The following is a 144,179-nucleotide window of genomic DNA, read 5'->3' as shown; positions in this document are numbered from 1 at the left end:
CCAGGATGACTCCTTTTTTTCCCACTTCTTTTCTCAGATCTTCATCCACATCACCCCTGCGACCGGGATGGGTAATTGATTAGCTGCCGTGAGTCTAACTACTGGTCCCCATTCAGGCCGCGCTATCTCTGGAAATCGCTGTTGAAAGTAGGCTTCTGTCATCGTAGTCGCCTGGGATCCCGTGTCAATCAGGGACTTCCTCTTTTTCTTTCCCCTTCCTCAGGCTCCGGGCTGTGTCCCCCAAGCACGGAGCCTGCTAGTTTAACGGCTGCCGTGACAGGGGCTGCCCTCGGCTAGCACAGCCCCTGGCGTAATGTCCTGCGCCTCCACACTTCCAGCAGGTCGTGTCTCTGTCTGTGTAGGGCTGCCTCACTTCTCTACGGAACTCTTCTGCAGGGTGGTGCCTGAATTCAATTCTTTCCATAACTGGAGCAATCGATCTGGGTATCTCTGGTGTCAGGGCAGGGGTCTTCTTGAGACTGGACCATTCATCCCGCATCTCCTGTATCTCCTTTCGCATCTCTCAAGCCCATTCCGATTCAGCTGCAGGCGTGGTGGGTACCTCGTTACTCCGGACCATCCCTGCCAGGGCCGTCACCCCCATCTCCTGCTCTCTCACACGTGCCTCTGCCCCCACCTCTGGAAAAGTCATACGTGGATTGGCGCGCAGGCACTCCCGCAAGGCCTGCGTCAGCTGCACATCCCTGAGGCCTGCCACAAACTGGTCCCTTAAGATCACGTCGGGGGGCCCATTCCCAAATTCCCCATGTCGTCTTTTCTAGTGATATAGGCATGCACCCTCTGTAAGGCATTAACATACTGCGTCACAGTCTCCCCCTCCTGCTGCACTTGGTGAAACAGCCGTATCCTCAGCTCTTCTACATTGGTGGGATCCCCATGCATCTCCTCCAGTATCTGCACCACTTTTTCTACAGTATCCCGGTCATGGGGAGGGCGGTACATCATGGATTGTTGGGCCTCGGCGTCCAGGGCCAGTAAGGCTATTTCGGCTTGCATAGCTGGGGTCATCGGGTGCATACATAACATACTCCTAACTCTCTCAATCCAGTCCCACAGCATCATATTGTCCCCGGTGAACTTTGGGAGATTGCTGAGCATGGCCCCCAGCGGCAAGCTAGATTTAGGAGCTCCCAGGATGGGCTGCTCTGCAGTGTCTGTGTTTAACAACTGCATCCTGCCGACTACGTCAAATGTAACACGGGTACATTAGATGCAGTGACACAGAAACACAGAGCAGCCAATACGGGGTTAATAAACAGGGGAGGTTTATGATAACAGGGTCAACCTCCAGGCAGGGAGTAACAGGGGAAAATATGGGGGAAAAACAAGGGAAGTAGCAGGTAAAAGTCTATTAGTGACAGTTCACAGTTTAGCTAGATGGAGCAGTCGAACCGGTTGTAATCAACAGTTTTTTCACTTAGCTGACTCTTGCTCCTCACAAGGCAGTTGCCAGCTGATGCCGGTGTTGATTTTTCAGGCGTCCCCGCCCAAACAATGCTCCGTCTTCTGATGGCAGTGGGCGGTCTCCAGTTTTACCCGCTGAGCCCCTAGTCCATAACACGGCACCTCACGTGCTCGGCTCCACGGACCCTGCGTCTCTTCTCCCTCTAGTCGGCTTGACTCCTCCGGTCCACTGCACTCGGATCTTGCTCCAAGTACTATAGCCAGGAGCCTGACCATCTCACACTGCTCTGCTGAGCAGGACCCAGCTCCGCTTTTCTGCGCAAACGTCCTCGTCTCTTCCTCTCTCTAGCCACGCCACCAGTTCCCCGGTCACCTGACGTCCCAGCTCTCACTCTGGACACGCCCCCAGCTTCCCAGTCACCTGACTCCAGTGCTCGCAGTCTGTCTTCCCCCTGCAACCAGAGGCATGGCCCCGGCAGTTCCGGATCCCTTGCTCTGAAAGTACTTACACCCCGATCTTCCCCTTTACACTTGCACAGCCGGTCACCGTGACTGCGCTGCTGGTCACCGTACAGCTGCACTCCTACTGCAGAGCTTCTCACACTTGTATTGTACTCTCTGAGCTGCAGCAGCTGGGATCGTCGGATGGGATGGATGAGATCTCACAGACAGAGCTGTAGCAGCTGGATGGATCAGATCACACACAGCCCTCTGCAGGGGGAGGTGACAATCTCCCCCCTCCAGTCTGATGCAAAGGGGAAGGCTGGCATCTTTCAGCCTGAGTGACAGGCAACTTTGGTATAGTCTATGCAAGTGGGAAGGGCCTGTTTTGGGGCAGTTTCTGAGGCTCCGCCCATGATGGGACACCCCACATATCATTAACTCCGCACGTGCTACAGTAATGGCTCCAGTTTCTATAGTTATACACAGTCTTTGTGGCACACAGGACCCGGTTAACGGGGTCCGCAAATCCTGTTCGTGATGCCAGTTGCAGCGGCCGTGAGGGCCTAGGGTACTCGGTACCCGGGCCGGCAGTCTTCCAGGGAGGTCACAGTGGCAGTGGCCCAGCTTCGTGGCCCTGGCCAAGCCGATGAAGGGAGTATTTACAGGGGATTTGTAGTCTTTATGTGACTCCACCTGTGGTGCCTGGTCAGGGGTGACCAGCGCTGCTGTGTGGACCCTGGGGGATAGATGGTATAGCAGCTGAGATGAAACACTTCCCACAGGTGAAGCGGGCCCTCAGAGAGAGCTGATATGAAGAATGGCGTCAGGGGAAACAGGGTGCAGAGAGCAGGGTGGCAGCAGTGATGATAGTCACGGTGGTAGCACAGCTGCGGGGATGTGCAGAAGAAGAAGACAGACACGAGGAATGCAGTCCGGTTACCTTTACTGCAGAGAAATCTGTGGAGTCCGGGGCACTGGTCACTAGGTCCAGAAGGGTCCGGTCAGCCTGGAAGCAGCTGGAGTCCACCTCGTCAGATGGGTTTGAAGGCCCGCCTGCTACACTTCTCCGTTGTGGGCCCCGCTGCCTGTGAGTTATTCTGCGGTCCCTCTTTTTCACTGCTGCTCTAAGCTCCATACTAGCAGGCGTTGTGAATGATGCGCACCCTGGGCCGTGGGGTACTCGATGCCGGGCCAGTCTTTACTAGGGGAGATGTCACAGTGGCAGTGACCCGGTCCATGACCCAGGGTGGTCAATAAAAGGGGTTTATAGTTTTTATGGTTTAACGTTTGTGACGCCACCTGTGGTATGCGGCTATATGGAGCCGCCGCTGCGGAGCAGGTCCTCTGGAGCTGATGTTAATGCAGCAGAGTTGGTTCAGCTCTCCACAGGTAGAGCTAAGCTCCAGGGTGGTACGGTGATGGTAGATCATGAAGTAACTGTGGTTGTGCAGTGTGGTGCAGGGGATGATGGCGCAGCAATGATTCACAGAGACAGTGGGGTGCAGTCTTCAGGGTTTACTCACAGTTCTCTCTTTGCTCCTGGTTATAACTGCCAGCTTATAACCTCCCACGTCGTACTGCGTTCACCGAGCAGGGGTTCAGCAATCCCTCAGGTAATTCCAGAGTGCCTGACAGGACCCCGTTCTAGATGTCTTTCTCAGCCGTCTTCCTGCGCTGGCTCTCACCCTTCCTGCCCTGCGCTTCCAAGCCGGTATCCTCGGATCTTTCTGGGCAATCTGGAGTTCCCTGGATAGTATGTGGTTACCTTTTTGGCGACTTGAGTGAAGATGCAGCAACTACTTCCTGAAAGAGTAGAAGCCTCCGGTTTCTAGTTGAACGTTGTAATTCTCACTAGTTAGGGGTCGGTCCCCTTCTGCGGCTCAATCCCTCTACGTCCTGGTAGATTCGGGTGTACGGGTGACCTCCAGCACTGTCCGTACCCCTGGGATCCCTTCTTCACTCCTGGAGCCTTCCCTCTGCTCCCGTTCCTTCCTCCTCTCCTTCTCCTGGGCCTCTCTTACTCAGGCCCGCGCTTCCCTGAGCAGAGCTCCTGCTCCCAACTCTTCCTCTGACTCAATCTCCTCAGACTCCCTCTAGAATGTTCCACCCTCTCTTTTATATCGCTTCTTACTGAGCTCCCCTGAACTACTTCCTCCACCCACACCCACTACCTGGTTCCCCCTACTTTGTTTCCCCCCACTCCAGCCAGTGACAGGGCTCAGCAGAGGAGCAGCGCATCTTGCCCCTCCTGCCGGTCTGGAGTAGTGTAGTGTTGGATGCAGGTGTTAGGGTCCCAGGCAGCTCTCTATCCTTACCTGGAAGTGAGATACCACACCTCTGGGTGAGATGCAGTACCTCTGTGGTGACTGAACCCACAGGGGCGCCACAAACTTATAATGGGTACTGCTGTCTTGGGTGCAGCTCCAGGCTCTAGTTATGCCGCTGTGCTGCCGGGCTTCTGCTTGTGGCCAGAAAACTTGCAGTCTCCTGTCCCCCAGATTCGGTTGCTGGGACGTGCAATCCCTGTACAACACAGGACTCTGGCGTCCTCTGCTGCACTGCCTGGAGTGAGCTCTTCACGTGCTCAGCTCCCCAGAACTTTCTCCTTCCCTCTCTCTGCTGCTTTCTCCCCCTCTCCCTTCCCTCTCACACTCACTGACTAACTCCTCCCCCCAACCAGAAAAGGCAGCTCCCCAAAATAGGGTATAGAGCTCCCTCTTCAGGTAAGGGATCAGAACCTGTGTGTGCATGTGGGGTTTACCTGACGTGGGGAGCTCCTCCTGCTTCCAAGTGTAATATCACCTACTGTGGCAACTGGCCCATGGGGCGCCACAATAGCAAAACAGATGCTGAGAGAAGAGTGTCATGCATTCTCTAAAGATGACTCTGATATAGGCTTTATCCCGTCGTTGCAATTGAAAATCAATTTGAAAGACACGACCCCAGTAACCAGAAGTTACATGTCTGTGTCGAAACCATTACACCGTGAAGTGAAAGAGTATTTACAAGATCTAATCAACAGTGGTTGAGTCCAAAAGGTGAAGTTGTCTTATTCCTCTCCTATTGTTTGTGTTAGGAAGAAGGAGGGTACGTTGAGACTTTGCTGTGATTACCAGGAACTAAACTGAAAGTCAGTACCTGATCGGCACCTGATACCAAAGATTCAAGATATGCTGGATAGCCTATCAGGAAGTACCTAGTTCTCTGTCCTCGATCAGCGTAAAGCATACCATCAAGGGTTTGATGAAGAGTCCAGTAGACCCTTGACAGCATTCATCACACCGTGGGGGTTATATGAGTGGATCCCCATACCGTTTGGGCTCAGTTAAGCTCCAGCAGAATTTCAGAGGAGCATGGAGACCTGTTTGGAAGGATTGAGGGAAGATATCTGCCAGCCGTACCTGGATGACACAGCAAAACCTTCCGGGAGCATGTTGAACACGTGAGAAACCGTATTACAGCGGTATCAACAACATGGAGTTAAGTTGACCCAAAAGAAGTGTGAACTGTTCAAAAGGCAAGTCAGGATATACCATGTACCCAGCAGAAATCGCTCCGGTACTGGCCTTAAAAGACAAGCTGCCCTCTACTGCCGGGGAGTTGAGGCAAATCTTAGGATTCCTCTCCTACTATCGTACTTACATTCGGAACTTCTCCAGGCTTGCCTCCCCGCTATACCTCCTCTTGGTGGTAACGACAGAGTCAACAACACCCATGGAGAAAAAGAAGAACACAGGTAGGACCGGGCTTAAAAGAAACAACGCCGTTTTGTCCCAACAGCCCATTCTCTGGACAGCAGACCACCAGGAGGTATTGGAAGAACTAGTAGACTACCTGGTAAAACCACCCATCTTGGGATATCCTGATTTCAACTTACCATTTGTTCTTCATTGTGATGTGACGCTCGCAGCCCAGCCCTGAGAGATGAGGGGGTACTCGGAGCCGGGTCAGATGTTTGGTGGGTTGTAGCCGTGGCCTGGACCCGTTCCGTGCCCAGGGCCGTCACATTAAAAGATTTAATGGGCTTTCAGGTTTTGGTGTTAATCGAGTGGTTATATTGACTACGCCACCTGTGGTTTCTGGTGATCCTCCACCAGCACTACGTTCAGTCTTCTGAGGCGGGATGTAGTGGCAGCAGCAGATGGTACTACTCTCCACAGGCGGAGCAGGGCCTCAGGGCAGAGGAGACAGGAGGATGGGAATTATAGTGGGAGATGTGATGCGGTGTGGTGCGGTGCCGCGTTGCAATAAGAAACCGGAGGCCATAGGGGTAGTCTTCCAAGCTTCACTCACGGTAGAATTCACAGCTGCAAGTCTTCTCCCTGCTCCTCACGGCACGCTGCGGCCACCAGGAGCGGGGGTCCGACAACCTCCGAGTAGTTCAGGTGCTTTGGTCAGGGCCCCACACCAGAGTGTTCCTAGAAATTCCCACTAGGTCCTCTCCTGTCCGTATGTGATGCGCGTACTAAGGCCGGGTCTCCCTCTGGACTATGCACAGAACAAGGGTACGGGTGGCGACTCCGCTCCGTCCGTTACCCGGTGGGATCCACTGAGCCTCCGGGCTTCTCTGACTAAGACTTGAAGTGACAGAGTCAGATATCGGGGGCCGGTACCCCTTTTGCAGCAGGAGTCCCGCTGACTAGGCCAGAATAGTGAGGACAGGTGGCTTATGCCGCTCCGTCTGCATCCTCCTGGGATCCTTTTGCCTGTGGAGCTTGTCTCCTCTACTCCCCTCCAGGCCTTCTTGGGTAGGGACCTTGACCGGGTAGAGACAACCGTTAACTCTTGCCTGCTCCTCGCCTCAAGGCCAGAGCACGAGGACCGTGTCCCCATCAACTGCAGGTTCACACAGAAAGCCACGTTCAGTGATGAAGATCACAATCAAAGACCATAAGCCCAAAATGACTGTTAATTAAATATGAATCCTTAAGTGTAACCTAAATGTGCGTCCTCCACCCTCACCCACTACTAGGTTCCCCCTATCTTTGGTTCCCCCATCTCCTCTTATCCCGGCTGGGGCAGCACCCTGGTGCATATTAGCCCCCCTCAGGTGTGAGAGATGTAGTGTTGAATGCAGAGGTGGGGTCCTGACAGCTGCACCATCCTTACCTCGAAGGAGAGATACCACACCTCATTAAAGAGATGCAGTACCCCTGTGGCGACCGAACCCTCAGGGGCGCCACAGTGACACTTCTCAAGTTGGACTGGGGGCTGCCCTGTATCAGCATCAAGATGGAAAATTGAAAATCATCGGTTACGGTTCTAGAACATTGACAGACGCCAAGAAGAATTACCATCTATATTCCGGAAAATTGGAGTTCCTGGCATTGAAATATGCTATCTCTACTACAGCAAAGAGTTTGAAGTATACACTGACAACAACCCTTTGACCTATGTCCTCACTACAGCCAAACTGAATGCAACGGGTCAGAGATGGGTTGCTGAACTAGCTGACTTCAATTTCAGCATCGAGTACAGGCCAGGAAAATGCAATGTAGTTGCTGACAGATTGTCGAGAATGCCACTAGAGCCTGAGGAGTTCATGCACGAATGCTCGGAGGAAGTCAGTCTGGAAGCTATTGAGAGCACTACCCAAGCAGTGCAAGCTTATCAAGAGGAAGATACACCATTGTGGTGTCCGTTGATGATGGAAACCACCATAAAAGCAAGAGAACAAGATCACCCCCTGTCCATTCAACAACTACCAAAAGGAAAAATCCGTAGAGCACAACGGGAAGATCAGATAATTGTTTAGAATACTACTTTATGTGGACCAAAATCGGTTTCCAAGTAAACGGGAGAGAGATAATGAGTCACCAGCAGTATCTGTTTTACTTAAAGAATGGACGAAGTTCTACCTCAGTGAAGATGGTATCCGGTGTCAGAGACTTACAGAACGTATCCAGAGTACATTCGGAAATGGAAGGAACGTATGAAAGAGGCATACAACATAGAGTCCAAAGTGATTACGCAAGGACAGAGCAAGAGTAAGGAGTACTATGAATGAAAATGTTATGGAACGGAATTGGCACAGGGAATCCAGGTGCTAGTCAAGAACGTACTTGAGAAAGGCGGTCCAGGAAAACTTTGTTCGTACTGGGAAGACAAGATGTATGTGGTCGTAAGGAGGAAAGCTGATGACAGTCCAGTGTATGAAATCCGATTGGAAAGAGGGGACAAGAAAACTAGAATAATCCATCGGAATTACTACCCTGTGATTATCTCCCATCACAACAAGACTTCCCAGAAGCAGACCGACATCGACCGAGATCGACTAAGAGACCACCACAGATTGAAGCTCCGGTGGTGGATAGTGACCTTGAAAGTTCCGATGATGAAGAGCATACCGTTGTATTTCTCGGACCCTCAAGGAGGGGGATGTACCATACTCAGGAGAGTGAACTAAGTCCCGAGGCTCCAGAGTTTGTACCAAGGAGTACAGATGAAGTCCAATTCAGATCTGATGATCGAACACCGGTCACTGGAGAGACCGATCGACACTCAGGAGAAGTGGAATTACCAGACCGTGTGGAACCAGGCGATTCCGGAGAAGTACAGGAACTTATAGAGGCAGTTCCAGGTGCAACTGAGGAAGCACGGGAAATGAGTGCGGCAGAAGAAACTCCTGTGACCGAAGAACCCGTGGTATCTGAGGAACAACCCACCAAGAGGATGTCGACTTGAGAAGTGAGGAGGCCCATGATGCTGACGTATGAGACAATTGGTGAACTGAATCCAGTGCCAAGTACTGTCAACTGGAAACAGGTATCTCTGCCTACCGACCAGGTAAGCCCACTGGAGTGGTATTCACCATCGAGAGGCAGTATGAAAGATGTTGCCTGGTGGAAAGACTTGTTTTCATGCTTTGATTTTCCTCAAAAGACTTTGTAGAAACAAAGAACTGTTAAAGCCTAGAGAGAGCTGGTTGAAGACGTACGAAAAACTACAGCTGAAGAGATGCTGATTGTTTTAATTGTGCTAATTATTTATTTCTTACAGGAGTACTACAAGAAAAAGGTCGTAGAATAGGTTGTTATAAATGTTTATAAATGTTATGCCAATTTGACAATGCCAGTTTGTATATAAAGTTACTCAACTTTCATCACTGTCTCAGAATTGGTCAGATTTACCAATTAAGATGAATGTCGAGGACGACATTCAAAAAGGAGGGAAGAGTGTGACATGCAGAAGTAGTGCTGTTGCTTCAAAAGCATCCAGAAACTGTTGCAAATAACACAAGTACAGGAGACAGGAAGTGTTGTGCTTCAGAAGAATCCAGGAACTAGAGGGGTTAACACAGTCACAGGAGACAGGGAGTGTTTTAGCAGAGTCCCAGGGATTGTGGGGAACTTGCTATTGTAGTCTGGCTGAAGCCAAAGAGAAAAGAGGTGTGTTATCTGTATCTGACAAAAGGTAACTGAACAGGATTCAGATCAGGAGAGAAACTAAACACAGGTCAGATAAACTCCCTGAGCTAACAGTGCAGAGTATTATCGGGCAGGAAGTTAAGGACTGGAAGGAATTGTGTCACAGGGATCATCTCCCTCATCAAACCCTCCCCCCTCCATCTCCATGCAGGATAAAGAAGGCTGTGTACTATTGTGTCCTTGTGAAGGAAAAGCCTGTGGTTGTGTATACACAGAGGTGTGCTGCTAAGAGATCTAATCTATGCTGAATTATGCTACTGAATAGACTGTAACACTGTGCCTGGTGAAGAAACTACTGTATTGTTACTGGAGCCAGTTGCTCAAGAAACTCAGACTGTACTGTAAAGAAGATTGTGCTATAATATCCCTGAATTTCACTGGCCGTGGTTCAGATTAATTTCCACTGTTAAACTGTTGAAAACTACTGAAAAAGACTCTTGTCAGATGTGTCTGGTCAGCAATTGAATCTATCGTGTGCCTGAGAGAAGCTGCAGCCTATGGTCACCCTAAGTAACGGTTCCCCCAGTTCGCCCTATCTGAACCTAGTGGCATGCATGTAACAGTATTTATGTTATTTTCTTCCCAACAAATATATTTGTATGTATGTTTGAATGTATTTGCATAGTAAAAATGAATGAAGACACAAAACCATCAAATTCAACCATAGGTGTACTAAAAGTGATCTGGGTTCCATACCAGTCTCTACCCTCTTCCCATTGAAAAAAATAAAGTTGAATCCAAAATGGCCGACTTCAAAATGGCCACCATGGTCACCACCCATCTGGAAAAGTTTTCCCCCTCCCATATACTAATGTGCCACAAACAGGAAGTTGATATCACCAACCATTCCCATTTAATTTAGGTGTATCCATATAAATGGCCCACCCTGTATATTTAATGGGCTATAGAGAAAAAAGGTAAAAACATGGCGTCTACTTGCATAATAACTTCAAGATCGGTTTGTAGCCCCAGACTATTGGAAACCCACAGCAGAACTACTTACCTTAGGAAGTTGTGCTGGGAGAAGGCACAAAGCTGGGGGTCAACGCATGATGTAGATCCAATTGCACGAGGAACTAGCTGCAGCAGGCGCTCAGGAGCGCTTGTAATATCAAGGCGCCCATGCAAAATACTTAAAATAAAGTCTGGAGGAAATTGCTAAGCCTTAGGCTCTACTGGTTTAGGAAGTCGGATGGAATGAGAAGTGGATCCAACAGGATGTAGAATAAGTGAGTATTTTATTTAAAAAAAAAATACTCAAAGGTTAAAAACAACAATGAAATGAGAGGTAAAGAGTCCACGCAACGCATTTCAACGCTTGACCGGCATCTTCATCAATTTTTTAACAATAAAATACTCACTTAGCCTACATCCCATTGGATCCACTTCTCATTCCATCCAGATTTCCTCAACCAGTAGTGCCCAAGACTTAGTATTTTCTTCCAGACTTTATTTTAAGTCTCTATATCTAAGTATGGGTTAATAAGTTAGATTTATGAAAAACTGTTTGTTTACAGGCTGTGGGCCCTTGGGCTTTGGGCTACTGCCTGAAAGCAAAATTTTTCTTCTTCTCACACGACACAATCCCTGTAGACTACATTCCACTGGATTGTGGTAGATTTTAGTTGAACCTTAAAGGATAGGGAACAGCTTCCTCACTGCTTGAGGTCTGATAGCTGGGAACACCAACAATCATGAGAATGGGGCTCTACAAAGCCCCATCTAAGTGGAGTGAAGGTTGAGCATTCGCACCCCCACTCCTTTCATTTTCCATGAGGCTTCCGGAAACATGTGAGCGATGTACATGGCTAGACAATGAAGGGAACGATGATCTGCATACTCGACCTCTCTGCAGAGCACCATCCTAAGGATCAGTGAGGGTAATCCTATGGATAAGTGATAACTTCTTTACTTAATACAAACCCTTTAAAACTTTATTCTTCTCCTTCTGTAACACAGATCAATCACATTAAAGAGATTTTGTTAGCAAATTTGGTTTATGACAGCATCATATAGGTGGGGTGTGAAGTCGATATAACATACTTAGGTGGATGGTCAGACTAATTGCATGTCTAATGGACGGCTCCAGCATCCATCCAGGTGGCCAGTAGAGCTATCACTTAAGAGCAGAAGAGAGGCTCCTTGGAAGTGATGCAATTTGACAATATGGCTCTAGGACAAGGAAAAGTTGTACATTTTTGCCGTATTCTGATGGTTTTGGTATGAGTTTGATGGTCTATCCTTAGATCAGTGGGAGTCTGTCTCATATCAATCCTGCAGAGCAGCTCACTTGAATGGGACAAGGCTGCAATACCCAGGACGGCCGCCGCTAGATGTTTGTGGAATGGAACAATGTAAATAATGAAGTGACTGCAGTGCTCGCACGAGTGCCACAGCCCTTAAAAACAGCAGATTTGCAGGGGTGCCAATTGTCTGAAAACTCCTCTGATTTAAAGGGGTTGTCCAATTCTTGTTGTAGTGTCTGCATGCTGAAGTTTCCCCAGAAAAATTCCAAAAAAAACACCTTACTCATCTCAGGTCTCCAACAATGTCAGCATCCGGTTTCCCAGCATTCTTGTCGCGTGACATGGTGACATGCCATATGAGCGCTGCAACCAATCACTAATGTGCCGTTTCGCTCACACTTCCTGTAGATGAAACTCGGACAACTGGGTGAGGTGTGAGATCCTGTGCCAACATCACTGGAATGGAGCTGGTTACTGGTTAGGAAGGTGAGTATAAGGTTTTTTTATTTTACTCAGTGGACTATAGCATTTAAGGAGTTGCTCAAGTAGAGGACAACCCCTTAAATTTTGATGGTCATCCTAAACAAGATAGTTGTCGGATAAACATTTGTTCATCAGAAAGTTCTCTCTCCTGACTTCCCCATCAACAGGGAGAGAGAAGCAATCTGCTGCCAGACTCCGCTGACATCGGCTTATCTCCCCATAGAACAAAAGTATCAGGGTGTTGAAATTCCAACTGCCCGATCCTTGTCCCTCCCGAAATCATCTAGAGACCCCATACACATCAGAAGGTCAGTGGACTCAATCAGCTTTCATCTAATCTGCCTTTAGGTTAAATCATCAATCTTCAAAAACTTTGACCACCGTTCTAACAATAAAACTCAAAAGTTCCATTTATTATAAAAGCTTGCACATTGCAAGAGTAGCTCTTAGATTTAGGAACTATTTATTTCTTAGGTACTACAGATTTTTGAGGAACATCTTAGTAGATTGTGTTTCTAAGTATTCTCTAGGCTGAATAGAAACTAGAGGTGCACCCAATCGCAAGAAGCCTAACAAGACCCCAAAGGTCATTTTGTCCCATATGACGATACCAGTGCTATAAATGTAGTGTGATAGATGGCGGCCCTGTTATTGACTTTGCATTGATGTCCAGGAGCTTTCCAATGAATTACTTGCATTTTTTAAGTGATTTTTCTTGTTTGTCTGGTTGGTATTTATTGCTATTTTTTCCACCAAATCACTTAAAATGATACAAACGAGTTGATGATTTTTGTGCAAAATCAAAGATGCGCCTTTTTTGCCTTTTACATTTTTAGCACCTTTTTAAAGCAAAAACAAAAAGTCACATGATACTTCAAAATGTTGCACATCTTTACCTGCGCAAAAATAAAGTTAGAGATTTTGCACTCCAGTATGGCGCTGGCATACAATTGCACAAATTATTTGCGACATTTCAACAATTAGCAAAATAATGAATTAGGCGAAAACATCTGGATAAGAAAAAACATGGCCACATTGCGAACAATAAAATAAGGTCAAATACAAAAGTCATTATTAAAACCAATTAAAACCAAAGATAATGATAATATTTATGATGATTTCTTTTGTTTATTAGAGGATTGCTCTCTAAGGTTATTGCTATATCATGATTTGGAATAACCATACAGACCTGTGACTGCAGCTTTTGTTGAAATATTTAGTGACGTACAATCATCTTTTACTTAATCCACAGCGATTACCCTGAATCTCCTTGTACTACAAGTTTTAATCTTGGCAAACAACGCATGTGATTCTGAGTCAGAGTTTCAATAATGAAATGAGTTCATTCCCCTGATGAAGATTAAGCATTTTTATTAAATGCATTTTTTTTGTGATTGTGGCTTGAATCTTGAGCGATTATTGGTAAAACATTATCTTTTATTCCAAGAACTTGAATGAATTTATATTACTGAAATGCAGAGACTATGGGAACGTTGCGGATGAGTCAGACGCACAGGAAATACGAGAGACGAGTTTGTCCTTATAGCAAATTTGAGATAAATAAATTACTGACTAAAATCAGACAAATGAAGAAACCGAGCAGTGAGCAGACAATCAAGCTCATTTATTAACATTGTCTAAACAAAAATTGGCTTTTTCACCCATAACAACCAGAGCTCAGCTTTTACTTATTTAAAGAGGACCTCTTATTTACCATAAATATGTATTTTTTATATGGTATAAATGCTGCTGTTCTCCTGAATCCGTCGTTGTTTTTCTTTTGTTTCTGTGCCTCTCCATTCCTGAGATATGGCCTGTTCTTTCCTGAATATAAATCGTCTTTTTTATAGCCAGCTGGGTGTGGTTCTTAAAAAGTTTCATAGAAAAATTTATGACCATGCCCATTTGGAAATAAAGCTAAGATTTATATACAAAGAAGAAGAGGTTGTATCTCTGGAATGGAGAGGCACGAGAACAAAACAAAAACATCTGCAGATTCAGGAGAACAGCGGCATTTACACCATTTTTTAAAAAAAAATTACATATCTGTGGCAAGTGACAGGTTCTCTTTAAACAACTCAAAAAATGTCATTGATATGGGCAACTATGTTCACAGACAGCAGAAAAAAATCCTTTCCCTCCCTCTATCCCTTTCTCTCTTACTTTCTCAACTTTATCGTCACTTTTTTCTCCTTCTCATAAATAGTCTATTATAGTCTGTAACCCGATCCCTCAGTGATCTGACAGTCTGTCATAGCTACCTCTCTGAACACAAATTATACCAAAGAACTGAGATTGAGAAATCAGTGCATGGAAGAGGAGAGGGGGATCTGTTTTTTTTTGTTTGTTTTCTCACTTCATTGAGCTGCAAAATCAGACACAGCTCATGTGCGTTTTTTGGAAAAAGTCAGACATTTTTAATCCTATACAACCTCTTTACCTATGTTTCCATGCTGGGATTTGGATTTCAATGTTAGAAACATTACCCAATAGTGTTTAAAGAAGGACAGTAACTGTAAGCCATATTTCCATGGTTAATGCTTAACTTTCATATTTTTCTTCTTCATTTTTAAGTCAATCATTGATGATCAGAAACATAGGAAAGGAGATATATTGCACAAGCCAAATCTTCTGAATCTCCCAGTTATCTCCTAAAAATAAGATATTCTGGCTCCCAGTAGGGTAAACAAGAATCCCCGAAACCTGGTATGAGTTAGGGCTGACACTTTTCATGGGTGCAGTCTGGCACTGTTAATGGAGAACTTAGGCATTCATTATGAAGGTCAGGCCAGTATTTAATGTGCGACTGTAATTTCAGGTGAACTTGCAGCAGAATGTCTATGTCTGCCTTTTAACTCCTCCCTCCTCCTCCCTTTTCCATAGAACTTTATAAGCACCAACAGTCATCTCCTATTTCAGTAGTGTGAAAATCTGTAGTCACTAAATACAGATTTTATCTGTAAATTGAGAATGAAAGATCAGCTCAGAAGGAGAAAGAAGCAGATTTCTATAATAAGATAAATGTAAAAGTTGCTTATTTCCATGTGTACTATTGATACTTGCAGTCAGGGCCGGCGTCAGTACCCGGGCAAGTGCCGGGGCCCTGAGCAGGCGGGGGGGGCGCTCGCCGTCCGGCACCCCGCTGCGCTATGGGACCCGAGAGCAGTGTCAGCGCCCGCTCCCCGCGCTTGCTCAGGGCCCCGGCACCCGGCGCAATACTTTCCTCTCCCCGTGCCTCCGCTGCAGGTCCTATCTCTTCCGCGGCGGTGACGTCTTTACACTGCGCTCTCTCCTGAGCCGTCACAGCGCAGAGCGGTAAGACGCCTTCGCGCATGAGGAGTCCGGAGCAGTGGCAGCAGGTGAGAAGTGAGGTGAGTATTTGATTTTTTTTTTTTTATTGTATGGAGGCATGGGGCATTATATGGTATGGTGGTGTGGGGTGGGGGTGTGTGACATCCTGCATGGGGCATTATAGGGGAGTGGGGGGGTGACATCCTGCATGGGGCATTATAAGGGAGGGGGGGTGTGATATCCTGCATTGGGGCATTATAAGGGAGGGGGGGTGTGACATCCTGCATGGGGCATTATAAGGGAAGGGGTGTGTGACATCCTGCATGGGGCATTATAAGGGAAGGGGTGTGTGACATCCTGCATGGGGCATTATAAGGGAGGGGGGGTGTGACATCCTGCATGGGGCATTATAAGGGTGTGTGTGACATCCTGCATGGGGCATTATAAGGGAGGGGGTGTGTGACATCCTGCATGGGGCATTATAAGGGAGGGGGGGGTGACATCCTGCATGGGGCATTATAAGGGGGGATGTGACATCCTGCATGGGGCATTATAAGGGAGGGGGTGTGACATCCTGCATGGGGCATTATAAGGGGGGGGGTGACATCCTGCATGGGGCATTATAAGGGAGGGGGGGTGACATCCTGCATGGGGCATTATAAGCGAGGGGGGGGTGACATCCTGCATGGGGCATTGTAAGGGAGGGGGGTGTGACATCCTGCATGGGGCATTATAAGGGGGGGTGACATCCTACATGGGGCATTATGTGGGGGGGAACAGCCTGTGTGGGGCATTATGTGGGGGGAACAGCCTGTGTGGGGCATTATGTGGGGGGAACAGCCTGCCTGGGGCATTATGTGGGGGGAACAGCCTGCATGGAGCATTATATGGGGGCCAGTATTCTGTATGGAGCTTTATATGGGGGCCAGTATTCTGTATGTAGCGTTATATGGGGGCCAGTATTCCGTATGGAGCGTTATATGGGGGCCAGTATACTGTGTGGAGTGATTCGCTGGTTTCTGAGCTATTGTAAAATTTACAATAGATATCGCTCATGTAATGTAAGAAGTGAAATCTTTGGCCTTGTACTACATATATATTTCTCAGCGGTATCTGTGCATCATGAATCGTGGTATGTGTTAAAGGGGCCCACTGAGACTCTTTCGCCCGGGGCCCACAAAAACCTGGAGCCGGCCCTGCTTGCAGTGCTACTCGGTGGTGGTTGTGTTGTTTGGCTGCTCTCATATACCATAGGCATCAGACGCCATGGTATGTCGCAACTCGTCAAGTAAGCAGCTGCTATGTCTGTATGTAGAAAATTTTAATTTAAATTATCTTCATAGCAATTCTTAAAAGTTATACTTGTGGGAAAATGCTGAACCTTATGTTCTCTTGGTGAAGCTAAACGCTTTATTAAGTGCCCACACAGGAAGGGTGCAGTTGTACAAACCGGTATATGGCAAGATATTTTCAGCCCAAAAAATGGCACTAGCTTAACATAATGAACATTTGTAAGGATGGTGTACTGTGATGTCGCATTCCTACACCTGAAGCCACCAATCGCGTTGTGTGTATTATGTCAGGGTTCCCCAACTCCAGTCCTCAAGGCCCACCAACAGGTCATGTTTTCAGGATTTCATTAGTATTGCACAGGTGATGGAATTTTTTCCTCTGCAGGTGATGTACTTATCACCTTTGCAAAACTAAGGAAATCCTGAAAACATGACCTGTTGGTGGGCCTTGAGGACTGGAGTTGGGGAACCCTGTATTATGTCATACGTCTTTTGTATATATTGTGTAGTGTGAATTGTAATGTATAGTGTAGGATGTGATAGTGTAGGGTGTAGTGTATAAAATAGTATAGGGAAGTAGATAGGATAGAGTTAATGTTTGGCACTAGCCCACAGGGGGTGGGGCTAGTGTTGGGGAGATGGATGCTTCCTGTTAAATAGTGAGATAGAGTAAGAAGTGCAAAGTGAGAAGTGTTGCCTAATGGGTGATCCACAGTGAGGGGAGACTAAAGCAAGGGATAATGTGATCCTGAAGAAAAGTGACTGACGAGACAGAGTGTCCTTCTGGAGAAGGGTCCTTAGATATGATGCAGAGTCATGAACCCAGAAGCTTGTAATGCAGAAGGTAATGGACCTAAGCAGGATTGAGTACTATGGACTAGTGGGGGCCCCGAGTGCAAGGGTTCCAGGGCGCCAGTAGTGCAAGAAATAGGACTTGGAACCGCTGAGCAAATAAAGACTGGACTGTAGCGTTAAAGCTGAGTTGTGGCAGAGTAGAGAGAAACAGTGTTCTTCACTACCCTGGAGTAACCTACAGAGGAAGGATACTGTGTGGAAAATGCTTCATACTGTAAAGGAAACATTGATAAGACTTTTTACCCGCTGACCCTTGTATATAATCCTTACCAAGCTACTGTTCAGTAAAAAGTTTGTTTTGGAACTGAAGTCTCTCTCATTGAACTGTGAAACACATGGTGCTGGCCAGCCCACATTACCGGCTACATGCAGCCTGCACGGGCGTAAGGCCCACATAGCACAAGTTCACACACCCAGCCAGGACCCACACTTTCAGGTAGCGCTCCAGGGAATAAAAGGAGACCAGTGCCCTGCCCGCGGCTACCGCCCTGTGCCGTGCTACACGCTCATATAATAAATACATTCCCATGGAATGAACTGATTCTTCTTGCAGAGATCCAGAAGCTGGGGGTCTTTAGTGCAATGTTCCCTAAAAAAGCCAAAAAGTATAAAAAAATACCCTTACTGTAACATACCTGGTGGCGGGCTTACATGGTGCACAATCTCTCACTATGCAAGATCGCAAACTTGATCTTCAGTCCAGTCTGCTAGCCTGGCTTCTATTCATGCTGTCTGTTTGTCTCTGTTCTGACTGATTAGGGCGGCGGCCCGGTTACTTCCTGTTTCTTGTAGCTGCTGTGGGCACACCCCTAATGCGTCCTCAGCCTATTGCTGTTTGACACTGGATATTTAAACCAGCTCCATATGGAAGCTGGTGCCTGAGCAACTCTATCATTCAGTGTGCTCCTTGACTCTGAATGTGCCAGGTCCTGTCTGAACTATCTCCTAGCCTGTTGTCTGTCCGCCTTCCTGGAGGCTGTATTTCCAGGCCAGTCTGAACACGCTCCTAGCCTGTTCGTCCCGCCTTCTAGGGGCCGCATACCTAGATCTGCTATCTTTGTTTTCTTGCCTGTCTGTCCGCCTTCCTGGAGGCTGTATTTCCAGGCCAGTCTGAACACGCTCCTAGCCTGTTCATCCCGCCTTCTAGGGGCCGCATACCTAGACCCGCTCCTGTATCTCGCTGCAGTGTTAGTTCTTGTCTGAACACTCTCCTAGCCTGTTACCTGTTTTTCTCTATGTCCGTACCTACCCTTTTTCTGCAGAGTCTGAACCTGCACCTAACTCCTACTCGTTGTCGCTGTACTTCCTTTTGTGAGTTTAGAATCCACTCGCTACTTCATTGCAAGTATCTTGTGTGTATCTGGTTCTACCTTTCCCTTCCAGTCTGTTCCGTGTGAACAGAGCCCTGTCCCCTCTGCTCTGCCTTGCTCACCGCTCCGGCGGTTTCTGCCCGCTCTGCCTTGCTCACCGCTCCGGCGGTTTATCTCTGCTCTGCCTTACTCACCACTCCGGCGGTTCCTGCCTGCTCTGCCTTGCTCACCGCTCCGGCGGTTCCTGCCTGCTCTGCCTTGCTCACCGCTCCGGCGGTTCCTGCCTGCTCTGCCTTGCTCACCGCTCCAGCGGTTCCAGCCTGCTCTGCCTTGCTCACCACTCCGGCGGTTCCTGCCTGCTCTGTTTTGCTCACTGATCCGGCGGTTCCTGCCTGCTCTGCCTTGCTCACCGCTCCGGCGTTTCTTGCCTGCTCTGCCTTGCTCACCGCTCCGGCGGTTCCTGCCTGCTCTGCCTTGCTCATCGCTCCGGCGGTTCCTGCCTGCTCTGCCTTGCTCACCGCTCTGGCGATTCCTGCCTGCTCTGCCTTGCTCACCGCTCCAGCGGCTCCTGCCTGCTCTGCCTTGCTCACCGCTCCGGCGGTTTCTCCCTGCTCTGCTTGCTCACCGCTCCGGCGGTTCCTGCCTGCTCCGCCTTGCCCATCGGTCCGGCGGTTCCTCTCTGCTCTGCTTGTCTACCGCATCTGCGGTTCTGTTCCTGAGTCCCAGTCTGTACTGGACCCTATCCAGCCTGTGCTCCAACCTGCTAGTACCTCCCCGTCTGCACGCCAGCCGTACTTGTCAGTACCCTCCTGTCTGCATACCAGTCATGCCTGCCAGTATCCTCCTGTCTGCACTCCAGCCATGCCTGCCAGTGCCCACCTGTCTGCATGCCAGCCGTACCTGCCAATACCCACCTGTCTGTGTGCCAGCCTAACCTACCTGTTCCTGTATTCCCCGCTGTGGGTCAACAGCCGTGTCCGGGGTCTGGCCTGGAGTAACACTGGTCCCTCTGCTCGGTTCCTCCCTGGTGCACGGCGTCGTAGCCGTCGTGCGACCTTGGTCGGATCGGGTTGATACTTAGTTACGCCCCTCCAGGCACTCTCCGGTTCATGGCACAGTGGAATCACTAAATCACGCACATGCCAGTCAGCCCGGGCGTGTGCATAACACTTACCAAGTGTAAAAGACACAAGTGCGCATGCGCCACTATGTGCACATGCGCCACTATGTGCGTGCATGACTGGCCCAGCCAGTATCAGTGTGTATGTGCACACAAACAGGGCAGCATTTGCTCTAGGAGTGGTCGCTGTTCATCAGAAGCTAGGGTAGTCACCAAGGCACAAATTGAGGGAGCAAACTGTGCACCCATCTCATTGGCATGGGTGCAACCAAGCCCCCTCATTTGCACATGAATTAAAAGTTATTTTCAGTACTAGGTACAGTGCAAGTATGATTTTTATAGGAGGACTATTTCACCCCCCTAGACAGAAATAGTATTCCAATGTGTACCCATTGAAAAAGTTATGTATTCCATTTGCCCCCTAAGAAGTTATAATACCGCTGAGTACTATCTCCAAAAGTGATAATGCCCCAAGAAAAAAATCAAACTTATGCTCATCTAATTCGCTTACAAAAAAAATTGCTCATGTGCAAATTATTGTTGCCCCCTCACTCCATGCCAAAAGCTTAATAACCCAATACCATGATTCATAGACTAGCCAGAAAAATGTGGGATCTGACCCTGATCCTCTGATGGCCACAGTAACCACAACTTCTATGGAGTTAGTAGCCAAATATAAGCATTGCAAGGCAGTGATATCATGGAGTCTCCTGCGTCGAGATGCTGGTGCCCTATGTGTTCCCCGGTGGCCTACAAGACTTGACCCCAGATTGGTCTTCTTTGGAAACTGACCCTTGGTGCTCACAGCCCCAGATAAGTCCCACCACATAAGTGCAACCTTAGTTCCAGCACTTGCCACAATCCCTCACCCATTGCCTGGCTTTGGTACAGTACTACTCCCAACAGCTGTATCTCAGCAAGAAAAATCTGTATTTTCTGAAAACAAGTATACATGGCATTTCACTCAGCCAACCAAAATGTAACTATGCTGACATGGGCTGAAATAATCCAATGCAACATATATCTGCCTTCATTACTGGAAAGGCGCCAACGGACCCCAGGAAATAGTCTAACAAGGTCTTTTTGGGCATACTAAGCCTTCAGTTGATGAGTAGTATTTGCCACAAGAGTGATAAATCTCCACAGCCGTGGTCCTATTACATTTTCTGACTCTCTTGGCCCTTTAAGCTTTCGCACTCCTTGATTACATATCTTGAGTTAAAAAAAAAAAAGTTTGACAAATTCCTGAGTCTCAGTCTCTGTGTTAACTTCACGGCTCTGTAGTACATCTCTGGGGCATCACAATTTATGGCTTATGATCTTCTGTAATTCTTAATATTAATGATTGACTTCAAATGCTAAAATTGTTGGGAAAGTGTCCCATAAATGAAGTTCGAGACAATCTCTTTACGCTGAAATATTGAAGACTTTCATCCACCATTACGTTTGATAAATCTTACCATCTCAGTCATAAATTTTGCACTAATTATTAGCCTCCTCGGCCGGCTCGTCTTATTCATCGACCCCTTTCATTATACAATCTTCTGGATGAGCGGTTTGATCTCGCCTTGGGTATACTATGTCTGGTGCATTATGGATGTCTACCACTTTTTTCCACTTTGAACTTATGTTGCTTTTATATATTTCCAATTAATGTTTAGTACTTATGAGCTGCCAATTCCCAGTGATACATACTAATGTTTCAACAGAAAAGTCTTCTATATATTCAATACTAAAGCGGAAACTATCTGCTTAAATGAAGTTATACTTCAGCTCGTAAAGCCTCGGAAAATGATTTGTCTCTGTCTGTAACAAAACTTTTCATTCCAATTATCTAAGGCAGAAGCGTAGGAGGCATAGTTTTGATCATACTATGTACAATAGTATATCGGTAGCATTTTCAGTCTTGCTGAATCTTCTATCCCTGTGTACATGCCCTCACCCTAGACTGGCACTCTTCAAAGGTCATCGTATTATTACTATACATTAGAAGTATAACAAAAGCTCGAGGTGCTTATAGGTGCTGGCTGTATTTTATATGGGGTAAACCTGGTGACAGGTTACCTGTAATTTTCAAATGTTAGGTTAAACAGTGCACCAAGACTTAGTCCATGCCAAGGGTGCACAGAAGTGTCTTCATTTGCATGTTAAATGTCGCTTTTTCAGCAAATATTACGCTAAGCTGTACATGACTGGTATTACTTTAGTAGGGGCTACGTCCCCTATGTAAATCTGTATGCAGTCGAATTTTCATTTTGAGGTTACAGACTCCCTTTTAGTTAGCTTAAAATTAATTTCACTCAACCAATGAACATTTTGCTCATGCATTGGGTGATTGACAGTCTGTTTAGATATTGGGAAACTGATTATCAATATATCACCTGCAGTGTTAAATGGGTTGCCTGGTCTAAAACTACAAATCTGCAGTCACTCTATGTGTCACTCTATTCTATATGATTAAAGACTTGTGAATCCTCACATCATGCACTGCTTGCTGTGAGGATTCTCCGGTGTCAGCGTTAGGTAGTCAAGTGACTGCAAGTATGTGATTTGCATACTTCCGGACACAATCCGACTATGCAAGTAAATTGAGCGAGGCCGCTCCTATCTAGTCGAATTGTGGCCGGGAGTATGCATATCACATAAATGGGGTCACATGACCACCGTTCCCGACACTGACACCGGAGAATCCTCACAGCAAGCAGTGCGTGATGTGAGGAGTCATAAGTCTGCAGTCACAAAGAGTGACACATAGAGTGACTGCAGATTTGTAGTTTTAGACCGACAACCCCTTTGCTGCTTCTTAAAGGGGTTGTTTGAAGTTGAAAAGTTATCTGCTTTGCGGGTGGTCTGACCCCCCAGCATTTCCGAGAACTGGAGCAGCGGTCGATCATCCGCACTACCGCTCCATTCATTCTTAATGGGAGAGCCGGAGATTACTGAGCACAGTGCTCTGCTGATCTTTGGTGTTCCCATTAGAATGAATGGAGCAGTAGTGCGGATGCCTCTGTTCCATTCAACTGGGGCTCTTCAGGTCCCCCGTTCCCAGGATCGATGGGAACCACGGCAGTTGGACCCCCAGTGATCGGAAAGTTATTCCCTGTCCCATGGATGGGAAATAACTTTCAAACTTGAGATATCCACTTTAAAGAGTATCTAAACCTTTGGGATATTTTTTATGTTTTACACCCATTCTGAGCAGATCGTGGGTCATCCAGTTCTGAGGCCGCCACCAGTCGCTAAACAAAGACCTCCTAGAAGACTGCAGCTCAGGAGACAGGTGAGCATGCGCACAATGCAGAGTGGATCCAGTGAGTAGAAAGTCATAGTCTCCTGAGCTATGCACTTCTAAGAGGTCTTTTTAGCAATCGGTGGTTATCTCAGGTACCACCCCATGATGTCTCTTCTTTACACTGAGCCAACTTCAGACTCACACCAATCTGCTGAGAATTTATGGACCTTAAACATATAAGATATCTTCCAAAAGTTAAGTTACTCTTTAAATGTTTAATAAAGCTCCTGCCTAAGACTAAGCAGTACTCTAATTCCTGTATGGTCTGCAGTCTGATGATGGATGGTAACAAACACTTCAAGCAGCTCCTTACCATTGTTAAGGACATACTGGGAGTTGTAGGTTAATGCGAAGCAATTGTATTTGAGGCTGTCCTGACACTACATTTTATTGCTGTACTAAGCTTGGCTGCGTATTCATGTACTGATGGAGGCTCTTGTGATGTATTACTATACTGACAGTAGTTCTGGTGATGTATTACTGTACTGATGGTGGTTGTGGTGATGTATTACTGCACTGACGGTTCTGGTGATGTATTGCTGTATTGTCGGTGGTTCTGGTGATGTATTGCTGTATTGTCGGTGGTTCTGGTGATGTAGTCATGTACATGTTGTAATCTTTAATTTATCAGACTTGATATATAAACATTATAAGGTCAGTGTGCTGGACTAAAAATACAGCTGTGTGAATGTCTGTCACCTCAGCCAGAATTTGACTAAAGCCCCCATACACTATAGACAGCTGTCCGATTGTTCGGCCGGCAGCTTTCTCGCCCCGGCTCTCCCATATGCAGGATTGCTCACTCTGCCAAGTGTTCCTGTGTCCTCTATCAGAACCGCTGTTAGGCTATGTGCCCACGTAGCATTTTTGTAGCGTTTTTGCGGCGTTTTTACAGCCGCGAAAAAGCTTGTAAAACTGTCAGCAAAGCAATGTGAATTCAGATGTGCTGTGCACATGATGCGCTAATTAGCGCGCCAAATTCGCATTGCGTTGCAAAACGCAGCATGACCATTTCTACCGCGATTACACCGCAAATTCACAGCCATTGAGGAACATTGAAACCTGAAATGGTTAAAATAACTCAAAGAACTGAACATATGAACAGCGAGTCATCTTGCAGTGTATGAGTTCATTGTTTTTAGCATATATTTAGCACTTTTTAGGGTGGATTACAGAGCGGATCTGCCTGAAAATGAAGCTGTGTGCACATACCCTTAGTCTGACTGATCAGTAGGGGGCGTACCACTTAAAGTGCCTAGGGCAGCATGAATGCCAAATACAGCCCTGTGTAGTAGATTACCTTTCCTGTGGGCCGTTGCTTTCCTGTGCAGACATACAGTACTGGGACTGGACTGGGACCGCGCTTCAAATACCAAATGCAGCCAGTGAGTTGAGTGAGAGAAACGCCCCTGAATTGGCTTGTGGGCTAGCGGGTAGTGTTGTGACCCCCGTTAGGGCCTGTGTACTGTTTAGTGTTGTTCAGATAATTAGCGACAGTGATGAGTAGAGAGACACTGATGTAATATAACATTGACGGTGACCGGTACCTGGAGATAGGAATAATAACGTGTGAATAATATTATGTTATATTCTGGATATCTGTATTGCTAAATTCTATATTATAATATAACCTGTTTTACTGTTTTTTTTGCTCGTGTTATTTCCCGATCCCATACTTAAGGCTCTAAGCCATCCCCACTGTCTCCTCATTGTCTGCACCGTTGCATCCAAGTAACCTGCTTATGACTCTCCCCCTGGGCCGCGTGGGGAACCCGGAACCGGGCCTCTGGTGGGATGCTGGGGGTGGTAGTCTCAGTGTGGCGGCGACCCGGTCCGTGGCTCAGGGTGGTCAAACCAGTGGCAGTCTTAGTGTAATAACAAACGTCCGACTACGCCACCCGTGAATTGCGGTCAGTGGGGACCGCCGCTGCGCTGCAGGCCGCTGAGGCTGATGTTGTAAGCGCAGTCAAGTATGGGATAACTCCCCACGGGAGAAGTATTGCCTCAGGGCAGCTAGTGTGGATGATGGGAGTGATGGTGTGAGCGTCCCAGTACTAATGGTGCTGGTGCGGCGATGAAACACAGATACGTGTGGTGCAGTTCGGGGTCTTTACTGATGGTATAAAGCAGACCCTCCCGGGAGTACTGGTTAGCAGTAGAGGCCTGGTCAGTCTGTGAGCAAGCAGGATCTCCCCCTGGCCAGGTGGTGTTGTAAGCCTCCCTGTCTATCTGCACTCTTTCCTGGCTACCTTGCTCTATGCGGGTAGAAGTAGCCCACGTCCCTGAGTATACCGTGTGGTGCTCACCCGTATGGCCGGTGACTTGGGGCCTTCTGTTAGCCTCCGCTCCACGACGGCGGTGCTGGTCCCTTGCTTGTGACCATGCCTCCGGGCTTCTAAGGCCAGAGGACCTGGAATCCCCTGCCGATTGGATTCTGCTGCTGGACCTGGATGTCCCCATAGCCTCGGACTCCGTGTCCGGGTTTAGTGTCTTCAGCCAAGGCGAGCTATCTAGCTTCCATCCTCTGGCTCTCACTCCTGCTCCTACAGAGCTCCTGCTGTAGCTTTCCCTCTCCAAGCTCTGACTCACCTAATCCCACCCCAGACCCAGTTTATAAGGGCAGATTCCTCCCCTCCCAGGTCTGGGCGGGCAGTGTTGCATGCTTAGGGCTCCTGACCAGAGAAACCTCCCACTTGCTCTCAGACATAATATTTCTATTACTGTGGCAACCAGACCCCTGGGGTGCCACATTCCCCCCTAGTAAATTTTAGTACTCCGGGACTAAACACATTTTTAAAGAAACATAAATACAAGGGTATAAACAATAATACAATAACATATTTACAAGAAGCTTTAGTTCTTTAAAGGTCACGGCGTGTCCGCAACCGGGTGTCCATATCACCCAAGGTGAAGTTTGTGAAACAAGAGGGTGTCCATGTCACCCAAGGTGAAGCTTTAAGCGAAGTAGGGGACCTGCCCAAAGCAAACACCTTGCGTTGGCCTTGGGCGTGGCTGCAAGGGTTAAGCTAGCTACTTTGGGCCGCAAGGAGGCCACGCCAGACAGGTTTTCTCTTCCGCGGCCGTCTTCGCAAGAGGCACAATGTGCAACTATCTACAAGATTGTTCCGGTTATCCAGCGTCCATAACCTGTTAGTCCAAATAAATCTGCAGGGTAACTGAGAAACATAATTAATAACAGGCAACAACAAAAATCGTAAACATTTTCAAGAAACAGGTAAATTTACAGTGCATTACTTTATATTTTCCAGCGAGCAGGCATCTGACCTCTAGTGACTCTAGTGGACCTACGGAGCTCACTAACTGGTCCTGCACTACAGGGTGTAGGAGGTGTTATGGGTAAGCTGGGCATCTGTCTGCGCACTCTTTGGCTCACTAGGGGCACGGCAGGCTCACTACTAGCAGAGGGTTGATCCTCCTGCGCTGCTGGTGTGGACTCTTCTGCCTCCTGGGCCGGCTGCTCTTCCAGCTCTACCTGGTCTTCTGTAGGCACTTGAGGGGCTGGCTGGAGAAAGGTGAGGACGGGCACCACGATAGCGTTGTTTACTTGTGTCCAGGACCGGGGAAAGTCTCCGAGTACGGTGCTGATCATTTCCTCCTTTTCCTCTACGGGTTGAGGGTCTTCCTGATCTTCATCCGTGCTTTGCAACTTCTCGGGGCACTTTTTCAGGTGGTCTCTGGAGACAGTGGCTGTGGTCTCTCCTCCATCCTTGCTGATGACGTACAGCTTTGGATTATTGTGGCTTGAGGGCAGTACGGTGTACGGGTCCTTTTCCCACTGGTCGTCCAACTTATGGAGCCGCCTTTTTCTTTTCAAGACCTGCTCTCCAGGTACCAGGGGAACAGCGGGAGCATGTTGGTTATAAGTCCTCTCCTGCCTTCTTCTTGATTGACAGAGACTTCGCACGACGCTCTCCTGTACTTTCCGGTACTGCTGCTGCCGTTCTGTATCCCAGTCTGCCTCTGGCGAGGTGTCCTCAGGTGTCAGGACTCCCATATCCAGGTCAATAGGCAGCTTACCAGGTCTTGCTCTCATTAGGTAAGCAGGGGTACAGTTGGTGGAACCTACCAGGATGTGGTTGTACAGGTCCACCAGGTCGGGCAGTTTCTCAGGCCACAGGCTGCGTTCTTCCAAGGGCAATGTTTTTAGCAGATCTATCACCACCTGGTTCATCTTTTCGCAGAGTCCGTTGGTCTGCGGGTGATAGGGCGTTGTTCTTATCTTTTTGCAGCCATACAGGTTGCAGAACTCCTGGAAGACCTCTGCTTTGAAGGCTGGTCCTTGGTCTGTCAACACTTGCTCCGGGTACCAGAAGTGCTGCTGGAAGGCTCTAGCTGCTGTTTGAGCCGTTAAGTCCTTGACGGGAACCAACACCAGGAACCGGGAGTAGTGATCTACGATTGTGAGGACGTAGACATACCCAGATCTGCTCGGAGCCAGTTTCACATGGTCCAGGGCTACCAGTTCCAGTGGCTGTCTGGTGATGATGGGCTGCAGGGGAGTCTTCTGGCTGGCACGGTCCTTTCTTCTTAGGTTGCACGGGCCACAGTCTCTGCACCACCTATCGATGGCTCCTCTCATGCCTACCCAGTAGAACCGTTCACGCAACAAGTACTCCAGCTTCTTCCATCCAAAATGTCCTGCTCCGTTGTGGTATGCCTCCAGAACCATAGCCGCGTCTCGTCTTGGGACCACTACCTGCCAGGTCAACTCATGTGTTCGAGAGTTAACCATTCTTCGGCACAGCTTCTCCCTGTAGAGGAACAGCTTACTTTTCTCCTTCCACAGTTGCTTGGTCTCCTCCGGAGCATCTGGGTCAAGACGGGCATCGACCTGTGTCAGCATTTCCTTCACCAGACGGACTGCGGGATCACTGTCTTGCATTTCCGCCCAGCTGTAGTGGGGCAAGGGATTGAACGTCACAGAGCGCCTGTCCTTCACACGATGGGAATACAGGGTAATCCCATGACGGTGGAACGCAGGGAGCTCGACTTCTTCCAGATCTTCTGGATCTTCCCCTACGTCCGGTAAGTTTGGCATTCTAGACAGGGCATCCGCGTTGGCATTTGAGCGTCCCGCCCGGTATTTGATGGTGAATTCATAGTTGGACAGGCGGGCCATCATCTCTGCTCCAGGGCACCGAGCCTTGCAGTGTCCAGGTGTGTCAACGGGTTGTTATCCGTGTACACGGTGAACTTGGAAGAGGCAAGGTAATGCTTGAAACGTTCGGTCACTGCCCACACCACTGCCAGGAACTCCAGCTTGAATGAGCTATAATTCTCAGGGTTCCTCTCCGTGGGCCGTAGCTTTCGGCTGGTGTAAGCGATTACCCGTTCTTTCCCCTGCTGGATCTGGGACAGTACGGCTCCTAGCCCAATGTTGCTTGCGTCCGTGTGGAGGATAAAGGGCTGGCTGTAATCAGGGTACGCCAGGATTACATCCCCCGTGAGGGCCATCTTCAGCTGGCAGAAGGACTCCTCTTCCAGCTTTTCCCACCTGAAGGGCGGCTTCTGGTTTTTAGCTTTCCGAGATTGACCTATCAGGAGGTCCTGCATAGGGGCTGCCATTTTGGTGAAACTGGGAATGAATCTTCGGTAGTAGCCTACCAACCCGAGGAACTGCCGCACTTCCTTTATGCTGGAGGGTCTTGGCCAGTCTTTAATCACGGTGATCTTATCGGGGTCGAGAGCCACTCCGTCAGCACTCACCACGTGTCCCAGGTATTGCACCTTTGGTTTCAGGAGGTGACACTTGGAGGGTTTCACCTTTAGGCCGTAGCTTGCCAGGGCGTCAAACACTTCTGCCAGGTGTTTCAGGTGGTCCTCGTAAGTCTTGGAATAAACTATGACATCGTCCAGGTATAACAGGACCGTTTCGAAATTCCGGTGTCCCAGACAGTATTCCATCAACCGTTGGAAGGTTCCTGGTGCGTTGCAGAGCCCAAACGGCATACAGTTAAATTCGCTGAGACCCATCGGGGTGGTGAATGCGGTCTTCTCCCGGTCCGCCTCTGCTACAGGAACCTGCCAGTACCCGCTAGTGAGGTCCAAAGTAGAGAAGAAGTTAGCAGATTTTAATGCAGCTAAGGACTCTTCTATCCTTGGTAACGGGTACGCATCTTTGTGTGTGATACGGTTGACCTTCCTGTAGTCTACACACATTCTCATGGTGTTGTCTTTCTTTTTCACTAAGACTAGTGGAGCTGCCCAGGGACTACAGCTGTCTCTAATTACCCGAGCCTCCTTCATGTCCTTTAACATCCCCTTGGCGTGCTGATAGTGTGCAGGGGGTACGGGTCGGTATCTCTCCTTTATGGGAGGATGGTCTCCCGTTGGGATGTGATGTTCCACCCCCTTCACTCGCCCAAAGTCTAGCGGGTGTTTGCTAAACACTCTCTCGTACTCCTGAACCACCCGGTAGACTCCCTGTTTTTGGTGTGAGGGAGTGGATTCAGTACCCAAATGCAGTTGCTGACACCAGTCCTCCATTGGTTTCTTAGATCCGTTACCTTCCTCTGGTTGAGATGGAGGCAAGGGTTCCACGGCCTGTACAGAGTTCTGGTTTATGGTGAACAATTTGGCTAGCGTGGCATACCGGGGCAGGTATACTTCTCTCTCCCCGATATTTATGATGCGGACGGGCACCCTCCCATGACGTACATCGACCCCCCCCTGTCCTGTCAAAATGGTGGGCCTACTGTCTGAGTAGACGGGTTCTACCATTGCTTGGTAGTCTCTACCTCTTAGACCAATAGCTGCCCGGCACCAAATGATCATCTCACTTTTTGGGGGCATGGCAATAGGGAACGGGTCACACATTCTCACGCTACCTATCTCACCACCAGATAGTTCCACTTGTTGCCGCTTCATCAGTGCCCGGATCTCTTTTTGGAGCACACGCTGCTGGCTGGAACTGGCGTTCTTGGCAACCTGCTGCAAAATAAGAATCACCTCGGCAAGACAGTTTTCAATTACGTTAGTACCTAGGGTTATTTTTGGGTGACTCTTGCGACGGTCAATGTCCACAATGATCAGTCCTTGTGCCGGCAGTTCAACTTTACCGACCTTGATGGTCACTTCTTTAAATCCTATCTGTGGCACGGGCTGACCATTGCTGGCGATAATGCTCAGGTCGTCATCTGGGTAGCGGGTTATGTCTGAGTCATTCCAGTACCGCTAGAAGAGCACGTACGGGATGGTGGTGACCTGTGACCCCGTGTCCAGTAGGGCACTCATAGGAATGCCGTCCAGTACCACAGGCAAGACCAGACGTCCCCCTACGTACTTGTCACGCCAGTTCGATGGGCCTGATGATCTTAGGCCTGGGGGTTGGCCCTCTACCCCAGGTTGTGCCCGTTTAAATGACAGTACCTTGCCATATGTCCGGGCTGATTGCAGCGGCGGCAGATGGGTCGTCCATCCTCGTTGTACCTGTCGCTGGGTCTCCCTCTGGCCGGTAGGGTCCTCCTCAGTCGGCGTCACGGGACGTCCTCCGGTCCGGATGCCAGCTGGATCTTTCCTGGAGAAGAGACCTGTAAAGACTGCACAGTTCTGGTTAGCGCGGCAACGCTCTTAGTCAGCTCTTGGACCTGATGGTGCAGGTCTGTAGGCGGGTTATTGTTCAAAGCCTGCGCATCAGCTCCCACAGGCCCTGCAGACAAGGGCGCCGCGTCCTGGTGATAAGTGATAGCAGGGCGCCTGTGGGTCACAGCGCCACCTGGTGCCGGTTCTCGGAGCACCCGGATGGCTCTGTCCTTGAACTGTGCAAAGTCCAGGTCAGGGTCCTGTAAGGTCATTGCCCGCAACTGGGTTCGGTGGGCATTGCACAGTAGACCCTCAATAAATTGTTCGGTCAACAGCTTGTCTTCATTCCCCACGCTGTCAGGGTCTGCCTGCTTAATGGCTCTCAGGGCCTCTTGTAGGTTTAGAGCATAGTCTCTTATACTTTCATGTGCCCGTTGTTTGCACCCGTAAAATCTGAGCTTTATTTCGGCTGAGGTTCGGGTATCAAATGTGTCTTTCAGCCGGGCTAGTATTTCTCTGACAGTCCTCTTCTTCCCAGGTGACCAGGACTTTACCTCCCTTTGGGCTGCCCCGATTAACTGGGCCACCAGGATGCTTACTTTTTGCTCTTCCGTGAGGGGGTATACCTGGAAGAGGCTATCCAATCTTTCCCTAAAGTCACTTAGGGTATGTGACTTCCTTGAGTACTGGGGTAGCCAGGTTGCCCCCGGGATATAGGGCATGGTGAATGGCATGACCGCTGCAGCGGTTGCGCTGGCGGCCGGTGTGGCGGTGGAGCTCCCCTCGGTATCCGACATCCTTCTACCCCTCTAGTGGACCGTGGCCTACCTTGCGATGCTCTTCTTCCGTAGGCCGCGGCTCCGCAGTCTATCATCGGGGTTGAGGACCTTGCGTCGCGCTCCTGTGACGTCAGCGTCCGCTCTTCCTCCCTTCCAGGACCTTACGCAGCGTCGGAGCGTGGGGCGGAGCTTCGGATCTCGCGCGCTTTCGGTGTCCACGCCCCTCTTCTTCCCTTGCGGCGTCCCGAAGATGGCGTCCGATGGCGGGAAGCGGCTGCGGATGGCGGGAAGACGGCAGAAGATGGCGGGAAACGACCAAAGATGGCGTCCGATGGCGGGAAACGACTCCGGACGGCGGGAAACTTCGCCACAGGTAAGTACAAAAGTCTTTTTCAGGCACGCAGTACCTGGTAGTTGCGGGCACGAGATCCTGCCGACTACGCCAAAGTTGACTCGCCCCCTGGGCCGCGTAGGGAACCCGGAACCGGGCCTCTAGTGGGATGCTGGGGGTGGTAGTCTCAGTGTGGCGGCGACCCGGTCCGTGGCTCAGGGTGGTCAAACCAGTGGCAGTCTTAGTGTAATAACAGATGTTCGACTACGCCACCCGTGGATTGCGGTCAGTGGGGACCGCCGCTGCGCTGCAGGCCGCTGAGGCTGATGTTGTAAGCACAGCCAAGTATGGGATAACTCCCCACGGGAGAAGTATTGCCTCAGGGCAGCTAGTGTGGATGATGGGAGTGATGGTGTGAGCATCCCAGTACTAAAGGTGCTGGTGCGGCGATGAAACACAGAGACGTGTGGTGCAGTTTGGGGTCTTTACTGATGGTATAAAGCAGACCCTCCCGGGAGTACTGGTTAGCAGTAGAGGCCTGGTCAGTCTGTGAGCAAGCAGGATCTCCCCCTGGCCAGGTGGAGTTGTAGGCCTCCCCGTCTATCTGCACTCTTAACTGGCTACCTTGCTCTATGCGGGTAGAAGTAGCCCATGTCCCTGAGTATACCGTGTGGTGCTCACCCGTATGGCTGGTGACTTGGGGCCTTCTGTTAGCCTCCGCTCCACGACGGCGGTGCTGGTCCCTTGCTTGTGACCGTGCCTCCGGGCTTCTAAGGCCAGAGGACCTGGAATCCCCTGCCGATTGGATTCTGCTGCTGGACCTGGATGTCCCCACAACCTCGGACTCCGTGTCCGGGTTTAGTGTCTTCAGCCAAGGCGAGCTATCTAGCTTCCAGCCTCTGGCTCTTACTCTTGCTCCTACAGAGCTCCTGCTGTATCTTTCCCTCTCCAAGCTCTGACTCACCTAATCCCGCCCCAGACCCAGTTTATAAGGGCAGATTCCTCCCCTCCCAGGTCTGGGCGGGCAGTGTTGCATGCTTAGGGCTCCTGACCAGAGAAACCTCCCACTTGCTCTCAGACATAATATTTCTATTACTGTGGCAACCAGACCCCTGGGGTGCCACACTTACACAAAGGCAACTTTTTTGTTCTCTTGAAAAAAAGTGATTTCAATTGGATCCAGTTTTTTTAACATTGAAGTCTATGGAAAACAGATCAGTAAAATACCCATCCATTTTTCTGCCATTTGACCCGTTTTTTTCTTGCTGGATTAGTTTCATAAAGATGATGTCCAGTAGTATAGGTTAAATATTTATTTTTCCACCTCCAGTAAGCAAAAAAACGGATCCTTTTCAAATGGGAGAAAAACAGATGGCTATTTAACTGAACTGTTTTCCATAAACTTCAATGTTAAAAAAACGAATCCAGTTGAAATCAATTTTTTTTTAGGACACAACTTTTTTGTCAATGGATTATTGCTGGATCCGTTCTAAAGAATGATTTCTGGACATGGGAACTCAGCCTGAGGCCCCCTTCTCTCATACGTGTTGTGACATTTTTCACACAAACCAGAGACACTTACACACGCACACCCATTATAATCTATGGGGCTGTGTGACCCACACGTAGACATGTCCATTTTTTTCTGGCAGCATGAAGAACATAACATAAAGTGTATTTTTTTTTAAATAAATTGGTGAACCAGGTTGTCGGGAAGTGTTTATTCAAATAAAGTATTTTTTTGTGTGCGTGTGCTTTTTTTTTTGATTACTGGTTTAGTAATGGGTGTGTCTGATAGATGCCTCTCCATTACTAACACCAGGGCTTGATGCCAGTTGTGATTTTTTACCATTACCCCATTGCCAACTCACCAGGGCAATCGGGAAGAGCTGGGTAAAGCTGGGGCGGCTGGGGGCTGGTATTTTAGGCTGGGAAGGGCCCAATAACTATGGGTCTTCCAAGCTTGATAATATCTACTCACAGCTGTCTGCTTTACATTGGCTGGTTATCAAAAATGGAGGGGACCCTACGTAGTTTATTTCATTTATTTATTAGTTTAATACATGTACAGTAACCAATACACGCACGGCACTAATTATATATCTCACGGATATCTATCTAGCTATCTGCCATATGTCTATCATCTATTTACTCCATATGTATCTGTAAGGGGGAAGACCGGGGTGTAAGTGCTTTCAGAGCAAGGGATCCAGAACTGCCGGGGCCGTACCTCTTGTTGCAGGGGGAAGACAGACTGCAAGCAGAGAAGTCATGTGACAGGGAAGCAGGGGGTGTGTCGAGAGAGGGAGCTGGGAGGTCAGGTGACAGAGGAACTCCTGGTGTGACTAGAGAGAGGAAGAGATGAGTACGTTTTGCGCGGGAAAGCGGAGCTGGGTCCTGCTCAGCAGAGCAGCGTGAGAGGGTCCAGGCTCCTGGCTCCAGGACTGGGAGCAAGAGCCGAGTGCAGTGGACCGGAGGAGTCAAGCCGACTAGAGAAGAGACGCGGGGTCGGTGGAGCCGGGCAAGTGAGGTGCCGTGTTATGGACTAGGGGCTCAGCGGGTAAAACCGGAGACCGCCCGCTGCCGCCAGAAGACAGAGCATTGTTTGGGCGGGGAAGCCTGAAAAATCAACACCGGCCTCAGCGTGCATCTGCCTTGTGAGGAGCGAGAGTCAGCTAAATGAAAAAAACTGTTGATTATAACCGGTTCGACTCTGCTACATCCAGTTAAACTGTGAACTGTCAGTGATAGACTTTTACCTGCTTTTCCCTTGTCTTTCCCCCATATTTTCCCCTGATACTCCCTGCGTGGAGATTTACCCTGTTATTATAAACTTCCCGTTTATTAACCCCATATTGGCTGCTCTGTGTTTCTGTGTCGCTGCATCTAAAGTGCCCGTGTTACATATCTCTATCTTTACATGACAGTATATATATATGCAGAAAATACACATTGCAGATGATTCTGAAACACACACGACCGTCATCTTTTTCTCTGTGAACACAGGAAATCTTCGCTTGCCGCACTCACAATTTTTTTTAGGTGCGAAGACGCTCAGTGAGCCAGATGTGGGTGAAACCACACACAGATATAACAATGACATTTGTCTTTTAACAGAAAACCAGCTATAAGAAAACTGTTTGATTACTGGAAGATCGTAAAGAAGCAAATAGATCATTAGTACCATGTATTGTCTGTACACGTATGGGGGATGTAAGCGATACTTTCTGTCTGCAGAATCAGCATGAATTTGCTGCATTGTCCTCCTTACGATTTATGAAAACAAGAATAATAAAAATGTATGGCCCCATACGTTGGTTCTCTGATTTTACTTAAAGGCTCATAGGTTTTTTAGGTTTTTTATCAAGGGTTTTGCTAAAAAAATAAATGGTATAATGGTGGTATTCTATTGGGCATCCTAATCTTTCCTGCAAACCATGCTTAGGATACGTCCAAACTGCATTTGTGCCCATGTCAGCCGCATACCCTCTGGATAGTGTATGTCTCGGCATCCGTCCCCTTTAGGGACCTACTGCAAAGAATCATATACCGCATGGTACACCTTACTTTTCAGTAGCCCTCTGTATGGCATAGCGCTGTCTGCTGCACTTTCCTATAAAAAAAAATGGTGGGCAGACAGATACCGGCCGGAGGCTCAAAGAATATGCTTTTGTCCTTCATCTGGTAAATGGGCACATGATAGGATATGTTGGAAAAAGTACAGCAGACTAAGTGCACAAGCACTATGTACAACTAACCTTAGAGAGGCGACATATGGTGGCACCTCGAGTTTATCTGAATCTGTAGAAATTGTTCTGTTGAACTGCAAGAAAAGGTTACTTTCTGTGAAGTCTGTCTGAGTCAGACAGGCGAGGGTCAATATCAGGAGGGATAAGATGAAATTGGCATCGGATCAATTGCAGAATATGAAAAATCCATCAGCAATATAGAAAATCAAATGCAATAACTGGCAACTCTTAGCAAATGGCTGGAAGTTTAAATAGGGTGTGGCGCTGCCTCATAGGGAATAGCAGGGAGTAGATCACTTATGCTGAGTAGTTGAACAGCACAGACACCCATTCAACTCCCAGCTACCCCAGTATTCCTGGATGGACAGTGCTTGTCCCTCTCAGTGAGATTAACAATGCTGTCTCATCCAATACTAGTATCATCCATAGGCCACGGCCCCACTGTCAGTATTTGGTCAGTATTTTTGCTCAGGAGTAGGAGCCAAAACCAGGTGAGGAACAATCAGAGAAAAGGTATAATAGAAACAAGTCACCAATTCTGCATTTATCACCCACTCCTGGTTTTGGCTCCCACTCCTGAGAAAAAATACTGACCAAATACTGATAGTGGGGCCGTGGCCATAGAGGTAATATGGCCTGATGACCGAGGAAGATGTCGCTTGAGCAGGTCTGAGTAAAGATATAGCCCTTTCAGAATTTCGTCATTGCATCAATGACCCAATATTCTTTAAATAATTCCACAATATGCCAAGTCTGCCAATCATTCATTCACTATTGTGTAAATTACTAAACCTTTTTACCTTTTTTGGATTTTTCTGAAACTTTTCTTGCCCTTTTTTTTCAGAGGGTCAAATAAATGTATGCCTTCCTTTTTTTTTTACCCTACATATGATGTAATATAACATGTAATATCATCTTGATGCGCTTCGTCTTTGTTATGAGATTTTACAAGGAAGAATATTATCTTACTAGAGAAAGAAGCTGGATACTAAACCTGCAGGACAAGCAACAGGATTCTATTATAGGACTGGCTGTGCTATGAGTAAGCAGAGATAAACTGTGCAAGAGAAGAGATGAAAATGAAGGGAGTCTGTCAGCACAAAATGACTGTTCAAACCAATCACTGACGCTTGGTGCACCCTTGGTGTGGCCAAGCAGTTCAGTGCATCTTTCCACCTATTTAATTTACATGCCTTCTCTCCCTTGATTGACAGCTCTGGCTTTACAGGTGCCAGAGGAGGGAAGACATAGATGGAAAACAAGAAGGTGGGAAAGTGCCTTCAACATTTTGTGCTAACAGGCTCCTTTTAAATATTTTCTGCACAGCGGGTGGGACATAAGTGGATAGAGCATGACCAAGAAGCGGCAGTATGAATAGTGTAGCCATAGATATTACACACAGCGCTCTATATACTATTGTTATCAAAGTGTGCGTATTATCAGTCCAGGTGCGATCCGATAAAACATCAGATCACACTCGGACCAATGTTATTCTATGGGGCAGTGCACATGTCCGATTTTTTTCCTTGGACTGAGCCGGTCCTAGTAAAAAATTGCAGCATGCCCAAGTTAGATTCGATATTCGGTTACACTCAACCATGCAAGTCAATGAGTGCACGGAAAACATCGGACTGCACTCAGATGACATCAGAGTGCAGTACGATTTTCACGGACTGGCAGAATGGAGGAGATAGAGAAAAAACAACTTCTATGTTCTAGTCATCCGAGAAAATCGTATCACACTATAATCAGAGTCTGATCAGAATGTGATTATCATCTCAGATGAGAGAAAATGCGCTCCTGTCACCCTAGCTTTATAATAAGAAACATACAGCAAGTATATGGCCCTCCAGAGGCGTTAGGCTCAAAAGGTCAATTTTGAGCAAGATTTAAAAAAAAAAAAAAATGTTAAAAAAGTAAAGCAACAAACTACATTTTCCATTTTTTATTTAAAATATATATTTCGATTTCACTGAAACACTGATAGAATTGACTATAGTTACCACTTTACAAAACAATACATGTTCATAAAAATGATGCATGGAAAAAAATACATTAAAAAGTCCAGATATACTTTAATAAGCCAATGTTTGACATTGTATTCTTTAATATACACAATGTGCATGTGATGTTGATTTTGGTTGCGCTGTGTACATCCTACATAATATGTCAGTATGTATAACATATGCATACAATATACAGTACATCACAAAAAAAAAAAACACATTATACTATACAGAAAAAAATTGTTTATAGTCAAAGGAAACAAATAAAAATGGTGTTGTCGTGGGGTCTACGAAATGTCTTCATGACCCTGGGGTTGTAAGTTATTTTGGATGACAGTAACAACACTTTTTCTTTCACCTTAGAAGAAATTTGTGGTTTCGATAAAACTCATTGATCAATTAATTACCCATATTATTATATTTCCAAGTGTCTGGTAGGGTCACGTACAAATTCAGCTGCTGATGGAGCCTATAGAACACAGTAGATCTAATGCGCATGGAAAGTGATGTAGTTCACAATAGTCTAAAAATTATACTGCTTCCTACTTGACAGTTTTATCAAAGAAGTTGTTTGGTTTAGATGAACCATTTGTAAACACCCTATGGAGAAATTAAGGGGGTACCAACAATAAAGAGAGTCTGCCGAAGAGCATCTCTTGCTCTGGAGGACTCAGCCTGTCCATGTATTAAACATTGTTTTCTAAATTAATTGCGTAATACTTCATTTCTCCTGTGGGGGCACTGCAGGGAAATTTAACAGATGATTGCTGTGAGTCCTGAAAGTGGAACATGATTTTATCCAAGTAGACTATGCTTTTAAGGACTATTAAAATTAATGTCAGCAGGGTCCAACAATAACAAAGTGAGTTTTACCCTCGGTTTCTAAGAGGCAAATGTAAAAGCTTAAAAACGACAACCAATATAACTATCTGATGTCACTTTTCTATAAATGGCTGCTAGAAGAATGAGAAAATGTTTGTAAAAATCATTGCTGCTAAACTTTGGTTTGTACTTTAACTTCTGATTTACTAATATATGGCCCATATTATGTTCTGATTTTAATTTTTTTAAAATTGAATCTCTGTTTTTATTATCAGTTTTTGTCGCAAAATGATTTTATATCAGTCTTTGTTTTTCTGACTAATCATCTGCATGGATATCGATGAAACTATTTTTTTTTGTCTGTCTGCAGCCTCCACTAGAGGGAGCTCTAGAGCTAATAAAATACTGTCTCAATAATAATAATCAGAGTGCTCCCTCTAGTGGTTGTTACTGGCATTCCACGTGTTATCTGTTACATCTATGGCTCTGCAGGAGATTTGAAACTCTGTATTAGGCAAAAAGAGCTCAGCAGAAAAACACACAAACTAACCACAGTGTACAGGTAGTTTCTCACACGTCATCCATGGCTTACATGAATTGCTAATAACAAATACTTAAATAACTCAATGGAATAAATTGGTATAACATGACAGGCAATTAATATATTCTGTACTTCTGCAGATGCATGGCTTGTTTGCCTGCATAAAATCATTTAATTTGTGTCATATTAACCCCTCTCAGAAGATGAGGCATTAATTAAGCAGATTGCGATGGCAGATAATTAGCGCAGCCGAAGTTTCCTTGTGCTGAGATAATTCAATCTTTGACTATTAACAAGGGAGATACAGTAAACAGAACTGGAATAGATAATAAAAACAATAAATGGGAATTGAAAGCATAAAGCATACGTATTCAACCGCGGCTTGTGAGTGGACTGAATATTACACTATATATAATGAATTGTAATCACAGTATTTGTCACAAGAAAAACAGATCTCCCGCCAGGAGGCTAAGTGCCCCCCCACCCAATTACAATGAGTTCAGAACTATACAATTCTTATGTTATATTTATCCTACGTGGTGTTCTCTGTTTTCCTCCCGTTATCTCCTTTGTTCAAATAAGTATACGTTTCCTCCTGCTTCCAGGATGACCGTTTCAGTGGCATTGCGAATGCACTGGTAAGGCTAAGCCATTCCTTCCCTGCCTTTCCAGTGCTGTGGGTTAGGATAGGAAAGGCATGATTTACACTTACCACTGATATCCCCATACCACTGAATTCAGACCTTCTGCAAGCAGGAGGAAAGGTATGCAGATTCGAGCAGAGGAGATAGCGGGAGGCAAACGAAGGACACCAGGTAGAATGACTATACATAAGAAGTACCTAGCGTATTTTACCTAAGACTGTTGTGGAGGTACTCGTAAAGTAACAATTTTGCAGGGACAGTGCAGCAAACTGGATCGAAAAGGGACTTGATTTAGCAAAACCATAACCAAAAGAGGGCATTCTGGGAACAGTCCTGAGTGTAGGGTTTACATATTGTGAATGTTGCAATATGAATGTCGGTAAATATGTGTGCCATGTAGACAGAGCCAGATTAAGATCGGTGGGAGGGTTCTATCCCAAATCTAAGACCCAGTCACCTCATCACCTCCTATTGCAGCCACAGAAAGGAAACAGTGCATGGGGTGCATGGTTCTCTCTATTTAACCCTATGGGATATATGGAGATGGCAACTACCTTACACTTCTGAAAGTGAGAACCACATAGACATGTATGACCCCCATTTCACCTCCTATGGGCTCGATAGATCCACTGAACAGTAGCAATCAGCAGATCAATCCAGTGAAAATCAAATTTGTGTTAAATTTTTAGGAATTCCCTGAATCAGGCAAAATCGAACTATTGTGATCTGCTTTATGTGAACTGCCTAAAATGACCTCCTCCATTTTACATATTGCATCAGGTTGCGTCAGCCAAAGAAGGATCCTATGACCTCAGTCAGGCTTCCCGAGCAGCTATCACATGCCGTAGCACAGCCAATCAGGAGGGACTATTGTAACAAGTATAAAAGCAGAGGCAGTGAATGCAGCAGCCAGTTTATGATGAATCTCAACAGTGAGAGGACGTCACAGCTCACATATATGCCTTAGAGATACAAAGAGAAAGCCATAAAACACTGAATAAACATTACAGACTGCACAGCAGTGATAAACAGCTATCAAAATGGAGGTCAATTTGACATTAACCCCTTCACGCCATTGCCATTTTCCATTTTTTTATTTTGTTTTTACCGCCCCTTCTTCCAAGAGCTATAACTTTTTTATTTGTCTGTCAATATAGCCGTATTGCTTTTTGCGGGACAAGTTGTGCTTTTGAATGACACCATTGATTTTACCATATAGTGTCCTGGAAAACGGGAAAAAAAATTCCAAGTGCGGTGAAATTGCAAAAAACAAGTGCAATTCCTCAATTGTTTTTTGGGTTTTTTATTTATCATGTTTACTATATGGTAAAACTGACCTGCCATTATAATTCTCCAGGTCAGTACGAGCAGATACCAAACACGACAGCAAAATTTAACTGGTTAATAGCCATGGTTGGTGCTCTGATCCACCCGTGGCTGTTGAAAGCACATGACACAGCTGTCATGGGCGGGGGAAGATGTGGACTCAGCGCTGGAGCCGGCATCAGATTCGGAGATACGACATATGATGTAAATATAAGTCATGTGTCGTGATGGAGTTAATAAGGCTATGTTTGCATTAAGGAGCATGAAAATGTTTCAATACAGTCCTAGGGGACCTCAGAGTGTTACACATGTGTTTTCTGGGCAATTGGAGGTTTTGCAGAACTTTCAAATTATAATTGATTTGCTCAACTCTACTGAACAACCATCAGTGTGGGTAGTGGAGGACACCAAGGGGGTGGAGGCCTCACGGCATTTGCCCCATGACTCTTAAAACCAGTCATGTGTAAAGAGGCATCAGAAAGCGGCACAATAAGATCCTCACTCTGGGGACTCCATGAGCCACAGAACAGACTTTACCAGTAGGAAACCCCAAAACAGAGATCTGGAGACATATGGTATAAACACAAACCAAAAAATGCAGATCGATATTTACACATATCTTGGGTTAATACAAATATATATTAGCAAAGCAGAATAAAACGTGATTCCTTCATTGTAGTGTGAATTAGAAGCTGGAATGAAATTTGGTTTCAGTAATGAAATAGTAATTGTATTACAAGCAGTTCAATATTTTTCATCGCCTGGCTACGCCCTGTTACCCAAACGGCAATACGGATCATAGGAAGGGCATCCAGAGCAGCTAAATGCCCCATATTCTGCTTGTATAGAAAAAAAAAATATATATATATATATTTCAGTCTAGATGGGTCCACCCAATGCTTTTTCTATCATTGAAATTAGATTTTTTAGTGGACACCAAAAAAGCAGGGAATGGCAATTGTACAATGTCTATCTCAATCATTACATATGATTCTTAGTGCACCATCAAAACCTCGGTCCTAGGTGGTAAGAAATTCTTGTACTGATGGAACTGAATAGCAAACTGGTCCTTCGAAAGTAAAAAAAAAAAAATACAAATATTATTTTTGCTTCCACAACTGCGCCACTCTTGTCCATATGCTGAGTTTGGAATTCCACCTCTATTATATTTACAGCAGCAATACCAAACACAACCCATGGACAGTGGTGGCGCTGTATCAGTGAAAATAAAAAGCAAAAAAGCAGTTTTACTCTCATACAACCCCCTTTAATGACAGATGCTACACTCATTGATCACTATAAGGGTTGGTTCACACATTACGTATTCAGTGAGGATTTTATCCCCAGATTACCAAATTGAAATCTGCAGCGTTTCTGCATCTAAAATCCGTGCATATTTTCCATACTTATTCATGCACTAAAAACACAACAAAACAACACCAGGCATTAGTGTTGAAACAAGTAGTTAAAATCCATACTTAAAAGTTTTTTTTCCGCTACAGAAATTGACATGTTGTAGATTTAAAAAACGCAACAGAAGCAAAATACGGAGCAGATTCTGCACCAAAATAAATGCACCTTATGGATGAGGTTAAGTTAAAACTCATCCACTTTGCTCTTCCTGTAAAATGTTGTGGATTTCATGTGCATAAAATCCGTACCAAATACTCAGATATGGTGGTAGTGATATACTCTTTTAATGGATTTTTCTGGGTTTAGAAAACTTCTGTCCTCCAGCTGTTGTTTGTTTAAAAAATTGCTCTACTAACCCTCCCCGGGTCCAGCGCTGAGTCTACGCCGCTGCCCTCGGTGTCCGTTATTTTCTGCAGCGCTGACGTCATGTCGACAGCATTGCACCCAATTAGTGAGCTCTGCTGCTCTGCTCGATTTGACGTCACAGGTCACTCAAAGCCGCTGAGCTCACTGATTGGCTGCAGTGCTGTCGACATGACGTTAGCGCTGCAGTAAGTGGTTTGCAAGAGGCACAATGTGACATAATGAATACAAACTTAACAAAAAAGGCCCAAGGAGGTGAAAAAAATGTGATATAAATGTCTAAGATTGGCACCTCTGCTCCGTAGTCAGCACTGCTGCCAATACTGGTCCCCTGGCGTCAACCTCTGGAGGTAAAGTCATGTGAGCATTACAGCCAATCAGCAGCCACTGATCAGCTACAGAAGTCAAATTTCGTCTGAGACTGTTTCTTCCTCTCTGACAAAATGTGTATGCTGCAGCCAATCAGAAGCTGCTGATAGGCTGCAGTGCTCACGTGACTCCCCCTCCAGAGGTTGATGCCAGGGGACCAGCATGGGAAGCAGTGCTAAGTATTAAGAAGAGCATCGGTCCGGGAGGAAAGTTAAATTTTTTTGTTTTTTTCACCTCACTGGTAGCAGAGGTTGTCCACTAGTGGACATCCTCTTTAAAAGACTTGTCCCAAAATATACATTTATGACAATCGAATTTATTGCACACAAGTCTGATTGGTGAGGACTGGAAAAAGGGACCCATCAGTCAAAAACACCGGGGGATCGGTCCAGGACAAACTTGCCAACTCTCCAAGAACATCTGGGAGACTCACGGAAAAGTTGCCAGAAGAGTTGCCAAAGCTTTCCAAAACTCCCAAAAGTTGGGAATTTGGCAAGTAGGGTCCGAATGTTGACAACAGTAAATATGTAACCACAGATTTGAGAGATTATTGACATTAGTGGGAACAGTTGAAAGTTCTATGATGATATCAAAGGGGACCAATGCCATTTTAAGTACTAATAGTGGTCTCATCTGCTAGGTCTCCATCAATCAGAATAGGTTTGGTTGAGGGAGATTTTTTAGGTCAAACCCTTTAATAAACTCCTAAAAGCTGAAAACAAAACCTACAACCCTTACAACCAAAAAATGTAAAGAAACCGGCAGTTGGTGAGATGTCTCCCAATCTATGGCAGAACCACACATAGAAGACTATATGGAGGCACATGAGGCCACATGCAATCCTGGTACAGATTGTCCGATCTCCCCGCACCATGGAATAGAGCATGAACAACTAAGCAGATTGATAAAAAAAAAATCAGCTCATAGCTTATACCTGATTGGTTAAGTCCCCTGCTCTTTTTATGCTTAGGAGTTCAGTGCCTGATTAGGCCCACCCACTGGACTCCTAAGAATAGAAAAAAAGCAAATTACAAACTATACTGTATCTATATATCAATTTGCTCAGCTCCTCCTTCTCTGTAACATGTTTCTGGCCAATCTGATTGCATGTTCAATGTGACAGGTTCCCTTTAAGGTGGTTTATACATCCGCGTTTCGCAGTCCAAGTAAAGACTACAATGGACGGACCAGCCACGGATCTTCTGGCCCAAACTCAACATCTCATAGGCATGGCAGTTGAGTTTAGGTTAGGAGTCCCACTGTCCGTACTTGGTCAGTCAAACACGGATGCATGAACCCGGCCTAAACCTTATGTTTCAAAACTATCTCAGAATCTTTGTTTTAGTTCAGGTCCAAAAATAAAGCTTCAGCTCTGATTGGTCGGGCCTTGGCCACAAAGCCCCTTTTACTCTAAGGCATAGTTGAAACATGAGACTCATTAAATCCCTATGTATGAAGCCAACCAGAAAAAAATGCAAACATAGTGCAAGTAGACAAAAAAAAAGGAAATAAAAAAATCGAAAAACGGTCACCAAGCTCATTTCTGTGCTGACTTCAAGTACAGTGAAAAATGTGCTGTTATATCTTTGGTTAGAGTCAATTGTCTTTTACAGACAGATGTGGTCCCGTCACCATCTTACAAAAGTTTTCCCTTTCAACTCATTTGGTTGTGAGAAGATCAGAATTTTTTTCTAGAAACAGCGCCACTCTTGTCCACAGGCTGGTATTGCAACTCATTGAATGAAGGTGAGTGCAATACCAACAAGATCCTAAGAGGAACAGTGGTGGCGCTGTTTCTTTTTATTTTCTTATCTCAAACATTCCATTTAAGAACTTTGGTGCTGACGATGGTTCACGCGCCGTCTATTGTAAGTGCTAATATAAAACGCACCAACAGCTACACGCACAAATATGTCTACCGTATATAAATATATATCTTTATCTACCGCCGTTTGGATTATGACACGAGAAAGCTGAACATAATAATTAGCGAGAGCGAAAACTGTTCCCTTTACCGAAACGCAGCCAAAAACAAATGTCAAATACGCAACCTCTATTAAATACATCTGTCCATCTCTATCTATAGACCCCGCGAGTCTTGTGACCTGGACGTTTTACATCTGTTTTTTAAAAATGAAATATTTCCATGTTTCCAAGCTTATACTGTCATTCAAATAATGGATTTTGACATTGTATATGTACATATATAACTTTTTAGTGGTCAATAGCTGACTTTCTAAAAGCGGCCCAACCGGCACTAGGCATAGGAGCCATGGGCAATAAAGTCACAGTGGGCCTCCCGGCTGCTCCATCCTGAGCCGTACAAGGGTAAAGCATGCTACTTAGATTGCCACAGGCCACCCAAGACCAGTGGTGATACGTAGACCCTGCATTATTTTTTTTCGTTTTTTTACACATTGGACTTCATAATAAAGACGGGCCAATCAGCTCTGCCATTTACAAACCACCACAAGCCAAGGGTCCATTTATCCTCAGTTCTCCAGTCTGGCACTTGTTACTTTTGAGGTAGAGCAAACACAACTTCGAACAAATCCCTCTTATGTCTTTGTGACTGTCGTGGTCTCGCTAAAGCTTGAAGTCTTCCTCCACGCAGAGCTGGGACAGCGTCTTCTTTATCCTCAGCGCGGTTAGGCGGGCCTTGCCATTGGCATACCAACATTCTCTCATGATCCTGCCCATGACTCTGAGAGCCTAGAACAAAGTCAGAATTTAGAGAACATGGCTGTATTTCATGATGCAAAATGATCATATTTTTATGTATATATTCCCCTACCTTAGGCACCTTATCGATGACCTTTCAACAGATCAAAACTCTCTAGCTTATGCTCTTATTTTATTACCTCTGCTCCCCTGAGTATGGCACTTTTTGTTTTTTCTATATTCGCCATACGGTTCCAGAGATACGGGCCTTTTTATTTAGTGCTAATTATTATGGTCTTTAAAATGGGGAGTGGCTCATAAGGTAATAATGCAGAGGAGCCTAAAGACACGCCCCCGAGGATCTGTGAGCCCCGTCTCCTTTAAAAAAATATATATAAAAATTAGCACTAAATAAAAAGGCTCTGGAACCATATGGCCAATTAAAAAAAAGAAAGGCTGGAATACTCATGGGAGCAGCGGGGGTAAACGAAGAGTAAATTTGACCTGGTGTACGGTCTTCTTTAAGTGCTGTATGGTAAAGGTGGGGGCTTGGAGGCAAAAGTTGTTAGCTTTAAATACAGCAATAAAACTGCCTGGCGGCACTATGGTCAGAGGGTGCAGTAGCTGTTACTACTAAATTCTTACAGTTGTAGCAGCAAATTGAGTGAGCTAAGGTATATGTGAACATTGAATATAAGAATGTGAAACTGTATTACTGCCATATAGATTATACTTGTAACACTGACATACATAGGGCACAAATTGGCAAATTCATGTGTGTCCATCTGCCATGAAAAGGAGTCCTCTGTAGATTTTAACTACTTCTAACAGCTTCAGGCTTTGAAAGTTGTGAAGCAGCTAGTGACCGGTCCATTCTGGTGGTTTATACTTGTAAGCCGCCATTATTTTATTTGTAAAATGGAAAAAAAAAAAAAAACAAAGATGGAGGTGACATAGATGCCACAAGAATTACTGAAAAGATGCAGAGCATTTTCTGCTTCAAAAACAATGCGGGTATGCTGACGTCTATAAGACGCCATCTGCACATACTCTAAGGTGCTGCTGAGAAAGGTTAATCCAGGCGGTAAGTATAAAAAACTTCCAATTTATTGCAACGCGTTTCGGAGCAGAACCTACTCTTTACGATTTTGATCTTAGGGTCTCATCAAAATCAGCAGTGCAAGTCAATGGGTCCGTGAAGAAATTGGACAACACTCGAATGAACTGTCATAGTGGAGAAGGTAGAGAATATTTTTTAATTTCTCCACATACAAGAGAATCGGATGACACTCGTACCACACTCTGATCAAACCCTGATCAGAATAATCGGTCCGGTTTTCTCGTACGCAAAAAAAAAATGGACGTCTGAATGAGGCCTAGGACTGTTTTTAGTTTGTCACTTATTTTACATATTTATTAAATACCGGCACCTCAAAACTTTGCCACTGGTTAGGTATGTTGGGCCGCAATTTTTGGTCACAAACAACTTTTCTCATGTCTTCCAGTGAAGGATCAGAAGGCACCATATCGTAATAAGGCAACTGGTATTCATCCACAACACCTGGAGCAAAGCAAGAAAATTAAGGGTCAATGATACTTTTCTGGTAATTGTAGCACAGAGCATCCACCTCCTCACCTAGGGAGCTGAAACCCTCATTTAAAATATCCAAAAATACTCGACCATATTATTACAGACACTTCATTTACCTTTCATCACCACCTACCTGCCCGCTATAGCATGGGCATAATTTTAAAGAAAACCCTATGACCGGACAATAGCAGAATGCCCTGGTAAGCATTTAGGATAAGGATGTTATTTTGGCTTTTGATATTATTACACATATGATGTAAAATAACGGGAACAAGCTAACTAATATTTGATAAATCAAAATAACCTAACAAAGGAAAAAATAAAACGTAGACACCAACCTCCCACAGAACATCTCCGGGCGATCTCCCAGTATACTAAGCCCAGGGAGTAGATGTCTGCACACTTGAATGACTCAAAGTGCTGCATGTTTATCGAATCATCGAGTAATTCTGGAGCCATGTACCTTTTCATGAAAGAAAAACAAGATATTATGGCGGAAGATGGAACAAATGGGTTTAGAGAAGAATGGTTGAACATTGGATAAAAGCATTACAGGCTCTTCAGACACATTGGATTTGGGTGCATCAAGGCCATTTTTTTCTTTGGAACTTTGGATAACGATATAACAGATTTTTACCAATAATAAAGACATCTAAAGTGTCCATAAGAGGTAAATAGGATAAAATAACTAACCAATCTCCCATTTTTACCCTCACCATGATCTGATCAGAAACACTCACGAGCTCTGCCATTGCCCGACTAAAAAAACATATCATCGATATATACTGAAAAAACGGGACTGTCGGAAGACATTGGGATTACGCTACTCAAACTGTCCAAAGAATCCAACAATGATAGTCACAAAATTTTAGTCTCCATGGGTACGTTCACAGGACCATATTTTTGGGTAGAGTGCTGTCCATAGAAAAAACTGACCCCATAGGCACAGAGCTGGGACCAACGCTATTCAATAGGACTATTCAGATGACCGTTTTTTTTTCAGATGGACCGAATGTTGACATGAAAAGGTGAAAAGAAATCGCAGCATGCACTAGTCTCTTCCTTATTTTGGATGAGACTCACCCATTCAAGTCTATGGGAAAGCGAAAAAAAAACGGATCCCATATGGATCATCCGTATAGCACCTGATTACACATCTAAACATATTAAACTGTTTTTGGTCTTGTAAATTTTATTCACTGCTGATCTATAAAAACGGATGCAGTAAGGATAACAATATAGATGAAAAATCATGTTTTGTCTGGATGAAAATTGGATGACTTTTTCTAAGGTCATGTCAATGTAGCCTATTAGTCTTACTATAAACCTTAAACATCAGGGGTGGATTAATAACTTTCTTTTGGGAAAAGGAATCTTGGATCATTAATGATAAACTATACACAATTTGTTTTGACCTTGGTTACAAGGGCCGACGAAAACTGATGGGAAGAGAACGGTCGTTAATACAATTGTACTTTCCCCACAATGCGTCGTGTTGTCGGCAGCACTTTCCTTGTTTGCACCTGGTGATGGTCGGCATAAACTATCTGATCTTCAGGATGATCATTAACTAAATGAAACAATAAACGCACAGCGCCCAATTCATCAAAGTTTTTACGGCAGAATTGTGGCATGAAAAGTTTTTAAAAGTCCCGAAACTTTGCCACAACTCCATGCCGCGCTAAAGTTTTGCAACTTTTACCATTCTCACTCAATTTTCCCCCAGCTCTGAATGGTGCCAACACATTACCAATATAGAACTGCACAAAATTGCCTAATATTTTCTTGCTACAATTATAGCACAGCTCTCTAGCACCGCTATCACCGTCAGTCCTACAGATTGTAGCGGGCGGGCGTGCGCTGGTGCGACCCCCTGCTCCATTCAGACAAGAGACACAGGACAAACCCGATTAATATGATGTATTCCTCATCCAACACTCATCCTCATCTATCCTGTAAATAACTTAGAAGTTGTACAATTTCTTTCTTTCTTACTTAAATGTATGTAATTGGGGCTAAAAATCAGATTTAGAATTGAGCTTCATAAAAAAAATTGCATTAATTGTCTTCTATAGGCTCTGTGCTGCACTGTCTATTGCTGGCTGCAGAAGAAGTTAACTGAGAATCTGGCAGTGAGTTCATTCAGATGGGATAAAAGGATTGGAAGTTTGTAATTCTTTTATCTGTATTTTTCTGAGCTCCTCTCAGCTGATTTATGACCATAAGCTGCAGAAAAATTGAATGTGCAGGGAAACAAAGAGCCTGTAAAAGCCAAACGGTGCAACGTTTTTAATGGAACCCAATTGTAAAAAATATTTTTAGCCCCAAATACATTCATTTGAGTAAAAAAAAAGTCTCTAAATGTGGACATTACTGTTTCAACACTTTCTATACAAGTGTGTCATCCACAGCAATAACTATATTAATATGTCACAGTACCCCCATAATGGGTCTGATTAAGGTTCATGGGGACCCCATAATGCAGCTACAGTCAGGAGAGGTGGCAGCACATATGCAAGGCCCTCTCCAATGCAGTCCATGATAGGAATGGAGAAAAACAGTAGTCATTTACATACTTTTTCCCACATTGCCTAAAAATAAGTCTCCGTACACCACAATGACAGAACCACCTGTATGCAGAGGCCCCTTTCTACCTATGCTGAGCTGCATAGGATTACTGATTAGGATGGAGGCCCCAGAAACATCCCTATTGGCCATCACTTAGCTGCAATACCAGATGCTACCTATGGTCAAAAGTGGTGCTGTTTCTTAAAAAAAAAATTTGACCTATATTTGTACCAACTACTGCAATTTCATTGGTTGCAATGAATGGGTCATGAACATCAGATCAAGGAGTTATATAGCAGACACATTTTTTTTGGCTCAGAAGCAGTTTACTCACACTGAAAGTATTGTGGGCAAACGGCAAAAACATCAGATATCGTCATCAAAATCCCTATAGAAATAGCAACAGAATGCAGGTTTCATGGCGTGATCCGTGCAGAGGCCATGAGTGGAAATCTTCTGCATGGGTCTGACTGTCTTCTCTGCCTTTACTTGGGTTTCCTCTGGGTGACAATGTTTTTCTACCACACTTAAAAGAATCAAAAGTAAATGTAATGTGCTCATCTGCGGAGAATGTATACTGCGTCCTCCACAGCACAGCCGATATGCAGGTTATTCTTTTTATACTTATTTTGCGCCTTTTTTTGTTTACTTTTGTCTATTTTTCGCCAGTTTTTTGTTTTGCAACTTTTTTAAAGTCACCTTTTTATGTATTCATCTGGGTTTGTTTGTTTTTTTTCGTTCTCCACTACGCGTGACTTTAAAAAGTGCTACATTTTTGGCGCAAAAGTACTCCAATACCCTCCTTTTTTTGCTCCAATTTCTGCAGAATGGCGTATGAGGTTCGTGATGTGAATTTTGCTGGAAACCAAAAATGCTCTTTTGCCTTTGACCTATTTTGCGACTTATTAATTGCACGTTTCGCTAAATGGTGTAACATTTGCAGGAAAATAAATGGCATACATAAAATTATTCCAAAAAGGGGTTAACTAGAATATATTTGTGAAAAATTTTACAACTTTTTTAAACAGTCTCAATTGATGATTAAGTGGAAAATATCTGAAAACACCAGATCCACGCCCATAATGGTGAACATAAGTAGAAAACAAAGCAGGAGAACACATATAAAACAGACTTTTAAAAAGGTGCGAGTGAAAAAAAGAGTTAAGCGCAAGTAGAAAACACCAAAAACTAGACAATAAAAAGTAGAGATGCCATAATTATTTGGGTCCAATAGCCATCTCATCACCAAAGAAAGATGTATTGTTAAAGGGGTTATACAGCAATAGAAAACATGACTGCTTTCTTTAATAAACAGCGCCACATCTGATTACAGGTTGTCAGTGGTATTGCAGTTTAGCCCTATTACAGGGGTAATCCATCTTTGCTCACTTTCGCAGGCAGTGGTGAATGGGGCAGGTGGCGTCACGTCTGATGTGTGTGAGCAGCAGGTATCGATCACCTGTCCCATTCTTTGGCCTAATACTTACAGTGCTCCCATCTCTATCCAATATTTTTTTATGGTGAATTATTTTATAAACTAAAATAATCTCACTGATAAAAAGGACAAATAAAATCATTATTCATATATTTGGGGAGACTTATTTCTTTATAATTTCAGAAACCCTTCTCCCCTATTTTATTTTTAACTGAGCTTTATTTGCCCTTTTATGATCCAGCACTGAGTCTCCGCCGCTGCTCCTGGATTGCTATTGTCTGCAGCGCTGACGTCACATTGACAATGATGCAGCCAATCAGTGAGCTGGGCGGGTCTGCCCAATTTAATGGCACTAACCGCTTAGAGCCGCTGAGCCCACTGATTAGCTGCAACGCTATTGACGTGAAATCAACGCTGCAGACAAAAACAGACATCGGAAGCAACTATGGAGACTCAGTGCTAGACCTGGAAGGGTGAGTAAAGCACCCGTTTAAGGCCATGTTCACACTATCAGTATTTGGTCAGTATTTTATTCGTTCTCACCTCTTGGTCCCCACTCTTGGATTTTGCGGGATGTCTATTGTGTTGGTAATGGAATCATGTTTCACTGCCAGTCCTAGGTCAGCGATGGCGCACGTCTCATTCTTCTTCACCAGAATGTTTTTGGATTTCAGGTCCCTGTGTGCAATAGCAGGTTTACCTGAAAATAGATAAGGTCACTAATACGTCAGCATCACAGAGGTATAATTGTATTATTGCTACGTACTGGTCTCGGTGTTCTAGCTACAGATGGATAGATGAGCAGGAGGTTCTGTCAAAGCTGACATTTTTGAAACTCAAGGAAAAGAGCAATTTAAAATCATGGATACTTTTGCCATTATAGAAATCAAAAAATGTTTTTTGTGTTTTCACATTAGTACGTACCTCGAGTTCCAACTATTTCCATGTGAAGATGAGCCAGACCACTGACAACCGATAATGCCAATTTCATCATTCCCCCAATAGTTACTGTACTACGATTCAGGTAATCATAGAGTGAGCCCTGATCATGGTATTCAGACACCAGCCAGAGCTGCGTCCATGTGCCGTTATCTGCAAAGATGGCAACAAAGCGAATGTTAGTTATTATCCAATCATAGATAATAGATATTGTACATACAGGTGCTTCTCACAAAATTAGAATATCAAAAAGTTAATTTATTTCAGTTCTTCAATACAAATAGTGAAACTCCTATATTATATAGAGTCATTACAGACAGAGTGATCTATTTCATGTGTTTATTTCTGTTAATGTTGATGATTATGGCTTACAGCCAATGAAAACACAAAAGTCATTATCTCAGTAAATTAGAATACTTTATAACAACAGCTTGAAAAATTATTTTAAAATCCAAAATGTTGTCCTACTGAAATGTATGTTCAGTAAATGCACTCAATACTTGGTCGGGCTCCTTTTGCATCAATTACTGCATCAATGCGGCGTGGCATGGAGGCGATCAGCCTGTGGCACTGCTGAGGTGCCCAGGTTGCTTTGATAGCAGCCTTCAGCTCGTCTGCATTGTTGGGTCTGGTGTCTCCTCTTCCTCTTGACAATACCCCATAGATTCTCTATGGGGTTAAGGTCAGGCGAGTTTGCTGCCAATCAAGCACAGTGATCATAGGCGGATTATAATGAGGGCAATCTGGGCTACCGCTCGGGGCCCCGGGGCTCCGGGGGGTCCATGGCCAGATTGCCCTCATTATAATATGTGCGGCGCCGCGGCACATACCGGCAGTCAGAGGCGGGGGGCCCCCAGTCCGCTCCGCCAGCAGCAGCGCATGGCTGGGCCAGCACTGGACATGTTAACTTCCCTGTTTGCTGGCCCAGCCGTGTCACAGCTAGGAGACACGGCCCTGTGCGCGTCCGTGTCTGCTAGTGTGACGTCATGCAGTGCGTGCCCTGCACTGCTACTTACCACCGGAGAGGAGCTGGACGACGGGAGCCGGGGGATGGTGAGTGAGTGTGTGTGTGTGTAGATATCATTGTGTGATGTCTGTTTATATGTATTTTTGTGTTTCAAATGTGTTTATGCGTGTATGTATGTATATGTCTGTATATGTTTGTGTGTGTGTGCGTGACTGCGTGCGGCCTCCCGCTGTCTCTGGGGGGGAAACCGTGCGGCCTCCCGCTGTCTCTGGGGGGGCGCCATGTGGCCTCCCGCTGTGTATAGATGGCACCATGCGGCCCCCTTCTGTGTATAGATGGCACCGTGCGGTCCCCTGCTGTGTATAGATGGTGCCGTGCGGCCTCCTGCTGTGTATAGATGGCTACGTGCGGCCTCCTGCTGTGTATGGGAGGATTGTGGCAGCTCGTATTGTGTGTATTGTCTCATACTGCATATAGGGGATGTCAGCATACTTAATTGTGCTCAATATTAAGTCATACAATTATTGTTAAAAAAAATTATAATTAATATATTAATATTGTGCCAAATTAATTTCACGTGAACTATCACATGATCTATCACAGGGGATCATGTGACATGTCACGTGATACATCAGGTATGTGTGTGGGGGGGGGGCCCGCGCCTTCTAAACTGCCCGGGGCCCTTGCTACTCTTAATCCACCCCTGACAGTGATACTGTTGTTTGTAAACCAGGTATTGGTACTTTTGGCAGTGTGGACAGGTGCCAAGTCCTGCTGGAGAATGACATTTCCATTTCCAAAAAGCTTGTCGGCAGAGGGAAGCATGAAGTGCTCTAAAATGTCCTGATAGATGGCTGCTCTGACTTTGGTCTTGATAAAACACAGTGGACCTACACCAGCAGATGACATGGTTCCCCAAACCATCACTGATTGTGGAGACTTCACACTAGACCTCAAGCAGTTTGGATTGTGGCCTCTCCACTCTTCTTCCAGACTCTGGGACCTTGATTTCCAAGTGAAATGCAAAATTTACTTTCATCTGAAAACAACACCTTGGACCACTGAGCAACGGTCCAGGTATTTCTCCTTGGCCCAGGTAAGACGCTTCTGGCGTTGTCTATGTCGCAGAGTGCATCTTCTTACAGTCACCACTGTACTTACGAGAGCTTAAATCAGCAAGATATCTTGAGTAAACAGTATTTACTTCATACTGGTTAAACATGAGATACAATTCAGTGTCACACAGTCCGTGTGCTGCTTACATAACACATTCAGGAAAAGAAAGAAGACACAGGAAGTAAAAACAACCAACAATAGAGAGATTTTCTCCCACATATTACAGCAAGGATATAACTTTACACAGTATCGCCATCTGCTGTCTGGTTAGTATAAAGTCCTCCTTTCACTTGTAATAAGTCCTAATTTGTTGTATATGCCAACACCCTTTCTCAACAATAAGGACTTATTCAATCAAACCCAACTTTTTTATTAGTCTCTGGTGTTTATCATGATTCAACGCCTTCGTGAAGATGTCTGCTGTCATTTCTTCAGTAGGACAATACTCTAACTTCAAGACTCCTTGTTCCTGATGATCTCTCAAGAAATATTTCACATCAATATGCTTGGTTCTTGGATTGACTCTTTCCATCTGAACAAGAACAAGACATCCTTGATTGTCCTCTTTCAGTTTTGTTGGTTCCAACTGTGGTTGTCCTAATTCTGTCAACAATTGTCTTAACCACAGTACTTCTTGACTCGCATGTGCTGCTGCAACATATTCTGCTTCTGTTGAAGACAGTGTCACAATTGACTGTTTCTTACTTGTCCAACTTATTGGTCCACCTGAGAGAAAAAAAATATGTCCACTGGTAGATCTTCTGTCAGTTGGATCTCCAGCCCAATCTGCATCAACATATCCTGTTAAAATGCAATTATCACTTGTGGGTAATTTCAGCTTAACATTGCTAGTTCCTTTCAAATAATGCATTACTCTCTTCACGGCATTCCAATCAGCTTTATTTGGTTTTGATACCTTTCTACTCAGGATTCCTACTGCTGCTGCGATGTCTGGTCTTGTAACGGTCGCTAGATACAGTAGTTTTCCTATTGCTGTTCTGTATTCTTCATTATTTGGTAGCATATTTTTTTCACTGTTCATCTCTTTGAGATAATTAGTTTCCATTGGAGACTTTACTGTTTTTGCATCCTTTAATCCAAATTTTTCTGTTATGTCTTGAATCATGTGATTTTGATTCAGTAGGAAACTTCCGTCTTCTTCTCTTTCTACCTGTATTCCTAGGTACTGTTTCACATTTCCCAAGTCTTTGATTTCGAAATGTTGCTTCATGATTTTTAGAATGTTTTCTTTATCTCTTTCTTGTTTAAAACAAATCAAAATGTTGTCTACATATATGAGTACATAAATCCATCTATTAATCAGCCTTTTTGTGTACAAGCATGGATCAGCTTTGCTTCTTTGAAATTTTTCATTTGTAAGTACTTCCGTGATTTTGTCATTCCACGCTTTAGCTGCTTGCTTTAAACCATATATGCTTTTCTGTAGTTTGAAAACTTTGTTTGGATTTCTTTCATCTTTGAATCCTGGAGGTTGTTCCATGTAAATGTCTTCTGTTAAATCTCCATTCAAAAACGCTGTCTTTACATCCAGATGTCTCAGTTCCATCTGTTTCATTGCTGCAACTGTAAGTAAAGTTCTTATTGTAGTGTGTTTGACAACTGGAGCAAATGTCTCATCATAGTCTTCTCCATATTTTTGAGAATACCCTTTAGCTCCGAGTCTTGCTCGGTATCTTTCAGCTGTGCCATCTGTTTGGTATTTTACTTTAAAAATCCATTTACATCCTATGGCTTTTCTTCTTTCTGATAAATCTGTTAGTGTCCATGTATTTGAATCATGCATGGATTTAATTTCTGCTTCTGTTGCTTCTATCCATTTATTAGCTTCTTCTTCAGGAAGTTTAGATATGTCTTCCCAAGAGGTAGGCTCATAGATTTTTCTTATGCTTGTCTTGTATGAGAGACGTTTTGGTGGTTTTCCTTTGTTCTCTCTCATTGAACGTCTTGGTTCTGTGTCTGTTTGTAGTTGTGATTCTTCATTTTCAGTATTTTGTTCTTCATTGATTTCTACTTCTTTCTCATCAGATATTTCTTCAGTTATGTCACTATTGTTTTTCTCATTTTTTGTTTCAACTGAAATCATTATGTCTTCATTTAAATCTTCAATGAATGTCACATTGTTACTCACCGTAACTCTGTCTGTTTTGGGATCTAGGATTCTATATCCTTTGAAATTTTCACTATATCCAACGAATATTCCTTCCATGGATCTGTTTTGAAGTTTGGAACGTTTTTCTGTTGGAATGAATATAAAAACTTTACATCCAAAAACTTTTAAATGATTGACACTTGGTTTCATACCTTGCCACAGTTCATATGGAGTTTTTGTCAGTTTTCTGGAAAAAAGTCGGTTCTGTAGATATGTAGCTGTCATTGCTGCCTCACCCCAATATTTCTCTGGTAGTTTGGAATCCGTTAGCATACATCTTATCATTTCTGTTAGAGTTCTGTTTTTCCTTTCTGCTACTCCATTTTGTTCAGGTGTGTATGGAACAGTTTTCTGGAGTTCTATTCCATTTTGTCTTAAGTAGTCTTCTATTCTGTGACCTGTAAATTCACCTCCATTATCACTTCTGATGACAATTGGCTTCCTTTGAAATTTGTTACTTGATCTTGTTACATAGTCTACAAGTTTATCAAAAACTTCACTTTTGTTCTTAAATAAGTATGTGACTGTATATCTTGAGTAGTCGTCTATAAAAGTCAACATGTATCTATTGCCTCCTGATGTAGTCACTTTCATGGGTCCACATACGTCAGTATGCACCAAATCAAGTGGTCTTTCGCTTTTCATCTCACTTTCTTTTGGAATAGATATCCATGTGGCTTTGGATTTTATACAACATTCACATCTTATGGTAAATGAGCAATCTGATATCTTTAAATCTTTTGTCAATTCTTTTCTCTGTAGTTCCCTTATACTGTCAGGGTGTCTATGTCCTAGACGTCTATTCCACATGTGAATACAGTTTTTGTGATCATGTGCACATACCTTCATCTGTTCCTTTGGTTTGTCAAAATGATATAATTGTTCATCTGCATTGACTTTGGTTATCACCTTGTTTCCTGCAATAATTGCACACTCATTGTCTTTGAATTTTACTGTAAGTCTTTTTGCTGTTAAAGGTTTCACAGATAATAATCCGCCTTCCAATTTTGGAACATACAACACATCCTGTACAAGTATCTTTGAATTTTGTCCGAACTTGTTTGAACAATTTAGCATACCTTGTCCGATACCTTCTGCGGTTATTTTGCTTCCATCTGCAAGATAAATGGCTTCTTTCTTATCTAAATCAAGATCAGTAAAGAAATTCTTGTCACTTGTCATATGACTCGTTGCTCCTGAATCAATAAATTAACCAAGTGATGATTTCTTGTCTGTTACTTTAAATGAGCCATTCCAATTATTCTCACATGAATCGGAAATTGTGTTTTTTACTTTCTGTGTATGCTTTTTATGTTGTAATTTTTGTTGTTCTGCTTTCCATATGGTACAGTCTTTCTTTAACCCTAGAACGCATACCTGGGGCCTCGCAGGCCCTCCCTGTTAATTGTTTTCTATTTTCTGCAAGATTACTTTAGTTAGAATTTTGAAACTCTAGGTATTCCTCAGGTATATAGTTGTTTGTGATTTTTGTTTGAGTTATTCCATGTTATTTGCACACGGGCCTAAAAGGCCCCAGGTATGTGAAAATGTAGATTTTTATGGTCATGCGTTCTAGGGTTAAATGACCTTTTTTCTTACATCTGAAGCATTCTCTTGTCTCTTTATTATAGGGTTTTTTAAATTCTGTAGCTTTAAGAACGTTTTCACTGTCCTTTTCAGTAGAAGAATCATTTCTTTGTTCTTTTCTTCTCTGATATTCATCTATTAGTCTTGTTTTCACAAAATCTAATGTAATGTCAGTTTCTGGTCTTGTCTCAAGGGCATTTATCAAGGCTGTATACGAATCTGGTAAACTGCACAATAATATAGCTGCTACATGACTATCTTTAATGTATTCACTAATAGATCTTAGCTGTGATATCACTTCCATCATTGAGAATATGTGCTTCTGCATGTCGTCATTTGCACTCAATCTCATACTGTAAAGCTTTCTTAATAAAAATAACTTGTGATTCAAGCTAGGTCTTTCATACAGTTTTCTTAATACTTCTCACATTCCTTTAGCTGTTTCTTCATTTCTTATATGTATTAATTGAGCATCATCCACTAATAAGCTAATGGTGGCTCTCGCTTGTCTATTCTTCTTATCCCATGTCTGATTATCTTGATCTGGTCTTTCTGTAACAATTACTTCCCATAAATCATCCTTATATAACAACATCTCTACTTTGAATTTCCATAACTGATAATTTTCACTATTCAGTTTAGCTACTGTGAAATTCAGTTCTGTGTTACTCATCATCTTTATATAGTCTTGCTTGTTTAGAGAGTTGAACTGAAGATATTCTCCTGTTTTTTCTTCTTGCTGATAGTTCCTGTATGTCCTGCTTGTGTTGAATTCTCTGTAATTATATCCAGCACCTGGGATCATGAATTCCCCTGTCACTCTGTATCTGGATTTATTTCATTCTGTTTACAGAGCTTATCTGTGTGCTCCGTTATCTGGGGTTATAAACCAGGATCCTCTTGTAGTGCGGGCCTGTAGTGTCTGGGCTTTAGTGTCTGGGTTCCGGCCAGGGTTGCCTGGGTTGCCTGGGCCCATAACCTGTCGCAGAGTGCATCTTCTTACAGTCACCACTGTACTTACGAGAGCTTCAATCAGCAAGATATCTTGAGTAAACAGTATTTACTTCATACTGGTTAAACATGAGATACAATTCAGTGTCACACAGTCCGTGTGCTGCTTACATAACACATTCAGGAAAAGAAAGAAGACACAGGAAGTAAAAACAACCAACAATAGAGAGATTTTCTCCCACATATTAGAGCAAGGATATAACTTTACACACTATCGCCATCTGCTGTCTGGTTAGTATAAAGTCCTCCTTTCACTTACAATAAGTCCTAATTTGTTGTATATGCCAACAGTCTATTGGTCATGAGTGGCTTGACACAAGGAATGCGACACTTGTAGCCCATGTCCTGGATACGTCTGTGTGTTTTGGCTCTTGAAGCAATGACTCCAGCAGCAGTCCACTCCTTGTGAATCTCCCCCAAATTTTTGAATGGCCTTTTCTTAACAATCCTTTCAAGGCTGCGGTTATCCCGGTTGCTTGTGCACCTTTTTGTACCACACTTTTTCCTTCCACTCAACTTTCCATTAATATGCTTGGATACAGCACTGTGTGAACAGCCAGCTTCTTTAGCAATGACCTTTTGTGGCTTACCCTCCTTGTGGAGTGTGTCAATGACTGCCTTCTGGACATCTGTCAAGTCAGCAGTCTTCCCCATGATTGTGGAGCCTACTGAAACAGACTAAGGGGCCTTTTTAAACACTTAGGAAACCTTTGCAGGTGTTTTTTGTTAATTATTCTAATTTACTGAGATAATGACTTGTGTTTTAATTGGCTGGAATCCATAATCATCAACATTAACAGAAATAAACACTTGAAATAGATCACTCTCTATATAATATATAAGTTTCACTTTTTGTATTGAAGAACTGAAATAAATTAACTTTTTGATGATATTCTAATTTTGTGAGAAACACCTGTACAATATACTTAGAAAATGAAGGTACTTAGCGCACATATGGGCCAGTTCATGAAAGCCTACCACCTGCGACAAGTCAACGTTTCTTCAGTGGGACTCTAAATCTAATATTTATCAAATATTCCTACAAATAAAAAGGGAAGGTAGGATCCAACAGTTATTAAAAACAGACTATAAGGCTGTGTGCCCACGATGCGGATTTAATGCATCGGAAGGTGAGAATAATGTTTTTTTTTATTTTTCAACATTTTTATTATTTTTTTTTTACTATTGATGCTGCATTTGCAGCATTGTAACTTGGTCACACTATATAAATCCATGCCGGTTGCATGGATTTATATAGTGTGACCAAGTTGTCAAGCACTTTTCCAAGTGATGCTGAAATCGTTTGGAAAAGCGCTTGATAACCCGAATGCGAAATCGCATGTTCAAAACGCTTCACAAACACTTCTACCTGGAAGAAAAAACGCATGTAAAATCCGCATGCATTTTTTCTGCCAGGAAGAGCAGAAACGCTCCGCAGCATTTCTGCATCGTGGATACTTTGCCTTAGGGTCTGTGCACAAGTTGCAAATTTGTTGCATTTTTGTCGCGTTTTTTCATGAAACCCTTCAGGTTTTGTGATGCCAGTGAAGTGAATGAGATTCCTGAAATCTCATGCACACATTGCCTTTGTTTGACTTGCAGATTTAAATCTACAGGATGTCAATTCTATCAGCAGTTTGTGCTACAGATTTCACCAATACTAATGAGTGCGGAAAAACTGAACCAAAAACGCATGTAAAAAGTGTGTCAAAAACATAAGAAAAAATGCAGCAAAAACGTGCCTATTTTAACCAGCGTTTTTCCTATTTGTCACTTTTTTTATTTACATGTGTTCCTGTTGCAGATTTTTCCCCATTCATTAGTTTGGATGAATTCTGCAGCAAAAACACTGAAAGCATTGACATACTGCAGATTTAAATTGGCTGCAAATCTGCAAGGAAAAAATAAGCAAAGTGTGCATGAGACTTTAGGAATCTCATTCACTTTTGCTGGTATCAGGAAATCCTTCAGGTTTTGTGACAAATCTGCGCAGAAAAAAAAAAGCGACAAAGACGCGACATGTGCACAGACCCTTAGTATAAGAGGAGGAGCTCAGCTAAATATGGAGGCAGACACCACCAACAGTGTACTACAAAAATCAGCACCTCCGAACATGCAAAGTACCTTCATTTTATAAGTATAGTCTATATAGCAGTAATGCAGTTTACATTTCAGATAGAGGGATAGATAGATAGATAGATAGATAGATAGATAGATAGATAGATAGATAGATAGATAGATAGATAGATAGATAGATAGAGGGATCGATATATAGATAATAGATAGATAGATAATAGAGCGATAAATGATAGAGAGATAGATAGATAGAGATAGATAGTAGATAACTAGAGATAGAGATAGATAGAGATAGATAGATAGATAGATAGATATAGATATAGATAGATAGATAGATAGATAGAAGGATAGATAGATAATAGATAGATAGATAGAGCGATATATGATAGAGAGATAGATTATAGATAGAGATAGATAGATAGATCGATAGATAATAGAGCGATAGATAGATAGATAGATAGATAGATGATAGATAGATAGATAGATAGATAGATTGATAGATAGATATTCGTCTCTTACCTTTGTTGTCAGCAGCTATAAACCCGAGAATATTTTCATGTCTCAGCATCACGGTCTGATAAATTTCTGCTTCACGGAACCATGACCTTTCATCTCGCGAGGAGAATATCTTTACAGCAACATCTTCTCCGCACCATTTTCCCCTCCAAACCTCTCCAAAACGTCCTTTACCGACCACATCCTGAATAATAACCGTTCTCGCAATGGTTCTCTGGACAAGCAAGGGTAAACCTATCAAGAAATCAAGGTGGTAGGTATATTGTTAGAAAAGGGCTGGACAAGTGGAAGCTTTAAAGTGATTGTCCGTCTTTTAACACAATTTTATTTTTAAGGTGGAAAATAGCATAAGCTGACTCATGTCTTAATAAAGACGTATAACGACTGGAGCTTTGTTCTATGACACTCCAAATCTCCCCTAAAGATTAAAAAGAACATGTGCAGCCTCCCGGCAGCAGCCACTAGAGGGAGCCTAGGAGCTGACTGCATACTGGCACACATTATCAGCACCCTCTAGTGGCTGCTGCAAGCAGCACTTGATTATTTAATGGGAATCTATCATATGGTTTTCAGTGAGCGCGTTCTGACTGCCTGACAGGAGAATGTGTAACTCTTTTATCTGTCTCTTTCTGAGCTCCTCTCAGTTGATTTATGACCACAGTCCACATCAAAGTTGAATTTGCAGAGAAACAAAAGAGCCTGTAAAAAAGTTAAATCGGTGCAAAATTTTTAATGAAACCCAATTGCAACATTTTTTTTTTTTCCAATGGTTTTTTATTGAATTTTTTATAATAACAAATAACATTTAAAGGAATAAAAAATAAAGGCAAAAGAAGGGTGGGAAATGGTTAAGGGTAAAAAGGGGGATATTAAGGAATACTTTAATAAGGAATATGGGAAAATGAGTGGGAAAGAGAAAAAAAAGAAGAACAAAAAAACAAACAAAAACAAGGAACAAAGTCAAACAATGACAAAAAAAAAACCCTATGAAGATAGGGAAGAAAGGAAAAAAATATTTTTAACCCCAAATACATGCATTTAAGTAATTTAAAAAAAAAATAGAGTTGATTCTAGAGTTAAAGAAAAAAGATTCACAAGACCCTCGTTCAGCATCTACATAGAAAGTTTGTATCTGCCAGAGCAGAGCCTTGTGAACCTCCTCCTACCTGCCGGCATCACTGTTGCCTCTTCTGATTAGTAGGCACGCATGATGTTATGTGTACGACACGCTGAGTCTGGTAATCAGAAGAGGCAACGGAGATGCCAGCAGGTAGGAGAGGTAGGCTTTTTAGAACTTTTTGCTTTGCTATTAAGGATGTAGGAGATTGAACTTACCAGATCCAGATCCTGAGGTTGACATATCGTATATGAGATCTTTCAAGCATTTCCCATCTGGGTCTAAGTTACATTCCGTCAGTGGCTCTTCTATGCACTGCCGCCGGGTTCTCTTGTAGGCACCGTACCGCCTCTGACAGGTGTAGACAGTAAGCATAATGGCTATTGCCAGGACACATATTGGAATGGTGACCATTACCCAAAGCTCCACATGGCCAAAATGTGATGGACTTGTAGAGACTGCTGATTAAAAAAAAATGCAAACGATTACTAAAAATATAGCATTGCTTAAATGAGTAGTTTCTTAGGAATATATGGCATCACCTTCACTGGTCACTAGGATCACACACACTCAAGTATTTTTTTTTAATGGTTAGTCCGTTAATAGTCAATGCCTGAACATGCAGCCTGCAAAAACTACTAAATGCTGCCAATACATTATCAGCCCTATCTTAGCAATATGTCAACAATGTATTTGATCTGATATTTACTAGGAGGACACTGTGCCAAGAAAGGGGTATGTCACTTATATCAGCAACCAAGATACATCTAATCTTCATCGGTATTCTGTTACTGCTTTCCATTTCTAATGCAGAGATCTCCTCACCCTGCAGACTCCACAGGGCCGATTCATTAAAGAGGTGGTCCACTACTTTTACATTGATGGTATATCCTTAGAATAGGTCATCAATGTCTGATCGGCTGGGGTCCGACACCTGGCACTCCCACCGATCAGCTGTTTTGGTTGGCGGTGGCTGGAAGTGCTCACTTGCCGAGTGGCTCCATCTACTTGTAGTGGCCGGAGGCTTGGTACTACACATCCGCCTCTTATTCAAATCAATAGGAGGCAGATGTGTAGTACCCTGCAGCAGCCACTACAAGTAGCTCCGCTAGGAAGTGCTTCTGGTCAGTGGCTGCCGCCACCGGCAACAGCGACAGCTGATCAGCGGGGGTGCCAGGTGTCGGATCCCGGCCGATCAGACATTCTTGACCTATCCTAAGGATAGATCATCAATCTAAATGTAGTAGACAACCTCTTTAAAGTGTTTATTGCCAGAAAACTGACATACAACTCTTTGAAAAGTCACCACAAAAAAATGTGAGTTATGGAGTTTTTACAACAGTTTTGGGCAGCTCTGCCAAAATGAGCAGAGCAATGGAGGAGCCAGAGAGAGACAGGGCATGGCTTCACCCGCCTCGCAAATTCAGCGCCATTTCTCCATTCTTACACTAGAGTAACATTTCTGACAAGGAGCTCAAAGGTGCACACCGCTGATAAGATGTGGCATCTTATTCCCGCACGACCTTCATGAAGACTGGAGTATGAAACCAATTATTGTTATGATCTGCAACATGTACTAAGGAAAGATAGGGGAAAGCTGTCCCTACAGAAAGACTAAGCTGAATCCCTACGATGTAGCGGGCTGCCTGTTCCTAGCGAACAGACCCACCTTAGTCCTCGGCTAGTCTGAACGAAAGACCTATAGCATTAAGGGAGGGGTCCCTAAAAGAACTAAGGACTGGGACAAAAATGGGACACCTCCTAAACAGAGAAGTTGTTGCAGAACACAAAAAGGCAAACTGACAAAAAGGTACTAGAGGTCCCAGAAGGACCAAGCGAACTGACAGAGAAAGGCACCGAAGCACCAGGCTAGAGAAACAGTCAAACACTGAAGTCCAGCACAGCCAAAAGGGCAGAGCTGGAATATAAAGGCAGATGGTCACGTGACCGCAAAACACAAGAAGGAAAAAACAAACAGGAGGGTTCTAACAGTACCCCCTCTTTTATGAGGATCCTCCGGATCCTCCAGGCCTATCCAGAAACTTCTTGTGGAATGCTTTAACAAGCCTAGGAGCAGATACATCATCCGTCCTTACCCAGGAGTTGTCTTCGGGACCGAAACCCTTCCAGGAGACAAGATACTGTAATCTCCCTCTATGCCATCTAGAATTCAAGATACGAGAAATTTCATATTCGCCTTCTTCCACCACAGGAGGAACTGTGACAGTGGCATCCCTATCAGATACATCAGCCTTTTTCAACAAGGAAACATGAAACACAGGATTAATCTTCAAGGAAGTAGGGACATCCAACCTAACAGCAAACAGGTTAACAACCTGAAGCACTTTAAATGGACCCACAAACTTAGGACCCAGTTTTTTAGAGGGAATCCTCAACTGAAGGTTCTTCGAGGACAACCAAACCATGTCACCCACAGTAAACAAAACCTCCTTACGTTTCCTGTCAAAATACTTCTTGGACTTCTTGTTAGCCTCTTGAAGGTTGCAACGTACATTAGTCCAAACTCTCTCCAAATCACCGGAAAAATTCTCCTCCTCCGGCACCGCCGACCCCAATTTGGAGAACGAACCAAAAGACGGATATCTCCCAGTACAACAAAAAAAAGGAGAACACCCAGAAGAGGAGGATGTATGATTGTTAAGAGCAAATTCTGCGAGAGGCAGAAACTCAGACCAAACCTCTTGATTGTCCGCCACAAAACAACGCAAAAACTGTTCAACATCCTGGTTCTTTCTTTCAGTCTGTCCATTAGACTCAGGATGATAACCAGACGAAAATGACAAATGGACTCCCAACCTGTCACAAAAAGCACGCCAAAAGCGAGCCACAAACTGAGATCCTCTATCAGAAACAATATGCGTGGGAACGCCATGGAGCTTGACAATCTCCTTTACAAACGACTTAGCGAGTGTCTTGGCGCAGGGAAACTTAATGAATGGAACCAAATGACACATCTTACTAAAACGGTCCACGACCACCCAGATGACAGTAAAACCCTCGGACACAGGAAGATCAGTAATAAAATCCATTGTGAGATGCGTCCAAGGCGCACTAGGAACCTCCAGAGGGCAAAGCAACCCCGCAGCAGGAGTATGTGAATCCTTTGACCTAGCACACACAGTACATTGATGCACCCACTTGATGACTTCCTTCTACCATCCCGGACACCAAAAACTGTGACTGATAAGTCTCAGAAATTCCTGGATGACCTGCAACCAAGACTCATGACACTCCACAAACAAATCTCTCCTAAAGGCTCTAGGCACGAACAACCTCCCATGGGGAGTGTTAGATGGAGCATCATCTTGAGCTTTCAGAATCCCATTCTCCAAAACGGAGTCCAATGCCGCCACCACAACTCCTTTCTGTAAAATGCTCTCTTCCTCCTCGGCACCGACCGTAGGAGAGAAGCTGCGAGATAAAGCATCAGCTTTAACATTCTTAGTACCAGGGATATAGGTAACAGAAAAATGAAACCGAGAAAAAAAAAGTGCCCACCTAGCTTGACGGGCATTCAAGCGCTTGGCAGGATCCAGATAGATCAAATTCTTATGATCTGTGAAAACCTGAATAGGAAATCTAGCACCTTCCAAAAAATGATGCCAATGTTCAAACGCGAGTTTAATAGCCAGCAACTCCCGATTTCCAACATCATAATTCAGTTCGGTTTCTGAAAATTTTTTCAAAAAGAAGGCAGAAGGATGTACTCCACCCTTGTTCTCCTGAGACAAAACTGCTCCGACCCCCACCAATGAAGCATCGACCTCGACCAAAAAAGGCTTGGTCTCATCAGGCTGCATAAGGATAGGGACAGAACTGAACCTCTCTTTGAGATACTCAAACGCTTCAATGGCCTCAGTAGTCCACTGGACCGTATTCGCACCTTTCCTGGTGAGATCGGTCAGCGGCTTAACAATTATAGAAAAATTCTTAATGAATTTCCTGTAATAATTGGCAAAACCCAAAGATCTCTGTATAGATTTCAAACCAATAGGCCTAGGCCATTCCTGCACAGCCTGAACCTTCACCGGGTCCATTTCAAAGCCCTCGCTGGAGACAATGTAGCCCAAAAAACTAATTTTCTGCACAGCGAACTCACATTTCTCCAGCTTAGCAAAGAGTGAATTATCACTCAATAACTGCAAAACTTCACGTACACTCTGCCAATGGGACTCCAGATCTGGTGAATAAATCAAAATGTCATCCAAATACACAACCACATTCTTACCAGTCAAAGGTCTCAGGATGTCATTAATAAGGTTCTGATTAAATGCAGGTGCATTGGTAAGACCAAAAGGCATCACCAGATTCTCAAAATGACCCACAGGAGTGTTAAAAGCAGTTTTCCATTCATCACCCTCCTTCACTCGTAACAAATTGTATGCCCCCCCGGAGATCTATTTTAGAGAACCACTTGGTCCCCCATTAACTGGTTAAGCAAGTCAGGAATTAACGGCAGTGGGTAGGAATTGCGTACGGTAATCTTATTCATTTCACGAAAATCCAGACATGGATGTAAACCCCCGTCCTTTTTTTGAACAAAGAAAAATCCAACTGCCACAGGCGACTTAGAAGGTCTAATGTGACCAGCAGCCAGGCTAGTCTGTATGTATTCCTCCAAGGCCTTTCTTTCAGGAATAGTCAGCTTAAACAAGCGACTCTTGGGAAGAGTAGCTCCAGGAACAAACTCAATGGCGCAATCATAATCCCTATGAGGAGGAAAAACTTGCGACTCCTCCTCCGAAAAAACCCTCCAAAAATCTTGAATAGGTGCAGGTAATTCCCCTTTTTCCACAGCCGCAATGCGACCATTACAACATTTATCATAGCACTTCGAACTCCAAGACTTAATCACATTAGTAGACCAGTCCAATAAAGGATTGTGCAGTTTTAACCAAGGCAAACCTAAAACGACTGGAGAGGGTAAATTATCTAATACGACCAAGTCCAAAATTTCTTGGTGAACTCCATTGATAGTGAGGGGAAATGCAGCAACTTTGTGAGTAATACATTTCAAGGGAGTGTTATCAATTGTAACCACAGAAATAGGTGATGACAAAGGTTTGGATTTCAATTTAAGGTTTTCCAAAAACCCTTTATCAATCACATTAAGTGTTGAACCACAATCCACAAATGCCTGAAATTCAATCAGATTTCCCTGCAGAGTAGTACTCCCTGAAAGAAATACTCATGCAGAGCGTAAACAAGCAATACAGGCGTACCTGACCTTTTTTTTCTTTTCTTTACTTAAACAAAGCTCACAATACTTAATCAAATGGTCAGCTTTACCACAATAAAGACACAATCCCTAGGCGAACCTCCGGTCTCTTTCCTGAGAGCGGAGTGACATCGCCCCAACCTCCATCGGTTCTCCGCCGTCAGAGCAGATTTTCTGGGGACTAGGACCTGACATTACAGAAGTCTTTACCTCATTCAGCCTGGACCTCAGTTTCCTGTCCACATGAACAGCTAATTGCATGGCATCCTGCAGAGTCTCAGGTGCAGGAAACGCAATTAGCAAATCCTTAACCCTTTCACTCAGACCAGCAAGAAATAAACATTTCAACGCAGGATCATTCCATTTGACTTCTGAAGCCCATCTCCTGAAATGTGTGCAATAATTTTCAACATCACCTGACCCCTGATTCAAACGCCTGAGTTCTGCCTCAGCAGATGAGACTCGGTCAGGATCATCATATAATAGACCAATAGCAGAAAAAAAAATTCTACAGACCTTAAACACGGATCATTAGGTTGGAGAGAAAAGTCCCACCCCTGTGGTTCATTGCACAAAAGTGACATAATAAAACCAATGCACTGTGATTCATTCCCAGAGGACCTTGATCTCAAACAAAAATATAACAAACAAGCATTTTTAAAGGAAAAAAAATCTTGCTGTTTACCATAAAAAACATCAGGCAGTCCTACCTTGGGTTCCACAAAATGCGCTCCAGAACAGCTACTCACGTGTTGCTGGAGCTCGGCCACCTCCAGAGACAATTCCTGCAGGCGTTGAGCCAAATCCTGGACGGAAACCATACTGATCCCCGAAATTCTTTCCTTTTAGTTTTTTGGGCTGGACTTACTGTTATGATCTGCAACATGTACTAAGGAAAGATAGGGGAAAGCTGTCCCTACAGAAAGACTAAGCTGAATCCCTACAATGTAGCGGGCTGCCGGTTACTAGCGAACAGACCCACCTTAGTCCTCGGCTAGTCTGAACGAAGACCTATAGCATTAAGGGAGGGGTCCTTAAAAGAACTAAGGACTGGGACAAAAATAGGACACCTCCTAAACAGAGAAGTTGTTGCGGAACACAAAAAGGCAAACAGACAAAAAGGTACTAGAGGTCCCAGAATGACCAAGAGAACTGACAGAGAAAGGCACAGAAGCACCAGGCTAGAGAAACAGTCAAACACTGAAGTCCAGCAAAGCCAAAAGGGCAGAGCTGGAATATAAAGGCAGATGGTCACGTGACCGCAAAACACAAGAAGGAAAAAACAAACAGGAGGGTTCTAACACTTATCTAAATTAATCGAGGCCCTACTGTTTTTCCTCCTACTTGCCATGACTTTGTAGATCCTCCTACCCTTTCCACAGCCAGAAGCAATGTGCTCTCAGCATCTATGACAGAAACAGCAGCACAGCCAACTATGTAAAGGAGATGTAGAGACTCTACAACAACAAAATAGTCAATTTTTATTTAGGTCTATTTAGAAATGTACTTAATTTTGCAATTTCAATGCAAATGAGAAAAAAAGGTACTCGATACTCAAAGGGCTCATATAAATGGCTGTATTATACCTCCATACCAAAGAGCACTCATAGAACTCTATGAAACCAGGGTCACAGAGAGTGTCAAATACAAGTGGAGCAATATTATAAATTACATGCAATATCTTTTGGATCCTGTTTCACATTTTGCATTTGGGATCAGTGGCTTCTCCATATGGCATTGCTATACCTCCCTATCTGTTTCTAATATTGTTCTGTACAAAGGCAGTACAGAGCTTTCAACAGTCCAGAATTTGCAACGATAGCCTTCATTTTTCAACATTTTCTTATTTTTCATGGGATGTCCCGTGCTTAAAGGGGGACGGGTGGGGGCTTATGGAACAGGGAAGCATGGTGGTTCAGTGGTTAGTTCTGTTACTTTGCAGTGCTGGGGTCCTGGGTTTAAATCCCACCAAGGACAACATCTGCAAGGAGTTTGTATGTTCTCCCAGTGACTCTGTGGGTTTCCTCCGGGTTCTCCTGTTTCCTCCCACACTCCAAAGACATACTGAGGGAATTTAGATTGTGAGCCCCAATGGGGACAGTGCCGATAATGTCTTTAAAGCGCTGGGGAATATGATGGCGCTATATAAGTAAAGCATAATAAATAATAAAATAAATTATGGAACCCTTAACCCAAAAGTGTGCAGTCCCACTATTTTTGGAGATGTTCTCAATAAAGTCAGGGTTAAGATTGAGACGGTACATAAACGGCTCTATGATACCAACAGCCTCATTAGAGAGTGGCACATTGAGTGGCCTCATAGGCAAGTGGCATATAGCCTTTGTGTGTCCTTCTATGAGCCCTAAGCAAAAAAGAAAAAAAAAGCAATCACAAAATGTCCTGGTTTTACAACCATTAAACATGCTCATGAGGGTGACGTAAGAAAGTGCTTCAAACATTCTCATGTCAGTCAATTTCCCATTCATGCAAATACAAGTATACATGGTTTCATGCAGCAGTGGAATAACACAGGATCAGCGGCTGATGCCAAAAAAAAAAAGGTAGACTGCTTGTCATTGTAGCAGACATCCAGGAGAGGATTATAAGAAGCCAAAGGAAATCAAGTCAAAAAATTATCCAAGCAGAACAATGTGGCCACTTTACCTGAAGCCACACTAAGCATCAGCTCTGCAAGAATTAATGAAACAGAAGTCCGCAACTAGATATGATCATATGAACATTGACGGACATTTGGAACAGGTTCGGCCATTCCTGTTTACATTTGATAAGCAACGTTTTGGGAAACATTGATCATTGTGAATAATATGGAGTAACACACAAGCCAAAGTAGCACAGCAAGTCATAAGCTACTTTCTTGAACGAGAGCATCCTCTACTGGACATTACAGGTCATTGCATCCGTGACGTTTCCTTCTCCCACGATTCAGTTTGCTACATCAGTCCTGTATCTAAATACCGTGACCAAAGCAGAGCGGCTGGTTGGCATCTTCCTTGGCATTAAGAAACGGCAGCACATGCCGCTGATCATGGTAATCAGTCGCATCAATGGGAAGTTCACTTATTTGGATGTTAGGTGCTGCTGACACTTTACATCGTTCGGTTAATTGTATTTGCAAGAAGAAAAAAAAAGTTTGTAGCAAGACAGAAATACCCGGTCATAAAATTGTGCCAGCCACAGCGCAACTATGCATATATTACACTCAATGGGCAAATTTACGGAGCGATATTCGACAGGATTCTGTCTCAATGTGCACCCAAAAAAAAACCTGCTATACACGTCATGCACCTGATTTTATGTTTTGCACCTCGTCAGACAAAGAGGTGTGATTTAAACAAAAGGAAGTGTTGCATGGGCATAAAAAATATTATATTTTGCCAAAATTTTGTTAAAAAAAAAAATTGGTCTAAAGCAAGACAACCAAGCAGTGGCATAAAGTTAAAGAGGTTGTAAAGAACTAGAATATTGATAAACATCAGCAAGATCAGATCCCCGGCGGTCCGACACCTGTCACCCCCACCAATCGGATGTACGCAGTGTTCCGATCTGGCACGGCTCCGTACACTGTGTGGTGGTTTTTCTGCAGGGAACTGCAGCTCCGACCACATTTACTTCAAAGGGAGATGAGCTGCAGTACCAGGCAGTGTATGAAGCTGGGGTCTGGCTCCATATACCATGTAAATCCAGTTGCTGCGGGACCTCCAAATAACTTATTATGGGGGTGCCAGGTGTCAACCCCCCACTGATATGATATCTCCTAAACATAAGTCATCAATATCTTAGTGCTGATCAATCCCTTTAAGAAACTAAAAATCTGCACTGTCATATAAAGCACCCCTATAATAATGCCATATATAGCTGTTATTATCTTATAATGTTATCATTCATATTATAATAATGCCAACACATTGTCCCTATAGATGGCCCTCTTTGCCAAGTTTCTGCCTCTCTTTTCTTCAGTACATATATGTTAATGCTATGGACAGACATCTTTGACATGGAAAAGTCATTTTTACATTTGCTAGTGAAATTTTATTAAATAAAGATAACCCTTAAATTCATCATGCAATCTTAATTCATTTTCAGACCACCTGACATCCAGTTTTCATCCTGATCAAAGTGTCAGATTTCTCCTTTTGTTGGATTATCTCTCCCAGTAATATAGGCTGGATGTGAGAACTTCTGTCTTCAGTTGCTCTTATGTATGAGCACAGCTTCTATCCTTCACTTATTTACATGTGATTTCCTCTCTATATATAGCCTGTTTTCTCTGCTCTCCATTAAATTTCAGATCCTTTCTCCCCTTTTCACTGCAGATTTGTGCCGACCTCCCTCCCTCCTGCTATCGCTAACACTGAGATAAGGGAGAGGAACAGTCAGGAGCAAGAGGTCTGACAGATGTGTAACATATTTGCAGATTGTTCAGTTAGATAAAGGATGTACAATCACTCTAAAGCATCACGTTTTTTTATAATCAAGAATATTTGCTTAACTTTGCATTTAGGAAAAAAATGAACAATTTAAAAAAAAATCTGTGCGAATGTGCCCTTAAAGGGAATCTGTCAGCAGGTTTTTGCTGTGTAATCCGAGAGCAGCACAGCATAGGGGCAGAGACCCTGATTCCAGCAATGTGTCACTTACTAGGCTGCGTTTTGCTGTTTCAGTACAATTAGTGGTTTATAAGCAGGAGATTATCACTACAGGACTAGGTGTCTCCTGCCTCCTGGTCCAACCACATCTCCATCACAGATTGGCATTTTTCTCCCACTATGCAATGTACACCGAAAGCAGCCAATCAGTGGTGTGGGCGGGGTTATACACAGCTCAGCATTCTGAGCACAGCTAGCTACAAGAGAGAAAACTGTGATTGTATAACAGCTGCTGCAGCCAGTAAACTAAGAGATACATCGATGGAATCAGGGTCTCTGCCCCCGCCTCATGCTGCTGTTGGATTACATATAAAACTGCTGACAAATTCCCTTTAAATACTAACTGCCTTACAGCCCTCATTTACATGTAGTTTGAGATCCACATTCCAGAATTCAGCTGCACGAAAGCAATCGAAGTTCTTTAAGAGTGAATTCACACATAGCAGGTTTGTTGCAGACGTTACCTGTTTTAGTCACTTGAATGGGGCTTGCAGAAATCCATGCACTGGGTACAAAAATAACATTCACAGGCTTAAAATTGACTTTTAGCCCTAGAAATTTCTGCAACAAATCTTCAGAACCAAGAAAGTTGTGATGTGCAACCATGATGATATAACATTAAGCTACCAGTAGAGGTCACTGTTCCATTAAGTGATAGCTATCTTATCTTGCAATGTGTACAATGAGGTTAGTATTGGATTCCTGATGAACATGAATTATCAATATCTATGTTCCTGTTCTGCACCCATAAATCTTCAAGTGAGTGTTTACTTTGGAAAGGTTCCCACAATGTCAAGACTGAAGCGTCCAAATTTAGTGGTCTCCTGCTTATGTTTAGCAGTTGTAGTGCACCTTCAACTTATTCTAAAAGCCATGTTAAAGGGGTTTTCCAGGCTTAACATAAATTTCTGCATTTACTCTATCTAATCCAAGATTCCCGAATCGTGACAGGGTGCAATGTGCACACTGTCAGGATTCCCCTCTATTTCCAACTTGAGGTCACGTGACCGCTCATATTTAATTTGCATACTCGCAGTCAATGGTTTAGAAAAATCAGAACATTGTAAAAAAAAAAAACAATTGGTTTGTGTCCACAATTTCTGACACCCAATTTCTTTTTCTCTTTTTCTGTCGAAGCAACCATATGAGAACTGATTTTTGCCTGTTAGTTTTTATTAGCTTACATACAACTTTTTGATTGCATTCTATAGCATTCTTGGTGGGATGTTGCAGTGACTAAAAAATAGCAATTCTGGTGCTTTTTTTTATTTTATTTTATGGCATTTACTTTTTAGGTTAAATCTATAAATCCAGTGGTGTCTGCACTCGCGGTCCCGGAGCCCCCGTGCTGTTGTTATGACACGTGTCGCCGGCGCTCAATCACTGTCTCTGCCTTCGGACAAATTGAACATAAAGAGGAAGACCGGGCTGCTGCTCTCTGACTTCTTCTTCATGTTCAATTTAACCGGAGGCGAGGAGAGTGACGTCAACCCTGATTTGGCGCCAGCATCATGTGTAACAACAACAGCACGGGAGCCCCGGGGCGAGCGAGTGCGGGCACCGAGGGAACGGCGCCGGCAGACGAAGTGAGTATAAGTTTTTTTTATTTTATCAGGGTCAAGCGTGGGGGGTAACAAGGAGCTGTCCAAGTGTTGGACAACTTCTTTAACCCCTTTACCCCCCAGGGTGGTTTGCACGTTAATGACCGGGCCAATTTTTACAATTCTGACCACTGTCACTTTATGAGAACTCTGGAATGCTTCAACGGATCCCCCTGATCTTAGACTGTTTTTTCATGACATATTGTACTTCATGATAGTGGTAAAATGTTTTCAATATCACTTGCGTTTATTTGTACAAAAAAAAAACGGAAATTTGGCGAACATTTTGCAAATTTCACAATTTTCAAACTTTGAATTTTCATGCCTTAAAATCAGAGAGATATGTCATACAAAATAGTTAATAAATAACATTTCCTACATGTCTACTTTACATCAGCACAATTTTGGAAACAACATTTTTTTTTGTTAGGGAGCTATAAGAGTTAAACGTTGACCAGCAATTTCTCATATTTACAACAAAATTTACAAAACCATTTTTTTTAGGGTCCATGTCACAAAAGTGACACCATTCTAAAAACTGCACCCCTGAAGGTGCTGAAAACCACATTCAAGAAGTTTATTAACCCTTCACATGCTTCACAGCAATTAATTGAACGTGAAAGGAAAAAATGAACATTTAACTTTTTTTCACTAAAAAGTTTATTTTAGACCCCAATTTTTTTATTTTCACGAGGGTAACAGGAGAAATTGGAAACCAAAAGTTGTTGTGCAATTTCTCCGGAGTAAGCCGATACCCCATATGTGGGGGAAAGCCATTGTTTGGGCGCACGGCAGGGCTCAGAAGGGAAGGAGCGCCATTTGACGTTTTCAATGCAAAACTCGCTGTAGTTGACAGCGGACCCCATGTCATGTTTGGAGAGCCCCTGATGTGCCTAAACAGTGGAAATGTGGCACCCCTGAGGGTTCAGTCGCCACAGGGGTACTGCACCTCAGCTAGAGGTGTGGTATCTCCTCTTCCAGGTAAGGATGGAGCATCTCTCAGGACCCCACTTCACACTCAACACTACACCACTCCTGTCCTGTAGGGGGCCTAAATGCACCAGGGTGCTGCCCCGGCCGGGGATAGAGGAGATGGGGGGAACCAAAAGTTAGGGGGAACCATGTAGTGGGTGAGGGCGGAGGACACACTTTTAAGAAACACTTACTAATTCATATTTAATCTTCAGCCATCTTAAGTTCAAGGTCTTTTGATTGTGATCTTCATCTGTGATTGTGGTCTCCGTCTCTGATCATGGCTACCCACCAGAGTTCATCCTAAGGCCGGATCCGATTGAAGATACACGGTCCTCGTTCTCTGGCCTTGAAACAAGGAGCGGGTCAGAGTTAACCACTGTCTCTACCAGGTCAAGGTCCTTACCTAAGAAGGCCTGGAGGGGAGCAGAGGAGATAGGCTCCACAGGCAAAAGGATCCCAGGGGATGCGGACGGAGCGGCATACGCCATCTGTATTTCTTACTCTGGCCTAGTCAGAGGGATTCCTGCTGCAAGAGGGGTGACCAGCCCCCGATATCTGACTCTGTCACTTCACGTCTCAGTCAGAAAAGCCCGGAGGCTTAGTGGATCCCAGGGGGATACGGACGGAGCGGCCTACGCCACCTGTATCTCTTACACTGCGTTCACCCAGTGGGACCCAGCCTTACACTACGTTCGCACCACACATAGAGTCAGGAGAAGACTTCGTGGGAGAACTTACCAAGGAGAGGAACACACACCAGAGGGATCTCGACAGGTGCTCCTGATCTACCTGGAAAGTGCTGAACCCCCTTCCTGGTGGCCGCAGTACACCGTGAGGAGCAGAGGGAAGTTTTGCATCTAAAGTTCATCTGAATGTGAGTAAAAACCCTGGATGACTTCACACCCCGCTTCAGCCTGTTATTTCCTGCGCGGCACTGCACCAACCACTTCTCATCTCACTGCCCTGAGGCCTGCTCCGCCTGTGGGGAGCCGTTCCACCTTAGCTGCCCATAACACCAGCCTCAGTGGACTGTCGCAGTGCTGGTGGCCCTCACCAGACACCACAGGTGGTGTAGTCGAAATACCACTCATCCTTGAAAGCCCATCAACTATTTTATGTGACCGCCCTGGGCACGGACGGGGTCCAGATCACGACTGCCTCCCCCACCTACACCGACCCGGCTCCGAGTAACCCGCATTTCTCAGGGAGGGCCTCACAGAACCCTCCCCCAAGTGACCACATTTTGGAAACTAGACCCCTTAAGGAACTTATTTAGATGTGTGGTGAGCACTTTGAACCCCCAAGTGTTTCGCAAAAGTTTATGACGTAGAGCCGTGAAAAAAAAAAAAAATTTTCCAAAAAAACGATCTTTTAGCTGCAATTTTTTTATTTTCACAAGGGTACCAGGAAAAATTGGAAACCAAAAGTTGTTGTGCAATTTCTCCTGAGTACGATGATATCCCATATGTGGGGGGAAGCCATTATTTGGGCACACGGCAGGGCTCAGAAGTGAAGGAGCGCCATTTGACGTTTTCAATGCAAAACTCGCTGGAGTTGACAGTGGACCCCATGCCGCGTTTGGAGAGCCCCTGATGTGCCTAAACAGTGGAAACCCCCCACAAGTGACCCCATTTTGGAAACTAGACCCCCCAATGAATTCATCTAGATGTGTGGTGAGCACCTTGAACCCCCAGGTGCTTCACAGAAAATGATAACGTTGACTTGTGAAAATAAAAAAAAAAAACATTTTTTCCACAGAAATGTAAAAAAAAATATTTTCACAAGGGTAACAGGAGAAAGTGGACCTCAAAATCTGTTGTCCAATTCGTCCTGAGTACGCTGATACCCCATGTGTTGGAGAAAACTACTGTTTGGACGCATGTCAGGGCTCGGAAGGGAAGGAGTGACACTTTGGAATGAAGACTTTGATGGAATGGTCTGCGGGCGTCATGTCACGTTCTCAGAGCCCCTGATGTGCCTAAACAGTGGAAATGCCCAACAAGTGCCCCCTTTTTGGAACTGATACCTGATTTTTGAATTCTGTAATGTAGTGTCATACGTCAGTTGTGAAGGACAACTTGGCGAACACTACAGAACTGACGTATGACAACCTGACGAACACTACGTTAGTTGTGTAGTGTTCATCAGGTTGTCATACGTCAGAAATTAATTTAGTAGTGCATGGAAGTAGGGTACCTTCTGAAGCATTCTTTCATGCACAGGCCAGGTTTGTCGGGACAGGTGTTGCATTTGTAAGTGGTGTCCTTGCGTATTCGCCTTATGGAACACACTCGGCACCTCTTTTGTGACTTAACTTTTTTTCCTGTTTGAGGGACCTCTCCCAGGAAATGCTGGCCTGGTACAATTCAAGGTCCTTCAGTTCCGGAAGTACTGGGACCCACTTCGTCACTGCTGCCAAATATCAGGGCCTTGATTACTACCTCCTGGAAGTGAAGGTACGACGTAGAAGTTTGGCCTGCACATTGTGACAGAAGGAAAGCGTTGTGCATTGCCATCTGAACGATGTGCACGGCCAGCTTCTTATAGCATACCTTGGCCTTTCTCAAAGCACTGTACGGCTGGAGGACTTGATCAGAGAGCTCAACTCCCCCCATGTACTTGTTGTACCCCACTACACAGTCTGATTTGACAACCTGTGTAGTTGAACCTTGTACAGTGCTGAGGGAGGTGCCATCACCATGTATGGTGGTCAAGAAAAGGACATCCCTCTTGTCCTTGTACTTGACCACCAACAGGTGATCGCTACATTGGGCTCTGCTCTCACCCCTTCTGAGCAGCTGCCCAATTAGCGTCTTTGGGAGGCCCCTCTGATTTTTGCAGACAGTACCGCAGGCTGCGGTATGTTGCGCAGAGAGGGACTTGAAGAGCGGGACGCTTGTATAAAAGTTATCCACGTGGAGGTGATAACCTTTATCCAGCAGTGGGAGCACCAAATCCCACACAATTTTCCCATTCACTCCCAGGACAGGGGGGCATTCAGGGGGTTCAGTCCACGAGTCCTTCCCTTCATAAACTCTAAACTTGTGAGTGTACCCAGAGGTACTCTCACAAAGTTTATACAGCTTGATACCGTACCTGGCCCTTTTACTGGGCAGGTACTGCCGGAATCTAAGCCGCCCCTTAAAATGGATTAAGGACTCATACATGCAGATGTCCATTTGGGGCACATACACTTCAGCAAACTTGTTGTTGAAGCGCTCGATGACCGGCCGAACTTTGAAAAGACATTCAAAGTTAAGGTCATCGCGTGCAGTACACCTTGCATTATCGTTGTAATGCAAGAACTTGTGGATGGCCTCAAAACGTTTCCGGGTCATGACCATTCAGAACACTGGAGTGTTATACAAAACGTCAACACTCCAGTATTGCTAAAGTTCTGGCTTTTTCAGGATCCCCATATGAAGGACCAGGCCCCAAAACTTCATAATTTCTTCTGTGTCTACAGGAGACCTGTTAGAAAGGCTGTGTGCCCACGTAGCGTTTTTCAAGCGTTTATGCTGCGGAATTTCCGCAGCGGAAACGCTTGTAAAACGCTAGGTAATCCGCACCCCATGGTCCCCAAGGGGATTCCGCATGTTCTATGCACATGCTGCGGATTTTTCCGCAGCGTTTATGCTGCGTACAAAAATCCGCAGCATGTCATTTAATTTTGCGGAAGTGCAGCGGAACTCCCGCCATTGACTTGCATTGAGACGCACAGAAACCGCGACTGTACATTTTTACAAGCGGCTTCTATGCGTCTCTATGTGCGGATGGTACCCAGTTCTGGAGGAGAGGAGACTCTCATCCAGACCTGGGTACCATTGTACCTGTAAAAAAAGTATAAAATAACAAATAAAGTTTATACTCACCTGTCCGGCGTCTTCTCTCTGAATGCCAGCAGCGCTGAAGGACCTTCGGTGACGTCACAGTCATGTGACCGCAGGCCCTTCACCGCTCTGTCTCGCGATATGCCGGCAGCCGGGAACCAGCCAGGAAGCAGCGCTGCAGCCACGCCGGGGCCTCGGGGGTGAGTATAGCTTTATTTGTTTTAATTTTTACGGTTCACACTGTATAAATCCATGCTGTTTGCATGGATTTATACAGTGTGACCTAGTTGTCAAGCACTTTCCAAGTGATGCTATCGCCTGGAAAGTGCTTGTCAATCTGCATGCGTTTTTTTCTGCTAGGGAGATGCAGAAATGCTGCAGAAATTTTCTGCTTCATTTCTGCATCGTGGGCACATAGCCAAAATGATGAAGAGGGGTTTTGTTCCAAAAATTGATGAGTGTACAAATTAGTTTGGGCCACCATGAGGTTTACAAAATCGTCAGAGAAAAAGACTTTGAAAAAGTCTGTTTCTGTGAGGCCGGTGGTGTCAAACTTGATTCCTGATTCCGCCACGAAATCAGGAATCAGTGGCTCATAATTTTTGTCAGTAGTGGGGGCGCTGGTTCTCTCCTGGGGCATCTGCGTGGCGGTCCAGCAGCACCTGAGGGGGAAAAGGAGGAGGAAGAAGAAGAGGAGGAAGACGAGGAATCAGAAAAATAAAGAAAGGCAGGATCCTCGCCCTCGCTGTCAGTGTCGGAGGCAAGGAAAGCGTATGCCTCCTCCGCTGAATAGCGAGTTTGGGATGAGCGGGACATTTTTTGATGCGTATGTGGTGCGTGTGTGTCAGTACTTTTGTGGCGCCCTGCTGTGCATTAGTGCCACAGATCCCAGAGGGGTGCATGGACGGATTCCTCCACAAGAGGCCCTCACAGCATACACACACCTCCACCTTCCACCTCAGACCACCAGAGGGAGCCCGATAGGGATATAAATAGGGAAGGTGGAGCTAGGCAGTTAGTTCCTCTGGAGAGTTCAGCAAGTACAGGTCTGAATACAGAGTCGAGCTCAGTCTAAAGAAGCAGTGTGCCTGCTGCTGTGTGTAGCCTAGTGAGGGCCCGAGCGTGGCCGAAGGCGAGTGGAGTAAGTGAGTAACATAGGGGGCAGAAGAGCTTAACCAGCTCACCCTGAAAGCATATACCAGACACCGTGTCCGTGCTTACAGGGATCTCCATGACCCAGTAAGAAACAACCGGAATCCCTGGGGAACTACAGGTCCCAGGTTCACCAGAAGCTGATACGTACCAGAGCCAGGAGTCACGGAGGCCCCGCAAGCAGGGAGAGTGATCTCCAACAGAAGGCCCTACCACAAGGTCAGCAGGTGCAAGACAGAGACTAAGTTAGGCCTAGCTCCAAGCAGGTCAGAGACTTACTAAACAAAGGCAAGAGACAGGAGGCCCTACACCCGCTCACTGGGGAGAGTCCTGATGTGCACCCCTCACCCTACAGTGCTCCGGTTTGTGCCTTGAATACCACCAGTAGAAGGTACTGAAGTGACTATCGTGTCTGTCCCTGTTCTAACTCTGACCCGGCTGGGTCTCCTCTGTCCTGCATCCCCTCTTCTACGCTGCCCTGAGGCCCTGCTCCACCTGTGGGGAGCTACACCATCTTAGCTGCCAGAACACCGGCCTCAGAGGACTGCTGCAGCGCTGGTGATCCTCACCAGAATCTACAGGTGGCGTCATGAACATTCCCCTTTCCCAAATAAACTTTCCCCCTTCTTTTTAAGAGTGACCCCAGGGTACGGGCACAGGATCCAGCCACCGCGGCATCCCCCAAAACCCACAACAAGGCCCAGGCGCCGAGTCGTCCCCATCCCCTGGGCGCGTCATCTCTTCCTAGCGTCACGAACAGGATTCCGTGCCCGCTGCAACGATGGAGTGTTGTGCCCGTTGCCACCGGGTACTGTGCGCCTTTAATCAAAAACTGTGTATTTAACTGTGGCGAAGATTGCCGCCATTGTTGGGCCGCCGAGCTGGAAGAAGGGCGTAACCGCGGGAAGCTGAGGGGTGTACCTGCTGAAGCGCGCAAAGCCCCGGACACTCCCCATGCCTCGACGTCAAACCAGGAAGCGCCAGGTCCTGGAAGGAGCCCCGTTGAGCGCTCTGACGTAGGACGCAAGCGATGCAAGGTCCTGAAGGAAGACCGTCACCTGCGGAGCTGCGGCCTACCGGAAGAAAGAAAAGAAGGTAGGCCACGGTTCGCTAGGGGGGCGCCAGAATGTCCGAAGAACAGCACAATGCTGAAGCACCAGTTAACCGCCCTGATGTTCAACCCGAGCTCGACGCCGCGCAGGCCGAAGCAGCCGTTCCACCAGCAGGGCCTGTAACCCCTGTCATACCCATGGCCATGAATATTCACAAGGTGGGGGAGGAGAGCAAACCCCCGCCATCTACAGCTGATGACCCGGCTGGGCCAGCCTATCATGGACAGGTGCTTCCCCGGAAGGAGCACCATTATTGAACTGCTGAAAATGTTTTATATGTCTATAATGTTTTTGTTATGCAACGTTTAAGAAATGTGCCTCCCATAAAGGGAAGATTGTTAATGTTTATTGTTTTATAAATTGTACTTCTACCCGGGAGTGCTGAGCTTTGCTAGGGGGGAATGTGGCGCCCTGCTGTGCATTAGTGCCACAGATCCTAGAGGGGTGCATGGACGGATTCCTCCACAAGAGGCCCTCACAGCATACACACACCTCCACCTTCCACCTCAGACCACCAGAGGGAGCCCGATAGGGATATAAATAGGGAAGGTGGAGCTAGGCAGTCAGTTATTCTGGAGAGTTCAGCAAGTACAGGTCTGAATACAGAGTCGAGCTCAGTCTAAAGAAGCAGTGTGCCTGCTGCTGTGTGTAGCCTAGTGAAGGCCCGAGCGTGGCCGAAGGCGAGTGGAGTAAGTGAGTAACATAGGGGGCAGAGGAGCTTAACCAGCTCACCCCGAAAGCATATACCGGACACCGGGTCCAAGCTTACAGGGATCTCCATGACCCAGTAAGAAACAACCGGAATCCCTGGTGAACTACAGGTCCCAGGTTCACCAGAAGCTGATACGTACCAGAGCCAGGAGTCACGGAGGCCCCGCAAGCAGGGAGAGTGATCTCCAACAGAAGGCCCTACCACAAGGTCAGCAGGTGCAAGGCAGAGACTAAGTTAGGCCTAGCTCCAAGCAGGTCAGAGACTTACTAAACAAAGGCAAGAGACAGGAGGCCCTACACCCGCTCACTGGGGAGAGTCCTGATGTGCACCCCTCACCCTACAGTGCCCCGGATTGTGCCTTGAATACCACCAGTAAAAGGTACTGAAGTGACTATCGTGTCTGTCCCTGTTCTTACTCTGACCAGGCTGGGTCTCCTCTGTCCTGCATCCCTGCATCCCCTCTTCTACGCTGCCCTGAGGCCCTGCTCCACCTGTGGGGAGCTACACCATCTTAGCTGCCAGAACACCGGCCTCAGAGGACTGCTGCAGCGCTTGTGATCCTCACCAGAAATTACAGGTGGTGTCACGAACATTCCCCTTTCCCAAATAAACTTTTCCCCTTCTTTTTAAGAGTTACCCCAGGGTACGGGCCCAGGATCCAGCCACCATGGCATTCCCCAAAACCCACAACAAGGCCCGGGCGCTGAGTCGTCCCCATCCCCTGGGCGCATCACTTTATTTAGAGTGTGTGTGTGTGTGTCAGTGTGCTTGGTGTGAACTTTTTTTTTTCTGGAAAAAAAAAGGAACAACCGTAGGTGGTGCAAACAGCGAGCACGAGTGTGGATCGGTGAACTGTGTCACCAATCAACTTTCGGCAGCTGATGGGTGTGCACGCGGATGTGGTGCAAATGAGGAGGAGTGTAAAACTCCGAGCACAAGTGCGGATCAGTGATCTGTGGTCACTAATCAGCGCTCAGCTGCTGCAGAATGCACAAAAAAAAAGTACTGATCAAGTAATGTTCAGCACTTGGTGGCAGAAAGGCGGATGGGAAGGGGGGAAGGAGGAGAGGGGGTAGAGAGGGGGATTGGGGTAGATGAGGACGGATCAAAAAATCCTACTTACAGTTGTCTTCTGTCAGATGTCTTCTGTAGCAGGAGCGGCGATTGTGGTATCACAGGCTTCTGTGGCGCGCAATAGGACAGCGCGACCGCCCACTACAAAAGAAAAGAGGTTAGTGGAAAAAAAAGTGTAAAGTAGCAAGCGCGAGTGCTGACCGGTTATTTGCGTCACCAATCAACATTCAGCGGCTGCTGGATGGACGCACGGAGGTGGTGCAAAGTGGGGGGGGGATGGACAGAAATCCCACACAAAATGACAAAAAACGTCCTGGAAAACAGCAAGCACGGACGTTGATCAGTGACGTAATCACTGGTCAGCACTCAGCTGCTGCAGGATGCACGAAAAAAAAACGAGCTCGGTGGCAGAAAAATGGGATGGGGAAGGTGGGGTAAAATGAGGGGGAGGAGGTTGAGGTGGATGAGGGGAGATCAGAGATGGACTTACCAAAGTCTTCTCTGTTCTTTTTTCAGCAGGATCAGGAGCAGGCTCAGGAGCAGGAGCAGGGTCAATACCAGGATCAGCAGCAGCCCATCAGCAGCAGGAGACCGAAGACCGGAGCAGGAGATCCAGGACACCGCAGCAGGACTGGAGCAGGACACCGGAGCAGTAGCAGGACACCGGAGCAGGAGATCCAGAAGACGGGAGCAGGTAGGAGAAAGGTCTTGTAGTGTCACAGAAAATTCTGTAGCACTACAAGGCCCAGCACAGTGGTGATCAGACGTGACCACTCTGTAGAAATCCTCACCAGGACGGTCACAGGGGGGTGATAGGGTGGTGACAGCCAGGTCACAGGCCGGTCATCACCCGGTCCCCTCCTGGTCAGGTACTCTGATTGGTGTGATCGATGATGACATCAGTCACACCAATCAGAGATGGCTGGGGCCTGGACAGCATCACTGGGGGTCATGGAGCGGTGACAGACAGGTGACAAGCCGGTCACCACCCCGTGACCGCCTGGTCACCTGTGGTCAAGAACTCTGATTGGAGCTATCGATGTCACCATTGATCGCTCCAATCAGAGGTGGATGGGGCCTGGACATACACTACAGGGAGTCATGGGGCGGTGACAAGCAGGTAACAAGCCGGTCACCGCCCTGTAACCGCCCTGTCACCGCGCAGTCGCGCTATGAGTGGTGCGATCAATGTGATCGGCGATCGCACCGATCATAGCGGGTTGGAGAGAGGACTGGGGTCTCTAAGCAACAGCCTAGGATCGGTGCTCTTAGGAGCAGCGATGCTAGGCTGTATATCACTGTTTCCGGCAATCTGATGGCCGGAAACAGTGAGAAATGCTATGATTGGCTGGTCAGAATTGAACAGCCAATCACAGCGATCGTGGTAGCAGGGGGGCGGCGACACCCCCAGGGATGATGGCGCCATCTACTCTGAGGTAAGTTGGCGCCAGAAATTGAATGCGGTCACCGCGACTTCGGTCGCAGGATCGCATTAAAGATTGCGCCTATTAGTACGTAGATGGCCCTATAGGCCCTATATTACTGACAAGGTCGGAAAGGGGTTAAATATTAAATATTATACTTTCAATATTTTTTAAAGTTTTTTTTTATTTTAATTACTTTTTACAACTCTTAGAGGACTTGAACCTGCAATATCATGCCAGAGTATTGCAGTATATGGTGAAAATAATTAATGTACCAAGGTGGTGGCGATGTAGGCCTGCAACAGGCGGCTGCACAGGTTGCACCAATGGTATGTCCGCTCCTAGTGCAGTAGTGAGCATGTGTGACCACTGCTCCATTTCCTGTCTGTAGGAGTGCTGGTCGCACATGCTCAATATTGCTATTTTCCCACAGGTGATTTGGGACCTCAGTAAAGGGTCCCGGCTGTAAGACCCAGAGCAATGTTACATTGATCACTATTCCTGTGGATGGTTGATGTTTGGAGGAGGAGGTGTCGGTCGTACGCAGTATATGAGATAAATGCGAATGTGATCTTTACCCTCACTCTTCATCCTATGGTATAAACTGTACTCATTATCTCCCCACATCTCTGTATTTTCCACCTCCATGTACTATGTCTGATCTAACATAGGGCAATGTCCACTTTGATAAGAGCCACTTTGCTGGGCAGGCGAGTAAAGAACGGGCTCTATGGAAAGTAACAACGCTAAAGCCTGATTCTTCTTGAAACTTTGTTACATCTACACTAGAAATTAACAAACGTTTTAATATATATATGGTATACTTCAGGTTTTATTTTCCATTCACATGCACTTTTTTTTGCCAAAAGTATGTGAACCCCTTTCTATCACACAGTATTTGAGCTTGTTGGACATCCCAATCAATGGGCATTAATCCCATATAACATTTTCCACTTTTATCGGGGAAACTTTTACGCAAGATTTTGCAGTATGATTTTGTGCCTATTCAGCTAATTCAGTATTTGCAGTGATGTTGAAATGGTTCAATATGTTTTTTGGAGTTGAAGAAAGGAATACATGAAATCATTTAGATTCCTCCACATCCAAACTCATTACCCCATGTCTTTAGTGAGCTGCTCGGGTACAGTAACCCTCAAGTGGGACACATACAGCAAATCACATCCCTAGCCCTTTTTGTGCACCCAAGCTGCAATAGTGGCCCTAATGAAGCCCTTAGTGTTCCCACATAGTGTGATATCCCTTTTATTACCCCCACACAGTATGACAGCCCCACAATGCCTCTCACAAAGTATGATATCCCAAAAATGCCTCCACACATACAATAATGCCCTCAAAGTGCCCCTATAGTACAACCCAAACAATGTATCCTCCACACATTATGATGCCCCCGCAGCACCCCCCCCACATATGATGCCCCCCACAGTCCCTTCTCTACTCATTATAATGATTATAAACACAGAATGTTGCCCCCACAGTATGATTGCGCCTTACATACTATATATAATGCCAACACACAGCATGATGCCCCCTTACACACATTATGATGCCACTCACATAGTGCCCCTCACAAAGTATAATGCTCCCTCAATGCCTTTCAAACATTATGATGCCTCAGAACGACTCTCTCCCGAATGGAGCAGGCACAATGTAGTGATGTCATTAGGTCTCCTGTACGGAGCCTCAGATAGTACATCTGAATGGTAGAGCGGGGAGCTGATGACTCCCTGCTCCACCATCAGATTCAACTCTCTCAACTTCTTATAGATGCAGATACAGTTGAAAGCATGACATGCTGCAAACCTTCCAGATCAGGAACTGCAGCTTAGATCACATTTAATGGACTAATTGAATTCACTTTGAATTTCACATAATATTTTGAATCACCAGAACCCAAATCTCAAAATATTTTGAATCACCAGAACCCAAATCTCAAAATATCTTGAATCACCAGAACCCAAATCTTTGTTTTTAAATTCTCTCAAATGAGGGAAAATTTTGGCCTTCTGGACATTATTTTTCTTGATTTATTTTTAGAGCCAAGAAAAGGTTAAAAAAATAAATAAATAGTACCTCTCTGGCTCTGCAGCTCCCAGCTTGGTCCTCAGCTAACTTACTTTCTCTCTTTGGCTCCGGTCTTGTCTACCTTCCTCACTCTTCAAAGCCTCCAGTGCTGGCTATTTGTCAAGTGACGTCATGACATCGAGAGAGGACTAGTGCGTGCCGGAGTCAACAAACGTGAATAAAAATGGAAGAAAAGCCTGGAGCCAATAGAGGAAGTGAACCAGCAGAGTTCTGGGAAGGGAGATCTGTCAGCTACAGAAGTAGGGACAGACATAATTCAAGTTTGGGACTAGCCCATAGTAGGAGGGGAAAGCCTCAGCAAAAAGGGACTGCTTCCTGATAGGCGGTCAGATAGGGAAGTTCGCTAACCAAGGTCAAGTTCTAGTTGCAGTGGGCTGATAGTGGAAGCAAGAACCTATCGTTCGGTGATGTGGGAGGCCTTACTGGAATCCCTTACGGACATTCTTACAACGACCAGAACTCAAGGCTCGATACAGATACTACGAAGAGTGCCTTATCCTCTGGCGTACTGGGGAAGATGAATGTGGAACTGCGTGAAGGGAAGGTAACGGATCTCTGGTGTATTGCGGTACTGGATGGGAAATCCCTGGGGCTGACAGAGCCAGTAAATGTAGGGATAGTCAAGGGGGAACAGATAGTAATGCTGAAAATGTGCTGTATTAAGGAAATGAGAAGTGTTGTGCCTCATACTGCGCGTTACAATCTGATGAACTTGAACTGTCCACTAAACTTTTGCTTGTTGAAATGAACTGCTTGTCCCCTGAGTTGTGTGGGCTAACTCTGGAAGATGGAGGCCTTGAGGCAGCGGAGGCCTGCAGCCTACAAGTGAGTGTGATACACCCCATACCTGACAGCACATTGGGACGAGGACACGATTTTCCTGTAAAGTGCCACGGTGTCATGGAGCAGCAGCTCATCCACAGCTACCGCCCTCGGTCACCTTACAAAAGCTCCCGGTGGGGCGCAGTTTTGTGCTGATGTTGATAACAGAGGAGGTTTGGGCCCTGCAGTTATGGAGACAGCAGAACGTTGGTGACTTTTCCGCACCTTAACACTGTACAACATTATTGCTTTGCAATTTATCTCTGCAGAGCCCGATGGTCACAAGTGCCAATGAGAAGAGGAAAAAAAGCAGGCGCTGCACCACAAAATCAGCACTATGCCCCTTCATTTTCAGGATTGTGGGAGTCTCACAATGCTGGACCACCACAATCGTAAAGTAATATCATATCCTAGCCAAATGGCATCACTTTATAAGATGGAAATACAGCTTCAATGGAAGCTCCGAACACTGTTTCACCTCAACATGTAAGAAGTGCAGCTTCAGGAAAATATCCGGAGATCACACCCACCTGTGATATAATTATACATTCCTCAACTGGTACAACTAATCCAAAACCCTGAGAACAGTGCAGACAAGTCAACTAACACAGTTACTGTCTCCAAATTTCTACTGAGAGAGGAAATCAGATCAGATCTTGTTCATACAAGAGCGTATGCATTACAGTACACGGTTTAATATATATTGGTAAAAAGTGAAAAATAAATTACAAAAATTAAATTTTGCAAAACATAAATAATTATAGAAAACAAAATGTAAAATATTAATACTTTCCTCAACCAAATTCCCACCACAGCTCTTCCAACGCTTCCTGTGTCCCCCAGTCTCAGTCATATTTCTCCATTATTTACTTAATGGTGTTAAGATTTTCTGGAGGTCAAATCTGCTGACAGACTGCCTTTTAAATCGTTTTTTTCATGAAAAAAAAAGATAAATCATAATTAGTGATGGGCGAACCTGATTGATAAAGTTCAGGGTCCATACCGAACACCTAGTGTCCGTGCACGGACTCCGAACACGGACTTCTCCAGGAAGTCCATGTTACTGTTCAGGTTCGGCAGCCCGAACATCAGGTGTTTCCCACGTTGTCATCTGTGTGACAGCGCCAGAAATACTGGCTCTGATCAGCAGTAAGTTTGTTACCGCCAGTCAGAGCACTGCGGTTCCCACGCGGTAAAAAGGGTACCGCCGGTCACAGGCTTCGGCTGATGAGAGTACTACTCTCATCATTCTACACCTTCTCTCGCTGATAGCAGTGAGAGCAGGCGAGGCTGAAGAGAGTATTCATCCATTTTTGCCAACCAGCCAAGCTAAAGCAAACAGCTCGGGCCTGGTATTCTTTGACTGGGAAGGGGCCATGTATATTGGCCCTCCTCAGCCTAAAAAAAGCAGTCCGCAACTGCCCCAGAAAAGGTGCATCTATAAGATGTGCCTATTCTGGCACTTTGCTTGGCTCTTCCCACTTGCCATGGGGTGGTGGCAAGTGGGGTAATATTTGTGGGGTTGATGTCAGCTGTTTTATGGCCGCTGACATCAAGCGCATGGGTTAGTAATGGAGAGGAGTCTACAAGACGCCCCTATTACTAACCCCATAGTCATATTGTAAGAAATACATAACCAGAATAAAGTTCTTTAATTGAAAGATAGACAGACGCCTTTATTTTCAACTCACCGTCCCTCTTTTTCCCATTTATTACTGTAAAATAAAAAATAATAAACCACCATATTCCTCACCTATCCGCCAAGAATCACTATGTGATGCTGTTACATCTGGGTAGTTTTTTGAGTGGTGGCATGATGCCACCGCTCAGCAAGCCAGTCAGAACACATTGAGACAGGAGCATGATTACGTTCCTGCAGTGTGTAGCGCTGACATGAGAAAGGTCACTGGAGTTCATAGCTGATGAACCCCCGTCACCTCACTGATGTCACCGCTCGCTGCATGAGAACTCTCTCAAATACAGCTGATAACATGACTTCAGGTATCAATTACTCATATTAGATACTCCTTGTATCTATCCCTTCGTATCATAATTGATGTGTTGCATCTGTCCCTACTATATTCTATTAAGACTTACTACTATTGTTATGCTTATGTTGATAAGGGAGGATGTCAGTACAACATATTCCCCTTCTATGCTGCTGGTTACATTCATGTGAAGCTAGGGCACTTTTGATTATACTGATTCTCTGAGCTGTTAATACAGTGCAGTCAAATGGTTGTCTAGACATTTTGTTGCAGTTACAATTATTTCATCTGCCAACTAACTTGTCGGTCTGGTAAGCATTTGGTGCAATGCATCTTCAGCTTTAAGCTTCCCATCCATATTGAGATACTTCTGAATATTTACGCCACTGAGCTGTTATTATGACGACATGGTGTGGAAGCATTCAGCTGTTGTAATCATATGATGTATAATCTTTCTATACTAGGAATTGATTTAATAAGATCATTAAGTATAACCAATTTTTCTTATATTTATGTCTGGTGCCATATTGTGGTCTATAAACTAAATCAAGATATTGCTTAACATTTCTCTTCATATTCAGATTGAAAGGGATACATTATTATTTTTTACTTCACCGTCATATAAAGATTTACTGTATACTGTAACAGGGACTGGGTCACCAAGAGTCAATGGTGCAACCTGCAGTCTCAATGTTCTTTTTTACATGCTTTCTCACTTTGTATATATATTTCATACTATAATGTTTAATATTTAATAAACTTAATATTTTATATATCATAAAAAAAATAATTTCCCTTCCTTATTTTTTTTATCTCTCTTCAAGGATTTAATTGTTGTGGAGATTACTCCACATGTTACCTTTATTAGGAGATGGATCTTTCTTTTTGGTTTACAATATTATTAAATAGGAATTATGGGAGCTATAATATTTCTTAGGAGGATTTTTTAGGTTGTTAAGTACAGTAAGGTCACCTGAGTTCATAGCTGCCTTTTCTCTTGCTTTGCAAGTGCTAGTGCCGGACTGATGAACGACCGCGAGTCCGACACTCGGCACTCTGGCATTCATCAGTCCAACACGCAAGCTACCGTAAGACCCGGTGGCTGTGAACTCTGGTAACCTTCAAGGTTACCAGAGTTCACAGCCACCGGGTCTCCCAACAGCTGCAATGCGGAAACCTCAGAGGAAACTTTGAGGGACATTTTAAGGTTACTGGAGTTTCCAGCTCTGAAACACCTAGAGGCGGTGAACTAAGGTTACCTTGGGTGTTTATTTTACTGTACTTGTTAATAAATAAAAAAATTAATGAAAATACTCAATTATGTTACCGCAGGTCACTAAAGCTGCAATCTGAGGCTCAGCTCATTGTCTCCTGGATTCACCAGATGTAACAGAGCTGGAGATCTTCGGGGGACAAATGGATTGTCGTCAGACAGGTAAGGAACATGAAGTTTTATTATTTTTAATTTTACATTAATAAATGGATAAAAGAGGGTCGGGAGTGTTTATTTCAAATGAAGAAGTCTGTGTTTTTACTTCAAATAAAGGACATTTCTCTGTGTCTGTGGTTTTATTACATTTCACTATGGGTTTAGTAATGGGGGAGTCTTATAGACGACTCTCCCTTGCTAACCTGTGGGCTTGATGTCAGCAGCCATAAGGCAGTTGACATCAACCCCACAAATATTACCCCACTTGCCACCGCACCAGGGCACGCAGGAAGAGCCGGGCAAAGTGCCAGAATTAGCACATTTAATGGATGCGCCTTTTCTGGGGCGGCTGCGGGCTGCTATTTTTAGGCTGGGGAGAGCGAGTATACATGGCCCCTTACCAGTCTGGGAATACCAGCCCCCAGTTGTCTGTTTTAACTTGGCTGATTGTCAAAAATGGGAGAGACCCCAAGCCATTTTTAAAATAATTTATTTAAATATTTAAAAAAAAAACGGCCCCCTCTATTCTTGATAACCAGCCATGATAAAGCTGACAGCTAGGGCTTGCAGCCCGCAGCTGTCAGTTTTGCCTGCGCTTGTTATCAAAAATAGAAGAGACCCCACACCATTTTTTATTATTTATTTATTTATTGCACAGGCGCCGGCTGTTGAATACTTGATGAGGTTGGAACCTCAGCACCACACTTTGTGGCGCTGAGGTTCCACCCTTAATAAGTCTGGACTACGAGTCCCTTCCTCAGGCACACAATTCTTTCAAAAGGACAGTGTGTCGGTCTTTCTCCTTCTAGGCTGGTGAATACTTTCATCAGCCTTGCCTGCTCTCGCTGCTATCAGCGACAGCAAGCGTAGGATGATGAAAGTAGTACTCTCATCAGCTGTGTGTCAGAAGTGACAGACAGTTGCCCTGCTGTTGGTTGCAGGAGATCTCTACGTTTTGCATTGCAGACACCTTCTTAGAGGCTGTCTCTCTAGGACCCAGCGGCTACCTTCATCTGGCTAATTAACACCCTGGCCTGGGTATATAAATACCTGCTGTCTGCAAGGGGAGGAGCCGGCGATACTCACATTTCCCTTTGTGAAGGCTCGGAGCAAGTGTATTACTTCATCCTCTCTGGAGCTATGAGAACGGGTGTTCATCTCTGAAGTCAACTAAAAGCTAAGCTATCTCCCTTGTTTGTTCCCCCTTGTTGTCTTTAGTGATCAGTGGGGATCGACTAGCACTCATCCCCCTCCCTTCCCTAACCAGGGCCCAACGCCAGGGAAAAACAGGGAGAGGTTCACGTGCGGTGATTGGTGAAGAGCCAATACAGGGACTTTAGTGGAGACAGGGTGATATTAGATCAGCCTAGGAGGTCTCCACTCCCCCCTTTCCCTAGAGTTTGAGCTCCCTGTCCCTCTTCCCTTTGTGTTGCACTAAGTCTTTCCCACACCTGGCATGACATCAGAGCCGACGCCTGTGACCAGTGGTAACCTTTTTACCACTGGTCACAGCAGCTGCTTGGGAAGCGCAGCGCTCTGACTGGCAGTAACTTCGTTACTACCAATCAGGGCCGGTGTTTCTCGCATTGTCACACAGATGACAGCGTGAGAAACACCCGATGTTCGGGCCCCCATTAATTTTAATGAGGTCGGGGTTCGAGTTCAGGTACTGATCTGGTACCCGAACCAAACTTTTTTTAATGTTCGGCCGAACGCACCGGTCCCGAACATCCATAGGTTCGCCCATCACTAATCATAATGAAAAAGGTAAAATATAAAACTCCCTAATATAGATCATCTCCAGTATATTCCACCCCTATGTAGCCACTCCGTTCCCTGGTTCCTGCCAAAATATACCAGCATTTTCTGTGCTGGCATGTTACTGCAGGAGGTTCAAAAGGGGTTTGGCAAAAACTAATTTGCCCAACTTCTCTGTCTTTGCTTCAGAAGGGACCTAGTAATTCACTGATATATTTTAAGTTTCAGCAGGTATGAGTGTACATACATTACTGTGCAAGCGTTTTAGGCAGGTGTGGAAAAAATTCTGCAAAGTTAGAATGCTTTTCAAAAATAGAAATGTTAATAGATTATATATAGAGTATTGAGTTAAAAGGACTCTCATCCAGTGGTCACGTCGGTCAATGGTCACCAGATCAAGCCTCCTCCTAATTGCCGGAAATTGTTTCAGAAAAAGAAGTATTTCTCCCACAAAATTATTGCAACTACACATGTTTTGTTATACACGTGTTTATCTCCTTTGTGTGTATTGGAACAACACAAAAAATGAGAAAAAAAAGGCAAATTGGACATCATTTCACACAAAACCCCAAAAATGGGCAGGACAAAATTGTTGGCACCCTCAACTTAATATTTGGTTGCACACCCTTTGGAATAAATAACTGAAATCAATCGCTTCCTATAACCATCAACGAGCTTCTTACCCCCTCTCAACTGGAATTTTGGACCACTCTTCTTTTGCAAACTGCTCCGGGTCTCTCATATTTGAAGGTGTCTTCTCCCAACAGCAATTTTAAGATCTCTCCATAGGTGATCAATGGGATTTAGATTCGGACTCATTGCTGCCACTTCAAAACTCTCCAGCGCTTTGTTTCCATCCATTTCTGGGTGCTTCTTGAAATGTGTTTGGGGTCATTGTTCCGCTGGAAGACCCATGACCTAGGATGCAAACCCAGTTTTCTGACACTGGGCACTACATTGCGACCCAAAATCCTTTGTTAATCTTCAGATTTCATGATGCCTTGCACACAGTCCAGGCATCCAGTGCCAGAGGCAGCAAAACAACCCCAAAACATCTTTGAACCTCCACCATGTTTGACTGTAGGTACTGTGTTCTTTTCTTTGTAGGCCTCATTTTGTTTTTGGTAAACAGGAGAATAACCGTAGGATGATGTGCTTTAACAAAAAGCTATCTTGGTCTCATCTGTCCACAAGATGCTTTCCCAGAAGAAGTTTGGCTTACTCATGCACATTTTGGCAAACAGTATAGCTTTTTTATGTCTCTGTCTCCTGCCATAGTGTTTCATTTCATTCAAATGAGAATGGATAGTTCGTGCTGTCACTGATGCACCCTGAGCCTGCAGGACAGCTTGAATTTCTTTGGAACTTGATTGGGGCTGCTAATCTACCATCCACACTATCTTACATTATACGTATATACATAAGTATAAGTCATTATTCATAGAATAATTTCTATTTGGCGATTTTTCCATACAGTTGTTTTACGCCTATCTATAACTGTTGTCACATCTGGAGAACTTTCTGTCCATGAGGCCTGAAGACAGATGACATTACATTGCTTTGGTAACTGTATCCTTTTTCACTTTTACCCAAATATTGCTCCTTGTGCAATAAAAAAACAAACAACAAGTCATCTGTGTCAGCGCTTTGGGAATTAACGAGCATTTCATAAAAAGAGTAGGGCAAAAGGCCTACAGCAGTTTGTGCAATCCCACTGATGGCATAAGGAAAAAACATGATATAGAAGATGGAAGATTTTATTTCTTTGTTTAGATTGTTTATATACTTGTCAGCCATGAAATTGTATCAATAGTGCTTTTCATCTCTACTCCATTGCTATGCAAGAATAATCTACACATCCACTATACTCTCTGCAATAGTTACAGTTGAGTCAAGTGATTAGAGAGGTGTCGAGAATAATAACTAACTTTATGATTGCTGTCTGGATTAGAAAAAAAAACATTTTCCTATATCCTGTTAGGAAATTGTGAGTCAGGCTGTGTGCCCACGATGCGTTTTTTAAGCGTTTCCGCAGAGGCAAAAACGCTGCAGAAACGCTTAAAAAACGCATGGTAGAAGGCCTGCCATGTTCCCCAATGATAATCCGCATGTGCTGTGCACATGCTGCGGAAATTTCCGCTGCGGATTATCATTGCGGAAAAAAACGCAGCACTACCAATTATTTTGCGGAAGTGCTGCGTTTTCGCCGCCATTGACTTGCATTAGATCGCATGGATTACGCATCACTGCATATGTAGATGCGCATTCCATGCGTTCTAATGTGCGGATGGTACCCAGGTCTAGAGGACAGGAGACTCTCCTCCGGACCTGGGTACCATTGAAAACTGTAAAAAAAAGAATAAAATAAAAAATAAATATATACTTACCTTCTGGCGGCACGTGGTGCGCTCCTCCTTGCTTGGCGGCACTTCGCGATGGAATGAAGGACCTGCGCTGACGTCAGAGTCATGTGACGGGTCACGCGACGCTGACGTCGGCAGGTCCTTCAGTCTACCGCTGCCGGCAGCCGGGACGGTGAAGCAAGCCAGCGCGGGCCATCGGAGGGTAAGTATAGATTTATTTTTTTATTTTTTGACATTCTCTCGGTCACAGTATATAAATCCATGCCGGTTGCATGGATTTATATAGTGTGACCAAGTTGACAAGCACTTTCCAAGTGATGCTAAAATCACTTGGAAAGCGCTTGTCAACCCGCATGCGGAAATGCATGTGAAGAACCCTTCACTTCCGCATGTCCCTGGCAGGAAAACGCATGTACAATCCGCATGTACAATCCGCATGTACAATCCGCATGTACAATCTGCATGTACAATCCGCATGCTTTTTTTCTGCCAGGTAGATGCAGAAACGCTCAGGAAAAAATCCTGAGCATTTCTGCATCGTGGGCACATAGCTTAAATATAGAAAAGTTGTCTGTTCAAGATTCTCTTAACTTTGCACCAGAGTGAAAAGTGGATACACAGAGAATGTCCCACTCTGGACCTGAGTGTAAGGCTTCATTTACCCTATCATGGCACATGGAACGGGTGTCACGGATGGGGATACTAGACTTCTAACCGGCTCACCAACAAAAAGTCACATACCCAATGTACAAACAGACAAGATGTTTTATTAAAACTTTCTTCCAAACAGAGGCTCTTTGCTTACGGTAAATGGTGCTTAAAGAGGACCAGGTCAACAGTGTCCAGTTGTTGCTCTTATTTTATACCCGTTGCTCACCTGAGTACTCAGTTTTTTTTTTTTTTTTTTTATAAATCCGCAATATGGTTCCAGAGATATTTGCGTAATTATTTAGTGCTAATTTTTATGGTCTTTACCAAGGGAGTGTGGCTGAAAAGGCTCCTTGGTGGCGTATCTTCAGACTGTACAGTATTATTATAGCCAACAAGAAAGACATATTGGAGAGGGAGGTTTATACGTGGAAGGGAAGAAACCACTAAGTAAGAGTAAATACCTCAGTATACCTATAAGTAATCTCCAAAATAGCACAGAAGGGATTTATTAATCATAAAAATATATACTTTATTGAAAAAAAATCATATAGTGCACAATATTAGTCAGATGTAAATAGTAGGGAAGGGGTATGGGGGGGGAGGGGACAGCCTATCACAGGCCAGCAGGTGACATCTGCGCGTGTCAGTGACGTCATACGCTGCTGTGCTGGGACGCAGAGGTCAGCTGCTGGCCTGTGATAGGCCGGCGGCTGGCACTGGTATTGCTGTGCGGAGAGCCGGTCTCTGCGCAGCAATACACTGAACTGAAGCGCAGCTGCCGGCAGCTCCTGGACCGGGCCGCGATCGGGGTCTATGGTGCCTGCCGGCCGCATGAAGAAGCCTGAAGAGCCGCATGCGACCCCTGATCTAGGTGCTGGGGCAGCACGGTGGCTCAGTGGTTAACACTGCAACCTTGCATTGCTGGGTTCCTGGGTTCAAATCCCACCAAGTACAACATCTGCAAGGAGTTTGTATGTTCTCCCCGTGTTTGTGTGGGTTTCCTCCAGTTTCCTCCCACACTCCAAAGACATACTGATAGGAAATTTAGATTGTGAGCCCCAATGGGGACAGTGCCAATAATGTCTGTGAACTGTAAAGCACTGCAGAATATGTTGGCGCTATATACTGTAAATAAAAATATTATTATTCATACACAGGTATCATAACAAAATCATGAGCTAAAGCCAACATGGTGTTGCAGGAAAGCAATGTACAACAGCAGCAGTGGCGGTCTGACCCAACAGCTTGCAAAAATGTTAAAACAAACTTTTCCAACCCTTTTATAAGAGCTGTAAAGGAACTGAAGAATTGCTGGAAAATGTTATGTTATTATCATCACGAGATCATGAGATCCTTCTTAAAAGTAGTAGTACTCCTTCACCTTGTTTCAGTGGCACAAGTAAAAACTATAAGTGTAATATAAACTCATGAAATATTTTGCAATACAAACTGCATGCATCAATACATAGATCTCTTCAACCTGATGAGGCTGGTGTACTTCTTTTGAAAATACATATCAAAATGGCTTAATAAGCCTGATATTAAAATGAGCATTTTATGAGTCCAACTAAAGCTACAGCTGGACTCGCAAAAAGTGCTGGACTAATACTACAGATAACTCACCGGCAGGTAAATGGAGTGTTCTATTATTGCAGAAATCGGAGTGGCAGCATTCCGTCCTGGTGATGTTGTTTGAGCTGTGACAGTAAACTTGAGCTTTCAACTCAAGAAGAGAAATACAGGACTTGATGACTTCTTCTCTGCCATTTGTAAGCATCACTGAGGTCCAGCAAGCTCCCTCTGTTTGGCAGGTATAGTTGGTGCTTTCACACATCAGACACACACACTTAAGACCTTGAAAGGAAGGAAAAAAAACTCTATTAGAATATTTTGGGGATGATTTATATGATTTGAACACAGATATAATATTCATAATAGGTTCTTCAGAAGGAAAAAATATATTAAAATGGCTCAAAGAACATTCAGCAGCAGCCAGGCGACCCAGGATTTTTGTTTTGCCGTGTGACAAGAAAAATAAATCTGGTTTATGCTTGAAAAACTGGTAAAAACGCAGGTTACAAGTCATAAAATGGCCAGAAAGAGTCTCATTCCTCAAAAACACACACATGATGGTTTGTTATGAAAAGTCACCTGAGACTACATATTAGATTGCTTGCTTTTATTTAATGAAACGGTGTAACCAACATTTTCTCAAAGAATACTTATGGTCATTTGAGCCTTTGTCATGTGATCACAGAACATCCATTACCTGTGGTCATTAATCTTGATCATATTTTAAGGGGCAAAGTTTGACCCCATTACTGTTCCCTTTTTGCACCATTGAGCTGAAAATTATGTTTATGACAAAACAACTGTGGGTGCTAGCTGGTAAACAGTAATAGACTACATATTGGATACTTTCAGCAATATTTGCCGAGTCCCTAAATACTGTTCAACTTATACGCTACCTATTCTCTGCAAATACATTAATTAAAACTGAAGTCTTATCATTAAGACATTTCGGCAGGCGGGAATCAAAAGGGAAGCCGCTTGTTGTACTAATCCTACCCCACCACACCCTCAATGGAAAATCCAGCAATGTATCATCTGCAGGCATGTCACTTCCAACAACCTCAATATAATACTGTATGTCTGACACACAACGCTCTCCGTCATGTCTTTCATAGACAGAGGTTTACCTGTTCCCAGTACAGGCGTGTCACTTTAATAGCTGTTGAAAACTACTCTCAAGCATTCAATGATACAATTTGTCAAGTTGTGTCTGGAACCATTCACAGTCGGTGTTACTGTGGTATCTAATTCGGAGGGTCAAAGGTACACACAAAAACAATTTGGTGGTAATTCAGATGCTCACTGAACAACCTGTAATAGATAGTTCAGTGCTCATAAGAAGCTGTTGTTCTCGGCAGCGGGAGTCCTGTTTACACAGGATGATGTGCTGCTGAGAGCGATGATCATTTGTTCAGAACAAGAGATCATTTTACCCGACGAACAAAAATTCAGTTCGTGCATTGAGTGATCGGCAACAAGATTATAGTGACACTAGCGTTCATAGTAATGCTTAGTCATGATAATCTTGCAGAGTTAATAGACCTTAAGATTGCATTCACACCACGCACCACGCTTCAAATGACTGCCGACCGGCAACATTTTTGCTGTTCAACTGTAATTTAATAGCCTGTGTACACAGGCAGGCTGCTCTTCAGATGTGCATTGAATGATCAGTAATAGATCGTTCAGTGAGCGTAGGTTGCTAATGTTCTCGGCAGCACAAGTCCTGTTTACACAGGATGATGTGCAGCCGAGAATGATGATCTTTTGGACAAACCAAAAGATTATTTCATCCGACGAATGAGTTTTTTGCTAGTTCATTCGGTGAAAGACAACCTGTTTACACTGCACGATTCTCATGAAAAGAGCATTCCTTGGAGTATAGTGTTGTAAATTCACCTTAAAGGGAATCTGACACCAGGTTTTGCCACCTAATCTGAGAGCAGCATAATGTAGGTGAAGAGACCCTGATTCCAGCCATGTGTCACTTACTGGGCTGCTTAGTGTAGTTTTGATAAAATCAATTTTATCAGCAGGAAATTATCACTAGAGGATAAGTAAACCTGCTGCCATGAAGTCCAACCACATCCCAACACTGATTAGCACAGTGTACACAGAAAGCGGCCAATCAGTGGTGTGGGCGGGGTTATACCGAGCTCAGCATTCAGAGAACTGCTAGATCTGTAGCAGATAAAACATTTATTTTCTGAAAATGACAGCAAGCAGCCCAGTAAGTGACATGACGCGCCCCCTGGGCCAGTGTTGTTGGGGATACCCGGAGCCGGATCAGATGGGGGTTGTAGTCTCCGAGTGGCTGTGACCCGGTCCGTGCCCAGGGTGTCAAACTCAGTGTGTGGCAGTCCTTATGATGTTACTAGATGTTCTTTTGTGTCGACTACGCCACCCGTTGATTTGCGGTCAGTACGGCCGCCGCTGCAGCAGGGTCCACTGAGGCTGGTGATGTGTGTGCAGCTTAGGTAGTATAACCCCCAACGGAAGGGGTATAGCCTCAGGGGGTCAGTTGCAGAGGATGGGGGTTGTGGTGGTGCAGCGGGGATGGAAATGAGACTCAGAGTCGGGCTGTGCAGTTCAGGGTTTGTTTACTTACTGCAGTTGTTCTGGTAACTCCGGCCTTAAGTGACCACCCGAGCCGTACTGCGTCCACCAGGTCCTGGACTCGGCCAACCCCCAGGTGATTCTGGAGCGTGGTCCTGAGCTCCCTTTCTGTCCTGTCCTCTTCTCTGGCCTTCCCCACCAGGGATCCACCTATGTCCGGCTCCCTCGGGCCTCTTGGTGGTAAACCCTTGTCTCTGGGTTCCCTGACCCTATTCCTGGTCTGCCTTCCGGGTGGATTTAGTGGGTGGTCGTGGCAGATCCTGCCCACGACCTCTGGTTCCTGGCTAAGGTGTGCTGTAGCCTCTGCCAGCTTGGGATCCGGTACCCTGTTGCCAACTCTTCACCCTCTGGTCTAATTTGGGCTCTTGGAGTTCCTTCTTTCTCCCCCTCTGGGTCTTTCTTTCTCCTCTCTCTCTCTGGGCCTTGGAGCTGCTCTTCTCCTCTGCTCTCTTCCTCTGCTCTGCTCTGACAAAAGACTGACAGACTGACCCTGATCTAAGATGGTTCCCACCTTATATACTCCCTCTATGTGTGAGCTCAGGTGACCAGCACCCAATGAGCTCCTAGCTTTACCCAGGCTGTTCCCCCTATCTGCCCCTACACTACTGGGATGTTCCACCCCCCTCCCACTCCAGCCAGGAACAGACTCTGTTGTACCTGCACATTTCTCTAGTGGGAGTACCATCGGTCTGTTCCTCGGAAATGGGATGTGTGTAGTGCATGCAGCTAACTGAGCTCAGTTCCACACTCCATCCTTACCCGGGAGTGGAATATCACACCTCTGGCTTGAGGTGTAATACCCCTGTAGCAGCCGAATCCTCAGGGTGCTACATTCCCCCCTGGTAAATCACAGCACGTCCTCGGGCTGTAAGATATAAACATCCACAAACATACATTTTTTTTTTTTTTCATAAAACATAAACATATAAAACATATAAAACATCATCAGCAGCAATAAACTTTTCATATAAACATTCTTGTTTCTGGTTCCTCCGGTCACGGTGCAACTTGTGACCGGGTAAAGTGCGACAGTCTCTTTAAGAAAATGGTTTTCCTATAAAACCAGTAGGGGGCGCTTTAGGAAGCGCAACTATATACAAAAGGGAAGGTGGCCGCTCTCAGTCCTCGGCCAGGTTATGGATAGGGGACACACGGGTTAACAGTTCAATTCGCTGGTCCCAACGGGGACTATAATAGCAGCAACAGTTTTTGGTACCCTTACGGGTAACTATATACAGTCTCTTCACTACCGTACTCAACGACGGCGTCCTCCTGCTCTTTCTTTGTGGACAGTTTCAGTTTCAGACCCGTCCGGGTCCTCTTGCTCCTCCTCACACCGCAGCTCCTCCTCCGTCAGGCGATGCACATGGAGGGCGTAGGGTCCTTTGGCACACTTGTGCCGGGTGAAGGTGACCTCGTCCCCTAAATACAGGTCACGACCTCTGTGTCCCTCCGGTAGGTGGGACTCAACGTCTCTCCTGGTCACGAAGACGTCGCCTGGGGTGCGGTGATCCCTGATGAAACCCCACCCATGCTGCAGATTGAACTTTATCACAGTCCCGATGGTACGGGGACCATGCGCTGCACGGGGGTTTCTCCTGGTCCGGCTCTTCTGCTCCGCGCTCCTTATTTGGGCTTGTTGTTCCCGGACCCGCCTCTCTCTCCGCTCCCTCTCAAAGACCTCGAGCTGCTGGCGGCAGCACTCTGCACGCTCTGCTGCGGCTGCCCGAGTCTCCTGAGTGAACCCCATGAGGTCTTCTCCGGTGGGATCCCACTCAAACTGGGTCTCTTCTAGCGGGGGCGAGATCCTCTTCATGGGCTTTGGAGCCGGGATCAGGGGTTCGCACATGGCCCTTGCTTTTTGCAGCTCCAGCTGGATGTATTCCTGGGGCCATACGAAGGGCTGCCCATCCGGGCACGTATGCTGGGCGAACAAGTCCTCACCCAGGTGCGGTACTTTAGGTGTTATGGGCGCCGTGGTGGTAGCGGTGCCCGGGTTAACCAGGCCTTGCGACCAGGCCTGGGGCACCTTGAAAGTAAAGGGCACCGTAAGAACGGCGGCGCCCTGTGTTACTTGGCCCTGCGACCAGGCCGGGGGCTCCGCGGAGGTAGGGGGCGCTGTTGGTATTGCGTCGCCCGGGGGTACTAGGCCTTGCGACCAGGCCGATGGTATTTCCTGCTTGGCCACGCTCGAGGTCGAGGCGTGTGACGTCACAGGGGTCGCGGCTTCCGTTTGAGGCCTAGTCTGCGGCGGTGACGTTGCAGCGACGGGCACGGCAGGGGGTACTTCGGGCTCTGCGACGGGGAGCTGGGGCAGGCACGCGGTTTCCCGGCTCGGGGTAGTGACGTCCCCTTTACCTGCCTCCATTCGTTCGGCTCCCTTCTCGGCGCCGTCTCCGGCCTTCAGTCCTCCTGCGCCATCCTCAGAGGCGGTCTGTCTCCTCGTCTCGGGTGGCGTGCTCCGCTGACGAGTCTCGGTCTGCTGGGCCATCTCTCGGCTCCACTCCGCCAACGTCTCTCGTTGCACCCGGGCCAACCTCTGTGCGAGGCCCTCCAGCGCAGTCTGTGCACACTCCCGATCTCGGGGGAGCTGTGCTAGGATCTCCAGCAGGCCTTCTGGAGTGGCGACCTGCAACAGGCTCCTGACCACTGGGTCGGTGCTGCCTGGAGTGGCGGCCCGCATCAGGCTCCTGACCACTGGGTCGGTGCTGCCTGGCTCTCCCTCCATCTCCGGGTAGGCTCTCTCTGGACTCTCTTCCAGACGTCTTGTCTCCGGGTGCGCTCTCTCCAGACTGCTCCAGGCGACACCCATCTTTGTTCTCTTGTTCTGTCTCCGCCCACATCGAGGGTGGTCCCGGGGCAACTTCAGTTCCAGGGGCAGTTCTCTCACGCTGATGGACACTTCCAGCATCACAGTCTCTGTTGGTGGGCGCGGTTTCCGCTTTTGGCGCCATTCTTCGACCTGGCCCACGATGGGAGGTGGCCTCTTGCCACCCTCTGGCACGCCCATAATGGCGTCCGCTCCCCCAAGGCGGGAAATCTTCAGAAATGGCGGGAATCGTCTCCCAGTGGCGGGAAACTCCATGGATGGCGGGAAAAAGCTGCAAATGGCGGACAACCGGCGGGAAACGACCTGTGATGGGGCCCGATGGCGGGGACCCTCCGGAACCGGCAGGAGACTTCTTTTTGAGGTAACGGTGAACTTTTCTTCAGGCACGCAGTACCCGGTTGTTGCGGGCACGTTATCCTGCCGACTACGCCAAAGTTGACGCGCCCCCTGGGCCAGTGTTGTTGGGGATACCCGGAGCCGGATCAGATGGGGGTTGTAGTCTCCGAGTGGCTGTGACCCGGTCCGTGCCCAGGGTGTCAAACTCAGTGTGTGGCAGTCCTTATGATGTTACTAGATGTTCTTTTGTGTCGACTACGCCACCCGTTGATTTGCGGTCAGTACGGCCGCCGCTGCAGCAGGGTCCACTGAGGCTGGTGATGTGTGTGCAGCTTAGGTAGTATAACCCCCAACGGGAGGGATATAGCCTCAGGGGGTCAGTTGCAGAGGATGGGGGTTGTGGTGGTGCAGCGGGGATGGAAATGAGACTCAGAGTCGGGCTGTGCAGTTCAGGGTTTGTTTACTTACTGCAGTTGTTCTGGTAACTCCGGCCTTAAGTGACCACCCGAGCCGTGCTGCGTCCACCAGGTCCTGGACTCGGCCAACCCCCAGGTGATTCTGGAGCGTGGTCCTGAGCTCCCTTTCTGTCCTGTCCTCTTCTCTGGCCTTCCCCACCAGGGATCCACCTATGTCCGGCTCCCTCGGGCCTCTTGGTGGTAAACCCTTGTCTCTGGGTTCCCTGACCCTATTCCTGGTCTGCCTTCCGGGTGGATTTAGTGGGTGGTCGTGGCAGATCCTGCCCACGACCTCCGGTTCCTGGCTAAGGTGTGCTGTAGCCTCTGCCAGCTTGGGATCCGGTACCCTGTTGCCAACTCTTCACCCTCTGGTCTAATTTGGGCTCTTGGAGTTCCTTCTTTCTCCCCCTCTGGGTCTTTCTTTCTCCTCTCTCTCTCTGGGCCTTGGAGCTGCTCTTCTCCTCTGCTCTCTTCCTCTGCTCTGCTCTGACAAAAGACTGACAGACTGACCCTGATCTAAGATGGTTCCCACCTTATATACTCCCTCTATGTGTGAGCTCAGGTGACCAGCACCCAATGAGCTCCTAGCTTTACCCAGGCTGCTCCCCCTATCTGCCCCTACACTACTGGGATGTTCCACCCCCCTCCCACTCCAGCCAGGAACAGACTCTGTTGTACCTGCACATTTCTCTAGTGGGAGTACCATCGGTCTGTTCCTCGGAAATGGGATGTGTGTAGTGCATGCAGCTAACTGAGCTCAGTTCCACACTCCATCCTTACCCGGGAGTGGAATATCACACCTCTGGCTTGAGGTGTAATACCCCTGTAGCAGCCGAATCCTCAGGGTGCTACATGACACATCACTGGAATCAGGGTTTCTGCCCTTATATCATGCTCCTTTTAGATGGGGTACCAAAACCCTGGTGACAGATTCCCTTTAAGTATCCCAAAGAGTGAACCCTTATGTAATGCTCTAGCCCCTCAGATCCTGCACTAAGCATAATGCAATTAACTGTTTTAGTAAAGTGATTCTTTAAATACCCACCTCCTACTCTTGTCAGTTGCAATGTAATCAGTAAGTTACCTAAGATTAGTATCAGAAAAGTAATATTCAATACTTGCAAACATTCTCCTTACTTTACTATACTATACTATATATACTATAATCTATTGAATACTGTTAATTATAAGTTTATAACAATTCACAAAAAAACACTCCATGACCATATAAAAGAATGAGGAGGGTGAAGCAGCATGCACTGACTGCTGCAGAATTTCTTTGGAGAAGACATAAAGGATTTTCAGTTTTAGTAGCTAAAATTTGAGTCCACCTTGTATTCCCACAAGACCCCTTAGCAGGGAAGAGGGTTTGCAAAATAGACATATATACATCATATTACTCAAGCTACTACAGAACGTTTTTTCTAGAAAAGCTAATATGGCTTTAAAGGGCTTGTCCAGGGCTGAAGGACCTATCTGTAGGACTGGTGGCTCAGTGGTTAGCACTGCAACCTTGCAGCAATGGGGTCCTGGGTTCAAATCCCCCCAAGGAAAACATCTGCAATGAGTTTGCATATTCTATCTATGTTTGTGTGGGTTTTCTACCAAAGATATACTAATAAAGAATATAGATTGTGGAGACAGTGATTATAATGTCTATAAAGTACTGTGGAATATAATGTTGCTATATAGGTAAAGCATAATAAAATAGGTCATCAATATAAGAACAGTGGGGTATGACCACCAACACCCCTCTAATCTCATTCACATAAATGGATATGAGCTGCACTATCGGACATAGACAAGAGGGGTGCTGTTTTCCAATCTTAGTTTACTCTTTTAATTACTAAGAAGCTCCTTTAAGAAATATTTTATATTTTATGCAGACTTTATTGATTGTGAACATGTAGTTCTGCAAAACTGATGACTTGTTTACATAAAGTATTCAGAGTTTTCTCTTTTGCTCTTAAACTTTCTGTGTTGTCCTGGTGTAACTTATCATCCTTGCTGTGCCAGCAGCAACTAAACTGTAGACGAGTTTAGATAATGAAATGTCATTAACACATGGAGTCAGTTAATTTTTAACTTTCGGTCAGGTCTTTACAATATTTATAGCCTCCTGCTCGTTACATAAAACCTATTATATATATCAAGTGCGCCAATTAACTGTAACAAAAATAAGATCTAAATAGCGGGAACCCTACAATAATGCAGATATGAGTTAGTAAATGACACCTCTGCCGCTCACAACCTTATCTAAGCTTCTATTAATTACAAGTTCCAGACTGGTTTTATTGGACCTTTTAGGGTATGTGTACATGGCGTCTTACTGCAGTTTTTGGAGCAGAAACTGAGCAGAAACCTCAAGTGACCTATTCATCACTGCATTCCCACCAGTTTTTTTGTCATGAATACCTCTCAATTAGTTAATGTTTTAATTTTGACAAATTCACCAAATGATTTGATCCTTTTTTCAAGTTGTCTTTCGTGGTTTAATTAGTTTTACGACTTTTACATCTGTGTGACTTTTCCAATTTTCTTTGATAGCTTCATGAAATGCGACTTTTTAAAAAGTTCCAATATTTGCTGCGACTCTACTCCAGTCCCTCCTCAGAAAGATTTTATGTACACCTGCTATTTTTCGTGCATTCTTGCAACATTTTGCGAAACGTGTGACTTTTTCCACTAAAGAGTCACAAAACCAGTTGGAATCAGAAAGAAAGACAGTTTGGGGGGTTGCGCACCATTTTTAAGAATTTGGTGCCAAAAACGTCAGTGAAAAACAAAAGTCCAAAAAGAAAAGTGACGTAAAAGAAAACGCAAATGATGTATCGGGTACAAGTTTTAGAGGTGGATTTTGGAGAGTTTCTGCTCCAAAAACTAAGCAAAAAGACTAAGTGGCAGCACATTCTTGGGAGTACAAAAATTTAGGCTATGTGCATACGGCTTCATTTTTCCCCAAAACTCATCGTGGGAACATAACCCAGTGGTCAGAGGCTATGTTCATACTGATTTTTTAAGAGTTTTTTTTGGAGCTGATACGCTCCAAAATCTTCCTTCAAATCAGCTTGGAAAAAAAATTTCGTTTTCATTTCTTCAGCGTTCAGGTGGCAAAAAAAAAAAAATCCCATGTCACTTCTTTGAAGAGGCTTGTGTTAGAAACCACTCCAAATTATTCACTGTCAAATCAAAAGTTTGCAAAAAATGTGTTTTGTGAAAAATACTGTTCATTAACACATTGAAAACTCTTCAAAACCGCTTCAGGAAATGAAAAATTGCTCCACAATCTGCCCAAAGAAGGAATTTTTCCTGAAGTGGTTTGCACTCGGAAACGTCATTTTTGGCAGTTTCCAAAAACTGTGTGTGCACATAGCCTAAGGGTACGTCCACATGTAACAGAAAAAATGTGCCGTGTGTTACACATAAATTTTGCCGCAGATTCACTGCAAATTTCCCCCCTGCTATATTTAAAGGAGGCAAACTAAGTGCCCACACGAAGAATGAGCATGTTGGGGTTTCCGAACCCTGAAGAATTTAAAAGAAGTGACATAAGTCAGAGCATTTGCACAGCAATGCGTTTTGACATTGCTGTGCACTATGTTGATTTTATGGGTTCACTTTTGCGGCGCTTTTTAAGGCGGATCCCGAGCGGAAGCAGCATGAACTAGACGCCATGCGCACATAGCTTTGTAGGATTTTTTTGCCACTTTTTTTTTTTTTACAGTTTATATAGGGTGATGATTTTTATAAAAGAAAGAAGCCATACTTATCCCTGGAATCCCCAAGTCCGCCTCCAGCTATGCTGCTCTGACAGACTCCATTGGGACTGGAAGTGATTATTTCTTTACCGCCACCTGACTCTGCGGCTCATCGGTGGTCTCAGCGGTCAAGTGATTGGTGGTCTGAACATCGTCACATCCCATCATTCATCAGTCACCGGACTGGTGCAGGGGGTGGATTCCAGCTTTCTTGCTTTCATTTATAAGGATTCATATCCTCTTTAAACTTAAAAAAAATGGCTGAAAACCCCTTTAATGAGGCTCCGACTGGAGATAGTCCCAAAATACACAATGGACCTCGTGAATTAAAACTGTCATTGCTGCCCATAACAGCCAATCAGAGTTAAGCTTTCATTTTTTAAACTACTCAAGTAACATAAAAGCTATGATCTGATTGGTTGCTATGGGCAACAAACACATTTTAGGGCATTTATTGGGAACACCATGGTTTGTCCTGAGCAAAACAAAGATCAGTAATCATGGTGGCAGAATAATATACACAGAAAGTCTGTTTAACCCCGAGTGGGACACACTCAGGATGTGAGTGTATAAGCGGGCTCTGAAGATGAACCCGCGCCATACAGGGCAAGTGCCAGCAGTTTTACACAGCCTAACAGCAGCGAAGCAGACTGCGTGCCAATCACATTAACCATTTAGATGCTGCTCTCAATTACTGACAAAGGCATTTCAGTGGTTGGCTTCCTGGTCTGCGCATGTAGCGGTACCCATCGTCCTCTCTGGGATGCCATCGTCTACTGAAAGGTCCCTGTCACTGTCAACTTGGTCTGCGTATGGGCTTCATATGCCATCATCAATTTCACTGCGTAATACTGTATGGAAATATTGCAGTATATAGTATAAGTGCTCAAACCGGTTCAAGTCCCTTCGAGGAACTAAAAAATAAATTACTTTTTCTTTTAAATTTAAATAAAAATAAAAAAAAAAAAAACATAAAAGCTTAAACCATCCTTATTAGTAAAAAAAAAACAACAACAAGAAAACGTATTTTGTATCAATACATCCGTAAAATCCTGCACTAAGAAAACATAACATTAATTAACCAAAACGACAAACTGTGCAAATAAAAAAAAAATTAAAAAACTCCAAAATTACCACATTTTGATCGCCGCACCTCCATCCCAAAAATGCATCAAAAAGTGGTAAATACCTTGTATGCAACTAAAAATGCTGCGAATAAAAAACGACCGCTTGCTACACAGAAAACAAGGCCTCAAGCAGGTCCAGAAAAATAAAAAAATTACTGATCTCAGAAAATGGCAACACAAGCTTAGGCTGTGTGTCCACTATGTGTTTTTTTAAGCGTTTCCGCAGTGGCAATTCCGCCGCAGAAATGCTTAAAAAACGCTTGGTAGAAGGTCTGCCATGTTCCCCAATGATAATCCGCATGTGCTGTGCACATGCTGCGGAAATTTCTGCTGCGGATTATCATTGCAGAAAAAAACGCAGCACTACCAATTATTTTGCGTAACCGCAGCGTTTTCGCCGCCATTGACTTGCATTGAATCGCTTAATATCCGCATGACTACATGTGAACATGCGGATATTAAGCGATTCAATGTGCGGATGGTACCCGGGTCTGGAGAGGAGGAGACTCTCCTCCAGACCCAGGTACCATAGTACCTGTAAAAAAAAAAAAGAATAAGATAAAAAATAAACATTATACTCACCTTCCAATGGCCCCCGGTCTCCTTAGTGATGCGTCCGGTCTCCACGGCAGCTCACGGTGGTCTAAAAGGACCTTCCATGACGTCATTTAGTCATGTGACGGGTCACGCAACCGCCAGTGCCAGCGGTCGCGTGACCTGTCACATGACTAAATGACGTCATGGAAGGTTCTTTTACACAACCGTGAAACACCGGGGAGACCGGACACATCGGATAAGGAGACCGGGGGCCATTGGAAGGTGAGTATAATGTGGTTTTTTTTATTTTTTACCATTTTTATTCTTTTTTTTAACTAACTTGGTTATACTATATAAAATCCATGCCGTTGCATGGATTTATATAGTGTGACCAAGTTGTCAAGCACTTTCCAAGTGATGCTAAAATTGCTTGGAAAGCGCTTAACAACCCGCATGAGAAATGGCATGTGCAAAACACGTGACAAACGCTTCTACCTGGCAGGAAAAACTCATGTACAATCCGCATGTAGAATCCGCATGTACAATCTGCATGTACTATCCGCATGCGTTTTTTCTGCCAGGGAGATGCAGAAACGCTCAGGAAAAATCCGGAGCATTTCTGCATCGTGGGCACATAGCCTAAAATAGTAAAAAAAAAAAAAAAAAAAAACTGTAAGCGTTGCCATAATGGATGAAAAGAGAGGGAATCCACTGAAAAATACGCGCATATCACAAGAAGAATGTATCGGCGACTTCATCCTCCCCTAAGAGACCAATAATGAAGGGGAACACCAGCTTATACAGTATGACACTATTAATACATGAGCCTCACTTTGACATGTAGGGGTGTGATTAGTTTTGCAACACCATTAACATTTGGTCTAATTGTGCAATGAGACTTTTCGCACTGAGTGAAGGACATTTGGGATTTTTCTATAGGTCTCAAATCCCTAAATGTCAAATTGTGAAAATATGTTTCAAAACCCGCACATATGGAAATACTGCAGCTGCTGCGAGCTGATAAGTAACTCCAGTTTATTAGCTCTTGTAGAGTACAAGGGTAAAGGTCAGAGGTTTCCATAGTACAGAACATGCCAGTTATAGTATTATTCGATGATATTCTAGGATTCTCTGAGGATATATTAAGGGGCGTAAGCTGACCACAACTGGCAAATCTGCCTATTTGGCCTCATCACCCAATGACCCAATGACCCAAGATGGGACAGAACATACAAGTCATACAAAGACTGGAGAGAAATCTGGTCTAAATATTACCATTGTGTTTTGACCCCATACACGGAGCAATGTCCTTGTGGTTTTTCCCAAAACACCACAATGCCCTAAAGAATTGCTTCATAGACAAAATCATGTTTACATATATTAGTGGTTACATTTATGTTGCAGTCTACAATCTTCATTTCAGAAAATAACTTGACCCAAGTCCCCCATAATCCAATCTCTGTAGTTCCTGAAAAAGTTATTTTCTCTGATGAAGCCCCATCAAATTGTTTGGGACATCTGAAGGAATAATTGTTCGAAGAAGAAAAGGTGAGTTCTGTGTCATGTCCACAATAAAGCGTCCTGAGACCATCCGTGTTTGAGGGCTTTTCATCCATGGAGTAAGCTCATTCACAATTTTGTCTAATAACATTGCCTTGAATAAATAATTAAAAAGCAACTTCCCCCAACCATCCAGGAGCAATTTGGTCATGATTAGACATGAAAGGATCTTGTGAAATTTGAATTTGCTGACTTTAACGAATTTTCCCCAAAAGGTTGATTTGCGTCAAATAAATTCACATGAATTCATACTGAAAAAATTGGAATTGCTTACACTCTATAGGAAAGATTGAGAGCACCGCTGACCATAACAGCTTACACTCTACAGGAGAGAGAGGACCCTGCTGATCATAACAGCTTACACTCTACAGGAGAGAGAGAGGACCCCGCTGACCATAAGAGCTTACACTCTACCGGAAAGATTGAGAGCACCGCTGATCATAAGAGCTTACACTCTACAGGAAAGAGAGAAGACCTCGCTGACCATAAGAACTTATACTCTACAGGAGAGAGAGGATCCTGCTGACCATAAGAGCTTACACTCTACAGGAGAGAGAGAGAGCACCGCTGACCATAAGAGCTTACACTCTACATAAGAGAGAGATGACCCTGCTGACCATAAGAGCTTACACTCTACAGGAGAGAGAGAGGACCACACTGACCATGAGAGCTTACACTCTACACAAAAGAGAGAGGATCCTGCTGATCATAAGAGCTTACACTCTACAGAAGAGAGAGAGGACCCCGCTGACCATAAGAGCTTACACTCTACAGGAGAGAGTGGACCCTGCTGACCATAAGAGCTTACACTCTAAAGAAGAGAGGACCCTACTGACCATAAGAGCTTACACTCTACAGGAGAGAGGACCCCGCTGACCATAAGAGCTCACACTCTACAGGAGAGAGTGGACCCTGCTGACCATAAGAGCTTACACTCTACAGAAGAGAGAGAGTATCTGTGCAGGTGAAGCATAGGCCTGCGCAGATGCACTTTACTCTACCCTACTAAGTGGAGAGCAAAGTCCTGTAGTGCGAATGCGCCGGCACCAACGGTTAATAGATGCCGGCGCATTATAGCACTTTGCTCCGACCTTTGTAGAGCCGAGCATAGAGTGACTGCACAGGTACCATCTGTAGATGATATAGGAAGCATCATCCACATCAATCAAGCCAGGGGGATGGTGGCCTCAGGGATTGAGGAGGCGCCAAGAAAAGAAATTAGACGCCCATCGGAGTGAAATGCGCCGTATGGCAGAAGTATAAAAGGTATTTTTTGGCATATGAAGCGGAAGTTGGGGGGCTTAGATACAAGTTGATGAACTGCGGTAATACAGAAGTTAAAGGGGTTATCCAATCCAAAGCGATAAGTCTGCACTCCGTGTGACAAGTGTATGGAGCCAGGCCGCGTCCACTAGTCGGGTTCTGGCCAGGACTATGTATAATTCCTACATAACCTCCAGTCCCGGATCAGAAACCGGCAAATCCTCACAGTGCAGGCGCTGGGGGGATTCATAAGTCTGCAGTCACACAGAGTGACTGCAGACTTATCGATTTGGACCGGACAACCCCTTTAAGGGTGGTGACTTTAGTTTATAATGGGGAAAACCTGGTGACAGGTTCACTTTAAACTAACACTGTTGTTTCAACAAGCTTTGCATAAATCCCTACTACAAGCAAATATAAGATAGTTTGTCTCTCCTGAACTCATCATTTACTCTGAAAAACAGCTAAATTCCGTTTTGGTCAAAACAAGACCGACTGCCGGCTCACAAAGGTAGCAAAGTACAGAGTCATGCTGCAGCGTCTAGTAAGTGTTTTATCTCACCCCAGTGCTGGATTCCCAGCTACACTGCTCATTACTGCTGTATAATATCCCCATTCTGCTGCTGCTGCTTCTGAACATATATTATAAAGAGACTGGAGAGTAGGAATACATTTTGTCTGTTAGTGCTATGTATGGCTGACATAATAGCTGCTCAGGGCCGGACATATGATTGGTGCAACACACGGGATCTGGAAGGTAAGGGGCCACTATAACCTGCAAGGTAGGTGGAATAGTGCATTATGATCAGCTATTGTACTGCAAAGAGCCCATATAATGTCTTGAGCAGGTGATCTCCTCCATCCGATTCTGTCCCTATAATTAATAGTCAAGGACAATGGAAATCAGGACCAACAAAATTGAGTTAACCTGAACATATATCATGGAGCTGAAGGCTCATAGAAACATTCCCTGTGCCCTATATCCATCAAATTGTGCAGTTGTTTACAAGAGAAAACTCTAGGTAGGAATTTATGGCTAAATAAAAAGTTGAGCAGCTATGGAGTCATTTTCTGTAAGTGATACTCAACAATAGAAAGATCTGTATGAATCCTGATGTCCATATTAGAAGTCCAATTTCCCATATTCTCACTGAGCAAAGGTAAAATCAGCCTTTTCACATGTTATTACTCACAGACCTATGTGTATTTTTCGACTCCCTGATCCAAATCCAAGAAAGGCTCATATTAAGCTCTTCTAAGGCTATGTTCACACGGTGCATTTGTGGCACCCCAGGGGTCTGGTTTCCACAGTAATAGCAATATTACGTCTGTGAGCAGGTGGGAGGTCTCCTGGGCAGGAATCCTAAGCATGCCACACCTCCTGCCCAGTCCTGGGAGGGGAAGAACTTCCCCTACATAAACTGGGGCTGAGGCAGGGTTAGAAGAGAGGAGTTCCAGACAGAGACGGAGTCTGGTCTGGACACGCAGAAACAGGGACAGATAGACATCAGGAGCTCTGTAGGAGCCAAGGAGAAGCGCCAGGGGCTGGAGCTGTGCAGAGCTCGCCCTGGGAGAAGGTACTAAAACCGGACACAGGAGTCCGAGGCTGTGGGGACTAAGATATACCCAGCAGCAGAATCCATCCGGCAGGGGATTCCAGGTCCTCTGGCCATAAAAGCCCGGAGGCTCAGTCACAACGAAGGGACCAGCACCGCCATCCCGGAGCGGAGGCTAGCAGGAGGCCCCAGGTCACCAGCCATACGGGTGAGCACCACACGGTATACCCAGGGACGTGGGCTACTTGTAACCGCCGAAAGCAGGGTAGCCAGGAAGGGTACAGACTAACGGGAAGGCCTACAACTCCACCTGGCCAGGGGAACTCCGGCTTACTCGCAGACTAACCAGGCCCCAACTACTAGCCAGTACTCCCGGGGGAATTTGCCTTGTACCATCAGTAAAGACCCTGAACTGTACCCTCGCGTCTCCGTGCTTCCTTCTCGCACCATTAGTGCTGGGACATCCACACCATCACTCCCAACATCAACCTCATCCTCTGCCCTGAGGCCATACCCCTCCCGTTGGGGGTTATACCATCCACGCTGCACATCCGTACCACCGGCCTCAGCGGACTGCCCTGCAGCGGCGGCTTCATAGCCGCATTCAACGGGTGGCGTAGTCGGACACTAATACCATCATACCAATAACTGCCACTTAGTTTGACCACCCTGGGCACGGACCGGGTCACCGCCACACGAAGACTACTACCCCCATCGGATCCGGCTCCGGGTATTCCCCGCGCGCACGCGCGCCGCACTACAGCACTGGCCCAGGGGGCGCGTCAATTTTGGCGTAGTCGGCAGGATTACGTGCCCGCAACCACCGGGTACTGCGTGCCTGAAAAAAGAGACTTTCATACTTACCTGTGGTGAAGTTTCCCGCCGTCCGGAGTCGTTTCCCGCCATCTGGAGCCGATTCCCGCCATCCGACGCCATCTTCTGCCTTCTTCCCGCCATCCGTGGAGTTTTCCCGCCATTGGACGCCATCTTAAGGGCGCCGCGCGGGAAGAAGAGGGGCGTGGACTCCGAAAGCCCGCGAGAACTGAAGCCCCGCCTCACGTCCGGACGTTGCGTAAGGTCCTGGAAGGAGCCCAGCAGACGCCGACGTCACAGGAGCGCGACGGAAGGTCCTCAACCCTGACGATCCACTGCGGAGCCGCGGCCTACGGAAGAGGATCATCGCAAGGTAGGCCACGGTCCACTAGGGGGGAGGAGGATGTCGGATACGGAGGAGAGCTTCACCGCCACAGCCGCCGCCAGCGCCACCGCTGCTGCGGTCATGCCTTTCACCATGCCCTATATCCCGGGGGCAGCCTGGCTACCCCAGTACTCAAGGGAGTCACATACCCTAAATGACTTCAGAGAAAGGCTGGATAGCCTCTTCCAGGTGTATCCCCTCACGGAGGCGCAAAAAGTGAGCATCCTGGTGGCCCAATTAATCGGGGCAGCCCAAAGGGAGGTAAAGTCCTGGCCACCTGGGAGGAAGAGGACTGTCAGAGACATACTAACCCGGCTGAAAGACACATTTGATACCCGCACCTCAGCCGAAATAAAACTAAGATTTTATGGGTGCAAACAACGGGCACATGAGAGTATAAGAGACTATGCGCTAAACCTACAAGAGGCCCTGAGAGCCATTAAGCAGGCAGACCCTGACAGCGTGGGAAATGAAGATAAGCTGTTAACTGAACAATTCATTGAGGGTCTACTGTGCAATGCCCACCGAACCCAGTTGCGGGCAATGGCCTTACAGGACCCTGACCTGGACTTTGCACAGTTCAAGGACAGAGCCATCCGGGTGCTCCGAGAACCGGCACCAGGTGGCGCTGTGACCCACAGGCGCCCTGCTATCACTTATCACCAAGAGACGGCGCCCTTGTCTGCAGGGCCTGTGGGAGCTGATGCGCAGGCTTTAAACAATGACCCAGCTACAGTCCTGCACCATCAGGTCCAAGAGCTGACTAAGAGCGTTGCCGCGCTAACCAGAACTGTGCAGTCTTTACAGGTCTCTTCTCCAGGAAAGATCCAGCTGGCATCCGGACCGGAGGACGTCCCGTGGCGCCGACTGAGGAGGACCCCACCGGCCAGAGGAAGACCCAGCGATCGATACAACGAGGACGGACGACCTATTTGCCGCCGCTGCAATCAACCCGGACATGTGGCAAGGTACTGTCATTTAAACGGGCACAACCTGGGGTAGAGGGCCAACCCCCAGGCATAAGACCATCAGGCCCATCAAACTGGCGTGATAAATACGTAGGGGGACGTCCAATCTTGCCTGTGGTACTGGATAGCATTCCTATGAGTGCCCTACTAGACACCGGGTCACAGGTCACCACCATCCCGTACGTGCTCTTCAAGCAGTACTGGAATGACTCGGACATAACCCGCTACCCAGATGACGACCTGAGTATCATCGCCAGCAATGGTCAGCCCGTGCCGCAGGTGGGATTCAAAGAAGTGACCATTAAGATCGGTAAAGTCGAACTGGCGGCACAAGGACTGATAATAGTGGACATAGACCGTCATGAGAGTCACCCTAGAATAACCTTGGGAACTAATGTGATTGAAAATTGTCTTGCAGAGGTGATTTTCATTTTACAGCAGGTTGCCAAGAACGCCAGTTCCGGCCAGCAGCGTGTGCTCCAAAAAGAGATCCGGGCACTGATGAAGCGGCAACAGGTGGAACTATCTGGTGGTGAGATAGGTAGCGTGAGAATGTGTGACCCGTTCCCTATTGCCATGCCCCCAAAAAGTGAGATGATGATTTGGTGCCGGGCAGCTATTGGTCTAAGAGGTAGAGACTACCAAGCAATGGTAGAACCCGTCTACTCAGACAGTAGGCCCACCATTTTGACAGCACGGGGGGTGGTCGATGTACGCCATGGGAGGGTGCCCGTTCGCATCATAAATATCGGGGAGAGAGAAGTATACCTGCCCCGGTATGCCACGCTAGCCAAATTGTTCACCATAAACCAGAATTCTGTACAGGCCGTGGAACCCTTGCCTCCATCTCAACCAGAGGAAGGTAACGACTCTAAGAAACCAATGGAGGACTGGTGTCAGCAACTACATCTGGGTACTGACTCCACTCCCTCACACCAGAAACAAGGAGTCTATCGGGTGGTTCAAGAGTACGAGAGAGTGTTTAGTAAACACCCGTTAGACTTCGGGCGAGTAAAGGGGGTAGAACACCACATCCCCACGGGAGACCATCCTCCCATAAAGGAGAGACCGACCCGTACCCCCTGCACACTACCAACACGCCAAGGGGATGCTTAGAGACATGAAGGAGGCTGGGGTAATCAGGGACAGCTGTAGCCCCTGGGCAGCTCCACTAGTCTTAGTGAAAAAGAAGGACAACACTATGAGAATGTGTGTAGACTACAGGAAGGTCAACCGTATCACACACAAAGATGCGTACCCGTTACCAAGGATAGAAGAGTCCTTAGCTGCATTAAAATCTGCTAACTTCTTCTCTACTTTGGATCTCACTAGCGGGTACTGGCAGGTTCCTGTAGCAGAGGCAGACCGGGAGAAGACCGCATTCACCACCCCGATGGGTCTCAGCGAATTTAACTGCATGCCGTTCGGGCTCTGCAACGCACCAGGAACCTTCCAACGGTTGATGGAATGCTGTCTGGGACACCGGAACTTCGAGACGGTCCTGTTATACCTGGACGATGTCATCGTCTATTCCAAGACCTACGAGGACCACCTGAAACACCTGGCAGAAGTGTTCGAAGCTCTGGCAAACTACGGCCTAAAGGTGAAACCCTCCAAGTGTCATCTCCTGAAACCAAAGGTGCAATACCTGGGACACGTGGTGAGTGCTGACGGAGTGGCTCCCGACCCTGATAAGATCACCGTAATTAAGGACTGGCCAAGACCCTCCAGCATAAAGGAAGTGCGGCAGTTCCTCGGGTTGGTAGGCTACTACTGAAGATTCATTCCCAGTTTCACCAAAATGGCAGCCCCTATGCAGGACCTCCTGATAGGTCAATCTCGAAAAGCCAAAAACCAGAAGCCGCCCTTCAGGTGGGAAAAGCTGGAAGAGGAGTCCTTCTGCCAGCTGAAGATGGCCCTCACGGAGGATGAAATCCTGGCATATCCAGACTACAGTCAGCCCTTTATCCTCCACACGGACGCAAGCAACATCGGGCTAGGAGCCATACTGTCCCAGATCCAGCAGGGGAAAGAACGGGTAATAGCTTACGCCAGCCGAAAGCTACGGCCCACGGAGAGGAACCCTGAGAATTATAGCTCATTTAAGCTGGAGTTCCTGGCAGTAGTGTGGGCAGTGACCGAACGTTTCAAGCATTACCTTGCCTCCTCCAAATTCATCGTGTACACGGATAACAACCCGTTTACACACCTGGACACTGCAAGGCTCGGTGCCCTGGAACAGAGATGGATGGCCCGCCTGTCCAACTTTGAATTCACCATCAAATACCGGGCAGGACGCTCAAATGCCAACGCGGATGCCCTGTCTAGAATGCCGAACTTACCGGATGTAGGGGAAGATCCAGAAGATCTGGAAGAAGTTGAGCTCCCTGCGTTCCACCGTCATGCGATTACCCTGTATTCCAACCGTGTGAAGGACAGGCGTTCCGCGACGTTCAATCCCTTGCCCCACTACAACTGGGCGGAGACGCAAGACAGTGATCCTGCAGTCCGTCTGGTGAAGGAAATGCTGACCCAAGCCGATGCCAGTCTGGACCCAGACGCCCCAGAGGAGACTAAGCAACTGTGGAAGGAGAAAAGTAGGCTGTTCCTCTACAGGGAGAAGTTGTGCCGGAGAATGGTTAACTCTCGAACGCATGAGTTGACCTGGCAGGTAGTGGTCCCCAGACGAGACGCGGCTATGATTCTGGAGGCGTACCACAACGGAGCAGGACATTTCGGGTGGAAGAAGCTGGAGTTCTTGTTGCGTGAACGGTTCTACTGGGTAGGCATGAGAGGAGCCATCGAGAGGTGGTGCAGAGACTGTGGACCGTGCCACCTAAGAAGGAAGGACCGTGCCAGCCAGAAGACTCCCTTGCAGCCCATCATCACCCGACAGCCACTGGAACTGGTAGCCCTGGACCATGTGAAACTGGCTCCAAGCAGATCTGGGTATGTCTACGCCCTCACAATCGTAGATCATTACTCCCGGTTCCTGGTGGTGGTCCCGGTCAAGGACTTAACGGCTCAAACAGCAGCTAGAGCCTTCCAGCAGCACTTCTGCCGTCCACACGGGTACCCGGACCAAGTGCTGACAGACCAAGGGCCAGCCTTCGAAGTGGAAGTCTTCCAGGAGTTCTGCAACCTGTATGGCTGCACGAAGATAAGAACAACGCCCTATCACCCTCAAACCAATGGACTCTGCGAGAAGATGAACCAGGTGGTGATGGACCTCCTGAAAACATTGCCCCTGGAAGAACACAGTATGTGGCCTGAGAAGCTGCCTGATCTGGTGGACCTATACAACCACATCCCTGTAGGTTCTACCAACTGTACCCCGGCTTACCTAATGAGAGCGAGACCTGGTAAGCTGCCTATCGACCTGGATATGGGAGTCCTGACGCCCGAGGACACCTCGCCAGAGGCAGACTGGGATACAGAACGGCAGCAGCAGTATCGGAAAGTGCAGGAGAGCGTCGAGCGAAGTCTGTCTCAAGCTAGAGAAAGGCAAGAGAGGGCTTATAATCAGTATGCTCCCGCTGTTCCCCTGGTACCTGGAGAGCAGGTCTTGAAGAGGAAAAGAAGGCTCCACAAGTTGGACGACCAGTGGGAGAAGGACCCGTACACCGTACTGCCATCAAGCCATGAGAGCCCAAAGATTTGCGTGATCAGTAAGGATGGAGGAGAAACCACAGCCGTTGTCTCCAGAGACCACCTGAAGAAGTGTCCCGAGCAGCTGCAAAGCCCTGAAGAAGAAGATCAAGAAAACCCTCGACCCGCAGAGGAAAGGGAAGAAATGATCAGGACTGTACTCGGAGACTTCCCCCGGTCTTGGACACAAGTAAACGGTGCTGTCGTGGTACCCGTCCTCACCTTTCTCCAGCCAGCCCCGCAAGTGCCTACAGAAGAACCAGTAGAGCTGGAAGAGCAGCCGGCCCAAGAGGCAGAAGAGTCCACACCAGCAGTACAGGAGGATCAACCCTCTGCTAGTAGTGAGCCTGCCGTGCCCCTAGTGAGCCAAAGAGTGCGCAGAAAGCTGCCCAGCTTGCCCATAATACCTCCTACACCCTGTAGTGCAGGACCAGTGAGTGAGCTCCGTAGATCCACTAGGGTTACCAGAGGCCAGATGCCCGTACGTTGGAGAATCTAAGTTGGCTAATTGCTTTAACTATTTTATGTTTACCTGTTTTGTTGTAGCCGTTGCTAATTATGTTTTTCAGTTACAGATTTCTTTATATGGACTGACAGGTTATGGACAGTGAGTAACCGGAACTCTGTTGTAAATATGTTTGGAGCGTAACCCAGGAATGGACTACAGACTGTTAAAGACTCGGGGCAGGACAGACCCCTACCTGGTTACGGTTCCCTGTTCTTTGGTGAAATGGACACCCTTATTGCTTCCCGGTTACGGACACGCCGTGACCATCTCATGTATTTAATTGTTATTGTTTATACCCTGTTATGTTTTCAAAAATATGTTTAGTCCGGGAGTACTAAATTTCACTAGGGGGGAATGTGGCACCCCAGGGGTCTGGTTTCCACAGTAATACCAATATTACGTCTGTGAGCAGGTGGGAGGTCTCCTGGGCAGGAATCCTAAGCATGCCACACCTCCTGCCCAGTCCTGGGAGGGGAAGAACTTCCCCTACATAAACTGGGGCTGAGGCAGGGTTAGAAGAGAGGAGTTCCAGACAGAGACGGAGTCTGGTCTGGACACGCAGAAACAGGGACAGATAGACATCAGGAGCTCTGTAGGAGCCAAGGAGAAGCGCCAGGGGCTGGAGCTGTGCAGAGCTCGCCCTGGGAGAAGGTACTAAAACCGGACACAGGAGTCCGAGGCTGTGGGGACTAAGATATACCCAGCAGCAGAATCCATCCGGCAGGGGATTCCAGGTCCTCTGGCCATAAAAGCCCGGAGGCTCAGTCACAACGAAGGGACCAGCACCGCCATCCCGGAGCGGAGGCTAACAGGAGGCCCCAGGTCACCAGCCATACGGGTGAGCACCACACGGTATACCCAGGGACGTGGGCTACTTGTAACCGCCGAAAGCAGGGTAGCCAGGAAGGGTACAGACTAACGGGAAGGCCTACAACTCCACCTGGCCAGGGGAACTCCGGCTTACTCGCAGACTAACCAGGCCCCAACTACTAGCCAGTACTCCCGGGGGAATTTGCCTTGTACCATCAGTAAAGACCCTGAACTGTACCCTCGCGTCTCCGTGCTTCCTTGTCGCACCATTAGTGCTGGGACATCCACACCATCACTCCCAACATCAACCTCATCCTCTGCCCTGAGGCCATACCCCTCCCGTTGGGGGTTATACCATCCACGCTGCACATCCGTACCACCGGCCTCAGCGGACTGCCCTGCAGCGGCGACTTCATAGCCGCATTCAACGGGTGGCGTAGTCGGACACTAATACCATCATACCAATAACTGCCACTTAGTTTGACCACCCTGGGCACGGACCGGGTCACCGCCACACGAAGACTACTACCCCCATCGGATCCGGCTCCGGGTATTCCCCGCGCGCACGCGCGCCGCACTACAACACTGGCCCAGGCGGCGCGTCACATTTTTACTGCATTTTTTGTTTTGTCTTTTTATGCAAATTAAAAGCAGCTTTTTACAATACAAGCAAAAGCTATGAGATTTCAGAAATCTCATGCACACGCTTGTTTTTTTATCTGAATGAATTGGGGAACTGCTGCGTTATTGAAAACTGCGGCATGTCAATTCTTTCACTGTTTTTGCAACATTTTTTTCACACAAGTGCAAAACAGCAGCAAAAGCACAGCAAAAAACCTTGCTATCAGTTTTTGCAGTATTTTTGTTGAAAAACAAAACGCAGGTACATCAGGATGTAAAACTCATTTATTTTTGTGATTTTCCCAAGTTAAATTTTTACCATAATGTCTTGGTATCCTCACCTGAGCGTGTCTGTTAGTATTAGTACAGTTTAATTAAATTAGTGATATGTGTGAGAGTAAACAATGCCGACCACCTCAGTGCCCTACCAATGTGTGAAAGTAAACAATGCCCAACCAACTCAATGCCCTACCAATATGTTAAGTAAACAGTATCCTACCAATTCAACTTCCCCCACTCTTTTTACATTTGCAATTGTGTATTTTTTCATTAACTCATGTAATCTTAGTTCATGGCCTCACTTCATACATGAATCCAGCATTTTTGTTCAGAATAGTCACTATTTTTTCAGACATGAAAACTTTTTCATCTAAATAATTTGATCAAATTTTATGGTTTCACATATGTCTTGCATTGGTGGAATAACACCTTCTATTGTTTATGCTTGCAAGGTGGAAGCAAAGCTGAACTTTGGGGCCCTGAAAAACGCAGCAAAATGCAGCAAGAAAAGCAGCAAAAAAGGTCAGCAAAACCTGTTTTTGGTTGCAGCTTTTTTTACTGCCAAGAGATCAGGGTTTGGCTGCAGAAAAATAGCAGCAATAAAGCAACACGTGAACATAGTCTAAATGTTAGAAAATAATGTAACTTTGTAGTAATGGCAACATATTTCTCTCTCTTTTGCTTCCTCCCCTGCCCAGGAGATGTGGTATGATCAGACCATGTTCCTGCACGGTCAGACACAGCCATTACACAGTACACAGCAGGGACACATTTATAAGATTATCTCAGCACAGGAACATTTTATTTTAAACACATCCAATTGTGGAAGATATTATTATTCCAAGATCTATTGATTAAAATCAACGGTAAAATTAACTTTGTTCTTGGGAAAACCCCTTTGAGTTGCTACTTACTAGACTGAAAAATAAATGACCTAAAATGAGTCTAAATCTAAACAGTGTCAGAAAAAGAGAGATATAAAAAGCCCTCACTCCAACTAATTATCTTGGTAAATGAAGCACCAAAGAGCTTTTGCATCCATGATACTATGGGACTTTAATACATGACACCACAGGGACAAAATGTGCAAATGTCCAGAGAAAGTGGAGAGAATCTGCGCTCCGCACAACAGCTCTACTCTCTTACATAAAGCAAGTTCTGAGAATTGATTTGCACCAACTCCATAAACATCATATATTAATATAATTATTTAATTTTGCTGCATAGATATATTGGGGGGAGAACAAATACCTTAGGATGATGTACAGGATAGATTATGTGTATTTATATTGTTACATTCTTATATTTACAACATTGTAACTTACAATCCTCGCCCCACAAGGTGATGCATGAGGCCCTGTGTGTTTACATAACCACACGTCTACAGACTCCACATCCACATCCATGCACGGGCATTTCTGACCTTTTTTTAGAAGCTCTCTCCCTTAAGAAGATTACACTAGGGCTCAGAGTTCACCCCACAGCACTAGATTTAATCATGTAAAGCTCATGCTCACCGGTAAAGACTCAAACACAATGTAAAAGTAAGAAGAAATATTCAGTAATGAAAATATTAACTAAGAGGTTTTTGCAAATCGCCTGAAATGCATGAAAAATAGAATTGACCACTGCAATCGGCCGCCATCACCCACAGACCATCCCCCACCAGCACCGTAAGCTGATGAATTGAGTAATACCAGCTAGATCATGCCAGTCCACACTAGCATAATGCAATCTGTTACTGGTGGATTATATTGATGGCGTATAATGGAATAAATTATATATATATATATATATATATATATATATATATATATATATATATATATACAGTACGGACCAATAGTTTGGACACACCTTCTCATTTAAAGATTTTTCAGTATTTTCATGACTATGAAAATTGTACATTCACACTGAAGGCATCAAAACTATGAATTAACACATGTGGAATTATATACTTAACAAAAAAGTGTGAAACAACTGAAAATATGTTGTATATTCTAGGTTCTTCAAAGTAGCCACCTTTTGCACACTGTTGGCATTCTCTTGATGAGCTTCAAGAGGTAGTCACCAGAAATGGTCTTCCAACAATCTTGAAGGAGTTCCCAGAGATGCTTAGCACTTGTTGGCCCTTTTGCCTTCACTCTGCGGTCCAGCTCACCCCAAACCATCTCGATTGGGTTCAGGTCTGGTGACTGTGGAAGCCAGGTCATCTGACATAGCACCCCATCACTCTCCTTCTTGGTCAAATAGCCCTTACACAGCCTGGAGGTATGTTTGGGGTCATTGTCCTGTTGAAAAATAAATGATGGTCCAACTAAACGCAAACCGCATGGAATAGCATGCCGCTGCAAGATGCTGTGGTAGCCATGCTGGTTCAGTATGCCTTCAATTTTGAATAAATCCCCAACAGTGTCACCAGCAAAGCACCCCCACACCATCACACCTCCTCCTCCATACTTCACGGTGGGAACCAGGCATGTAGAGTCCATCCGTTCACCTTTTCTGCGTCGCACAAAGACACGGTGGTTGGAACCAAAGATCTCAAATTTGGACTCATCAGACCAAAGCACAGATTTCCACTGGTCTAATGTCCATTCCTTGTGTTCTTTAGCCCAAACAAGTCTCTTCTGCTTGTTGCCTGTCCTTAGCAGTGGTTTCCTAGCAGCTATTTTACCATGAAGGCCTGCTGCACAAAGTCTCCTCTTAACAGTTGTTGAAGAGATGTGTCTGCTGCTAGAACTCTGTGTGGCATTGACCTGGTCTCTAATCTGAGCTGCTGTTAACCTGCGATTTCTGAGGCTGGTGACTCAGATAAACTTATCCTCAGAAGCAGAGGTGACTCTTGGTCTTCCTTTCCTGGGGCGGTCCTCATGTGAGCCAGTTTCTTTGTAGCGCTTGATGGTTTTTGTACCTGCACTTGGGGACACTTTCAAAGTTTGCCCAATTTTTCGCACTGACTGACCTTCATTTCTTAAAGTAATGATGGCCACTCGTTTTTCTTTACTTAGCTGCTTTTTTCTTGCCATAATACAAATTATAACAGTCTATTCAGTAGGACTATCAGCTCTGTATCCACCAGACTTCTGCACAACACAACTGATGGTCCCAACCCCATTTATAAGGCAAGAAATCCCACTTATTAAACCTGACAGGGCACACCTGTGAAGTGAAAACCATTTCCGGTGACTACCTCTTGAAGCTCATCAAGAGAATGCCAAGAGTGTGCAAAGCAGTCATCAAAGCAAGAGGTGGCTACTTTGAAGAACCTAGAATATAAGACATATTTTCAGTGGTTTCACACTTTTTTGTTAAGTATATAATTCCACGTGTCAATCCATAGTTTTGATGCCTTCAGTGTGAATGTACAATTTTCATAGTCATGAAAATACAGAAAAATCTTTAACTGAGAAAGTGTGTCCAAACTTTTGGTCTGTACTGTATATATATATATATATATATATATATATATATATATACACACACACACATATATATATATATATATATATATATACACACACACACATATATACATATACCGTATGTATATATATACTGTATATATATATATATATATATATATACACGCAACCGCGGTTGCAAAAAAAAAGCTGCTGTGTAAAATGTAAAGAAAACAAAAATGCAATGATTTGGAAATCTGTTATAGCCGTATTTTTATTCAGAACAGAACAAAAGGTCAAAATTGGACATTTTTTCCATTTCATTTGAAAAATTAACTTGTTTAGAAATTGATGGCAGCATCACATCTCAAAAAAGTTGTGCCCGGCCGTGTCTACCATTGTGTAGCCTCCCCTCTTCTTTTTATACAGTCTGTAAATGTCTGGGAAGTGAGGAGACAATTGCTGGGGTTTTGGGAGAGAAACGTTGCCCCATTCTTGTCTGATGTAGGATTTTTGCTGCTCCACAGTTTGGGGTCTTTGCCAGATTTTTCGTATCATAATGCTCCAAATATTTTCTATTCGTGAAATGTGTGGCCTAGAGTTAGGTGGTTAATCACCAAAACTCTTCTCCTGCGGAGCCGTGCTTTGGTGACGGATGCAGAAGGTGGTTTAGCATTGTCTTGCTGAAATATACAAGGCCTTTCCTGAAATAGACAATGTCTGGATGGAGCATGTGTTGTTGTAAAACCTCTATATTGTGCTCAGCATTAATATTGCCTTTCAGGGGCAGACATATCATTGGTGCAACCTGGATATTCGCACAGGGGCCCACTACCACCTCCAAAGAAGGTGTAATTATGCATTATGATGAGCTATTGAGCCGCAAATGGCCCATATATTGTTCTTGCACAGGGGCCTTCTCCTGACTGTGTCCACCAGTGTCGCCTTTCAATATGTGCAAGCTGCCTCTGCCATAGCCACTAATGCTACCCCATACCTCCAGAGATGCAGGAACTGTGCGCTGATAACAAGCTGGATGGTCCCTCTCCTCTATAACAAGCTGGATGATCCCACTCCTCGATAACAAGCTGGATGGTCCCTCTTATCAACAACAAGCTGGATGGTCTCTCTCCTCTCTAGCCCGCAGGACATGGCATTTGTGGTCTCCATAAAGAATTTCACTTATTTCATACATCTGACCACAGAACAGTTTTTCATTTTGCCTTAGTACATGTTAAATGAGCTTTAGCCCGGAGAAGATGGCAGCGTTTCTGGATGGTGTTGATATATGGCTTCCACTTTGCATGATAGAGCCTTAAGTTGCTTTTGTGGATTGTATGGTGAACTGTCTTCCAGATAATTATGGAAGTATTCCCGAGCCCATGCAGTGATTTACTCTACAGAATCATGTCCATATTTAATGCAGTGCTGCCTGAGGGCCCATAGATCACAAGCATAAGCAATACTGGCTATAGAGCTTGTCACTTAGGCACATGGATTTCTCTATAATCTCTGAACTTTTTGATGATGTTATGTGCTGTAGATGGTGGATATTCAAAGTATTGGCAAATTCATGTTAAGGAACATTTTTTCTGAAATAATTCCACATTTTTTAGACTCAGTTGTTCAGAGATTGGTGATCTCTGATCATCTTTGTTTCTGAGATACTCTGCCTCTCTAACATAGTCTTTTTATATACAGTCATGTGACTTAGTTAAAAATTGACCCTCCAGCTGTTTTGCCTTAGTACCGCTTACTTTTCAAGCCTGTCCCAACATTTTTTAGATGAGTTTTGCCATCAATTTCTAAATTAGTTAATTGTTTCAAACATTCAGCTTCTGATCTGTGCAATATGTTCTGTTGCGACTAAAATATGACAATAAGACATTTCTACATCATTACATTCTTGTCTTCTTTACATTTTACGGAGTCCCAACTTTTTTTTGGAATTGAAGTTGTATGTATAGATACGGTATATATATATATATATATATATATATATATATATTTATAATAAAAATAAACTGTGCTTTACTTACCCTCACTGGGTCCAACACTGAGTCTCTGCCGCTGTTCCCAGTGTATGGTGTAGGCTACAGCAAGTGGGCAGTGAGTTGAGCGGTCCTGCCCATGTACATGGAATGCCCCTCTAAGACCCTCTGAGCTCACTGATTGGCTGCCGCACTGTTGACTCAATTTAAGCCTATACCAGACCCAGGACCAGCAGCAGAGACTCATCGTTGGACCAGAGAAGGGTGAGTAAAACACAACTTGTTTTTTTAAGCCTGGGGTCCACGATTTTCTGAAATGGGACAACCGCTTTTGTTCTGTTACTGGGAAACATAGGTGGCACTTACAGGGAAAGTATGCAACAAAACAAAAACACCCCTCACTTTGATTTGGCACTCAGGAAAGGTGGAAATTCACACCTAATTCTGCATTAGTATCAATATACTTGCAGGTGCTGATCACAATAAAGGGTTATTTGCAACATTAAAAGTCCTCTGGATGAGTGATAACTTGGGGATTGGAGAGAATCCGACACTGGGATCCTCACCGACCCTGGGATCCTCACTGATCCTGAGAATGGGGCTCTGAAATCCTGGACAAGCAATTATCAAGCATAAGGTGCAATCATAGATCAATCCATAGTGATAGGAAAGGTGGCAGCGATTCTGAACTCTGCTACATGGCCAAGAAAAAGGAAAGATAATAGAGCAGGATGGAAACCGAATCCACAACATATAGGTAACCTGTGTGCAGTGCGTACATACATTCATATACATACACACATGCTCTATATATAGATGAATGGATATACTGTCGTCATCTACATGTGGTATGGGTGTATTATTTATATCTCATTATGTACAGATTTATGTCAAGTATTTACACATATTATATATACACGTGTGTGCATACTATATACAATTGTAGCACATGTATATGTAGTGTAATAATATATAGTTAAAGTATGTATACTATATCCATGTAAGGTATATGTAAATATAGTGTATCCATGTATAGCATATACAAATATAATCTATGTATTAAATGTATCCCTTTACTACACATGCATACACTATACAGTAAATACATATATATATATATTATACACATACATATTAGTTATCTGTTTACAATACACACATGTAATCTTTTATAGCACATGTATATAATCTGTATCCTTGAATAGTAAATGACTACAGTATATAGTGTATCCCTGTACAGTATACAAATGTATAGCACGTTCCTGTATAGCTCATGTATATAATGTGTGTATGTATGGAACAAGTGTATGTGTATATATATATATATATATATATATATATATATATCTGCAGTATATGACTGTATCGACTATATATTGACAGATATATTGAGTATATCCCTGTATAGTACATGACTATATGGCATATATAACGTGCATATATAAAGTAATATATATATATATATATTTATATATCTTCATTATAGTAAATGTCCATATAGTTTATAGCTGTACAGTATATGAATATATAATGTATCCCTGTATAGAAAACTGTATACCGCGTATCCCTGTACAGTATACAACTGTATAGCTCATGTATATAATGTGCATATGTATGAAACAAGTGTATATGTGTGTGTGTGTGTATATATATATATATAGATATATATATAACTGCAGTATATGACTGTATTGACTATGTAGTATACCCCTGTATAGTACATAACTATATGTCGTATATAACGTGCATATATAATGTATTATATATATATCTTCTGTATAGTGAATGTCCATGTAGTTTATTGCTGTACACTATATGAATATACATTGTTTCCCTGTGCAGTAAATGTATATACAGCGTATTCTTGAACAGTCTATATATACCGTATATATGTATCCTTCTATAGGACATGTCCATGTAGTGTATTCTTGTACGATATATGTATATTGCATATTATAGAGTATATATGTTTTCTATCCCAGTTTAGTACATGTGTATATATACTGTGTCTCTCTCTAGTCTCCATATATATGTATATAAAGTACACAATATACAGTATGTGTGTGTATATATATATATATATATATATATATATGTGTGCAGCTGAGTCCCCCTCACCCGCAGTCACTGTCCTTTTCAATAATTCCCTACCATTAGTAATGGGGACCAGTACCTGTGCAGAAGGTGGCTGCTCCCAGCAGCAGGAGTAGCACCGTTGCCCGGGGCAGGGGAGAGAGCCCGGAGGTCAGCATGGTGCTCCCGCATCTGCAGGCAGTTGCCTTCCTCGGCCGGTGTCGGATGAAGTGTACGAGGCGAGGAGCAGGACTCTGGGGCGACAGGACTGGAGCTCTCGGCCACTTTGCGAGCTCTGATCACATCCAGCGGCTCCGCCTCCCCCTATCTGGGCTGTCACTTGTCACCCGGCAGCCCCCTGCCTGTCATCAGCTTTACACTCATGAGCTGAAGTTGGTTTCTTATTCGTCCAGTTTCTTATTCAGAACTCTGTTTTTTTTATTTGCACATTTAGTAGTTACGACTAACTTACCTTAATAATCAGTGACAATGATCTGCAGGAAAAGAAAGTTAAAGGCAGCCTGGAAACAGTCAGCATTGACACAAAATGGGCAGCATAGTGAACAATCAGGAGTGAGAATGCAAAGGTTAAAGAGTTTGGGCCGCTGATCTCACACTGCCCAGCACATAGTAGAGTCCAGGCTGAGCCTAAAGTGGTTCTGAGCCTAAAAACTGGCATCAAAGTGTGCAGATGGATACTTTTTACTGATATGAATAAGTTACAAGTTCTGTCAAAGGGTTCAATAGCTTTGGGCCACTAATATAACACTGCCCAGAAACAGCTAGGAGTGACCCACATCAAATTCAATCAGAGTGGTTCTGGGCATAAAAGCTGGCATCAAAATGGGCAGGTGGGCACTCTTTACTGATTTCGGTAGATGACAGGCAAATTCAAAGGATTAAATGATTTTGGATCAATGATCTCACATAAGCTCCGGATAGATAAGGAGGTCCATCAAATTCAGTGGAGTCCGGGCAGGATTAACGTGGTTCTGGGCATGAAAGCTGGCAATAAAGTGTACAGGAGGACTATTTTTTATTGATTTTAAGAAACGAAGCCAGGCAAAAAATGAGAAAAAAGAAAACGTTATGATGGGCGCTGTCATGATGAAGACAAGGATGAGAAAAATGTAGAAAAACAATGAACATTTATTAAAAAGACAGAAACACGTTTCAAAATCAACCTGATTTCTTCCTAACGCTATCATGCAAAGAATTATATAAAACAACTTATAAAGGAAGTCGTGATCCAAGGAATTTACATGTCTCACCAACTGGTGAATATCAAAACCCGGACACACAATAGAACATATAAGTTTATAATACAAATAAATGAAAATTATGTAAGCAATCTCTAGATAAAAAAGCAAATAATTGTGAAGAAAAATTGTGCAAAAATAAAATAAGAATTTGCAACAACAAAAAAAAAATTATACAAATTTTTTATGTATTTTTTTTTCACAATTTGCTGGCAGGTGTTTTTAAAGGGTTAAATGACTTTGCATGAGCTCATAACATTTAATACAGGGAAGGCATGTATAGGTAACAGTATACATTAGGAGCAGGCAGACTAGGCATTTGACTAGGGCCCCCACTCTCCCAGGGGCCCCCAGCCAGTGGCGTGCTGCTAATAGTGGCACACCACGCAGCTACTATGGGGCCCATGAGTCAGGGGTGCCCAGCGCCCCACCCCCACCCCTCCCCAGCATTGCACATTCAACTGTATCAGCATGTTAGCTGCCAATACAGTTGAAAGCGATGACTTAAGAGAGAGAGTCATGTGACACTCCCTCTCCCATCATTCCCCCTCTGACTCAGTGGCGCAACGACGTCACTTCATCGCACGCCAGGCAATGGAGCTGCTGGGATGTGCTGCAGAGACCGGGGGAACGAGGGGAGGTAAGTATTGTATTAATTTTTTGAAATCAGTGACTGGGAGCTGCATTATACTATATGGGGCTACATTATACTCTATGGGGGCTACATTATACTATATGGGAGCTGCATTATACTATATGGGGGCTACATTAAATTACATGGGGCTTCATTATACTGTTTGGGGGCTATATTATATTCTATGGGGTCTGCATTATATTCTGTGTGGGCTGCATTATACTATATGGGGACAACATTAGATTATATGGGGGGTGCATTATACTATATGGGGGATACCTTAGATTATATGGGGGCTACATTATACTACATGGGGCTACGTTATACTCTATGGGGGCTGCATTATACTATATGGGGCTACATTATATGGGAGCTGCATTATACTATATGGGAGCTGTATTATACTATATGGGGCTACATTAGATGACATGGGGCTTCATTATACTGTTTGGGGGCTACATTATACTATATGGGGCTACATTATACTCTATGGGGTCTGCATTAAACTCTATGGGGGCTACATTATACTCTATGGGGGCTGCATTATACTCTATGGGGGCTGCATTATACTCTATGGGGTCAGCATTATACTCTATCAAGTGCCATAATCTGTGTATTATACTGTATGTGACTCGCCCCCTGGGCCGTGGGGCACTCGGATCCGGGCAATAGGGGAACAATGAGAGTAGTAGTGGCAACCCGGTTCCGTGGCTCAGGGTGGTCAGGCCAGTGGTAGTCCGTTATGTGCTGTTGATTATGTCCGACTACGCCACCCGTGGATTTGCGGTCATTAGGAACCGCCGCTGCAAGGCAGACCGCTGGGGCTGATGATGTATGCAGCTGGGATGGTGTGACTCCCCACGGGAAGAGTGCGGCCCCAGGGCAGTGTAGTGGATGTTGGGAGTGATGGTAGTGAGAGTCCCAGTGCTGATAGTGCTGGAGGAGCAAGGAGGACGCAGACAACAGGTTGCAGTCCAGGGTCTTTACTAGAACAGGTAAATTGACCCACAAACAGTCCCAGCTAGGAGGGGACCTGGATGTCTGAGAGCAACGGGGAAATTGGCCCTGGTCAGGGTGAGGGTGTAGGCCTACCGTGCTTTCTGTGCTCCTTCTGGCTATCTCCTCATTATAGGGTAAAAGCCCACGTTTCCAAGCTTTCCGTGTATTCTCGACTGTATGGCCTGCGACGTGGGTTCCTTTCTGCTCCCAGCCTTGTACGGCTTTACTGATCCCTTCGGTTGTGGCAGGGCCTCCAGGCTTCTTAGGCCAAGGAATATACAGTCCCTTGCGGACTGGTTCTCTGCTGGGGGATGTGGAATCCTCCCAGCCTCAGACACCAAAGTCTGGTAAAGTAAGTCTTTTATCTGCCAAGACAGACTCACTTCGCCTCTTGTCTCTGGCTTGTGGCTCTCCTCCTGCCACACTTCCTCTTAGGTGCAATACGACTGTCTGTCCCTGCTCTGCTCTGGGACAAGTCTCAGTCCTGAGACAGGCCTTCAAGTTCTCTCTAACCCTGCCCCCAGTACCAGCTTTTATAGGGGCAGCCTGCTCCCCCTACTGGCCTGAGACAGGAGGTACTGCATGCTAATGTTCCCCTGACTAGAAAACCTCCCCCTTGCTCTCAGACACAGCTTTATTACATTTTGTGGCATCCAGGCCAGGGTGACACATTCCCCCCTAGTGAAATTTAGTACTCCGGGACTAAACAATAAACAGAGACAATATGCATAACCATAAAACATTAATAGACAAACGACGCACAGATTGAGTTCTTAAGGTCACAGTGTGGTCTGTGACCAGGTGTCCATATCACCAATATAATGGGGAGCCTTAAGCAGGTGGGGGTCTGTCCTACCCCAAGTCCTTCACAGTCTTAGTTCATCCCTTGGTTAGGCTCCGAACGCAGTCCATACAAGGTCCCGGTTATAAAAAAGTCCATAACCTTTGAGTCCTTACGGTAACTGCAAGAAACTGAAACACAGAATTACCAAACATGCATGTAACTTGGCAAACATTTCAACATTTGGCAACAGGATTATTTACAATTTTAGTACACTCTATATTCTCCAGCGAGCGGGTATCTGCCCCTTTGTGCTCCTGGTTGACCTCCTTAACCCACTGTCTGGTGGTGGACTGACCTGGCTTTCCCCACTAGCGTTAGGGGTACAGCTACCAGCTGGGTGTACAGGTAGGGCAGGCAGCTGTCTGCGGGTCCTTTGGCTTACCGCAGGCATGGCAGGCTCACTGTCAGCAGAGGGTTGACTCTCCTGGGCTGCTGGTACAGGCTCTTCTGCCTCTGGAACCGCTTGCTCCTCTTCATCTTCCGATTCTGGTGTTGGTTGTTGCTGTGCCGGTTGCAGGAAATGCAGGACGGGTACCACTATGGCATCATTTATGCGAGTCCAGGACTGAGGGAACTCTCCGAGAACGGTGCTGATCATTTCTTCCTTGTCCTCTGCGGGTTCAAGGTCACTCTGATCCTCTTCTGCACTACGGAGTTGCTCGGGGCACCTTTTGAGGTGGTCTCTGGAGACGGTACTAGTGGTTTCTCCTCCGTCCTTGGTGATCATGCACACCTTCAGGTTGTCGTGATCAGACTGCAGTACGGTGTAGGGTTCCCTTTCCCACTGGTCATCCCACTTATGTAGCCTTCTTTTTCGCTTTAGGACTTGCTCACCAGGTTCTAGGGGACCAGCAGGGGCGTGTTGATTGAAGAGTTTTTCTTGCCTCTCTCTCACCTGGGCCAGGCTCTTCTCCACACTCTCCTGTACCTTCTTGTACTGCAGTTGCCTTTCCGTATCCCAGTCCGCATCCGGGGAGGTGTCCTCAGGTATTAGGACTCCCATCTCCAGGTCTACGGGCAGCTTACCTGGTCTGGCTCGCATCAGGTAAGCCGGGGTGCAGTTTGTAGCATTCACCGGGATATTGTTGTATAAGTCTATCAGGTCCGGCAGTTTTTCTGGCCACAGGCTGCGTTGCTCCAGGGGCAACGTCTTCAGGAGATCAATGACTATATTGTTCATCTTCTCACACATCCCATTGGTTTGTGGGTGGTAAGGCGTTGTCCGAATCTTCTTACAGCCATAGAGGTTGCAGAACTCCTGGAAGATTTCAGCCTCGAACGCTGGAGCCTGGTCTGTCAGGACCTGTTCCGGATACCCGTGTGGACGGCAGAAGTATTGCTGGAAGGCTCTGGCCGCTGTTTGGGCTGTCAAGTCCTTTACCGGGACCACCACTAGAAAACGGGAATAGTGGTCCACGATTGTCAGGGCATAGATGTATCCTGACCGTCTGGGAGCCAATTTGACATGGTCCAGAGCTACCAGCTCAAGAAGCTGCGTGGTGACGATGGGCCTCAAGGGTGTCTTCTGGCTGGTGCGGTCCTTCCTCCTTAGGTGACAAGGGCCACAGTCTCTGCACCATTTTTCTACAGCTCCTCTCATGCCGACCCAAAAGAACCTTCCTCTTAGTAGGAACTCCAGTTTCTTCCAACCGAAGTGTCCCGCTCTGTCATGGTAAGCCCCCAAGACCATAGCTGCATCTCGCCTTGGGACCACGACTTGCCAGGTCAGCTCGTGCGTCCGGTGGTTGACAATCCTTCTGCACAACTTGCCTTCGTAGAGGAACAGCTTGCTCTTCTCTTTCCATAGCTGCTTGGCTTCCTCTGGGGCATCTGGATCTAAGCGGGCGTCTTCCCGGGTCAGCAGATCTTTCACCAGGCGGATTGCAGGGTCACTATCTTGGGTCTCGGCCCAGCTGTGGTGAGGTAGGGGATTGATCATCACGGTTGTTAGATCCTCCTCCTTCACACGGTGGGAGTATTGAGCGGCTCCATATCGGTGAAACGCGGGGAGTTCTACCTCCTCCAGCTCTTCTGGGTCTTCGTCACCTTCAGGTAAGTGAGGCATCCTCGATAGGGCGTCAGCGTTGGCATTGGTTTTGCCGGCCCGGTACTTGATCACAAAGTCATAGTTGGAGAGACGGGCCATCCACCGCTGTTCTAGGGCACCCAGTCTTGCATTGTCCAGGTGTGTCAACGGGTTGTTGTCCGTGTACACGGTGAACTTTGCGGAGGCCAGGTAATGCTTGAAGCGTTCTGTCACGGCCCACACCACCGCCAAGAATTCTAGCTTGAAGGAGCTGTAATTCTCCGGGTTCCTTTCGGTGGGCCTCAGCTTCCGGCTGGCGTACGCGATCACCCTTTCTCTGCCCTGTTGGTTTTGGGACAGTACGGCTCCCAGTCCCACATTACTGGCGTCTGTGTGGAGAATAAAAGGCTGGCCATAGTCAGGGTAGGCCAGGATCTCATCCCCCGTGAGGGCCATCTTCAACTGGCGGAAGGACTCCTCTTCCGGTTTATCCCACTTGAAGGGTGGCTTTTGACTCCTGGACTTAGATTGTCCGATCAGGAGGTCCTGCATAGGAGCTGCCATCTTAGTGAACCCGGGGATGAACCTTCGGTAGTAGCCTACCAACCCGAGAAACTGTCTCACCTCTTTGATGTTCGAGGGGCTTGGCCAGCTCTTGATTGCCGTAACCTTGTCAGGGTCGGGGGCTACTCCTTCTGCGCTTACCACGTGCCCTAGGTACTGGACCTTTGGTTTCAGCAGGTGACACTTCTGTAGCACCCTGAGGATTGGGCTGCTACAGGGGTATTGCACCTCAACCCAGAGGTGTGATATTCCACTCCCGGGTAAGGATGGAGTGTGGAACTGAGCTCGGTAGGCTGCATGCACTACACACATCCCATTTCCGGGGAACAGGCCGACGGTACTCCCACTTAGAAATGTGCAGGTACGACCGAGTCTGTTCCTGGCTGGAGTGGGAGGGGGGTGGAACATCCCAAGTAGTGTAGGGGCAGATAGGGGGAGCAGCCTGGGTAAAGATAGGAGCTCATTGGGTGCTGGTCACCTGAGCTCACACATAGAGGGTGTATATAAGGTGTGCACCATCAAAGAACAGGGTCAGTCAGCCACAGTCAGTCAGGCTGTGAGTCTTTGCAGAGAGAAGTCAGAGGAGCAGAGAAGCCCCAGAGAGAGAGAGGAGAAAGCAAGAGAGACCCAGAGGGGGAAGCAGAAGAGAGGACTCTGAGACCCCAAATTCAATCCAGGGGTGAAGAGTCGGCATTAGGGTACCGGAACCCAAGCTGGTGGGGGCAAAAACACACCCCAGCCAGAGACCGGAGGCCGTGGGCAGCGTCTGCCACGGCCACCCACCACATCCACCACGAAGGCATACCACGTGGAGGGTCAGGGAACCCAAGGCCAAGGGTCTCCCAACAGAAGGCCCGAGGGAGCTGGACCTGGGTGGATCACTAGTGGGGACGGCCAGAGAAAGGACAGAAGGAGAGCTCAGGGTCACGCTCCGGACTCGCTTGGGGGTTGGCTGGATCCAGGACCTGGTGGATGCAGCACGGCTCGGGAGGTCACTTGAAGCTGGAGTGACCGGAACATCAGCAGTGAGTAAATACCCTAAACTGCATAACCCGACTCTGTCTTCCTTTAACACCTATGCTGCACCACCACAACCCCCATCCTCTGCACCTGACCCCCTGAGGCTATACCCCACCCGTTGGGGGTTATACTATCAATAGCTGCACCAACACCATCAGCCTCAGCGGACCCTGCTGCAGCGGCGGCCATAGTGACCGCAATACAACGGGTGGCGTAGTCGACAATAAAGAACTTAATAACATCTGTAGGACTGCCACATACAACTGAGTTTGACACCCTGGGCACGGACCGGGTCACAGCCACTCGGAAGACTACAACTCCCATCTGATCCGGCTCCGGATATTCCCCCTAAAGAATATGGCCCAGGGGGCGCGTCAACTTTGGCGTAGTCGGCAGGATTACGTGCCCACAACACCCGGGTACTGCGTGCCTGAAGAAAAGAACGAGTTTACCTCAAAAAGAAGTCTCCCGCCGGTTCCGGAGGGTCCCCGCCATCGGACTCCATCACAAGTCGATTCCTGCCGGTTGTCCGCCATTAACAGCGTTTTCCCGCCATCTGCAGAGTTTCCCGCCACTGGGAGACGATTCCCGCCATTTCCAAAGGTTTCCCGCCTTGGAAGAGCGGACGCCATTATGGGCGTGCCAGAGGGTGGTGAGAGGCCACCTCCCATCGTGGGCCAGGACCGAAAATGGCGCCAAAAGTGGAAACCGCCCCCACCAACAGAGACTGTGATGCTAGAGGTGTCTGTCAGCGTGAAAGAACCGCCCCTGGAGCTGACAATCACCAAGTGGCCCCGGGACCGCCCTCGAGGGGGGAGGAGACGAAAGGAGAGAACAAAGATGGGTGCCGCCTGGAGCAGTCTAGAGCGAGCGCACCCGGAGGCAAGAAGCCTGGAGAAGAGTATCGGAGGAGCTTACCCGGAGATGGCGAGAAAGCAGAGCAGCACCGGCCCGTTGGCCAGGAGCCTGCTAGAAACAGAGGAGGGAGAGCAGAGCAGCACCGGCCCGCTGGCCAGGAGCCTGCTGGAGACGACTGTAGGAGAGCAGAGCAGCACCGACCCGTTGGTCAGGAGCCTGCTGGAAACAACGACCCCACTAGGCCTAGTGGAGGTCCTAGCACAGCTCCCCCGAGACCGGGAGTGTGCACAGACCGCTCTGGAGGGCCTCGCAAGGAGGATGGCCCGGGTGCAGCGAGAGACGTTGGCGGAGTGGAGCCGTGAGATGGCCCAGCAGACCGAGACCTGTCAGCGGAGCACGCCACCCGAGATGAGGAGACAGACCACCTCTGAGGATGGCGCGGGAGGACTGAAGGCCGGAGACGGTGCCGAGAAGGGAGCCGAACGAGTGGAGGCAGGTAAAGGGGACGTCTATACCCCAAACCGGGAAACCGCGTACCTGCCCCAGCTCCCCGTCGCAGAGCCCGAAGTCTATCCTGCCGTGCCCGTCGCTACAACGTCACCGCCGCAGACTAGGCCTCAAACGGGAGCCGCGACCCCTGTGACGTCACACGCCTCGACCCCGAGCGTGACCAAGCAGGAAGTACCACCAGCCTGGTCGCAAGGCCTAGTACCCCCGGGCGCCGCAATACCAACAGCGCCCCCTACCTCCGCGGAGCCCCCGGCCTGGTCGCAGGGCCAAGTAGCCCGGGGCGCCGCCGTCCTTACGGTGCCCTTCACCTTCCAGATACCCCAGGCCTGGCCGCAAGGCCCGGGCAACCCGGGCGCTAACACCACCGCGCCCATAAGACCAAGAGTGCCGCATCTGGGAGAGGACCTGTACGCCCAGCATACGTGCCCGGATGGGCAGCCATTTATATGGCCACCGGAGTTCCACCATCCCCGACTCCGGAGAGAGAGACCCCTGGATGAACCCCTGATCCCGGCTCCAAAGCCCGTAAAGAGGATCTCGCCCCCGCTAGCGGAAGCGCAGTTTGAGTGGGACCCCACCGGAGAAGATCTTATGGGGTTCACTCAAGAGACTCGGGCAGCTGCAGCGGAGCGTGCTGAGTGCTGCCGCCAACAGCTCGAGGACTTCGAGAGGGAGCGGAGAGAGAGGCGGGTCCGGGAACAGCAAGCTCAAGTAAGGAGCGCGGAGCAGAAGAGCCGGGCCAGGAGAGACCCCCGTGCAGCGCATAGTCCCCGCACCACCGGGACTGTGATAAAGTTTAACCTGCAGCATGGGTGGGGCTTCATCCGAGACCACCACACCCTAGGCGACGTCTTTGTGACCAGGAGAGACGTTGAGTCCCACCTACCGGAGGGACACAGAGGTCGTGACCTTTACATCGGGGACGAGGTCACCTTCACCCGGCACAAGTGTGCCAAAGGTCCCTACGCCCTCCATGTGCATCGCCTGACGGAGGAAGAGCTGCGGTGTGAGGAGGAAGAACAAGAGGACCCGGACGGGTCTGAAACTAGAGCCAAAGGTAACCAAAAAGCAAGAGCAGGAGGACGCCGTCGCTAAGGACAGCGAAGCCGAAGCTGTATATAGTTGCCCGTCGGGGCACCGTGAACTGAAACCGTGAACTGAAACCGTGAACTGAAACTGAAACTGAAACTGAAACTGTTGCTGTTGCTAATATAGTCCCCGTTGGGACCAGCATGTGTGAACTGTTACCCGTTTAACCCCTAAATCCCACTGACCGAGGACTGAGAGCGGTCATTCCTCCCTAATACCTGGCCGAGGACTGAGAGCGGCCATAGTCCCTGTATATAGTTGCGCGTCCTAAAGCGCCCCCTACCGGTTTTATAGGAAAACCAGTTTTCCAGAGAGACTGTCGCACTTTACCCGGTCACACGTTGCACAGTGACCGGAGGAGGAGCCAGAGGCGACGAGAATGTTTTATATTGATATATATATATATGTTGTTTTATATGTTTTATATGTTTATGCAAAAATTTGTATGTTTTTGGTGTTATGTCTTACAGCCCGAGGACGTGCTGTGATTTACCAGGGGGGAATGTAGCACCCTGAGGATTCGGCTGCTACAGGGGTATTGCACCTCAACCCAGAGGTGTGATATTCCACTCCCGGGTAAGGATGGAGTGTGGAACTGAGCTCGGTAGGCTGCATGCACTACACACATCCCATTTCCGGGGAACAGGCCGACGGTACTCCCACTTAGAAATGTGCAGGTACGACCGAGTCTGTTCCTGGCTGGAGTGGGAGGGGGGTGGAACATCCCAAGTAGTGTAGGGGCAGATAGGGGGAGCAGCCTGGGTAAAGATAGGAGCTCATTGGGTGCTGGTCACCTGAGCTCACACATAGAGGGTGTATATAAGGTGGGCACCATCAAAGAACAGGGTCAGTCAGCCACAGTCAGTCAGGCTGTGAGTCTTTGCAGAGAGAAGTCAGAGGAGCAGAGAAGCCCCAGAGAGAGAGAGGAGAAAGCAAGAGAGACCCAGAGGGGGAAGCAGAAGAGAGGACTCTGAGACCCCAAATTCAATCCACGGGTGAAGAGTCGGCATTAGGGTACCGGAACCCAAGCTGGTGGGGGCAAAAACACACCCCAGCCAGAGACCGGAGGCCGTGGGCAGCGTCTGCCACGGCCACCCACCACATCCACCACGAAGGCATACCACGTGGAGGGTCAGGGAACCCAAGGCCAAGGGTCTCCCAACAGAAGGCCCGAGGGAGCTGGACCTGGGTGGATCACTAGTGGGGACGGCCAGAGAAAGGACAGAAGGAGAGCTCAGGGTCACGCTCCGGACTCGCTTGGGGGTTGGCTGGATCCAGGACCTGGTGGATGCAGCACGGCTCGGGAGGTCACTTGAAGCTGGAGTGACCGGAACATCAGCAGTGAGTAAATACCCTAAACTGCATAACCCGACTCTGTCTTCCTTTAACACCTATGCTGCACCACCACAACCCCCATCCTCTGCACCTGACCCCCTGAGGCTATACCCCACCCGTTGGGGGTTATACTATCAATAGCTGCACCAACACCATCAGCCTCAGCGGACCCTGCTGCAGCGGCGGCCATAGTGACCGCAATACAACGGGTGGCGTAGTCGACAATAAAGAACTTAATAACATCTGTAGGACTGCCACATACAACTGAGTTTGACACCCTGGGCACGGACCGGGTCACAGCCACTCGGAAGACTACAACTCCCATCTGATCCGGCTCCGGATATTCCCCCTAAAGAATATGGCCCAGGGGGCGCGTCACTTCCATGGTTTCACCTTCAGGCCATAGCCTGCCAGGGCTTCGAACACCTCGGCCAGATGCTTGAGGTGGTCCTCGTAGGTCTTCGAATAGACGATCACGTCGTCCAGGTAAAGGAGGACCGTCTCGAAGTTTCGGTGCCCTAGACAGCATTCCATCAGCCGCTGGAAGGTCCCTGGTGCGTTGTAGAGCCCGAAAGGCATACAGTTGAATTCGCTCAGTCCCATCGGGGTGGTGAAGGCGGTCTTCTCCTTGTCAGCCTCTGCCACAGGAACCTGCCAGTACCCGCTAGTAAGGTCCAAAGTAGAAAAGAAGTTAGCTGATTTTAGTGCGGCTAAAGACTCCTCTATTCTAGGCAGCGGGTATGCGTCTTTGTGGGTGATGTGGTTGATTTGTCTATAGTCCACGCACATTCTCATGGTGCCGTCTTTCTTTTTCACCAGAACCAAGGGGGCTGCCCAGGGGCTACAGCTATCTCTAATGACCCCAGCTTCTTTCATCTCTCTTAGCATGCCCTTTGCGTTCTGATAATGTGCAGGGGGTACAGGTCTGTGCCTCTCTTTTATTGGTGGGTGGCTCCCTGTGGGGATGTGGTGTTCTATCCCTTTTACTCTGCCGAAGTCTAGCGGGTGCTTACTAAAGACTCTCTCGTACTCCCGTACCACCCGGTAGACTCCTTGTTTTTGGTGCAGGGGAGTGGAGTCAGCACCCACGTGGAGTCAGCACCCACCAGTCCTCCTTTTGTTTCTGGGAGCCATTACCCTCCGCCTGAGGAGATGGAGGCAAGGGTTCCACGGCCCTGATGGCTTTGTGTTCGACAACAAACAGTTTGGCGAGTGTAGCGTACCTGGGTAAGTGTACTTCCCTCTCCCCAATGTTGAGAATGCGGACGGGCACCCTCCCATGACGGACATCAACCACCCCCCGGGCTGTCAAAATGGTGGGCCTGCTGTCTGAGTACACGGGTTCTACCATGGCTTGGTAATCTCTACCTCTCAACCCGATTGCAGTCCGACACCAGATCATCATTTCACTTTTGGGAGGCATGGAAATGGGGAATGGGTCACTCAGTCTTACGCTACCGATCTCACCACCAGACAGTTCTACCTGCTGCCGTCTCATCAGGGCTTTTATCTCTTTGTTGACGACTCTCTGTTGGCTGGAACTAGCATTCACCGCCACCTGTTGTAGAATTACAATTACCTCTGAAAGACAATTTTCAATTACATTAGTACCCACAGTTATTTTAGGGTGACTTTCACGACGGTCAATGTCCACAATAATCACTCCCTGTGCCGGCAGTTCAACTTTACCAATTTTAATGGTCATCTCCTTGAACCCCATCTGCGGCACGGGCAAGCCATTACTGGCGATGATGCTCAAGTTACTGTCTGGATACCGTGTGATATCAGCATCAGTCCAATACTGCTTAAAAAGTACATAAGGGATAGTGGTAACTTGCGACCCAGTATCAAGCAAGGCGCTCATGGGGATACCGTCCAGCACCACGGGTAAAACCGGGCGCCCCCCAACGTACTTATCACGCCAATTATAAGGGCCTGGTGATCTTATGCCTGGGGGTTGGCCCTCTGCCCCAGGTTTGACCCGTTTAAATTACAGTACCTGGAAATGTGTCCGGGCTGGTTGCATCGACGGCAAATGGGCTGTCCATCCTCTGCGTAGCGGTCTGTGGGCCTCCCTCGGAACGACGGGACCCTCCTCTGTCGACGCCACGGGACATCCTCCGGACTTGAAGCCAGCTCGATGGGTCTTGACGGGTCCACTTGCAACGCCTGGACGGTCCTGGTCAACGCCGCAACGCTCCTGGTCAGCTCCTGGACTTGGTGGTGCAGGTCTTTCGACGGGACTTGGTTCAGGGCCTGTGCATCAGCCCCCACGGAGTCAATAGAGGAGGGCGCCGCCTCCTGGTGGTAGGTGAGAGCAGGGCGCCGGGGGTTTATAGCGCCACTGGTTGCAGATTCACGGAGCACCCTTATGGCTCTGTCCTTAAATTGGGCAAAGGTCAGATCAGGGTTCTGAAAGAATCATAGAATCATAGAATGGTAGAGTTGGAAGGGACCTCCTGGGTCATCTGGTCCAACCCCCTGCTCAAAGCAGGATTCACTAAATCATCTCAGACAGATGTCTGTCCAGCCTCTGTTTGAAGACGTCCATTGAAGGGGAACTCACCACCTCTCGTGGCAGCCTGTTCCACTCATTAATCACCCTAACTGTCAAAAAGTTTTTTCTAATATCTAATCTGTGTCTCCTCCCATTTAGTTTCATCCCGTTGCTTCTAGTCTTTCCCTGTGCAAATGAGAATAAAGATGATCCTTCTACAATGTGACAGCCCTTGACATATTTGTAGACAGCTATTAAGTCTCCTCTCAGTCTTCTTTTTTGCAAGCTAAACATTCCCAAATCCTGCAACCGTTCCTCATAGGACATGGTTTGCAGACCAGTCACCATTCTGGTCGCTCTTCTCTGAACTTGTTCCAGTTTGTCTATGTCTTTTTTAAAATGTGGTGCCCAAAACTGTACACAGTATTCCAGATGAGGTCTGACCAAAGAGGAGTAAAGACCGATAATGACTTCACGTGATCTAGACTGTATGCTTCTGTTAATACATCCCAGAATTGTATTTGCCTTTTTTGCTGCTGCATCACACTGTTGACTCATGTTCAGTCTATGATCTATTAGTATACCTAAGTCTTTTTCACATGTACTGTTGCTTAGCTCTATTCCTCCCATTCTGTATATGCTTTTTTCATTTTTATTGCCCAGATGTAGTACTTTGCATTTTTCCCTGTTAAAAACCATTCTGTTGGTTGCTGCCCACTGCTCCAGTTTATTTAGGTCTTTTTGAATCCTCTCTCTCTCTTCTCTAGTATTAGCTATCCCTCCTAGCTTTGTGTCATCAGCAAATTTAATCAGTTTACCCTCAATTCCTTCATCTAAATCATTGATGAAGATGTTGAACAATACAGGTCCCAGGACAGAGCCCTGTGGTATCCCACTTGAGACATTCATCCAGCTGGATGTGAAGCCATTTACAACCACCCTTTGAGTCCGATCACTAAGCCAGTTATGAATCCACCTAACAGTTGCCTGGTCCATTGCATACTTGGTCATTTTTTCAATAAGGATGGTGTGAGATACTTTGTCAAATGCTTTGCTGAAGTCAAGATATACTATATCTACAGCATTTCCCTGATCCACCCAGTCAGTGATTCTGTCATAGAAGGAAATTAAGTTAGTCTGACATGACTTGTTAGTTACAAACCCATGCTGACTCTGGTTAATCACTTCATTCTTATCCAGGTACTTACATACATGATGTTTAATAATTTGTTCAAAGATCTTTCCTGGTATAGAAGTCAGACTCACCGGCCTATAGTTCCCTGGGTCCACCTTCTTCCCCTTTTTGAAGATAGGAACAACATTTGCTCTTCTCCAGTCTTCTGGGACTTCTCCTGTTCTCCAAGAATTTTCAAAGATTATGGAGAGTGGTTCTAAAATTTCTTCTACGATCTCCTTCAGTACTCTGGGGTGTAATTCATCTGGACCTGGAGACTTGAACTCATTTATGTTAGCTAAATATTCCCTCACAATCTTTCTGTTTACAGATAACTTGGATTCTTCTATTCCTTTAAAAGGACAGTGAAAATCAGTTGATGTTACATTTTCTTTCTTAGAGAAAACAGATGCAAAATAGGAATTAAAAAGTTCGGCCTTCTCAACATCCTCTCTTACCATTTCTCCATTTTCATCCTGTAAAAATCCTATAGCATCTTTGACTTTTCTTTTACTTTTGACATACCCCCAAAATCC

At 45.8% G+C, this 144,179-nt stretch overlaps 1 protein-coding gene across 2 annotated transcripts; it reads right to left on the bottom strand.

Moving 5' to 3' along the window:
- Positions 1 to 37,538: 37,538 nt before the first annotated feature.
- Positions 37,539 to 129,154, bottom strand: ACVR1C (activin A receptor type 1C). Of its 2 annotated transcripts, none has more exons than XM_073647148.1 (9): positions 128,935 to 129,154; positions 97,348 to 97,578; positions 63,043 to 63,285; positions 61,711 to 61,941; positions 52,250 to 52,417; positions 51,869 to 52,025; positions 47,661 to 47,785; positions 47,162 to 47,292; positions 37,539 to 45,782 (listed from the first exon to the last, which is right to left on the bottom strand). In XM_073647148.1, the coding sequence occupies exons 1-9, from the start codon at positions 129,011 to 129,013 to the stop codon at positions 45,657 to 45,659; spliced, it is 1,491 nt and encodes a 496-aa protein (XP_073503249.1). In that variant the 5' UTR covers positions 129,014 to 129,154; the 3' UTR covers positions 37,539 to 45,656. The 2 variants fall into 2 exon arrangements, with proteins under 2 accessions (XP_073503249.1, XP_073503250.1); XM_073647149.1 differs by having other exon boundaries at positions 63,043 to 63,282.
- Between the last annotated feature and the right edge of the window lie 15,025 nt (positions 129,155 to 144,179).

The sequence above is a fragment of the Phyllobates terribilis genome, unplaced genomic scaffold (assembly GCF_046119375.1).
Source record: "Phyllobates terribilis strain yellow unplaced genomic scaffold, ASM4611937v1 Scaffold_9__5_contigs__length_417890890, whole genome shotgun sequence".
Lineage (NCBI taxonomy): Eukaryota > Metazoa > Chordata > Amphibia > Anura > Dendrobatidae > Phyllobates > Phyllobates terribilis.
This window is presented reverse-complemented; position numbering and strand designations above follow the sequence as displayed.

Excerpts from the sequence above, each read along its gene's own strand:
- ACVR1C (XM_073647148.1), bottom strand. The coding sequence starts at position 129,013 with ATGCTGACCTCCGGGCTCTCTCCCCTGCCCCGGGCAACGGTGCTACTC. Across the intron at positions 52,026-52,249 it reads GGAAATAGTTGGAACTCGAG|GTAAACCTGCTATTGCACAC; the intron begins GTACGTACTAAT and ends ATCTATTTTCAG. Across the intron at positions 45,783-47,161 it reads ACCAGTGGCAAAGTTTTGAG|GCTCTCAGAGTCATGGGCAG; the intron begins GTGCCGGTATTT and ends ACTTTGTTCTAG.